This window comes from Prorops nasuta, unplaced genomic scaffold (assembly GCF_024137725.1).
Source record: "Prorops nasuta isolate Cenicafe-Biocafe unplaced genomic scaffold, Cenicafe_Pnas_1.2 PNAS00013, whole genome shotgun sequence".
In the NCBI taxonomy this organism is placed as follows: Eukaryota; Metazoa; Arthropoda; class Insecta; order Hymenoptera; family Bethylidae; genus Prorops; species Prorops nasuta.
The window spans coordinates 5,447,402-5,582,911 of record NW_027116810.1 but is presented as its reverse complement, the minus strand read 5'-3'; the positions used below and the strand labels follow the sequence as shown (position 1 = coordinate 5,582,911).

Sequence of the window (135,510 nt, the reverse complement as noted above, 5' to 3'; positions counted from 1 at the left end):
AATAATGCAAATATGGTGCATATATATAATATTATTTATCAAGTATAAAAGGGAAGAGATCGGATGCAATTTTCAGCCTATAAAGAGGAAAAAGCATCAGATAAGTATCGGGAGCAGCAAGTCAGAAGAAAGATTAATTTAACAAAGCAAAATATTCTTTAATCTTTCTTTTGATTTACTGCTCCCGATACTTATCTGATGCTTTTTCCTCTTTATAGGCTGAAAATTGCATCCGATCTCTTCCCTTTTATACTTGATAAATAATATTATATATATGCACCATATTTGCATTATTTTCCATTCCATTTTTCGACATCCCTACATTTCCAACATAAATAATATGCTTTCTGGATAATACTTTTACTACGTCCAAAACGTCATCTTCATATTTGTCGATGTCGCGTTTCGTCTGCTGTTGTCTTTAAATTTTTGCTATAAGATAGTATAGAGGAGTTGAGTTGAGAATGTTGAGATGGACATGAATCAATTTTGCGATAAGCATTTTTGCTACAAGATAGTATAGGGAAGCAGAAACTATACTGTACATGATTCAGTTTCGAACAGTGTACACTGTTCAAAACTGAATCATGTACAGGTATAGTTTCTGCTTCCCTATACTATCTTGTAGCAAAAATGCTTCTCGCAAAATTGATTCATGTCCATCTCAACTCCTCTGTACACTGTTCAAAACTGAATCATGTACAGGTATAGTTTCTGCTTCCCTATACTATCTTGTAGCAAAAATGCTTCTCGCAAAATTGATTCATGTCCATCTCAACTCCTCTATACTATCTTATAGCAAAAATTTAAAGACAACAGCGTCAACAGCAGACGAAACGCGACATCGACAAATATGAAGATGACGTTTTAGACGTATAGTAAAAGTATTATCCAGAAAGCATATTATTTATGTTGGAAACGTAGGGATGTCGAAAAATGGAATGGAAAATAATGCAAATATGGTGCATATATATAATATTATTTATCAAGTATAAAAAGGAAGAGATCGGATGTAATTTTCAGCCTATAAAGAGGAAAAAGCATCAGATAAGCATCGGGAGCAGTAAATCAAAAGAAAGATTAAAGAATATTTTGCTTTGTTAAATTAATCTTTCTTCTGACTTGCTGCTCCCGATACTTATCTGATGCTTTTTCCTCTTTATAGGCTGAAAATTGCATCCGATCTCTTCCCTTTTATACTTGATAAATAATATTATATATATGCACCATATTTGCATTATTTTCCATTCCATTTTTCGACATCCCTACATTTCCAACATAAATAATATGCTTTCTGGATAATACTTTTACTACGTCCAAAACGTCATCTTCATATTTGTCGATGTCGCGTTTCGTCTGCTGTTGTCATTAAATTTTTGCTATAAGATAGTATAGAGTAGTTGAGATGGACATGAATCAATTTTGCGAGAAGCATTTTTGCTACAAGATAGTATAGGGAAGCAGAAACTATACCTGTACATGATTCAATTTTGAACAGTGTACTATCTTATAGCAAAAATTTAAAGACAACAGCAGACGAAACGCGACATCGACAAATATGAAGATGACGTTTTGGACTTAGTAAAAGCATTATCCAAAAAGCATATTATTTATGTTGGAAACGTAGGGATGTCGAAAAATGGAATGGAAAATAATGCAAATATGGTGCATATATATAATATTATTGATCAAGTATAAAAGGGAAGAGATCGGATGTAATTTTCAGCCTATAAAGAGAAAAAAGCATCAGATAAGTATCGGGAGCAGTAAATCAAAAGAAAGATTAAAGAATATTTTGCTTTGTTAAATTAATCTTTCTTCTGACTTGCTGCTCCCGATACTTATCTGATGCTTTTTTCTCTATATAGGCTGAAAATTACATCCGATCTCTTCCCTTTTATACTTGATCAATAATATTATATATATGCACCATATTTGCATTATTTTCCATTCCATTTTTCGACATCCCTACGTTTCCAAAATAAATAATATGCTTTTTGGATAATGCTTTCACTAAGTCCAAAACGTCATCTTCATATTTGTCGATGTCGCGTTTCGTCTGCTGTTGTCTTTAAATTTTTGCTATAAGATAGTATAGAGGAGTTGAGATGGACATGAATCAATTTTGCGAGAAGCATTTTTGCTACAAGATAGTATAGGGAAGCAGAAACTATACCTGTACATGATTCAGTTTTGAACAGTGTACACTGTTCAAAACTGAATCATGTACAGGTATAGTTTCTGCTTCCCTATACTATCTTGTAGCAAAAATGCTTCTCGCAAAATTGATTCATGTCCATCTCAACTCCTCTATACTATCTTATAGCAAAAATTTAAAGACAACAGCGTCAACAGCAGACGAAACGCGACATCGACAAATATGAAGATGACGTTTTAGACGTATAGTAAAAGTATTATCCAGAAAGCATATTATTTATGTTGGAAATGTAGGGATGTCGAAAAATGGAATGGAAAATAATGCAAATATGGTGCATATATATATATAATATTATTTATCAAGTATAAAAGGGAAGAGATCGGATGCAATTTTCAGCCTATAAAGAGGAAAAAGCATCAGATAAGTATCGGGAGCAGCAAGTCAGAAGAAAGATTAATTTAACAAAGCAAAATATTCTTTAATCTTTCTTTTGATTTACTGCTCCCGATGCTTATCTGATGCTTTTTCCTCTTTATAGGCTGAAAATTACATCCGATCTCTTCCTTTTTATACTTGATAAATAATATTATATATATGCACCATATTTGCATTATTTTCCATTCCATTTTTCGACATCCCTACATTTCCAACATAAATAATATGCTTTCTGGATAATACTTTTACTACGTCCAAAACGTCATCTTCATATTTGTCGATGTCGCGTTTCGTCTGCTGTTGTCATTAAATTTTTGCTATAAGATAGTATAGAGTAGTTGAGATGGACATGAATCAATTTTGCGAGAAGCATTTTTGCTACAAGATAGTATAGGGAAGCAGAAACTATACCTGTACATGATTCAATTTTGAACAGTGTACATACTGTTCAAAATTAGGCGAGTTCGGAAATTGGCTCTACTCACTTGGTCGAAGCTTTCCCTAGAATTCCCTATTAGCTCGGTAATTCTGTGTTCGGACCAACTAGGACCAAGCGAATAGAGGTGATTGAGCTAAGAATCCTAATGCAAATTGCCTAACAGGGCAAATGTGCAGGCTATAATCCATTTCCTTGACTGATACCACTGATATTTTACCAATCTTTAGAGAATCGTAATAGGATGATTAACTTATAAATAAATTAGAAACGTTATTAATATTCAAAATTTTAAATGGTCCCTGTTCTTGTATTTCAAAATCCCACTTTGTCAAAATTCAGTAAAGGGGACAGGCTTTTGGAAGGGGTATGATAAAAAAGAGTAAGCTCACTCACCTCTATTCGCTTGGTCCTAATTGGTCCGAACACAGAATTACTAGACCGAGCTAATAGGGAATTCTAGGGAAAGCTTCGACCGAGGGTGCATTCCCAATCACGCATGAAGCGCATAGAATGTACAGTTTATGTCACATTTATTATAGAATTTAAGTGCTTACTGCGCGCATATGCGTGACTCGGAACGCATCCTGAGTAGAGCCAATTTTGAATCATGTATATACAGGTATAGTTTCTGCTTCCCTATACTATCTTGTAGCAAAAATGCTTCTCGCAAAATTGATTCATGTCCACCTCAACTACTCTATACTATCTTATAGCAAAAATTTAAAGACAACAGCAGACGAAACGCGACATCGACAAATATGAAGATGACGTTTTTGACGTAGTAAAAGTATTATCCAGAAAGCATATTATTTATGTTGGAAACGTAGGGATGTTGAAAAATGGAATGGAAAATAATGCAAATATGGTGCATATATATAATATTATTTATCAAGTATAAAAGGGAAGAAATCGGATGAAATTATCAGCCTATAAAGAGGAAAAAGCATCAGATAAGTATTGGGAGCAGTAAGTCAGAAGAAAGATGAATTTAACAAAGCAAAATATTCTTTAATCTTTCTTTTGATTTACTGCTCCCGATACTTATCTGATGCTTTCCTTCTTTATAGGCTGAAAATTACATCCGATCTCTTCCCTTTTATACTTGATAAATAATATTATATATATGCACCATATTTGCAATATTTTCCATTCCATTTTTCAACAACCCTACGTTTCCAACATAAATAATATGCTTTTTGGATAATGCTTTTACTAAGTCCAAAACGTCATCTTCATATTTGTCGATGTCGCGTTTCGTCTGCTGTTGTCTTTAAATTTTTGCTATAAGATAGTATAGAGGAGTTGAGATGGACATGAATCAATTTTGCGAGAAGCATTTTTGCTACAAGATAGTATAGGGAAGCAGAAACTATACCTGTACATGATTCAGTTTTGAACAGTGTATCACTATCAGTGCTGGGATTCTGTAACTTCCCAGCGATGATTGTCGGTATCGCTAACTACCGATAGTTGTCGCTTGCAGTAACGAAAAGAGCGATTCTGTAACTTCCGTCTATATGGATTCAGTAACTAGTTATCGACAACTTTCGGTAATTGAATCGAGTTACCGAGAGATATCGCTAAGAGCGATTCTGTAACACAAAGTTTTCGATAATTGTCGTTAAAAAGGGCGGTCGCTACCGAATTCTATCGTTAACTTAACGACGACCGTGATAGGCGTCGGTAGAAGTTTACCGAGAAAGTAAATATAATAAATGTCACAAATATTTCTTAAATTAATATTCAGAAATCACAAAAAAGTACTTACAATAAATTTTCTTTATAAATTAAGGCTTACAGTAAAAATCGTAGGAAATAAAATTTAATATTTTTCCAATTTTTATATTTAAAAATAACTATATATATATATATATATATATATATATATATATGCAGAGGTTTTCTCTAAAATATAGAATTAATTGTATTATTTAACTATAGCACACAGGCACTAACTGTACATTGTCTAACTCAAAAAAATCTTAAAACATTAATTTTTAATACTTATTTTAATTAAAATATACTTACGTTTTAATACTTCTTTTAAATAAAATATGATAATTTTGCTATAGTAAGAATTGCTATAGTCAAAATTGATATAGTCAAGTAACACAAAAATTCATATTTCGGTTGGTATTAAATACACCAATATTACCAACTTCCCTAGAACCTTAACGAATTTTATCGTTATCGTACAAATATGAGTTGCACCGACTATTGTCGTAAAACTAAAGTTACAGAATCGCTCATTCGTTAGCGCAAGCGATAACTGTCGGTAGTTAGCGATACCGACAGCTGTCGTTAAGGGGTTTGACCCACTTGAGGCCAAAAACACTCACAATATAATAGTTGATGTGGTATATATTATTTATTACGAGCATTGTGAGTTTTTGGTGGAATACGTGCAAGGAAAAGCAAAGGTTTATTAAAGTTATTCGTCGGATAAATTTTATATTAGTACCGTTGAACCTCTAGCGACATCTATCTCGGTCGTTGTTAAGTTATAACGATATTATTAGTTTTCCTTTCAATAAAAAACTCAGTGAAATATCAATTCTCAGCTAAATGATTCGGTTTAGTACAATTTATATTAACTTCAATTGTTCGTAACTCCGTCGCTTAACTAAGATTGAACTGAGAGTTTTCTTAAAAAGGAAAGGTACGTTTATTCGGTAGGATTCGGTAGGTTACCGACAGTACCGACATTACAAGCGACAATCATCGCTGACTCTGAGTTACAGAATCGCACTTAGCGATTTCTGTCGGTAACTGGACTTAACGATACCGAAAGTTGTCGCTAAGAGTTACAGAATCCCACTACAGAGATGAAACGGGAGATTGCTCATGGCAGGGTCCTAAAATAATCTTTGCCGGTAGGCGGCGCTGATGTTTGTTAGAAGTCGAAAATTCCATAAAACCACTAACGCCATCTGTCGGACGCGAATGGGAAGCACTTTGTTAGGCACACACACCATTACTGTGGTGCGAATGCGTGTGCAACCTCCTTCGGTTACCATCGCTCAGCTTCGGACATCTTCGCTATACATTGAGTTCGAGAGAGAACGGCATAGTTTATCGGATCTCTCTCTCCCTCTCGATCTAACTTTTGTTTAGCCGAAGAGCCGAGTAAAATTCCTTTTCGTCCTGCTTCAATCCTCCTCCATCTTTCAAACCTCAGATTCGAGTTCGATTCCATCCAATAATTTTTTTTTTGTTTTATTGTAGAAGGTTTTTTTATTGCCATCAACATATAAGATTAAAAAATATGTAAAAATGGGGTTTTAATATTCCATAGTTACGCTCAAAATATTCTTATAAAAATTTAATTTTTATTTGTTCTCAATTCAAATAAGTTATTAATGATTACTAGAAATATTCTAAAATTATAAAAAATGAAAAAAAAAAGAATCGAAGAGGTCTCGAACCTGGACTCATCGGTTCCAAAAGCCGAGACCTTACTACATGCGCTATAAGAGACTTAAGAATATAGATGATAAACTTGCATAAACTTTATAGCTTCAAACTCGCGTACTCTCCATGTTACACAGATACAAGTATACCTTCTTTCCATATATTTATACTTTATACTGTGAAATTAAACAAAATGTATGAAAATATTATTAGGTTAATTATATGGCCTTAGACATCTACTATATTATTTAGACATCTTTTAAATTTGTAATAAATCAATTCCGGCTTTATGACTGAATTAGTAATTTTGAAGTGTCAAATAATATTTAAAACGCAAAGTGAAACACAGAACACTTCACTTTTATATTTGAATCGCATGCCATTTTATTACCTACGTATTTTTTCATTTCCCTTTAGAACTTGGGTTTTCTTTCGAAAAGACTGTATTTTTCGTTCCATTACATGCATAGTTTAACGCGCGAGTGATCTTAATCGTTAATATTTATTACTCTACAAATTCACCGCTTCGACTATTTAAATTAATATTTCTGTATAATTACAAGTTTTTTTTTCTAAACATACAGTTATTAATTAAACAGAACAAATTAATGTTTTACGTGTCTCTGTAAATTAATTTAGGAGTCAAAACGGCGAATTTATAGAAAATGTATTAACGATTCTAGGGCCATAAAATTAACCTAATAATATTTTCATACATATGGTTTAATTTCACAGTATACAGTATAAATGTATCGAAAGAAAGTATACTTGTTTCTGTGTAACATGGAGAGTACGCAAATTTGAAGCTATAAAGTTTATGCAAGTTTATCATCTATATTCTTAAGTCTCATATAGCGCATGTAGTAAGGTCTCGGCTTTTGGAACCGATGAGCCCAGGTTCGAGGCCTCTTCGACTCTTTTTTTTTTCATTTTTTATAATTTTAGAATATTTATAGTAATCATTAATAACTTATTTAAATTGATAACAAATAAAAATTAAATTTTTATAAGAATATTTTGAGCGTAACTATGGAATATTAAAACCCTATTTTTACATATTTTTTAATCTTATATGTTCATGGCAATAAAAAAACCCTCTACCATAAAAAATAAAAAATTATTGGATGGAATCGAACTCGAATCTGAGGTTTGAAAGATGGAGGAGGATTGAAGCAGGACGAAAAAGAATTTTACTCGGCTCTTCGGCTAAACAAAAGTTAGATCGAGAGGGAGAGAGAGATCCGATAAACTATGCCGTTCTCTCTCGAACTCAATGTATAGCGAAGTTGTCCGTAGCTGAGCGGTGGTAACCGAAGGAGGTTGCACACGTATTCGCACCACAGTAATGGTGTGTGTGCCTAACAAAGTGCTTCCCATTCGCGTCCGACAGATGGCGTTAGTGGTTTTATGGAATTTTCGACTTCTAACAAACATCAGCGCCGCCTACCGGCAAGGATTATTTTAGGACCCTGTCATGAGCCTCCCGTTTCATCTCTGCTACGCTACAGTTTCTGTTCCCTGCGGGATCCTACGCTACAGTTTCTGTTCACTGCGGGATCCTACGCTACAGTTTCTGTCCTTGCGGGATACTACGCTACAGTTTATGTTCTTTTGCGGGATACTACGCTACAGTTTATGTTCTTTTGCGGGATACTATGCTACAATTTCTGCTCTTTGTAGGATACTACGATATAGTTTCTGTCAACATCGAAGATACATTTTGCTCAATAATTTTGCGTTAGGTGAGGGGAACTGGGAAGTAAGAATCATGCCCGTATTCATAGACGTCACTCGAACTCCACTCGAACTCGAGACAGGCTAAAATACTACAGTATATGTGACGTAAAATGTAGCATTAAAACTTGAGTTAAGCTCGAGTGACGTCTATGAATACGGCCCTCAATGGAGTGCAGGAGCCAGGAATATCTAAGAGTTTGTTCGTAGCTGTCAAATGGCTTAATTAACCTTCTGTTTATATCGAAACAAATCTAACAATTTCAAAAGACAAATATTATAGAAAACAAGAGAAGGACTTCGGTAAATAATGAAGTAGAAAAAATATATCAGATGAGTAATAAATAATAACAAACCGTGAAAGTTATTAACAAATTTTAAGGAAGTATGCTTTTTTTTATTTCTGTTACAGATTACATCTTACTTCTGATGAGTTTAAATTACTGAAAGAAATATTTATAGAGCAATGAATAAAAAAGGACTAATTTATGAAGCACTTCTGTGTGGTCCAGTCATTTCAATAATTGTGATATAATGTTATAATAGTAAATATGAAAGCGATTGCTTTATAAACAAAGAAATTTTATTATAAATTAATAATGATATATGATAATGTTTTGATTTCTATTATTATAAATTAAAGTTATATAGTTCATAGGACCGAATCGGAGTAACTGTGGAGGTGGAATTTCTCACATTCACACAACTATAACAGTCTGTATAATACTCACAATATGAATTATTACTTCGCAATCTTAATTTACAATTTTACGAACATATTCATAATATGTAGTGCAATTCATTTGGAACCTATGTAGTTGCAGCAATTCCGACCATCTCTGAAATGCTTCATATTTCTTAAAATGAGACATCTGTCATTCCGAATCGTTAACTTCATTCATTACAACGGTGCAATGAGGAAACAACCATTTCTGTTTTCCCAAATTGAAGGCATACATCCTTTGTGGCAATTGGCAAATGCTTTTTCACCGCAAACATTACGTCGAAGCCAATATTTGTAGGGATCTATCGTTTCCCATTTATTCCGATACCTTTGGTCCCTCCTTCTTATAGCCACAACTTCTTCAATCATTGCAACATTGGATTCCATTTTAAAGAGCCTACAAATTGTTAAGAACGACATAATTAATGAATTTAAATTTATGAAAATTGATAATATATGGTTGATTTGAGTAACATATCTTTCGCAGGTTACAAAAATGAAATGTCATATTTTTTATTAATATTATACAACAGATAATTTATAATGCAAATGACAGATATAGAAAAGAGTAATATTTAAATTATATTTTGTAAATAATTTATATTTACAATTCCTGAAAATTTATACTTTGAAACTTTTCTGTTTTACATCAGTGCTAAATATCACTGTGCAATTGATAATACGCTACTAAACAATTTTATAATTTACAAATTTCTTTTAGTAGGAACAGATAAATTTTCATGAAGGTTAACTCAGCTATCAAGAATAATACAATGATGTTATTTTTAAACTGAAGCGTGAAATCTCAAGTTTACAAACAGTTCATTAATTTATATATTGTGTAAACATCAGTATAATAGTTGTATACAAAAATACAAATCCCTACTTCTTTTTAATTAAATTTACTGGTATATACAAACTGCAACAATTATTGTTTGATAGTTTTAAATAAAACACGTAGTATAACGCTAAAGTTTTTCTCAACAATGCAAGACTAATTACAGGCACATTTTATTGTATTGCTAAACAAATTATAACGTTTGAAGAGAAAGCTTTGCAATATTGTCTGTCCTGTATTAGAACATCATTTACAATTGATCGAATTAACGTTATTTCCATTTTGACGTAGCGTTTTAAAACGAAATACTTCTTTCATAATAAGACAGCAACATTAAAAGTTGCAGCAATTCGTTGCTACCACTTGATAGTAAGCCAAATTTACTATACTTATTAGGTAAGAATTAGTTTTATATTTATTAGTTTACTCCATTACATACTATAGTAAATCATTTTTATCATTAATAACGTGTAACCTTACTGTCAGCATTTATTCCTCTAAAAATAAAAAAAATGCACACCATACAATTTTTATTAATACTGCTTGACCATTCGAAGTAATAGGCGCATTCACTACACTATTAACGGACATCCGTTTATATATATACTACAGAATAGGAACAGTCGAATTTTCCTTTTGCATAAAAGCGCAAATTATTAAATTTTACATTAACTATTTTCTCGTACATCACTAGATAATTTCATGACGGTTTTAAAAATGTATATACATTTAAAAATCCGGCTAGAAATAGGAATGCTACGCTGGAGCAACATATTACTGCTCTTATTATGTAGTGTCGATAAATGGAACCTCTTAAAAGTATTATTAATGTACTTAATGCTTCAGAATGGTTATAGCATTGTTAAGAAAAATTATATAGGTGTTTTATTTTTAATTTTAACAGCAATAAATGTTGTCTAATAAAGGTTACACGTAATATAAAAAATTATTTGCTAGTGTGTGTTATGGAGTTAATTATTAAATATGAAACGACTATTTAACTAAGAAGTAGAGTAAATTTGACTTGTACTGTCCAGTGGTAATATTAATTTTTTAGAAGTTGTAATTTTTGTCTTTTATTATAAAGAATATCTTCCGTTTTAAAACGCTACGTTAAAATAGAAATTACGTTAATTTGATTAATTGTAAATAACGTTCTAATACAAGGTGGATAATATTGCAAATTTTCAAAAATGTTTAAGAAAAGTTTCACCAAATATTGTACAAATGTTACACTGTCAAATTCTCAAAAGTTTAATAAATTTTTTTCTACTTTAACAAAAAAATTAATCTTTCTAAGTAATATAGCCTTTCACGGGAGTTTTCTAATTAAAAAAGATAAATCCTCACACTTACTCGTCTATTTCTGCAAAGTCTGAAATGTGTACAATGACCGGCAGAAATGGCGTCCCTTGATGCGTTTAGGAACCGCATTTTAGGATCCTTCACTGTATACTCTATTCTGCTAGGCGGAGATAGGGGAATGGAACGAGATAACTATAGTAGTTAGTTTATCTCGCTCTAAATGCGTGAGTGCGAGAGAGAGAGAGAGCTTTATACGGAAGCAGGGCAAGCCAGGCGTCCCGAGGCTTATTTCTATCTGTGCCATTGCCTATGGCTATCTCTCTCGCTCGGTAAGAATCATTCGTCCGTCCTTGTTTAGGTCAGTTCTACGCCAATGGATACTCTCTAAAGAAGATTTTCTCAGGCGACACCATTGAAGACTGCGATTACAGCGGGGATTTTAAAATACTGTGCACCTGTCACTGTCAAACGTCAGTATGAAAGATTATTGTCGCTTACAGCGTTTGGTGCAATTAACATTATAAGTCTGGATTATTATGTGATATTCTGTAATGCACATATATATATACATATGTTAATTTACTATTAATTTTTTAAACCAATAAGTTATTGGCATTATAGAAGAAACTCATTTAAATATAAGAATATACTGGTTTCCACTTATGTAACTTTTCTTGTAAATATAACATAATTTTCATTAATAAAATTCACTCGTTTATTAATCAGACTAAGAAGAGTTATTTCTTTTAAATTTTAACATGTATAGAATAATATCCTAAACGCGCACACTTAACTAATTATTATTAGAGAAATATTTTTATAATCGTTACACATTGATAATAATATATCTCAATATCCTTCAGTTTAAAATATCATTTACATTGAAGAAATCTTGATCAATGGTCATGAAGAGTTCGTGGCTCAATGGCTAGGTCGCTTGCCTCGAAGATTAGTTAAAGCGCTTTTGTCGGTGGTTCGAGTCCCGCGGGAGATATTTTTTTTTTCGTTTTAAAAGCATTATTATCTTTTCTTTTTGTTAATTATTTGGAAGCATTGCTACTGCCTCCAAACATATTTTTGCAAACCTTAAAATATACAATGTTATATTTATGCTTTTTTTGTAATCTAATCCATATGAGCAGGAGCTCGCTTCTTCGGCATTTGTTTTGATCGGAAGTGCATGTAAACAAACCACTGAATAGCTTGTTTCTTTTTGATAAACTGTTTCATTGTAGTCTAGGTGGTTAGAGCTCGCGCATCGCTATTAGTTTTCGCGTATAATGGCACCGAATATCGAAGTTTGGTTTTGGGGGCGAATTGTAGGCCTTTGGGAGGCTGGAAAATCTAATTTAGAAATTGCAGCGCTTACAGGTGTTTCGGTGAAAACCGTTCGCCAGTGGATTACCGCTTTTCAGCGCGGCGGTGGTAACGCATTGCGTGATCACCGTGCAAATAATCATAGACCTGCTGGTTCACAACCGGTAGAGGACCAACTCCTAGTGGACTACATTTCGCGAGACCCCTTCGGGAACGTAGTTGACGGAATTGTTGAGACGGGATTTCCTTTATCCGAACGATCGGGTAGGCGGCGACTTAACGCGGCCGGCATTAATTGCTATCGTCCAGCCCGCAAGATTACTCTTAATCCTCAGCACCGAGAACAAAGAGTCGCGTTTGCATTAGAAAATTTAGCGACCAGTCGTGAAACGTGGGAAACGGTGATCTGGACCGATGAAAAGGTTTTTGTATCATCCGTTGACCGACGTTTTCTTCACGTCTAGAGGCCCAGCGATTCTCGGATGAACCCCGAATACGTCGTTCAGAGTGATCGCTCTGGACGAATCACGTGTGGCGTTTGGGGGTGGGTGTCAGGAGGCTTTATAGGTGAATTGGTTGAGGTTCCTCCTAAGATGTCTTCTGCAGACTACATTACGATCCTTGAAGAGGTGCTTCTTCCAAGTGTTCGTGCTGCGTATTCTGCCGAAGATATGCCAATAATCCGTGTAGTGCAGGATAATTCTGCAGTTCACACTTCACACGCCACTCGTGATTGGTTAGGGGATCATCCGGAAATCCAACTGGTCCAGTGGCCGGCCAAGAGTCCGGATTTAAATATTATAGAAAACGTTTGGGCGAGAATGACCAAAAAATGGGTCGCGCCAAGGGAGAGGACGAAAGCAGCAGTGCTTGAGAATGCAAGAGCTGTGTGGGAAGGCCTACGGCATGAACCATAGTTTCTTGAAAACTTAATTGAATCGATTCCAAATCGACTCAATCAAGTTATTGACCGGCGCGGATATTGGACTGACTACTAGACGAACTGACGTTACGTAGGACATACAATTTTGACAAAAATTAGGAAGCTCTAGCCGTGTCTGACTAACTGCCCTTTTCACGGCAAAATAAACTTTTCAAAATATGTTTGGAAGCAGTAGCAATGCTTCCAAATAATTAACGAAAAAAAAGATAGTAATGCTTTTAAAACGAAAAAAAAAAATATCTCCCGCGGGATTCGAACCACCGACAAAAGCGCTCTAACTAATCTTCGAGGCAAGCGACCTAGCCACTGAGCCACGAACTCTTCATGACCATTGATCAAGATTTCTTCAATGTAAATGATATTTTAAACTGAAGGATATTGAGATATATTATTATCAATGTGTAACGATTATAAAAATATTTCTCTAATAATAATTAGTTAAGTGTGCGCGTTTAGGATATTATTCTATACATGTTAAAATTTAAAAGAAATAACTCTTCTTAGTCTGATTAATAAACGAGTGAATTTTATTAATGAAAATTATGTTATATTTACAAGAAAAGTTACATAAGTGGAAACCAGTATATTCTTATATTTAAATGAGTTTCTTCTATAATGCCAATAACTTATTGGTTTAAAAAATTAAAAGTAAATTAACATATGTATATATATATGTGCATTACAGAATATCACATAATAATCCAGACTTATAATGTTAATTGCACCAAACGCTGTAAGCGACAATAATCTTTCATACTGACGTTTGACAGTGACAGGTGCACAGTATTTTAAAATCCCCGCTGTAATCGCAGTCTTCAATGGTGTCGCCTGAGAAAATCTTCTTTAGAGAGTATCCATTGGCGTAGAACTGACCTAAACAAGGACGGACGAATGATTCTTACCGAGCGAGAGAGATAGCCATAGGCAATGGCACAGATAGAAATAAGCCTCGGGACGCCTGGTTTGCCCTGCTATGCCGTATAAAGCTCTCTCTCTCGCACTCACGCATTTAGAGCGAGATAAACTAACTACTATAGTTATCGCGTTCCATTCCCCTATCTCCGCCTAGCAGAATAGAGTATACAGTGATGGATCCTAAAATGCGGTTTCTAAACGCATCAAGGGACGCCATTTCTGCCGGTCATTGTACACATCCATGAAAGAGGACTTTCCTGAAACGCGAATGCAAGGATGTTATTTCCACTTAATTCACGTAATATTTTATAAACTGTAACGTTATTCCCGTCAGAGTGAGGGGCCACTCACACTACGGGTTTTCTCATTACCTTCGCCTGTCCTTATTTATCGGAATCAGGGCGCCAGTTGGTCAGTTGGGTGGCCAACAACACTACGTTATCATTGGAGTCTTTCAACCCCATTCTCTATGCATCTTATACGGCCCTGCGGCCATGCATTTGGACGGTAGCGGTAGCCAGGGTCGCTCAGTATGCTAGGTCGTGGAGATAGGGGAGGGTTCCTTGCGGAAGTCCGAGCCTCGCAGATCTATCTGCTGAGGGGCACACATTTATCCCTCACCACCCACACACAGGTGGTGGTGAGGAGTGCGCGAACATGCGGTATCACTGCCAAGCATAGAGTTTGCCAGGAGCGGACCACCACGGAGGCAATGTTCGCGGCCCGTCCAGCCATAGCGCAAGCCTATGGGATTACGGAGGGCACCGGGACACATTCCAACGGGCTAACTACGCCCCTGCACGACACACTATGCATTGGCCGGTATCCTGTCGTGACGTACATGTAGGCTGGCCTATAGCACACGCCTCACGTACGCGAACGAACCCATGGCTGTCTCAGTGGCGCGTCACGCGATCACCAACACGCACGGACACATCAGCACAGTCCTACGGTCGCGTCCCGACTCCTGCTATGGCAGTCTGCGCACGACATTCGCGTAGCCTGCTTGAAGCGCGTAACTAGCGGTCAAGCCAGACTCGATGTCCTATCTAGTCTCCGCGTGGGGACTTATAGACACGGTCATTCTTTTTAGGACTCCCCGAGGCCGCTTCTCCTTATCTCAGGTTGTCTAGGTGGTTTGGCATGGCCCTACCTTACTTCTCAGGGTAACCTGGACATCGTTTACTGGAGCGCCGGTCTTTTCATCCGGGCCTCTGATTGTCAACGGGGTCTATCCTTGACGTCAGCTATAATCCACTCGTGAGCCTATCTCACGAGTCGGTAACGTAGGGATTAATAATATCCACTGTTCGGTAGCTTTTATACTTTTTATGGTCGGTACGCAGATCGCAGAAAACTATTTTCGCAGAAGGATATTTTCGCAGAAAAACGATAACTTCAGGTCGGATAAGTCAAACCACAGAAATTGTCGTAACGCCATGTCGGTAACGTCGGTATTTTGCGTACCCAAGATTGAAGAAAGCTGAAATGGAGTATACAAATATTTTGACAGGAGGAGAAGAGGTTAGTGTCAGTGGTTATAATGTTAGGAATAAACTGCAGAAGTAATCACCTGCAATGTAATTATACGCAAATTATGAGGACCAAATATCAGATAAGTATTTCGTATGTCATATATAAAAGTATATAATTATTTTATTTTAAAGGAAATTGATTCTTTGTATTATATATGTTAAAGGTTATTTCCTGAATCCAAATATACAGAAAGTGAGCGAAGACACAATGGTGGTACCTATAAATATTGGCTATGCAATGGAGCTTCGTTATTGTAACATGGTCGTTTACTCCATACGGATGATGCATTATGGCAAGCTGTTATATATGAGTACTTGTGAGTGAACTGGATCAAAGCTATTTTAAAAGTTATGCATTAGCAAGACCAAAGGGATTATATATTTCTTCCAATACTGGTCAGGATCACTTTTATACAAAATTATGGTTATTTATTTTATGTTTACTTTCAGTTAATATTTCTCAATGGACGAGCTATGGTTTGCCAAAAATTGAAAATAAGGAGAGAGAAGAAAAGTTTGGATATGTGTGTCTATGCAGTTTCTGGACTAAGTTAGTTAATTATTTTTATTCATATATTAATACAATAATTTCTTAAAATTTTCCTTTATGGTAATATTTCATTTTTGATTTTAGTTGTGCCAGCAGAAAAGATGTCTGATTCAGCTATATAAGAATTGGTACGAGTAGGTTATTATGAATTAATAAAAGGAATTATTCGTTTAGGTGATATGATTATCACATTCAGGAAACAATATATTTTTAGGTTTTATGAGTCAATCTCTCTTTTAAATTTTTTTAACCCATCTAAGTACTTATTTAATAATTACAGATTTACAAGGAAACCAGTGGTTGTACTGTAGGAGATCCAGTATTTAAAACAGGAAAGCCCTTACACGTTGAATTGTAGCCTGGTATTATTAGCAGCATTTTCAATGACATGCAATGTCTACTCAAAGACATCAACAAGCTTACTAGCCCCATTTATGTTCCAAAGTGTGTTAATGTGCCTTACTTGTCCCATACTACACATCCTGGGAATGCAATCCACTAAATGTTAAAAGTGGCAGCCACATCATTGGTGTTGATTTGTTTGGAATTGTTCAGGAGAGCACACTGGTAAAGCACAGTATGGTACTTCCGGCAGTAAATATTGAAGAGCATTGAACGAGTTCTACGACAATAAGTTCCCTGAATTTGTCCTACTCACAGCAAAAATTAATCAGATTCTTCAGGAAGAATAGGATTTGTCTGCAATCAACTCGTTAAAGGACTACCTCTTGCAACAAAACAAGTAACTTCAACGATTCGAGCTTATATCGTGCAAATTAGGAATGTTTGTTCGTAAATTCTATTTTATTTTTTCTCTCTACCTACTCATCGTACGATCGTTTCTGTTCATTCGACGAAAACCGTACCAATGTTACGAAATATGATCGCATTTTACAATTATTATGTATGGTATTTCTATCTAACGATCTGTTTCTCATAGGAGCCTTTGAAAGACGGTGATGCAAAGGTTTGAGCAGACTTCTACCAACTTCACGAAAACACTCAACAGGCAGCCAAAAATCAGGAAGATTAATTCACTCGCGTCATTGAATAATTAAGCTGGTTGTTCCGTAACGATGACCCTCGGCGATTTAAGAATGTGCAGCTTCATTTTAAAGTCTCTAGGAAAAGGAAGAAGAGTGAGAGAAAACTCGGTATCACATATTTCTTATCTAATTGTATGTTTTAATTTTCTTATGTGCGTACATAAAGAATATATCTAGAGGAGCTTGTAATAGACTATTTATGCTTTTATCAACTCTTCTTCAAAACTATTTTTATGAAAGTGAATTTGAAACTAATGAGAAAAATCCATCTTTCATCTTCCATTGATTGATAATACAAGTCTTTATGGTAAAAATAATGATAATTCAACATCATGAATAAATTTGATGAAGAGAATACTTGTAGAAAGAAGTAGGGTAAACACATCATTTGTTTTACATGTATCTATTCCCCCTCAAACCCCGACTGGCTTTTTATTACTGTAATCCAATTGCCAACAATGTATTGTGAAATAAATGAAAATCGTTTTTTTATATCTGTATATTGTTTTTTCTATTTTATACCCATTTCTCGAGTAACCTTTGCGGTGCCAAAAAGAAAAATGTCCAGTAAAGATATTACTCAAACTGTTCAAATAAGGCCGAGGAAACGAAAATTTGTTTCCGGTACAAAAATCGACATCAAGAAGCAAGAAAACGTATTCTACGATGGTTTCGTCTACCACGAGAATAAAAAATACGTCAATGCCAAAGGAGAGTTAAAACGGTAAGTTCTTATTTATTATAAATTTCATATACTTGCTTTAAAAATATAGGACCAAATCGCGATAATATATTCTTAACTTTTTTGATAATCTTGGTTCTGATATTGGTGGCAACGTGTACAATCTGTAATCCAGATATGATAGTTTAATGGTTTTATATTCATTAAATTTCGTGTGAAAATAATTTAAGTGTCCTGTTAATTTTTGTTGGTAATTTAGAAACTTATATTCATATTTTTAAGATATTTAATTTGCAAAGACCGCCTTTGTTCCGGCAAGGGAATCATTGATGTGAATGGCATATTTACAATGACCTCCGAACATAATATACATGGTGCAGACCTACATTATCAGTTATCAGCCAAAATGAGGAAATTGGCTTTTGAATTATCGCAAAACTCGATGGCAACTGCGCGGGAAATATACGATGAATGCGTTCGAAGGTAATAAACACAAATTAATTAAATCTTCAGCGAAAAATAAGTTTATTAGGTGATATACAAATACTACAGTTTAATACAAACAATTTTAATTTTAAATTTATAAGCAAATAATAACTTATAATTAAATAGTATTGTAACACTTTTTGAAATGTATGTATTCTTTCATATCAGATACCCTGAAGAGTCCCAGCATCTCCCATTTGACCAAATTAAGAAGTCTCTACAAAATTGGATCGCCAATACCAAACCGGAGGTACCGGATGGATTAGACGACATGGAGACAATGTTGAGAAGCCAGGAACAGTGGCAAAAAATCATGTGTTTTTTCGTCAATGAAAACGGCGAGCGTGTCGACTTCAAATTAGAGGTTTTCAGCTACTGCCACGAAACGAAGAAAGAAAAATGCGTTGTATTCGGTTTTAAAAACGTTGCTGAATATTTAACACAAGGCGCGACCGATTACTTTGCCGATGCAACTTATAAGACCAAACCAAAGGTAAAAGGAGCATACCAACTATTTACTATGATGACAGAAAAATACGGGAAGGTTAGTTTTATTATTGATAATATTCCATTAAAACTAATATAAATTAAATATTGCGTAAAATGAACAATAAAATTGTATTCTACTATTTCAATTCATTACATTTACTATTATTTTCCTAGGTATTTCCCTTTGCGTGGGCGTTGATGTCCAACAGGACGAAGGACCTTTATCTTCAAACTGTAAGGATTATAAAGGAAAAGCTGGCTCCAAATATGAATCCGTCAACCTTCGTAACAGATTTTGAATGCGGTTTATATTCCAGCATCAAAGAAGTCTTCCCTAATTGTCGTATACAGGGATGTTATTTCCATTTTGTATAAGTAAGTCTATATTATATATTCAAATATATATAGAAATCGAATTGTTCGATATAACACTAAAGTTATGAACCCGAACTTTAAACATTTATATTTAATTAAGACATTATATAAATAAAGTAGTTAATTGTAGATGTAGTGCAAATAATAGACTATTACTTAATCATAGTTTAGGCATAAAGTAAATTACATTTAAATTAATTTTTTTCAGAGTATTCGAAAAAAAGCCAGGCAAATGAAAATGCAGAGCGGCATATCGCATTTAAATAGTGCCGATCGCACCAAGTGCGATAAATTTATCCGGATGCTAATAAATTTGGCATTGTTACCTCCGGACTTAATCCAGCCTGCCTACACTCAACTAATTGAGGACATCGAAAATGATGAGGAAGTTTTTAACTTTGTAGCACCACTAACACTCTATTTTTATAGAGAATGGCTTTTAAAAAGGGGTACTAATCTATTTTCGGTTTATAAAGCTGCAAACAGAACAAATAACGCGCAGGAGCGTTACCATTTGTTTTCCAAGGAATTTTTAGGAATTAATCCAACTTTCTATAAATTCATTTGTGAGTGATTAATTTATTTTATAACTATCAATATGAACACATTTTACTTCTCCAAATTAATAATCAACAAAAATCTTATGTAAATCATTAAATAAATTAATTTATTTATAGGCGGAATACTAGACATAACTAGGTCTTATCACACCCAGTATAGGCAGCTGGAAAGAGGTTTTTGCAAAAAGCAGAACATAGTATCTAACCTGGACAAATGGTTACCTACTGCATGGCACCATTTAGACAGAGCAGTTGTGTGTGCTAATGAGGGGCTTATAAAAAGAAAGCTTATTGAATTCTTGGAGCAATCGATCAATATTACACCCCTCCTTTTCAGCAATACCTTGTCAAGAGAAACAGGTAAATATTTCTTACAAATAACCCTTTTCTCTTCTCTTTATAATAATTTTAAACACTACAGTACACGTATCTGTTTCAGGAGATAATACTGATCATGGGAGAGACGCCGAAAGCGAAGGCGCACCTGCTCCAATTCATCGAAGAATCGAATCCCAAGTTTCGTAGGACGAATTTTCGACATTAAATTAGAATTGCTGTTTCGCACTTACATTATTATATATTAGAATAAGTTCAAATTCAATTTAAAAGTGTATATCCGTGCAATAATTTGCAGGAGTGTGTATTGAAGATATTTATATATATATAAATGCATATATTTATATAAGAAAAACTCTAGTCTAATATGATAGAGGGTACTTTAGTTTCCCTCGAATGATTTCGTTTTCCTGCTGCTATGAGATTGAATTTCATAAGCTTCTAAAAATATAATTTTAATTTTATTATAACGTTTACTCTCTTTTCATTGTGATGTATTTATTTAAATAATTACATTTAAAAAAAGCTCACTGTATTATTCATTATAGATTCCCACAGACTGCACTTACCCATTCGTCAAATAATCGAAAGGGTATTTTTTACACAAGAAATTATACAGAAAAATGTTTGCTTGCAATAATTCTATTTATTGAAATGATTAAAAATTAATTACATTATTACAATGGTAATACATGTGTATAAGTAATTTATGAATATTATTTGAATGATTTATGGTCAAGTACCTTGTATTTTTAATTGTTATGTAATATAAACGCACACAATTTTATTCATAAAATGAATAATTCCGTTTAGCTAGGCAGAAGTAAATAAAATGTACAACCACGCGCTTTAAAATATATGTTGCAGAATTGGGCTTGTTGCAAGCTTATCTTTATTCAGTATACGAAGTAATAGTAACTTGTACATACACAAGGATATAAGGTGTGGGTAGATTCCCACTGTTACTTTTAGACGCAGATTTGGTACCGATGCTACCGCCCTTTTTCCTTCTTCTCCGGTGTAGTTTTTACCCTTGTTAGTATCATAGGCTATCCTGAGCTGATGATAAGGAGCCCTGTATCCTAGCCATTTTGGCGTCTAGGGCTTTCTTTATGCTAGCTCGTCGCTGAGTTTTGGCTTCGTCGCGCTTTATATCTGAGCCATTACCTTGCCAATGTCCTGAAGCTCGTGACAACGTTCCCAGAACACTATAGAATACTCCATAACTTCTTCAGGCTTTTTACCCTCGATCTCTTTGGTAATGTTATCGTTATCATCCCTACCATAGTTTTCGTTTGCCTTTATAAACTGATTAAAATTACGTTTGGTCCAGTTGGTAAAGCCCTGAGTAAGAAGTTTCTCCTTCTCATCCACCTCTTCATCGCTGAGAGGCTGAGCATCATCGATCTTTCGTTGTTCCTCTTTCTGCACCCTTCCCACGTCCGAGCCTAGCTCGGGATTTTTCGGCGCCTTGTACCCTACTGTCTGATGAAAACAATACATTTGTTTGTCGAGCAGCTCGAAGAGCCTAGGAGGGAAGAACTGAAAGCCCTGTCCTCCCTGAAGAATCTCATAAACTTTTGCTCTCACTAAATAGGACAATTTCAGGAGTGCTTGTTGGATGTCTTCGTGACGTTGGTAGAAGTCTGCTCAAATCTTTGCATCACCGTCTTTCAAAGGCTCCTATGAGAAATATAGATCGTTAGATAGATATACCATATATAATAATCGTAAAATGTGATCATATTTCGCAACATTCCTAAGGTTTTCGTCGAATGGACAGAAACGATCGTACATTTTTATAAAAGGATTTTAAGGATAAGGAGGACTGCCCTTATGCACAATTGAATGAAGCATTTAAGGCATAGCAATTAAAACATACAATTAGATAAGAAATATGTGATACCGAGTTTTCTCTCACTCTTCTTCCTTTTCCTAGAGACTTTAAAATGAAGCTGCACATTCTTAAATCGCCGAGGGTCATCGTTACGGAACAACCAGCTTAATTATTCAATGACGCGAGTGAATTAATCTTCCTGATTTTTGGCTGCCTGTTGAGTGTTTTCGTGAAGTTGGTAGAAGTCTGCTCAAACCTTTGCATCACCGTCTTTCAAAGGCTCCTATGAGAAACAGATCGTTAGATAGAAATACCATACATAATAATTGTAAAATGCGATCATATTTCGTAACATTGGTACGGTTTTCGTCGAATGAACAGAAACGATCGTACGATGAGTAGGTAGAGAGAAAAAATAAAATAGAATTTACGAACAAACATTCCTAATTTGCACGATATAAGCTCGAATCGTTGAAGTTACTTGTTTTGTTGCAAGAGGTAGTCCTTTAACGAGTTGATTGCAGACAAATCCTATTCTTCCTGAAGAATCTGATTAATTTTTGCTGTGAGTAGGACAAATTCAGGGAACTTATTGTCGTAGAACTCGTTCAATGCTCTTCAATATTTACTGCCGGAAGTACCATACTGTGCTTTACCAGTGTGCTCTCCTGAACAATTCCAAACAAATCAACACCAATGATGTGGCTGCCACTTTTAACATTTAGTGGATTGCATTCCCAGGATGTGTAGTATGGGACAAGTAAGGCACATTAACACACTTTGGAACATAAATGGGGCTAGTAAGCTTGTTGATGTCTTTGAGTAGACATTGCATGTCATTGAAAATGCTGCTAATAATACCAGGCTACAATTCAACGTGTAAGGGCTTTCCTGTTTTAAATACTGGATCTCCTACAGTACAACCACTGGTTTCCTTGTAAATCTGTAATTATTAAATAAGTACTTAGATGGGTTAAAAAAATTTAAAAGAGAGATTGACTCATAAAACCTAAAAATATATTGTTTCCTGAATGTGATAATCATATCACCTAAACGAATAATTCCTTTTATTAATTCATAATAACCTACTCGTACCAACTCTTATATAGCTGAATCAGACATCTTTTCTGCTGGCACAACTAAAATCAAAAATGAAATATTACCATAAAGGTAAATTTTAAGAAATTATTGTATTAATATATGAATAAAAATAATTAACTAACTTAGTCCAGAAACTGCATAGACACACATATCCAAACTTTTCTTCTCTCTCCTTATTTTCAATTTTTGGCAAACCATAGCTCGTCCATTGAGAAATATTAACTGAAAGTAAACATAAAATAAATAACCATAATTTTGTATAAAAGTGATCCTGACCAGTATTGGAAGAAATATATAATCCCTTTGGTCCTGCTAATGCATAACTTTTAAAATAGCTTTGATCCAGTTCACTCACAAGTACTCATATATAAAAGCTTGCCATAATGCATCATCCGTATGGAGTAAACGACCATGTTACAATAACGAAGCTCCATTGCATAGCCAATATTTATAGGTACCACCATTGTGTCTTCGCTCACTTTCTGTATATTTGGATTCAGGAAATAACCTTTAACATATATAATACAAAGAATCAATTTCTTTTAAAATAAAATAATTATATACTTTTATATATGACATACGAAATACTTATCTGATATTTGGTCCTCATAATTTGCGTATAATTACATTGCAGGTGATTACTTCTGCAGTTTATTCCTAACATTATAACCACTGACACTAACCTCTTCTCCTCCTGTCAAAATATTTGTATACTCCATTTCAGCTTTCTTCAATCTTGGGTACGCAAAATACCGACGTTACCGACATGGCGTTACGACAATTTCTGTGGTTTGACTTATCCGACCTGAAGTTATCGTTTTTCTGCGAAAATATCCTTCTGCGAAAATAGTTTTCTGCGATCTGCGTACCGACCCTTTTTATTCGGTATCTCGTATACGTAACGGGGAACTTCGTTACATACCCTCCTCCTTAACGGAAGTTTCGACACGAAACCGAAAGCGCCCGAACACGAGTTCGTTTTTCGCTGCCACGCCCAAGCGTGCAGTGATGCACTTCGGTCTGGGTTTACTGTTGCGGTAGCTCAGGCTTGTATGGTTTGATGTCTGCCGTAAACATTTTGCCAGTTACGTTTCCTGCCAAATCAGACAGTTCTACAACTATCTCCGATAACTTCTTCGCAATCATAAACGGTCCACCGAATGGTTTGTTCAGTGCAGCCGATATGTGTTTTGCGGCATTCGAGAGCTGTCGATTGTGAACTAAGGCCGGGATTCATAAACAGAACTTGAGTTCAAGCTCACCTTGAAACCTATAAGATGTGTTACGTAGACTATAGATTTTACTCGTCTTAAGCTTGAACTTGAGCTTAAGTTTTGTTTATGAATCCCGGGGTAAGACTAACTCGCCAACCTCATAGTGCTTTTCACGACGACGTAGATTATACGGTCTTGCCTGTCGTTCGTGCGCTTCTTTGAGAGCACACTTGAAAACTGTTCTGAGGGTTTCCAAGCGTTTCATGAGTGCTAACCACTTTTCTGGCGGTTGCTGCATGATTTCGGTATCGCCTTCTAATTCACGTCGCGTCGACCTTGCCGATTCTGGTTCTCTATCCAGATTAGCGAATGCAGGTATAGCTTACAGTGAAACATGGTGGGCAGTATTAAATGCAAATCTAAATGCATTAAATGCTGATTTCACTCTCGATGATCAGAATCAAGAAAGGCCCTCATCATTATCTTCAGGCTGATATTCACCCTTTCGGTGGGGTTTGCCTGGGGATGATATGGGGGTGTCGTTGTTTGCCTCATACCCGTTAATTGTAATAAAGCAGTTATGTCTTTATTTACAAATTCGGTACCATTGTCGGTAACTAAAACTTTTGGTGTACCCCATCTATGAATCACCAAGTTTTGGATAGCTTCTGCAATCTTTTTGCCGTTAGCGCGTCGAAGTAGAGCTACTTCAATCCATTTTGTATAGAGGTCTTGGATTACCAACACATACGAGAACCCTTGTTTACTTGGCGTCAGTGAGTCCATAATATCTACCGATATTACAGTCCACGGCTGTTCAACAATTCGACGTACCATAAAGCCGACGGGAGCTTGTTGTTCTACCTTGCAACGCTGAAATTCGTCGCAGTGACTGACGTAAGCCGTTACATCTTTGAACATACCTGGCCAGAAGTAATTTATCGAAAGTCGTCGATATGTACGATCGATACCTTGATGGCCGGCTTGCGGTAACTTATGGCATTCTTCGAGCACTTTCTGCCTGTACTCCCTGGGTATCACCAGTTTCCAAGCATCAAGATCTTCGAGCTCAGCATCTGCCAAATCTGAACGTCGTTGATGATATATCAAATCTCCATCGAATTTCCAATCAAGAAATTTTCCTGGCGTTCTTTCGATATCCTTTACGCGCTTTAAATACCACGCATCCTTGGTATCGGCGTAAGACGGTAGCAAAGCATTTAAACTTTCCGGTGCTCTTGACAAAGTATCAGGAACATGATTTAAAGCTCCTTTACGATGTACGATCGTAAAATCGTATTCCATAAAGGCGAGAGCCCAACGAGCAAGTCTTCCAGATGGATCTTTTAAGTTATGCAACCATCGGAGACTGCTGTGGTCGGTAATTACAGTGAAGTGGTAACCCTCAAGGTAACATCGAAGCTTCCTTATCGACCACACCACTGCCAAGCATTCCTGCTCGGTTACGGTATACTTTCTTTCGGGATCCGTAAGGGCTCTACTCACGTAGGCGATTACTCTTTCTTGACCTTCGATAACTTGTGTCAAAACAGCACCTAAGCCAACATTGCTACCATCGGTCTGTAATGCAAACAGGATCGAAAAATCTGGGCATGCAAGCGTTGTCGCGCTTGTTAAACATCCTTTCAGCGCATCGAATGCTGACTGCTGATTGGCTGTCCATTCCCATGACTGATTTTTCTTTGTCAATTTCGTTAGCGGTTCAGCAACTGTCGCAAATTCTGGAATGAATCTTCTATACCAAGATGCCATTCCCAAGAATCTATGAATTTGCTTTAAATTCTTCAGTATCGGAAACGTGATTACGGCTTCTGTTTTCGCCGGATCCACGCGAAGACCTTGACTGTCCACGATAAATCCGAGATATTTTACTTCCGTTCTACAGCAGAAACTTTTCTCCCTATTTATTGTTAGCTCAGTTTGCCTTAACTTTTCGATAACTTTATCCAACCATAATAAATGTTCGTCAAATATTTTGGTGACAATGATAATGTCATCCAAATAAACGAATACATGTGGATAAAATTCGGGACCCAATAATTTATCCAGAGCACGCTGGAATATTGCGGGAGCATTAGTTAATCCATAAGGTATTCGTTAAAATTGAAATAAGCCTCTGCCTGGAACAATGAAAGCCGTGATACCACGTGACTTTTCTGCTAGCGGTACCTGCCAATACACTTGCCTCAAGTCGAGCGTTGTTAAATAATTGGCCTGTCGTAACTCATCTAGGATCGCAGCCTTGTTCGGTAATGGATACGCATTCTTTTTAGTTACAGCGATAACGCGCCGGAGATCCACACAAAAACGGAGCTTGCCATTGGCTTTCTTCGCCTTGTGACTACCGGGCTCGCCCAATCACTTTGCGACGGTTCGATAATGCCATTGGTTAGCATATCGTCAACCTCTTGCCACATAGCTTGGCGGATTTTATCCGTGCACCTATGAGCTCGCTGTCTGATTGGCTCGTGATCTTGCACGTCAATTATGACTGCCGGTAACTTTGAAATTCCAGGTTTTCCAGAAATGGGGGGCAGTTTAATTTCTAGAAACTCTTTTAATTTCTTTGCGTCATCATTATCGGGAACCATTAAGCCGTTATTCACCACTACACAGTTTAGTGATTCGGCATTCGAGAACCAATGTATATTTTGAGGTTTTTCCTTGTAAGCCCATTCTCCCGTGGAGAAGTCCACGACAACATTAGCATCTTGTAGGAAATCAAGTCCCAAAATAAAATCACTCGACAAAGAAGGCATCCATAGTGTGTCAACTATAGTTGTCTTCCCCTCAAGAAATATCGGGATCTTGGCGGACTCAATTACTTTACATGTGTAATTGTTGCCAGCGGTAACTCTTAAGGGTTCTATTTTATTGGCTTGTATACCAATTGAATTAAACAATTTAATGGCTACTTTGCCTGCAAACATGCGTGAGGCTCCCGAGTCCACCAGCGCACGCAGCTTTTTCCCTTGTACGGTGATCGTGGTGTAGAAGTATAGTTTCCTAGATCTATCGTTAAACGTCGTAATTACTATATTAGTAATATCACCGACCGGTAACTTATCGACCGATTGATCATCGTTTGAATTTTCGGTATCAACCACTCGAGCGCTTGTATCCTCTGAGTGTTTGTTTACATTCTCTGTCTCCAACATAACATGTTGGTCTGAGAAGTCGCGGGAGCGATAATTATGGTTAATATTCACACATTGCTATAAGGTAACCGGCTGTATTATGAGACTATGTCCGTTTTTATGAGACACCATGATACAATGTAGTTTGTAAAAATAAATAACACACCTGATGCAAAAAAAAAATAATAATAATGAATATTATTATTTAAATTTATAATATCATATGAATAAATCTTGTTATCAAGTTTTTATAATAAAATAAAAATATATGAGTATCCTAATTTTATTGGGCGGTCACAGTGAGCAGCCATTGCTGTTATAAGAAACTTAACGTACTCGATTTGTTTTTCGAGTATTATGATATATAAATGTAATATAAAAATACTTCGATTGTTTATTTAAAAGCTTTTATGATGTAGATTATTTTAGAATTTTCGGTTTATTGATTTTGTTGCGATATTTTTATTAATTATTGTGTTTCACAATACGTACGTCGGTTTTTTGAAAGTCCGTATTTATGGAACGGTGGACCGCGTGTTCCATATTCAACGGACATGCTTTGTTATCATTCTACTCCCTATTATGAGACAGCAATTTCGGAGCTCCTCTAGTACGTTTGCTTGTTAAAATTGTGATTTTGTTAGAGTTTAACACTTTTGTTGATATTTTACAATAAAGTCATTATTGTATTTGACCTATTTAGCCATATGAAGAGGTGCTATAAGGTAAGTTTACCACAGACTGTGTACAAAATGTAACATAACCTATAAAATTTAACAGACTCATAACCACGTTTTTATTAAATGAACAAAATTTAGGAGTTTAATTTATAAAATAAGTATTTATTTCAAATAAGCAATTAGATATTTGTAATGGCTGCTACGAAGAAGAATCAGCAAACTAAAAAAGGAAAAACTAAGAAAAGAAAAATAAAGAAAGTTGGTCTGAAGAAAAGTGAGCACAGATCTAAAGTTACAAGAAAGACTAATGTATTAGTTAGGCACAGCAAAAAATCACCAAAGAAAAATGTGAGAAAGAATTATTCTTCTGAAAGTGTCGACAAAGCTTTAGAAGCTGTGGGTATCGGTATGTCCATCAGGAAAGCTGCTGCTGCATTTGGCATTCCAATAGCTACACTTGCTCGGAAAAAAAATCACCCTGATGAATTTAAGACAAAACCAGGACCCGATACTGTTTTCTCAAAAGATATTGAGCAACAGATTGTTGATTGGATTCTATATAAGTCTGAGCGAGGCCAACCAGTTACTAAAACTGAACTCTTGGATGCTGTGCAAAAATATATACAAATGAAAAAATTGAAGACACCGTTCATTAACAATCGTCCTGGACGGCATTGGTATGAAGGGTTTAGAAAACGTCATTCCAACATAAGTATAAGAAAACCACAGCAATTGAGTCTTACAAGAGCAAGTGTAACTCGAGAAGACTTAAAAGAATGGTTTGACGAGCAGGAAAAGTATTTACAAAAGAAAAATTTATTGCACATTTGTCCCAGCAGGATATTTAATTGCGATGAATCAAGTATCTTGTTATGTCCTGATGGAGAAAGAGTACTGACTTCAAAAGGTGCTCGTGCAGCTTATAAAGTCACAGATGGAGGTAAAGAATGTCTCACTGTTCTCTTTATGTACAGTGCAGATGGTACTCGTGCACCGCCAATGTTGATGTTTGCCTACAAAGAAGGAGTACCAAAGAACATTGCTGAGAAGACACCAAAAAACTGGGGCATTGGCATATCGGATATGGGCTGGATGAACGCTGAAACTTTTTATGAATATTTTGCTAATGTATTCTATCCTTGGTTAGTTCAAGAAAAAGTCCAGTTTCCAGTGATAGTATACTTGGATAATCATTCATCCCACATAACCATACCTTTGGTTCGTTTTTGTCGAGACAAACAAATTGAATTGATAGGATTGTATCCGAATTGTACGCATGTGATGCAACCATTAGACATCTCGTTTTTTCATCCTTTTAAGGAATGTTGGAAAAAAACAGTTCCAAAGTGGAAAGTTCAAAAAAATGTTTCTAAACTAAAAAAAGAAGATTTTCCTCTAGTATTGCAAATGGCTCTGAACCATATGCCCAAAGGAGAAAGAAGCTGTTATTAGTGGTTTCAGAGGATCTGGATTAGCACCGTTCAATCCTAAAGCTGTCGACTACGACATTTTTCAAAAGAGAAAGAAAAGTAAAAGTTCGGAGTCAGTTCAAGAAAAACCAATTTCAGAGAATACTACACACTTGCAACAATTTGAAAAAAATATTGCAGCTGAATTGCTTCAAGAATTCAAAGAAGCTTTATTGACTGGTCAATGGATTGGAGATATAGATAAGAAGGCACTATACGAGTACTGGCTTCAGATCAGAGGCACGCCTACTCCAGTAGAAAATCCAGTTCAGATGAATGATATGTCTACGGGTATTTAATTACTCAAGTTTATTTGTTTTTAATTTGCTTTCTAAATTTTTACATATCAACTTTGTATTTTACGTACAATTATTTTTATTTAATGAACTTGCTAACGTCTTATGGCATTTTGATTTTTAATTTTTTATATATACTTTTATATTCTATAATTTTATATTTACAACTTAGATATTTTATACTTATAATTTAGATGTAAAGAAGCCTAGAATCAAGAATGTCGAAACATTACTTAATCATAGAGTGAATGTAGTATTAAAAGAGTCTGAGAATGAAAATCTTTCTAAAAATGATAATTTATCAAATAGAAACAAAGATAAAGAAGTATTTACACAAGAAGTTTCTGCTAATCCTAACGAGTCACTGATAGAAGTTGTACTTGTAAACAACACATCTGAACTAGAAGAAAGTATTGGTTTACAGCCCTCTGATATGAGTACTGAACTAGAATTTACTGATGAAAATTTCATGTTCGACAATATTTCAAATGTGTTCGTACCTGCTGAACCAATAGAGAACTATACAGAAATAAGTTTACATGAAAAAAATTAAACAGGTTTGTAAAAAGACTTATTGTTGTCGTGTATCTTTGATCATTCTCTTATTTAAAGTTTAATTATTCTTTTAGAAAGTAATTCAGAACCTAGCCTTATACCAATTCTTCAAGTTGTGGAAGTACAAAATGATTTGGAACCTGGTCTTAATCCAATCGTTGAAGCTCCAATCGCTGAAGCTCTAATCGCTGAAGCTCCAATCGCTGAAGCTCCTATCGCTGAAGCTGTTGAAATTCAAAATGATCCGGAACCTAATCTTCAACCAATCATGGAAGTTGTGGAAGTTTGCAATCCAAGTAGATCAGACGGTACATACTAGATTGTCCGAAAACTTTTGTAGAAGTGAGTCGACTACCTATATGACTAGTGAATATGGCCGAAATCTAGTAATATATTGCTATAATGTCGTAAGGCATTTATTGTAGTATTCATTTAGATATCAAGATGAGAAAAAGATAATTGAATAATCTTCAAGATAACGTCAATTTAAAGAAGCAGAAGAAAAAACTGCAAAATAAATGTAATTAAGAAAAACTATGGATCTTAGATAAGTAAAAACGTTTGAATAATTTAAAGTATTTATATATTGAATTTACTAGTGTTACTTTGTGGAAATATATTTTGTACAAATATGATTTAGGTGTTTGTGGCTTTCGCAAAGGATTAAAGAAATGCAGCATAAATGTTTATCAGAATAATAATGAGAGACGAGACAAAAATGACTGATAAGTGTAATTAAAATATTCATGCGTACTTTATTGACATATATGTCATCTGGTATAACTTTTACTGCTACGATGTTCATATTAATTATGATTTTATGATGAGAAACGCATGGGTCAAAGAAGGCAATACTTCTTACAAGGTAAATGTAAACAATTTGCAAATGTATTATACTTTCAATTTCAAATATAAAACTGTGTCTTAACTGTTTAGTTGATTAATTATTTAGATATTACTTTTATCGCTGGAATGATATCTTGCTCATATCTACGATGAGCAGAAATAAGAAGATATGAAGGACTTTCGACTAATCCCATCCATGTAAATTGCTTCCTTTGGCACAGAGTTTATGGTTAGTAATCGCAAGGTATATGTAATTTTTATTACAGTGTTTATTAATTCAAAGTTACTTTTAATTTGCTTAGCTTAATGAGTTTATATATTAAATATGGTCTGCTTTGGTTTTTCAGATATTACTGAGCGACTGAAGTGGAACTTTTATCAAATAACCTATTCAAGGATTATAATAAATATATAGAGTATGGATATATATATAATTATTAATAATCATACGCTGCAAGATTTGTACAGATGACAAGTGTCTTTATAACAGTGATTTTGCAATACTTAATTAGAACAAGTTCAAGCAAAGTTAAATTATACAAGTTAATATTGAAATTTTATCATTTTCACTATTATTAAATATATTTAATAGATATACAATATGCAGGGCGTACCACTTAAATGCCCCAGAGCATAGATACAAAAAGCGTGTATTGCGTTAATTATAAGAGATATTCAATTTTTTCATATGACCCTTTTGGAAGCAAATAACAAAAGGTTTCGAAAAAGTCCTGTGCAAACATTGAATATCTCTTATAGTTGAAGAGGTACGCGTCTTTTTGTATCTATGTTCTGGAGCATTTTAAGTGGTACGCCCTGCATATTGTATATCTATTAAATATATTTAATAATAGTGAAAATGATAAAATTTCAATATTAACTTGTATAATTTAACTTTGCTTGAACTTGTTCTAATTAAGTATTACAAAATCACTGTTATAAAGACACTTGTCATCTGTACAAATCTTGCAGCGTATGATTATTAATAATTATATATATATCCATACTCTATATATTTATTATAATCCTTGAATAGGTTATTTGATAAAAGTTCCACTTCAGTCGCTCAGTAATATCTGAAAAACCAAAGCAGACCATATTTAATATATAAACTCATTAAGCTAAGCAAATTAAAAGTAACTTTGAATTAATAAACACTGTAATAAAAATTACATATACCTTGCGATTACTAACCATAAACTCTGTGCCAAAGGAAGCAATTTACATGGATGGGATTAGTCGAAAGTCCTTCATATCTTCTTATTTCTGCTCATCGTAGATATGAGCAAGATATCATTCCAGCGATAAAAGTAATATCTAAATAATTAATCAACTAAACAGTTAAGACACAGTTTTATATTTGAAATTGAAAGTATAATACATTTGCAAATTGTTTACATTTACCTTGTAAGAAGTATTGCCTTCTTTGACCCATGCGTTTCTCATCATAAAATCATAATTAATATGAACATCGTAGCAGTAAAAGTTATACCAGATGACATATATGTCAATAAAGTACGCATGAATATTTTAATTACACTTATCAGTCATTTTTGTCTCGTCTCTCATTATTATTCTGATAAACATTTATGCTGCATTTCTTTAATCCTTTGCGAAAGCCACAAACACCTAAATCATATTTGTACAAAATATATTTCCACAAAGTAACACTAGTAAATTCAATATATAAATACTTTAAATTATTCAAACGTTTTTACTTATCTAAGATCCATAGTTTTTCTTAATTACATTTATTTTGCAGTTTTTTCTTCTGCTTCTTTAAATTGACGTTATCTTGAAGATTATTCAATTATCTTTTTCTCATCTTGATATCTAAATGAATACTACAATAAATGCCTTACGACATTATAGCAATATATTACTAGATTTCGGCCATATTCACTAGTCATATAGGTAGTCGACTCACTTCTACAAAAGTTTTCGGACAATCTAGTATGTACCGATCAGACAGTATTACTAATGATAAGGAAAATAATAACCCAGCAGCTAATGAAGGTAACGCTTATAAATAATAAAATATAATCTAGACAAATCATGATAAATAAATATTCATATTATTAAAATATACTATTTGTTTATAGGAGTTGACATACACCAAGATGCATGTTTTGCAAATGCATTCACCTTGCCAGTGGATTATTTACCTACAAAGAAAAAGGCCAAGTTGAAAGCTTCAGGTAAACGAAAATTACCTGCAGCAGGCACAGCCGATGAATGGTGGAATTATAATATGGAAAAAGAAAGGCAAAAGAAAGAGAAAGAAGAAAAACTGATTCAAAAGAAGAAACTTCAACAACAAAAAAAGGAATTAGCCGAAGAAAAGAAGGTTTTAGCACAAAAAATGAAAGAAATTGCAGAGAAAATTAAAAAAGAAACAAAATAGTAGATACTTACTGTATAAAAATTTATTTTACTGTTCAGATTTTCATTTGTAGACTCAATTTATTTATTTATTGTTCATAAAATTCCAATAAAGCATGCAAAAAAAAAAATTGTTTTTATTTACTTTAATTTACCCGTCTCATAATATGGACATGATGCATGAGACACCCCGGACATAACTATAAACTGGTGTTTCATAATATGGATATGATAGTTATTTAGATTTTTATTATTAATAATTTTTTTTATACCTTATTTGTACCAAAACCTTTTTATTTTCACTTCAGAAATAATCAAACATTAAAGTAATACAAAAATTTGCAATATTCAAAGTAATATTTATTTAAAATTCTCGAATATACTAAGATTACCATCTATATGTGTCTCATAATACGGTCGGTTACCTTACTGAATATTCTTTAACATAATTATCCGGGATTATATTATCTTGGTTTTCACCCAAGATGTTCGGTATCATGTTTTTCCGCTCTTGGAGTATCGTAACATTCTCGGGAAATTTTACGAACTCCTCTTGGCGTTTCTTGAACAGCATTTAGGGCACTCCGCTGTAGAAACCCCTTTGCTGCCACATCGGTAATAGAACATTGTTCCCTGCTCTTTACACGCACTACAACCGTGTCCAGCTTTCCCGCAACTAAAGCAGGTAGCGCTCGGGCCCGGTTGTTTACGTTTTGAGCCCTGCCAGCTGTTATTGTTGCCAGCTGCCTTATCTAACAAAGGTTTCGACTTGGAACTGGTTCCTTGTCGGTTCCTTGTTGATTTGAAGGCTTTCAAATGCTCTTCGTTATCATTCGAATCCTCCGTTGTTGATTCATCGGTATCAGAGCTGGATGTTTTATCCACTTCTAGGGCACGCACACCGTGTCGCCTAGACTCTCGGGATCTTCCATGACTGCCGGTATACGCCAACTCAGGAACTAAACTTTCCTCAGGCGCGGCAGGTGGATGGTATTTTAATGACGGCCTATAAGCGGCTTCGAAATTGAGCGCCAAACGCTCGAATTCTCGATACGTTATGTATCTGTGTATAGCAATGCCTCTTCTATATACCGGTAGCATATTCTTGTGCGCGATAGCGATTCGGCTCCAATCCGATCTTTCTCTGCCTATTTTTCGAATATACGACTGTATAGTCTGCAAATAGGCTCGCACAGGTTCGTTAGCACCCTGAGTTCTTGTTAGAAGCTCAGTCTCCAGTTCTTCCTCCCATGTTTGTGATTTGAAATAAGACCATAAGGCGGACTTAATGTCAGACCAGTAGTGGGATTCTGTAACTCTTAGCGACAACTTTCGGTATCGTTAAGTCCAGTTACCTACAGAAATCGCTAAGTGCGATTCTGTAACTCAGAGTCAGCGATGATTGTCGCTTGTAATGTCGGTACTGTCGGTAACCTACCGAATCCTACCGAATAAACGTACCTTTCCCCTTTTTAAGAAAACTCTCAGTTCAATCTTAGTTAAGCGACGGAGTTACGAACAATTCAAGTTAATATAAATTGTACTAAACCGAATCATTTAGCTGAGAATTGATATTTCACTGAGTTTTTTATTGAAAGGAAAACTAATAATATCGTTCTAACTTAACAACGACCGAGATAGATGTCGCTAGAGGTTCAGCGGTACTAATATAAAACTTATCCGACGAATAACTTTAATAAACCTTTGCTTTCCCTTGCACGCATTCCACCAAAAACTCACAATGCTCGTAATAAATAATATATACCACATCAACTATTATATTCTGAGTGTTTTTGGCCTCAAGTGGGTCAAACCCCTTAACGACAGCTGTCGGTATCGCTATCTACCGACAGTTATCGCTTGCACTAACGAATGAGCGATTCTGTAACTTTAGCTTTACGACAATAGTCGGTGCAACTCATATTTATACGATAACGATAAAATTCGTTAAGGTTCTAGGGAAGTTGGTAATATTGATATATTTAGGCCCGGTCTTACAGGTCTCAATTAAGTTAATTTCGACATTAAGTAGGGATACCAACCTGAAAAATAATACCTAACTATACTAATATTTTTTTTTTGAAGTTTTAAGCCTGGAAATGTGTAATGTGAAGTTTTGTGTACGTATATGTATAATTGAGCGGGTAGAGGAAGATGTTTTGAAATACGAATCATACGGTTTTCTGGTAAAAGTTATACTTATCTAATATTTTGTATGTAATAATGGATTTTGAGATGGCATTTTGTTGTATAAATGATCAGGAAGATGTTGATGAACAGTTAATTATTAGAAGAAGATAAAAAAAAATACGTCTACGAATGAATTGGTATGCTATTTACGATGATATTGACTTTCAAAGTAGATTTAGACTTCGCAAGGAGCATTTTGAATTGCTATTGAATACAATTGGCTGTTCATTAATTTGTAGAAGACAATGGTATGTTATTGTGATAATTAATAATTGGTTAAAGTGAAACAATAATTTAATTTATTATACTCATATTTTTTTAAAGGAATGATGCAATTTCACCAACTACACAATTACTAATAGCATTAAGATTTTATGCAACAGGATCGTTTTTGATAATTATCGGTGATTTTTCTGGGGTTAGCAAAAATTCTGCTACCAAAATAGTACATAGAGTCTCAAATGCTATAGCTAAACTAAGTAAAGAGTTTATCAAATTCCCAATGCAGCAAGATGATATCATACAAACTCAAGCAAGAAATTTCAAACAGGCTGGTTTTATAAGGGTACTAGGAGCAATTGATTGCATTCACATCAGAATACAATCCTATGGTAAATATAACATTAGGAGTTGTAGCAAGAAAATAATGTATTAGCTCTATATATGTATATTCTTATTATAATTTTTTGAAATGAAATAATTTCAATAAAATAATGTAAGAATTTTATATTATACAGGAGGGGAAAATGCAGAATTATTTCGTAATAGAAAAGGATTCTTTTCACTTAATGTGCAAGCAATTGTAAATTCAAAATTACAATTTATGGATATTGTAGCACGATGGCCAGGATCTTCTCATGATGCTACGATTTTTAATAATTCTGTCATTAAAGCCCGATTCGAGTCTGGCGAATTTGGCAATGGTCTGCTTTTGGGAGATTCTGGCTATCCAAATATGCCATATTTAATGACCCCATTAACAAATCCAAATACACCTGCCGAAATTTTATATAACGAGGCACAAATTCGAACAAGAACCATGGTGGAAAGAGCATTTGGTATTTGGACAAGAATGTTTCCTGCTTTGAGTAAAGGAACTCGCTTCAAAACTGCTAATAAGACTATGGACATTATTATGGCCTGTGCTGTTTTGTATAATATTATAAGAATGGATATTGAAGATAATGTAGATATTGCTGCATACAATAATTTATTGGTAAATTATAACGAAGATTTCCATCAGGATGAAAGGAAATTTTTAATAGAAAATTATTTCGAAGCGTAAGTCTAACTTTTCATATTATATTAATATGCATGTTAATAATAAAATATAACTTAAATTTATCTTGCAGTTGCCTCTAACAAGCAAATTTATTTAAACTTCAACAAGAATGAGAAATAGTATATATGTGGGAAATAACAAATTAAACAAGTATATATATTTTGTATAGCTGTAAATGTGTGAAAGAAGAATATTTTATTTTTTCTATAATAAAAACTTTATTTGGAAAGAGAGGTAAAGTGTTATTGGTCTACATAGTGTGTTTTGTAAGATAAAATTTATATTTGTAATGGATAACCACTTTTTATTGAATAAATATATATTTAATACTTTCTGCTCTTTTAATTTTAAATCATTAAATGTCAACTATGGTTCATTGAAAAACTACTTTAACATACCAAATAAAATAATTCTTGGTACCTATGATTTATGAATATTCTTTTTCAAACAAACCTGATATTTCGATCATTTGTACAAAAATTAAATGAAAATTTGTATCAACGCAATTGTCTAAAATATTATTATAATAAATTTTATTTAGAATAAAATTTAAAGTGAGCTAGGTTAAGAATCCTTGTACTGTATTTTAATATTAACATAAACTTAAAATTTTATAACCTTTGTACTTCAGTAAATAAAACATAACATTTAGAGAATTGAAAAAACTTAAGGACTTAGAAACTGATAAATGTCTCTCTCATATAGTAACACAAATTATAACAAGGAGTTTCATTTAATTTAAATATCACAAGTTTCCTATAAAACTAACTTGTTATTCTGATATATCAGAAATATCAATATTTTCAACAACGTTGTTGTTATTTTCTTTATTACCTCTTATTGTAGATTCTAGCAATTTTATTTTTAAGGTATTTTCTGTCAACTTTTGTCTTAAAATTGCTTTTTCTAAACGGCTTTTTTCTTTTAATTCTTGAGTCATCAAATTAGTCAGCTCAATTTTACTTTTAATTAAAATATTGTCTAAGTTCTCATGTGTTGATTTTTTTTCAGGCATTGCTGCTTTTTGTTTTTTAATATTTGTGGAAAGAGGATCACTTAGGGGAGCTTTCAATGTCCTTGGGTTCCACTTCTTCCATGTATTAATTTGGTTAGTATCTTTTAAATACTGAGAAATAACCAAAAAAATTACATATATGAAGTGCAATATAATAATAATATTAATAAAATTTATAATAACCCTACCTGAAAGACATGTTCATCTTGTTGCAGATTTAGATCATCTTCTATTTCTTCATCTGATTCAATAACATTAGAAACAAACGTTGCAGTTTCACCCATGTATATGCTGCGATCACTATCATTGGAATTATATAATCCATCTACAGTAGGTTGAATAATTTGATAAACTTTATCATATAAAATATTCGGTTTGGTTTTATTTGATCCACCTCCTACAAAAATATATTTATAATTTTCGTTGTGAACAAAAATCATTTAGAACTTTCCAAGATTACCTGTTTTATATATTTCTGTTTTTAATTTAGAATAATACTTCCTTGTTTGTTGTTTTAAGTTATTCCAGCAATTTTTTAGTTTTTCGGGTTCCACATTTGATTTGCTTATGCAATTAAATTTATTAGCAATTTCAGCCCATGCTTGGGTTTTTGCATCCCACCCAACGGCATCCGTTAGTTTATTCTCCACTACTTTCGAAAATTCGGAGACAAGTTCAACCAACCTAATTTTTTCCTCTTCGGAAAAATTGTGATTTCGTGGTTTTTTATCCATGATACTTCTTCTTTATTTTATTGTGTTAATTGCATTTCTATATTGTGAAATATATTTGATCCTTCCCTGTTCAAATTTCGTTCACACTAACACCTGAACTGAAGCTGGGCACAAAACTTCCATTTCCAGGCTTAAAACTTCAAAAAAAAAATATTAGTATAGTTAGGTATTATTTTTCAGGTTGGTATCCCTACTTAATGTCGAAATTAACTTAATTGAGACCTGTAAGACCGGGCCTTAATACCAACCGAAATAGGAATTTTTGTGTTACTTGACTATATCAATTTTGACTATAGCAATTCTTACTATAGGAAAATTATCATATTTTATTTAAAAGAAGTATTAAAACGTAAGTATATTTTAATTAAAATAAGTATTAAAAATTAATGTTTTAACATTTTTTTGAGTTAGACAATGTACAGTTAGTGCCTGTGTGCTATAGTTAAATAATACAATTAATTCTATATTTTAGAGAAAACCTCTGCATATTTATATAACAGGGTCTTTTCCTAACAGCGGAGCATAGGAGATTCGTGTTAGTTGACTATAGCACCCGGAATGATCGAATCTGAGAGCGCTGATTGGTCAATATTGCGTAGTACCAACATATAATAGACTGTTACCAATAGTTGGATACAAAAAATGAGATTCATCCGCCATATTGGTTTGGAGAATGTTTACATGCTAATCCCTAGCAGAAAGAGGTGTAAAATGGAGAAATGTCAAATGGTAAGGTTACTAAAGTAAAAATTGAAAATAATGAATGGAAAGTACGAATATTTTTCGTTTTCATTCAAAGTATTCAATTTTTACTTTAGTAACGACAACATTTGACATTTTTCCATTTTACACCTCTTTCTGCTACGATCAGCATGTAAACATTCTCCACACCAATATGGCGGATGAATCTCATTTTTTGTATCCAACTATTGGTAACGGCTTATTATCTGTTGGTACTACGTAATATTGACCAATCAGCGCTCTCAGATTCGATCATTCCGAGTGCTATAGTCAACTAACACGAATCTCCTATGCTCCGCTGTTAGGAAAAGACCCTGTATATATATATATAGTTATTTTTAAATATAAAAATTTGAAAAATATTAAATTTTATTTCCTACGATTTTTACTGTAAGCCTTAATTTATAAAGAAAATTTATTGTAAGTACTGTTTTGTGATTTCTAAATATTAATTTAAGAGATATTTGTGACATCTATTATATTTACTTTCTCGGTAAACTTCTACCGACGCCTATCACGGTCGTCGTTAAGTTAACGATCGACCGCCCTTTTTAACTACAATTATCGAAAACTTTGTGTTACAGAATCGCTCTTAGCGATATCTCTCGGTAACTCGATTCAATTACCGAAAGTTGTCGATAACTAGTTACTGAATCCATATAGACGGAAGTTACAGAATCGCTCTTTTCGTTACTGCAAGCGACAACTATCGGTAGTTAGCGATACCGACAATCATCGCTGGGAAGTTACAGAATCCCAGCGGGACGGCGACACTTTACCACCCGTGAGCAGGAATTTAATTATTTGAGGTTGGCAGCACTAAGGCTTGAAACCTTTTATTCAAGATACGCTCATAAATTTGCTGTGCGCTCTAAGCATATGCTGCGTGTATGTGTGTGTAAACTGTACTACAGTATATTTCTCCACTGCCGGATTGCAATTTAGAACAAGCTAGTGAGTGTGACAAATAAATAAAAAATGTCATGTAGCAGAAGGATAGATTATAATAAAAAAGAATTTGTTGATTAATTACACAAAACAACAACAAGATAATAAATTATATGGAATTTTTATACACAGAAATATAATACCAGATAAGTTATTGTGTATTTTTATTTTTCTGCATGAATAAATTAGTATGGAAGTATAAGAGAGAAAAATTCTTTGTTAAAATGTAGATTTTACTTTGCAGGTTATTCTAAATGAATGTTGGACTTTCCTCAATTATGTGTAAGCAAGAGTAAACTGCAGCGATACCTTTAACAGTTAATGGATAAGCGTAACTGAGGTTAACGATAAGAAACTGGATTATAAATTCAAGTGTCAGAGCTTTTGATGATTATGCTGAGTATTTTACGTAGAAAAATAATTGTTATTTGTGTATGAGTTTCAGTCCATTTAAGTAATACTGTGGACTTAAAATTAGTAAGAAATGTGTAATCTGGTTAATGTAATATAATATATAAATTAGTGTAAAATTTCTATTGGCACACGTCTCAAGTTTCATATAATTCTATATATTTTGACTGTCAATTCTAAATTTTTATTTGGATACATATATAATTACAGATTATGACTTGCATCTAACTGACTTGACCGTTGAGTAAAATAATTATTAACCTTAAGTCTTACAAAATACATTTCACTCTCTACATTCTTACGAATTTTTATGATTTTAATTAGAGGCTCGTCCCTCAATTCATTACTCTATTGCAATATAATTTAATATACTATATGGTTATTATATTTTTCAGATTTTGTAAACTGACAGCTGTTTGAAAAATATAAAGTTCTATCTTTACAAGACTATATTGAATATACTATAGAAATAGAATTTCAAATAAATTGTATATGATGCAGAAGCTACAAAAAGATGAAATAATAAAGAAACGGTGTAACATACGTTTTAATCAATTTATTTATCCTCTCTATTTATGACAATAAATTCAATTTCTCCATCATTTAGCAGGCATTGGTTTTTTATTAATATCAATTTTTCTATTACCTTCTCTGATGAGTATCTATCTATATCTATAAAGGGAATATTAGTATTTTCTTTAATTTGAACTTCCTGCTCTCGTCTGCCCATGTTTACCAAACTTTTTGATATATTCAGTTTTTCTTGTTTTTTTAATTCTTTAATGCTTCCAAATGTATCAAGTAAATTTAGTATCTGTGAGTCTCTTTCTTTGTTATTAGCAACTTTGTCTATTTTGGAATAAAATTCTTGGATATCATTATTGAAATCTATTGTTTTAGATTTTTTCTCTCGTGGCCTATATATATTAGTTTTCATTTGCATGATTTCAATATTAGTTTCCTTTACTAACATTTGTATAAAACCTAAATTAGTATTTTTAAATTAAAACAGTAGTATTGAAAATTATATATTTTATAGGTAAAATATTTACGCAAAACAATAGAAAAAAGAAGACTTATTTCTGTAAGAGAAGAAGAAAGAAGTTAAAAGAAAGTCGGAAATATTTGTAACTTTAAGAACTCACATTGTAAGACATCGTCAGTGATCTACAACTATATAACTAATCTTTTGAGGTGTTTTCTCTATATAAGGGAAATGAAAGAAACGATCGTTGTCATTAAATTTCGTTATTTTTAAAAATGTGGGTAATATCATTTTTATTATTCCAAGGCAATTCGGTTTTTTTTAGAAATACGGATGTTACCAATTAATTCTTATATAATTTTAGAAACTGCAATGTTAGAAACTGTCAACAGCTATATATGCCAGATTTTTTCCATCACTTTTTTACAAAACATAATTTAAAGACAGAAAAGAGATAAGCTTTTTTAAATCTTTCTACATTTTGATAGTTTATAAAATACTGTATATACTCACTGATAAAGGAATTTATGTTTGGTTTTTTTCCTAAATTTGCATGTAATTTTCTATTATATGATTCTGAGTAATTATTAGTTCTATTAATCAATTTGAAAACTGAAAATTTGTGGGGTTCAACCTCGTTAATCCAAAAGTTTTCATAATATTTTAAATACTTTTCAAAAAACATTCCAAATTGGGACTGTATATCTTTTTTCAATTGTTGAAATACACCTCTTACATAAGCAGGTGGCAATAAAGCTAGCAATGTTAATTTTCTTATAATTAAAAATCTTTCTGGGTATAACAATTTATTCTTGGTTTTACTTATTATTTTAAGTTTTTGGGCCTTCTTAATTAATGCCTTAAAATAAATAATAATGAAGAGTTTAATATGAGATGAACAAATATAGTAGATATTAGACTTCATTATATATAATCTCAGAAACGTATCGTGAAACGTAAACTGCTTTTCTAATATTGTTGGATTAGTAATTTCATCACACTCCCATACAGTGCATATTGTTTTAAAGTCTTATTATTAAGTCATTTTTTAGTCATCTGCGTTTCGCAATGATATTAAATATGAGCTTTAAAATAATGTGTCCTCTATGGGAAGTGCTGGCGCAGGCTACAAAAAAAATATATCGTTTAAACTGATTCACTATTTAGATACACACATATATATAGAAAATATGTTAGTAATATAACTCACAAACTTACTTGTGAAAAATGGAAAAAGCAATGTGTAATTTCTACACTAGGATAAGCTATTTGTATGGCATTTGACATAGCTTGTTCATAGTCAAGCATTATTAATTTTGGTTTGAGAGTAGTAAAATCATGTTTTAAGTATTCAAATGTCTCTAAATAATCCAGTGTGCGTCTGTTCTTCATGAGAATCCAAAAACACGGAATAGCCTAAATGAGAAAGTAAAGTAATTAAAAATCTACAGCCTTTTTACAAAAAATAATACAATTAATAATAAATGTTTTACTTTATTTGGATATTCATTTATTGAAATTAAAATAGTCAGTAATTGTATGTTTTTGTCTTTCAAATTAGGTATTGCTTTGAATGTTCCATCGATAAACATACTTTCTGCAGATTGCAGTATACTTTGTATAAAATTGAAATCATAAAATACTATATTTAATATGTTTGTAGCATCGTTTCTTAGTACTTTTGTATTTAATTTAATTTTATCTGAATTTGTTTGTTCTTTGGTTATATATTTTGCTAAGTTATTAAGATTATTTTCCTTTAAAATAATATTTGATTTATCACTAATCTTTTTAATATAACGCTGAAGCGTTCGCCTGCAGGTGGTAAACGAGGTTTCAGCTTCAATTTCTTGATTACTAACCCAGAAATTATTTAAATATTTATTACAAAAACGAGAAAAATGATCATTTTATGATATATAATTATATGTGTATACTTACTTCATAACAACGAAATTATAAATTTGTTTAGGCTTCGTTCCATTAATTTTTGCTGATTCTTTCATTTTTTTATAAAATACAGACTTCTTATTGTTTATAATATTGGGCTCATGGTTATGAAGTATGTCAGATGGATGAAATTCATTATTATAAAAACGTCCATTAGCTTTGCAATTGAGCTCTTTATATTTTATACAGTACAAATATCTGAAAAGAAAAATATTTTCAAAAGAATCTACAAAAATATAAAATAATCTAACCCTTCTATATATATAATCAGTACAATTTATCATTTGTGCTTTTTTTAATGAAGTATCTGAAGTCATTAAAAATCCATAAGTTTCTTTCCTTCTTATTTGCACTCATACTTTATATGAAGTGTTTAAATGCTTTTCACAAATATCTAAGAACTGTTAATTTCTAATTAGATCTAAAACTAATATGTAACGTCTAAGCGTAAAATTTGTTTTGACAAACAATCATGTATAAATAAATATTTGCATGTATGTGTATGTGCGTGAAGACCTGCCAAACAAGATTTTTGCGTGAACGTTGCCACCCGTTGCGTGTTGAAATGTGAAAACATTTATTACTTTCATATAAAATAAACACAAATATAATAAAAAGAAACTAAGAAGTTTTAAATATTACATATGGCTTTATTAACCACATGAAGAAATGATAAAATTTACAAACTTTCATAAAATCAGTATATTATTTTAATTTTTAGTACACATTTATCAAAACCTTTCTTTTCATATTCTTATTTTATATAAATAAAAAAGCTTATAAATGTAAAGTTATTTAGCACTTAATTAACGATGCATTTAATATATCCAAAATTATCCATAATATAATAAGCTCAATATTAAAGATAATAAGAAATTGGTATTTTTTAAAATATGAAAGATATTGTGCAAAAATGATTAATATTCAACTTTAAAAAATGTATAAATTTATAGCTTAAAAGTAAGTTCATGCTATACATATTTAAGCTCCATTATTTATTATAGATAGATACTCATCAGAGAAGGTAATAGAAAAATTGATATTAATAAAAAACCAATACCTGCTAAATGATGGAGAAATTGAATTTATTGTCATAAATAGAGAGGATAAATAAATTGATTAAAACGTATGTTACACCGTTCCTTTATTATTTCATCTTTTTGTAGCTTCTGCATCATATACAATTTATTTGAAATTCTATTTCTATAGTATATTCAATATAGTCTTGTAAAGATAGAACTTTATATTTTTCAAACAGCTGTCAGTTTACAAAATCTGAAAAATATAATAACCATATAGTATATTAAATTATATTGCAATAGAGTAATGAATTGAGGGACGAGCCTCTAATTAAAATCATAAAAATTCGTAAGAATGTAGAGAGTGAAATGTATTTTGTAAGACTTAAGGTTAATAATTATTTTACTCAACGGTCAAGTCAGTTAGATGCAAGTCATAATCTGTAATTATATATGTATCCAAATAAAAATTTAGAATTGACAGTCAAAATATATAGAATTATATGAAACTTGAGACGTGTGCCAATAGAAATTTTACACTAATTTATATATTATATTACATTAACCAGATTACACATTTCTTACTAATTTTAAGTCCACAGTATTACTTAAATGGACTGAAACTCATACACAAATAACAATTATTTTTCTACGTAAAATACTCAGCATAATCATCAAAAGCTCTGACACTTGAATTTATAATCCAGTTTCTTATCGTTAACCTCAGTTACGCTTATCCATTAACTGTTAAAGGTATCGCTGCAGTTTACTCTTGCTTACACATAATTGAGGAAAGTCCAACATTCATTTAGAATAACCTGCAAAGTAAAATCTACATTTTAACAAAGAATTTTTCTCTCTTATACTTCCATACTAATTTATTCATGCAGAAAAATAAAAATACACAATAACTTATCTGGTATTATATTTCTGTGTATAAAAATTCCATATAATTTATTATCTTGTTGTTGTTTTGTGTAATTAATCAACAAATTCTTTTTTATTATAATCTATCCTTCTGCTACATGACATTTTTTATTTATTTGTCACACTCACTAGCTTGTTCTAAATTGCAATCCGGCAGTGGAGAAATATACTGTAGTACAGTTTACACACACATACACGCAGCATATGCTTAGAGCGCACAGCAAATTTATGAGCGTATCTTGAATAAAAGGTTTCAAGCCTTAGTGCTGCCAACCTCAAATAATTAAATTCCTGCTCACGGGTGGTAAAGTGTCGCCGTCCCATCCCAGCACAGGAATGGACACGCCGGATTATAGGGAATCTAGTTATTTTTTGTTGTACAGTTGGGTGCAGAAATCATGCGTTTGGTGAGGGGAAGTAGGAATCTGAGGGGCGAAGGGATTTCTAGGGAGTTTGTCCGTAGCTGTCAAATGGCGCGATTAACCCTCAATTTTGAATCGTAAACAAGAATAATATTTTCGGAAAACGATTGCGGAAAAGAAGGAAGGATTTTAATACATAACAGAGAAGACAAAATATATCAGATGAGTATAAATTAATAACAAAAAATGAAAATTATTGTGAATTTATAAGAAAATATATACTTTGTGGTTATTTTATTTCTGTTACAGGCTAAATCCTATTCTTCATGAGTTTAAATCGCAGGAAAGAAATACTTAAGCAACAATGAATGAAAAAGGACTAATTTATGAAGCATTTCTGTGTGGACCAGTCATTTCAATAATTATGATGTAATGTTCTAATAGTGAATGTGTAAGCGTTTGGTGTATATACACAAAGAAATTTTATTATAAATTAATAATTATATATAATAATGTGTTGATTCTTATTACTATAAATTAAAGCTAGTTCAATTAAAATATTCTTTTTCTTTCCTCCTTATCTGAATTCTATACATACATAGTAATTACATATTCTCGTAGAATCTATTCTTTAAACTAATTAAATTGTAACTATTTGGAATGTGCAAGTCATAACTATTTGCTTCAATGATATTTATTATTCATTGTAAGAGAAATTGCATAGAGCCTCTGCAAATTTCTTATTAATATGTCACATCCTTCTACATATTATCTTTTATGACATTTATATGCCTCCTTTGCACTATTTTCTTCTAGTCTATAACATATAAAAATAATTTTACAATCATTAATTATTACACGCAGATCTGATGATTCTGCTGATCTCTAATTAATTTTATAAATATTGAAATCATTGATAAACCATTGTCTAGTTAAATTTGAAAAATAGGCATTTGAATGATGTTATTTAAATTTGGTATCTCTTTTGTGAGATATGTTCTCATAGTACTTGGGAAGATAAAGTTCTTTAGAAGGTATGTGTATACTAATGAGTTCATTTTGCTTTCAGCTTCGAATAGTTTTTCAACTACGTGTTTGGATATACATTTTGAATATAGAATATACTTATGTTGTTACTCCTATTATAATGTTGACAGAATTGGTAGTAAGATATATCAATCATCTGAAAATAATAGAATATATATATGGCGACTAGATAAATTAAGGATTTAAGACAGATAATTCTCAACAACAAATAGGAGTAACAAAATAAGTATTGTATATTAGGAATGGATATCCAAATATGTAGTTGGAAAATTATTTGAAGCTGAAAACAAGATTAACTCAGCAGTATACATGAATGTATTGGAGGACAATATCCTGTCAAATGTAAAGAAAAGATATCATGTAGACGAAGTACCAAACATTATATTTAAGTACAATAAATTAAGTGAAGTGTCTAGATTCTTCAAATTTAATAGAGCAATAGCTTACCTATCATCCTCACATTGATAGAATCAATTAGACAGCAGAATAAGCATACTTCAGCGTATTTGAAAATATCTAGAGAAATATTGGTATATGTTGAAAACTAGAAGAAGAAGGAACAAACAAGGCAAATAAATGTCACACAAGATGTGAAAGAATGTGACAGATCAATAAGAAATTTGAAGAGTCTCTATGCAATTTGTCTCGCATTGAATAATACAAATAATTGAAGCAAATAGTTATGACTTGCACATTTCAAATAGTTGCAATTTAATTAGTTTAAAGGATAGATTCTATGAGAATATCTAATTACTATGTATGTATAGAATTTGGATAAGGAAGAAAGAGAACGAGTATTTTAATCGAACTAGCTTTAATTTATAGTAATAGGAATCAACACATTATTATATATAATTATTAATTTATAATAGAATTTCTTTGTGTATATACACCAAACGCTTTCACAATCACTATTATAACATAATTAAACCATAATTATTGAAATGACTGGTCCACACAGAAATGCTTCATAAATTAGTCCTTTTTTATTCATTGGTCTATATATATTTCTTTGCTGTAATTTAAACTCATCAGAAACAGCATTTAACCTGTAACATATATAAAAAAACCACAAAGTATATTTTCTTAATAATTTATAATTACTTTAACATTTCCTATTAACTAATACTCATCTGATATTTTTTCTTTATATATTTATTAAAATCCTTTCTTTCTTTCCTTTTATTCGTTTTTTAAAAATATTTATCTTTCTGTATTTCTTTAAAATACAGGTTAATTTAGGTTTTGACAGCTCTTTTGACGTCAAAGGGATAGCCGATCTAAAATTTAACGGTGTCCACTAGAATTCCCTAGATAACCCCTTGACCCTCTTATCCCCACTGCCCCTCGCCTGTCGCAAGATTATTGAGCAATAGTGTATATTATTTTAGATCTAGATAATTTTCGTTCCATTTTAGTTGTCTGTTGCATCATTGCGACTTGGTAAAGTTAAATACAAAGTTTCAAAAATTTGCATTGCTACTAAATTCAAACATTAATTTAACGTTAATTATTATTATGCTTTACCTAATTGGTTTAGGCTTGGGTGATGCTAAAGATATTACCGTTAAGGGTTTGGAAATTGTGAAAAAATGTGGTCGTGTTTATTTAGAATCGTATACATCCATTTTAACAATAGGAAAAGAAAATCTGGTATGTATGCAATTTTTAAAAATTTGAAGCAATTTCAGTTTCGTGTATATATTTTTTTATTTTCAAAATATTAAGAATACCATTATAACAAGATTGATAGATTAGTTTTGTTGGCCCTTTTTTACTATAAGAAGGCAAATTATAAAAGAAAAAACTCTCTGAAAGGTTATGTTGTTCTGGAAAAACGTTATGCAATTTGTCAGCAATTTCAGTACTATCATAAATATTATTGCGATATGTAAGCTGTAAAATATACAGAATACATTAACAACTAGAATAATTACAGGACTGCTGTTTCATGCATGTCTATCAGTAATGTAAGCAAAACAATATGCAGGGTCAAGTACATAAGATGTATCAGAGCTTCAATATTAACAAATATTTCATCTCAGTTACTATTAATAATATTAATTTAATTTATAAGATCTTTTGGAAACTTCTTTTTGTATCCATTTCGAAAGGTCTTACAAATTTTTTATACTATAACTGTGTTCTTGAATTCACTTTCAGTACTGAGAATATCCTTCTATCTTCTTTCAATGTTTCATTATTGACAAAGATATAATGATGTCCACAGTACTGGCAGTAAATTTTAGAACATAGCATATATATACAGAGATACTTTAATTTTTATATTCTAAAAGCTCATATATACAATCGCAGAAATGTATTAAAGTTTATGTATATACTCAATATTTTTAAATAGATATGTGTATAAAGTTCTACATTTACATGATTCATGTTTAATAACTTTTGTTTTGTCAAACAACTTTGACACATTTTTGTGATCATGTATACAGGTCTTAACCCTAAGACCTCTTAAATGCCTCATATTATATACATATAAAAAGGTGTTCACAATTTCTCTCTAGTTGGCTGAGCATTCTAAATACACATTTGCTGTGAGCTTATGAATATTGTGACTTACAGTCATAATGATTAATAGTACACAGTGGGAAATTGAATCCTTTACAATTTGTCTAACTTCACTTTGTACTTTAACATGAAACATGACATACTACACTAAAGCTGAACAATATACGATTCAATTTCCCACTGTGTACATATTATTCCATCTCAAATTTTCTTTTTTTTCTGATTTTCTATTCCCTTTGCCTAAATTATTATTTTTATCTTTAAAATGTATCTCTGACAATATAAAGGTTGTACAATTTTTTCTAGAGGTGACAAAACAACCTTTTTTTTTCATAAGATTAACAGAAAAATTTTGGTTAAAATAGGTTTCTGTATATCAAACAGTTCTCCACACTATATATTCTGTGTATACTTCTGCAAGTTGGTAGATATTTCAATTACACGGTTGTGTGTGTGTGTGTGTAGAATGTCTTATTATTCATTTTATTATTTTATTTGTTCTCAGTAAAATGAAACACAATATACTCAATGTATTGATTTAACATGATTTTCAATGATTAAATTATTATATTAGAAAAAACATAAACAAACTTGGAATACAAAAATTGATAATCTGTTTTTATTTTGTTGTTTTTTTGATTATTTCTAATATAGTAATTTTAGCATCAAAAATTATGTAAAATAAAAAAATTGACTGTATTGTGCTTCTTTTTGCTGAAAATTAATAAAATCAATAAAGAAATATTCTAAACAGAGCCAATAACATATTCTAATGACCGAAATGGTATACTACTTCCAAATTTTCAAATTAACTATCAGATGTTCAAATTATACTAAACAAAGGAATTTTAAGCATACCTCGATTCTTTATTTATTTATACCTAATCAAAGGGTCGAATAAATGGCTTTTTAGCACATTATTTATTATCGTGCCAATCTTTAAGATGAAAATTTTGAAAAAATTCACATAAAATTATTAGATGTAGTAGAATAAACGTGATTTTTTTTTAATTATTGTACTTCAATTTATAGGCAAAAGAAATATCAAAAGCTAACTCTATATTACTTACAGCATGGAAAAGATACATATTTGAATTTTTTTTCTAATCTGCTTTATTTATACTGTACATGAATTCACACCAATTTTTTTGGATTTCGTTGTAACAAACTTTTTAAAATGGCAATTTTTTGCAATTTTGAAGGTATTTTGCTCTAAATCTAGACAATGATGGGACTGAAGTTAGCTGACATTTTGCCAACTGACACAATTTCACCTGCAACATAGATGCAAGCGCGAACACGAGTCTTATGATTTCCACTGCATGTAAATTTCATAAAATAATACATGAGAATACTTTACAGTTATTCTAATGTTAAGTTACATACATATAATAATTGTATTATACAAAACTCCCTCGTTGTGTTTCCACCTTTCGGTACCGGCGATGGAAACAGATCGAGAGCAGCACGCGTTTTTTTTTACTCTGCTCGCTCAAAGCTCAAGTAGTGACCGAGACTAGTCCGCGGACAATTAACGATGTAAGAAAAAAATAACACGCTATATGAAAAATGTAAATTTTTTTAATTGAAATTTCTTAAAATTATAATTATTACTATCATTTTATTTATAATTTTACAAATCCAATAATACCAAACAATGACGCTGAAGTTAGCAGCGACTTTCCAGCAGCGAGTTTCGGCGTCACATAACCCAAAACTAGCGTGTCACCCGGTACACGACGCATTTAGAAAACCTAAATAAAATGCTAATATCAGATTAAAAGCAAGATACACGTTGTATTTTTTTTTAAATAACATCAATTATGACTTAAAATAAAAAATAACAATTAATAAATAGAAATAAAAGTCAAAGGAAAGATAAAAGTTTAAACTCTTTATCATCATATTTCACCGATAGGGAAATTTTTTTAATTTTTTTGAATCATACAGTCTGGTAGCCTATTAAATTCTGCATAGACCAGTATGAATTTCATTAGGGATCTCGACTCCCTTTTTAGATTTTTTTAACATTGAAAGCAGAGATACGAATGAATTTTCAAGTTTTTCGACATTTGGTCAAGTTTTTCAGTTAGCAGGAAATTTTTTTAATTTTTTTGAGTCATATACTCTTGTAGCCTATTAAATTCTGCATAGACCAGTATGAATTTCATTAGGGATCTCGACACCCTTTTTAGATTTTTTTAACATTGAAAACAGAAATACGAATGAATTTTCAAGTTTTTCGCCATTTGGTCAAGTTTTTCAGTTAGCAGGAAATTTTTTTAATTTTTTGAGTCATACAGTCTTGTAGCCTATTAAATTCTGCATAGACCAGTATGAATTTCATTAGGGATCTCGACACCCTTTTTAGATTTTTTTAACATTGAAAGCAGAGATACGAATGAATTTTCAAGTTTTTCGACATTTGGTCAAGTTTTTCAGTTTGCAGGAAATTTTTTTCATTTTTTTCAGTCATTCTGTCTTTTTACTTAGGAAATTCTGTAGAGAATGGTGTTAGTGTTGTGAGGGATCGCGCCCTCCTTAGTGCCTTTTTTCAACAATCAACCTAAGACTCTGAATCATAAAATCACGTTTTCAAACTGTCAGCTGAGCTATTCAACGGGCGAGACATTTTTTTAATTTTTAAAAACATACAGGCTTTTACTTTATTAAATTAAGAGTAGGCAAGTCTAAATTTTATTAAGGATTGACACTTTTTCATAATTTTTTTATTACAGGGAAAGCTGCCGAAACTCAATTATATTTCAAGCAATATTTCGTTTATTTATTCTGCAAGCTATATAATCACATGTATTTTTACTACCTATTCCAAAGAAAAAACATTAACGTAATAGCAATCCCTCATGAAATTCATACTGGTCTATGCAGAATTTAATAGACTACAAGACTGTATGATTCAAAAAAATTAAAAAAAATTCCTGCTAACTGAAATACTTGACCGAATGTCGAAAAACTTGAAAATTCATTCGTATCTCAGCTTTCAATGTTAAAAAAATCTAAAAAGGGTGTCGAGATCCCTAATGAAATTCATACTGGTCTATGCAGAATTTAATAGGCTACAAGACTGTATGACACAAAAAAATTTCCTGCTAACTGAAAAATATGACCAAATGTCGAAAAACCTGAAAATTCATTCGTATCTCTGCTTTTAATGTTCAAAAAATCTAAAAAGGGAGTCGAGATCCGTAATGAAATTCATACTGGTCTATGCAGAATTTAATAGGCTACAAGACTGTATGATTTAAAAAAATTAAAAAAATTTCCCTATCGGTGAAATATGATGATAAAGAGTTTAAACTTTTATCTTTCCTTTGACTTTTATTTCTATTTATTAATTGTTATTTTTTATTTTAAGTCATAATTGATGTTATTTAAAAAAAAATACAACGTGTATCTTGCTTTTAATTTGATATTAGCATTTTATTTAGGTTTTCTAAATGCGTCGCGTACCGGGTGACACGCTAGTTTTGGGTTATGTGACGCCGAAACTCGCTGCTAACTTCAGCGTCATTACCAAACATGAAATAAATGGAGTAGCTTTTAGTTTGAATATCATAGGAAATATTCAAACTAAAAGTTACCCGATTTATGCCGTATTTGGTATCATTAGACTTGTAAAATTATAAATAAAATGATAGTAATAATTATAATTTTAACAAATATCATTTAAAAAAGTTTACATTTTTCATACGGCCTGTTGTTTTTTTCTTACACCGTCTATTGTCCGCAGATTAGTCTCGGCCGCGACTTTCCAGCCGCGAGTTTCGCCATCAGCTAACCTAAAATTAGCGTGACACCCGGTATACGACCCACAAAAAAAATTGTAACCAAATGTTTTAATTTCAAATTAAAAGTAACGAATATGTTGCATTCCTTTTAAAACAACATAAATAAAGAATTAAAATAAAAAATTGTATTTAATACATATAAAAAATTGTTAAAAGAATAATAAAAACTCCAATTCATTTTTATTGCATTTGACCTACGGGGAAATTTAAAAAATTTTTTTGGTATTCTACAGTTATTTAGCTTATTAAATTCTACGCAAGCTACACAGAAAAATCAGTTTGCTATGATGACCAAACACATTTGTTGAAAAATAGATTGTTATTATAACAAAAATTTTGATGTAGGCATTAAACTGACATAAATTGATTTGGTTATTGGGACAAAATTATTTAGATACAAATTATTGTTTCTGATTAGTGGAACAAAACATATGAGGCTGAAGTTAGCCCACACTTTCAGCCCACAGTTACGGGCATTAGCTGAGAACCACTGCGAACACTTTATATCTCTGAAAATTCGATTTTTTCGTATTTTCAGTAAATCAAGGGCTCACTTTACATATAAATCAATAAACTGCATTGATTTATATTAAAAATAATAACCTTATTAATGGTTTTAATAAGTTCGCAATAGTGGTTACCACCAACCAATAGCTTCTGTATTTTTCATAGTAGGAAATTTTTATAATTTATTTTAATTGTACAGTCTTGAAGCCCATTAAATTCTGAATTGAACAGTATGCATTTCGTGAGGGTTCGCGACTCCCTTAATGACCTTTTTAACAAAGAAATAGGACTTCAACTCCCATAACCAACGTTTTCTAACATTGTACTGCATTTTAGAAATAGCAGGAAATTTTTTTAATTTTTTGCAATAGCACAGTCATCTAGCCCATTAAATTCTGAATAAGACAGTATGCATTTCGTGAGGGTTCGCGACTCCCTTAATGCCCTTTTTAAATCAGGAAGTAAACAGAATTCGGAATAGATAGATAAAAACTGACGTTTTCTATCTTTGGGCTGGGTTTTTGAAATAGCAGGAAATTTTTTTAATTTTTTGCAATAGCACAGTCATCTAGCCCATTAAATTCTGAATAAGACAGTATGCATTTCGTGAGGGTTCGCGACTCCCTTAATGCCCTTTTTAAATCAAGAAGTAAACAGAATTCGGAATAGATAGATAAAAAACTGACGTTTTCTATTTTTGGGCTGGATTTTTGAAATAGCAGGAAATTTTTTTAATTTTTTGCAATAGCACAGTCATCTAGCCCATTAAATTCTGAATAAGACAGTATGCATTTCGTGAGGGTTCGCGACTCCCTTAATGCCCTTTTTAAATCAAGAAGTAAACAGAATTCAGAATAGATGGATGCACACTAACGTTTTCTGTCTTTGGGCTGGATTTTTTAAATAGTAGGCATTTTTTAAAATTTTTTTCACAAACACAATCTTAAAGCACATTAAATTCTGAATATAAGGATATGCATTTCGAAAGGGTTCGCGACTCCCTTAATGCCCTTTTTTAAACAAGAACTAAACAGAATTCAGAATAGATGGATAAAAAAACTAACGTTTTCTGTCTTTGGGCTGGATTTTTTAAATAGCAGGCATTTTTTTTAAATTTTTTCACATACACAGTCTCAAAGCCCATTAAACTCTGAATATAACGATATGCATTTCGAAAGGGTTCGCGACTCCCTTAATGCTGTTTTTTAACAAAAAATTAGGCTTTCCACGTGATGAACACATGTTATCAAACTTTGGGCTAATTATATTGAATCTTTTTTCATTTTTTGTTATCTGTACAGTTTTATAGCCCATTAATTTATGAATGTAATGGCATGACTTTCATGAGAGTTCGCGACTCTCTTAATGTGGATTTTTAATTAAATAAGTTGAATAACATAAAGAAAATATGCTTGTAAAAATAAGTTTTTTTTTTCTTTTTGTACTTTATTTACTTTTTTTTAGTTTTTGTCATTTTTTTAGCTTAATTTATTAAGAAGTAGAATGGATAATGCTGTGTTTAAGGGATGAACAGTATTCTAGCGTACTTTTGAAATCTTTAGGCGGTGTTTTCATTACTTTTAATTTTTTGAGACTTTTACGACTAATGGAGCCTTCAAGGTTTATTAAGGTACGATTTCACTTGTCGCTCGTCGCTAGCGACAAATGGTCACGTGGGACAAAGTATACGAAACTTTCTGCTTATTCTGTCGCTAGCGACACTGAAATAAAGTTGGATTTATCCAACTTTTCAGCGACATCGCTAGTATCACCCGTATCGCCTGTATCGCTGCTCGTATGTTTTCAACGGAACGGAACAGGCGGATCGTGTGAATTTTAAAATTGAAAAATGGATGGAAATTCAAATTGAAAATACATTTGTCACATTTATAGCAAGCCGATACATATGAAGCTAAAAAATAATATAATGAATAATTATTGTAATTAATATATAAGAAACGTTGAATATAATTAACCCAAAAAACAGGCTTTGCTTGTAAAATAATACGGCATATATACAGAGTGAAGGTGTTATACCGCCCTAGAATATAGATGCAAAAAGACGAGTATCTCTTTAATTATAAAAGATATTCAATTTGTGCATAGGACCTTCTCGAATTCTCTTGTTATTTGCTTTCGCAAAGGTTATATATAAAAATTGAATATCTCTTATATAGTTAAAAAGATATGCATCTTTTTCTACTAATGTTTTGGGGCGGTTTAAGTTCCTTACCCTGTATAGATTTCTTACTAAAAACAGAATCTTAAATTGTAACATTTTTATTACAAAATAAATTCAATTAAGTTTTATTATGAGTAACATGTAGCAACAATTAATTTTACTAATAAAATAATCAAACTAGGGATAATCATAACTTTACTAATGTAAATTATTATTTTCTGATATATGAACTATATAATTTTCATCCTCTCATGCTATATAGGAAAATGAAGGAATTATTTTCATAACAAGGATTTAAGAAAACATTCATTTCAAATATATATGAAACCTTTATTAATTCCTCATTCAATATATGTGCATACCTCATAACTTTTGATTATTATTATAATATTCACAATTTTTTTATACATATGCAAATTAAATTCAAATGTCATATACCATAACACGACACCACAGTCACTACACCTAAGAAACCATTATGCGATTGCTGCTAGCGATTATCCGTTTCCTTCGTTCCTACATTCAGAACCCGCCTCAGAATATGTCGCTGCTAGCGACGAGCGACAAGCGACAAGTGAAAACATAGGAGAGATAAACTGCATATTCTGTCGCTAGTGTCCATCTTGGATTGCATATACTATATCATCTTATATTTATCGCTAGCGACGAGCGACAAGTGAAATCGTACCTTTAGTTCTTCTCTCTGTCTCGTTCGTTTTTCACGCTTTAACGGGTGATCATCTTGTTCATATATATAATACACTAGTCCCTTACGAAAATGATCCATATCTTCGTCATTAAAATTTATACAGCTGCCTGAGCATATTATATATATCCACCAGCAGACATGGACACCACAGTTTAAACTCATATGCCCATTGGGTCGGTATTGTAGTGGAACATCAACTGGTGTATGATATACCCACTCATTCCAGTCAATCTGAATTTTGTCAAGATTGAATATTTGTTCTATGAAGATACGCATATTGTTAATTAACATAGGTGGTGGGTTTGAGTGTAGGGAATCGATATAAACCAGTATATGATTTTTTATATCTACAACGAGTAACGTCCAATGCTTTTTTGCTTCACAAAATACAGGTGCTATCCATATTGGAATTTTTGGAAGGTTTTTGTTAGTAATCCACTTCTGATATCCTTGAGAAATTTTGCCACTAATTACTTTGCAAACAAGGAATATATCAAATATTGTTATTCGGTCTTCTTTCAATCCTAGTGTGTCTTGACACAGTATTGAGAAGGAATTAATAATGGAATCGTCAATACACGCCGCATATGACAGTGAATTGAAGCTCGATTCATCAACTAAAATGTTGGCTATGTTCCTTTTCAATTTAGGAAATCCTGGTGGATATGTAGAAGATGGCGATATCAATTGCATACCCAAATTGGTATTATTAGTTTCTCCTTCGTAATTTTCTTCTTTCCTTTGTGAGATTTCTATATTATAAGGATATCCATCAGTCTCTACCTTATCACTCTTTATTTCTTCTACCGTTTTTTTTACAGAATCTATGTCCTTTTTGGTTTTAAAATAACTGTTTTCGTTAGATCTTCGTTTTTTTTTCTACTCCACGTTTCTTCAGCCAATTCGATGTTTTCTGGAACATTTTTTATTTTGTATTTTTTTGTACGGTAAAGCTTATAACTCCTTTCTTTTAAACGCGCATTTAATATGTCGCCTACCTGTTGCACAAATCTGGGTAATAAAATTTTGGTTTTATTTAAAAACATGTCTTTTTTTATAATTTTGAAATAATTCTCAATAGGAGCATTTGAATCCCTCTTAATTTTTAATAATTGGATTATAATTCCAGACCATAATGGAAAGTATGGGAATAAATGCCGCATACAATATTTGATTAATTTTTCGTTGAAATAAGAGTTGGTTTTTCCGGTATAACATTTCAGTTTTGATACATTTTCAGATAAGTTTAGAAAAAAGGAAAGGAAGGGAGACTGTTGGACAGAAGTAGCGTCCTGTTCGGTTAATGTTTCAACTTGTGTAATGTTTATATCGTCTGGATCGTCGGGATCTGTCATATCAAATGTATCGTCAAGGTAATCCGGATCGTTAGGATTTATGAAATCGACAGGACTATTAGGAGGTAACTCTGAATTAACGAAGAAATTCAAACTGACATTTAAGTCAGATGTTTCATGTGTTTGACCAAAAATGTTATAAAAATGGGAAAAACATTCCTTGGCTTCTTCCATGTCGATGCAATGTATGAATTTTGTAAATGCTGTAATTACAATTCTTTTATGCAATGCTTCATCTATAAATGATCGCGTTTTTTTTATAACGTTATTTATAAAATGGGATGAGCATACATGGATTTTTGTTAAACGATGCAAAGTCAATATATCCTCATTAATTAAGAATTTTTAACAATACCACAAATATTCGTGCAAATTCATTTTGTTATAGCCTAATGTAGCCGATTGAATAAGTGCAAGGCTGAAGTCCGTGTCTATTTTCGTTACAAGTGGAGTCCTTGTTGAGAGTTTTCGTAAGTGTCTTTCTACAAAACTTACAAATGATGATATAGTCTGTATATCATGGTTTGACGATATAAATTCTGCGATGGGAAGTGGGCTAACATTTTCTATTTCTTGCACCACTAAAGCGTAATAGTATACACGCTTTTCGCAGCTACTAGGCTGCGCAATAATAGAGCCTGTAGCATCAAAATGTAGAAATGCCTTATCTTTTGGCAAGGATAAAAAGTATTCCAGTTGTTTTTGCGTAAATAAAATTGTATAAACTGGGATTATGGCATGATGCTGAATATACCCGCTGAAAAATGTACCAGGGAAACATTTTTGAAAGTACGAAATGAGTTTTTTCATAAATTGATCTGGATCTGAATCCAAGTCCTTCCTCTTACGATTCTCTGAAGATATCTTTTGCAGAACATTTAGAGAACAGGCTTTCGTTAGGTCTCCTTCCATAAACTCAGTCTCGTCTGCTGATAAAATCATTTCATATCTTTTTCGGCTTGGCGGTATATGCTCCAACTCTTTCCCTAATTGTATTCTTTCCTCTCCTTTTATCTGTCTTCGACACACATCGCTGTTATTGTCCTTAATCTCACCTGACTGTTTCACCGTTACGCGAACGTCTGTATATGGTGGTGTTATTGGAGTCGAAGCTTTAAAAACATATGATGTACAATTAGAAAACATGCATTTCGCTCTTGCATAAAAATATACTTTTTTCCTTGCACCTAAAGTTTTGCAGACATGGTCCTTAAAATTAATTACGCAGGGAAATTGTGTTTTAAATATTTTATAAAACTCGTTTGCCCAACCATTCTTTAAGGATCTTGAATTAGTCCAATATGTTTCCCAAAATCCAGACGGTATAATTAAGAATGGACTTTCATCCTCTAAAGAAGGTAGAAAATCAGAAATCTTATTATTTCCAATACAGACCATACGCAAATTATTTTCAGAGTCATGTTGTTCTTTTTTACATGAAGATAATTTAGTAGTCGTACTCAATGCACTATAGGACTCATTTTCTTCTATCTCGCAGCAGGAAAATGTATCTTCTGTTAAAAAAGATAGGTCGTCTAACATATTATTCTGATCGTTTATATTAGATGGAAGTACCTCTCGAGTCATGGAATCTGTTTCATTGTTAAAATGATTGATAACAATGTTTTGAATGAGACCAACATTTCTGCTAAATGCATGGTAGCACCTATTAACATGAGCTTTTATTGTTTTTGTGCTATATCCTTGCATAATTTCTGAGCATATTTCCTCAAATAAGTTACTCTTTTTCTTCCGACTACTGTTAAACAGTAACTTCATTATTTCTAACGCACTTACATCTCTATCTTTAAATATGCTAATGATTGCATTAGCAATAACCTCTCCCGAAAACTTCATAATAGAAGATTTCAGATACTGTAACTAAAAAATCAAATCGCGAGCAAAAAATCCACGAACGGTCAATAATAATAATATATATATATAGTGCAGAAGAAATTATTTAATAAATTGAAATCGCGAGCAAATATAAACCACTAAACGGACAGTAATACTGCATAGACACAGTAAATTCAAAAAAGTAGTTACCGAGGCTATCATCTTTATTTATATAATATTGCTGTAATAAAAAGACTAGCGAGAAAAGGTACGGTCTATTAGCCATCTATGATAGTATTTATAATTAAATTTAAAAAACATTTTGGAACAATAATCTTCCCGGTAGCAAGAAACAAATGAACGCTTACAAGTGGTAGAAGGTTTTTTCGATCGGACAAAACTTCTACCACTCGTAAGCGTTCACTTATTTCTTTCAGCCGGGAAATTATTGTCCCCGAAAACCAAGTTTTTTAAATTTCGTGCAAATGCTATATTATTGACGGCGTATAGTCTATATCCTTTCCCGTTAATTTTGAGGTTACAGCAATTTTATATTATTGAAGATGATGCTTCGATAATTATTTTTTGAAATTAATTGGGTCTCCCTATGCAATATTGGTATTCGTTAGTGGTTTATTTTTGCTCGCGATTTCATTTTTTGGTTAAAGTATCTGAGACCTATTATTATGAATTTTTCAGGAGAGAATATTACTAGTGCAATCATTAGTGTATTTAAAGATTAAGACTTAAGTGGATTAGTAATAATGACGTCACTGTTTAACAGTAGTCACCAAAGAGGGTAACTATTGGAGCAAGTATGTCCAGTAATTATGAAAGGCTGTGGTATAAATGCAATAATAAACCATGTTAATAAATGCAGCCATACATTTAGCAGAATTGTTGGTTTCATACAAAAAATTGTTACCAATCATTTTCAAAATGAAACACATTCCATGACCCGAGAGGTATTTCTTTCTAACATACACGATCAGAATAATATATTAGATGATCTATCTTTTTTAATACAAGATTTATTCTCTTGCAGCAAGATAGAAGATGATTTCTGTAGTGCATTGAGTACGAATAGTAGATTATCTTCATGTAAAACAGAAAAACATGATTCTAAAAATAATTTGCATATGGTCATCATTGAAAATAATATATTTTCTGATTTTTTACCTCCTTATAGGATGAATTTCAATTATTAATTATACCGACTTGATTTTGGAAAGATTTTGGACTAATTCAAGATCCTCAAAGAGTGGTTGGACAAATGAGTTTCATAAAATATTTAAAACACAATCGCTCTTTGTAATAAATTTTAAGGACCAAATATGCAAAACGTAAGTTGGACAAAAAGTATACTTTTATGCAAGAGCGAAATGCATGTTCTGTAATAGTATATCATACGTTTTAATGTTTCGACTCCAAAAACACCACCATATGCAGACGTTCACTTCACCGTGAAGCAATTAGAAAAAATAAAGCACAAAAAAAGTTATGTGTATCGAAGACTGATAAAAGGAGACGAGAGAGTACAATTAGGAAAAGAGTTGAGCATTTAACGCCAAGTCGAAAGAGATACGAATTGATTCTATCAATAGATGAGACTGATTTTATAGAAGGTGAAATTAGGAAAGCCTTTTTCCCTGGAAGTTTTTCAGAAGATAACTTCAAAGAATTGTAACAGCTAAGGCAGGGATTCAGATACAGATCAATTTATGAAAAATATCATTTTATACTTTCAAAAATGTTTACCTATTACAATTTTCAGCAGATATATTCTCAGCATCATGCCATATATTCCCAGTTTATAAAATTTTATTTACGGAACAACAAAAAGAATCCTTTTCATCCTTGCCGAAAGATAAGGGATCCCTATATTTCGATGCAACAGTCTCCATTATTGCGCAGCATGATAACTATGAAAAGCATGTACATTATTATATTTTGGTAGAACAAGATATAGAAAACGTTAGCCAATTTCCTATGTCTGAGATTGTATTTTTAAACCATAATGTTCTAACGATATCATCATTTTTAAGTCTCCGTCGTAAGACCCTTTAAAGAATTCTCAGCAAAGAATCCAGTTGTAATTAAAATTGATACAGACTTTAGCCTTGCATTAATATAATCGGCTACATTAGGCTATAATAAAAATAATTTGCATGAATATTTATCTGACGGATATAAGTTCGTTAATAATGAGGATACATTCATTTTGCTTCGATTTACAAAATACATGTATGCTCATCTCATATTATAAATAATTTCATAAAAAAGACGTGATCAATTACAGATAAAATATCGCACAAAATTATTGCAGTGATAGCAATTACACCATCATTCATTGCATAGACATGGAAGAAGCCAAGGAATGTTTTTCCTATTTTTTTAATATTTTTGGACAAATGCATGAACAATCGTACTTAAATGTCAGTACTAACTTCTTTATTAATTCGAAGTTACCTTTAAATAGCCTTGTCAATTTCAATAATCCTAGTGATTCATTAGACATAATAGATCCCCACGATCCTGACGATGCAAATATTACGCAAATATAAAATTTAAACGAGTAGAAATCTAATATTGCAAAACATTCTTTCATCCCAGCCGTTTTTTAAAATATTATATATATATATAAACATACTAATAATTTCTCACAATGTAAATGTACTACTGGAAATATCAATCTCTATTTTAACGATAAATAAATAAAATATTGTGTACGGTATTTATTTCCATGTTTGCTAAATTGGGTCCGGAGTTATGAACAACTTACAAAAAATTAAGACAGATTCAAATGATCGTATTGAGTTTTATTTTCAAATTATAAAGAATGATATGCTTTCAGGCAAAACAAAAATTTTATAATCTAGATTTGCACAAAAAGAAGGCGAATAATAAGTGTGCGTATGGAACAAAAAAGATACTAGTTTCACCGTCAAAAGAAACATATAAGCTAATGGGAATTGCGATCTCAATAATATTAATATTCCTCTATTTATAATTTAATAAAATAGAAGATTGTGCGATAGAAAAAAATTCCTTGCTACTTGAAAAATGGATTCAAATGATGGAAAACGGGGATATTGTGCTAATTTTCGCTTTTCTGGATAAAAAATCAAAATAAGCAACTTGCCAAACCTTATGAAATTAGTCTAACTTTCTTCACAATTAATTGGGCTAAAACGGACTGTATCAGAGAGAAATTTAAAATATCTGCTTTTCGACAAACTTACACCAGGTTTGAAAAAAAAAATTTCATGATGCAACATTGTCGCGTTCTCTAAAAACAAAAAGATATTTAAACAGATCCGAACCCTCATGAAACTCATACCCTTGTATTCCAAATTTAATGGACGTCAAGACAGTATAGTTAAAAAAAATGAAGAAATTTCCTGCAGTTTAAACAATTAAACTGAAAATTAGAAAACGTGAGTTCATGAAGTTAAAGTCTTCTTTCTTGGTTAAAAAAGCACATTAAGAGAGCTGTGAACCCTTCCAAAATGCATACTGTCTTATTCAGAATTTAATGGGCTTGATGACTGTGCTATTGCAAAAAATTTACAAAATTTCCTGCTATTTCAAAAACCCAGCCCAAAGATAGAAAACGTCAGTTTATCTATCTATTCCGAATTCTGTTTACTTCTTGATTTAAAAAGGGCATTAAGGGAGTCGCGAACCCTCACGAAATGCATACTGTCTTATTCAGAATTTAATGGGCTAGATGACTGTGCTATTGCAAAAAATTAAAAAAATTTCCTGCTATTTCAAAAATCCAGCCCAAAGATAGAAAACGTCAGTTTATCTATCTATTCCGAATTCTGTTTACTTCTTGATTTAAAAAGGGCATTAAGGGAGTCGCGAACCCTCACGAAATGCATACTGTTTTATTCAGAATTTAATGGGCTAGAAGACTGTGTGGGTGAAAAAAATTAAAAAAATTTCCTGCTATTTCTAAAATCCAGTACAATGTTAGAAAACGTTGGTTATGGAAGTTGAAGTCCTATTTCTTTGTTAAAAAGGTCATTAAGGGAGTCGCGAACCCTCACGAAATGCATACTGTTCAATTCAGAATTTAATGGGCTTCAAGACTGTACAATTAAAACAAATTATAAATACTTCCTACTATGAAAAATACAGAAGCTATTGGTTGGTGGTAACCACTATTGCGAACTTATTAAAACCATTAATAAGGTTATTATTTTTAATATAAATCAATGCAGTTTATTGATTTATATGTAAAGTGAGCCCTTGATTTACTGAAAATACGAAAAAATCGAATTTTCAGAGAAATAAAGTGTTCGCAGTGGTTCTCAACTAGCGCCCGTAACTGTGGGCTGAAAGTGTGGGCTAACTTCAGCCTCATACAAAACATAAGATTATCGCAACCAATTAAATTTAACAAAAACATTTTTATTGTTGTAACTAAATCAGATTTGTTTAAAATTCAAACATCTTTCATAATTGTGTTAAAATTATAATTGCAGTATACTATGTAAAATGGTGAGATGTAAAAAGATCAATGTAATTGAAAAGAATCTTATACTTTTTAAAGCTTTTTATTCTTTAAGTAATACAAAATCTTGCCCTTTATAGTTTACAATTTTGGAACATGGTATTTTATTAATTAAATTATTGTATGAAATACTTGACCACTTTTTTTGATAAATTATTTCATAACATTGTACATGTGAGTTAAAACCTGTAGTATAAAAATGTCTAATGATAAAAAATAATTCGTGGTTACTGTCCCTGATAATCAACTCTATAGATCCGAATAGAGGTAAAGTTTTATACACTCCAATATTTATTAAAAAGAAAGGTTTATATAAAAAATTATTTACGTTTACCCATTTATATATGTGAAAAATTGTTGGTGGAAAACATTGATCAAAGTAAGCAAAATAAATATTATTTGAAACTTTTTTCAAGGGAATTTCTTGTCCAAATTTTATACTATTTGAAATACCAGTATTAGACAAAAGTCGATTATTTACTATTAACTGATGTTTTACTGCTAAAGTCTTAGGTAAATTACGACGTGAGCAAGTAACGTGTGCAGCAATTTTTGATTGCTTATGTTTGGCTTCAAATCGCATACACCACGTATTTATTGCTGGGCCTGTTACTTGCATTATACGTGCGTAATGTAATAAGAAATGGTGCTTAGGTTTTAAAGTTGTTGAAAATAATTTTATATATAACTTATTGTGTTCTATAACTAAATTTTCAAAATAAGGTAGAGACTGTGTAGTAAACGAATGTTCTAGCAGAAAAGTAACAATTTTATGTAAACAAATGAATAAATCCCAATGCTCATCATCTTCAGGTATTTTATCACCTATAATAATGCCAAAATGAAGCACAAATGTAATCGTTTCCGACGCCGAAAGGCCTAAATAATTTTTTTTAATTTTACTGTTTGTAAAGCAGATGGTCTGTTATTTTCTGCCGTTGGACCAAAGTCAAAGGTTTTAATATGATGATTCAGTTCATCTATTGTAAAATAATTATTACTTATATAGAATAAAATTAAATTACTTAAATCATATCGGCAGACTCCTTCAGGGCAGTCATGCATAAAATCCAAAGTAGGATTTTTAATAATATGAAAAGAAGGCAAACTGTTCCACAAACAATTTTCGCTAATTCCAGAGTTTGGGACTGAATTTTGTTTTACATCATTTTCATAATTGTCAATAGTACGCATTAAATTTTCAACTCCGCAAGTTTGAACATATATCTGTTCTTTAGTAGCTTTGCAAAAACGACAAGGATAATTAGCCTTAAATGATTTGACAAAACCACAAATTTCATGTATGCCTAAGTTATCTCCTGTAATAGTTGTTAACACTATAAAAACGCGTTTATTTGGTGCTATAAGAAATCCATTTTTTTCCAAACTTTCTAACTCCGTTAAAAGCGGTTTAAAAATTGATGTGTTTCCAAATTTAACTCTATCATCATGTAAGAATAATAGTGTTAAGAATATATTATCTAGTTTTGAACGTATTTCTGGTGGAAAACAAAGTAAAGAAAAATAAACAGCTCCTATTTTATGAATACCAGCATGACCACCCAGGGCATTATTTGTTTCAAATTCATCATAATAAATGATTAATGGTAACAGCAATCGTCCTGGATATTTAATCTTTATATTCAGCCAAAAATTTGTTTGAATAATATTATTAATCGATTCTTTTTCTTCTTCAAGCTGACTCATATAGGACATAATGTCGTCAAAAAGAAAAGGAATTTGAAACAAATGGTATAATGTTTTCTCAATAGATATAAACTGACCTGCAGCATTACAAGGAGTTATTCTTAATATATTATTTAGTCTTTTATTTTTCATTATCTGACCAATAATATAAGTATTAGGTTCAATATATGTACCGTTTTTCTGAAGGTACTGCAATCTTTTATACTCTGTGTCGAATTTAGAGAATTCCTTTTCATAAGAATTTAGTAAAATATCTATAGTTTCTATAATTTTAGAACTTGGTTCTGGTAAAGCTGCAGTTTCGTTTATTCTATTTTTTATAACAATGGAAACTTCAATCATGAAACCCTTGAATATTGTCATCACTTTTTGGACATGATCTCGTGTCATTGAAGAGTTCTCATACAATAGTGAAAATAATGAACATAAAGTTTTTTCAATGTGTTCTGAATCATTTAATAAATACTTAGGGTGATTGCTACCAGCTCACATTAAATTGTCGGCACATTAAAAAGTGTTACCACCTTATGAAAAGCAAATAATTTTATTTTCTAAAAGTTTGTAGCCTATAAGTGTATAATACAGTCTATTCTTTTAACAGAATTTAGGAATTATCGAATTGAACTAGAAATGGCAAAAATTTGAATAGCGAAAAAATAAGTTTCGATTGAAAAGTTATTTTACTTTACTTATATTCTTATAATAAAACTAAGATCTGCATTCTCCGTTCTAGGATCTTATGTGCATATATTTAAAAATATCCATATTCTATATATCTCAGTTTCAGCTGTAAATATTTTATTACATTTTGTATTTTCGGCTTTACTTATAGGTATGTACTTTAACACAACTGTGTAGTATGTTATATCAATCTTGTATAATTTTTTTATTTGGAATAATTTATTATGTAAATTAAATAATTATTAATGTGAAAATTTTAGGAGAATGATTACGTTTCAAGACGATGTATTGCAGTTTTTATTAGATGATACTGATGAAGATGAATTTGAAGATACTAATATGTTGCAAAGAAGACCAAGAATCATACGAAATAGAATTAATTGGTTGAGTGTTTATGATGACTTTGATTTCAAGAAACGATTTCGATTATCAAAATAAAATGTACATATGCTGTTACAAAAAATTGGACAAAAATTTCTTCATGACACCGACAGGTTAAAAAATTTATAATTTAAAATTAAATAATTACAATAGTTGCTTAAATAGTTTCTTTGCTTCTATCTAGTTCCTACTAATTGTTTTATTAATACAAATGTTCAGGAACAGTGCAATTTCACCTGTCATTCAAATCCTAGTGATGCTTCGATTTGCTGCAACTGGATCATTCTTGATAGCTGTAGCAGATTTTTGTGGCATTGCATAAGCAGTGCCCGATTATTTATTAATAGTTACTTTATTAATTGTGGAACTTCATAGAGAATATATAAGATTCCCTTCTGAGCCTACTGATGTATTAAAATGTAAAATAAGAAATTTTAATTTGTCCGGCTTTCCCCGAGTCATCGGGGCCATTGATTGTATACACATAAGGATTCGATCATATGGCAAGCAAAATATAAGTGGTCAATTATAAATTAATTGTATATGTACAGTTAAGTATGTAGATTGAAGAAATATACATTTGTTTTATTACTCCAGGTGGTGACGATAGTGAACTTTATAGGAATAGAAAGGGATTTTTTTCAATAAATGTCCAAGCCATAGTCAACTCCAGTTTGAAAATTCTTGATTTGGTCGCTCGTTGGCCGGTGTCAACGCATGATGCAACTATTTTTGACAACTCGCGTATAAAAGCTCACTTTGAAAGTGGAGAATTTGGCAATGGAATATTATTAGGGGACTCGGGCTATCCATCCTTATCATATTTGTTAACTCCCCTTCTCAATTCACAGTCACCATCTGAAGCATTATACAATGAAGCACAAATAAGGACACGGTCAATGGTAGAGAGAGTTTTCGGAATATTAGGGAAATTGTTTCCTGTCCTGATAATTGGCTCACGATTTCAATCACCTCAAACAACTTTACCGTTGATAACAGCTTGTGCAGTTTTATACAATATAGTCAGATCAAATCAGGAGGAGGAGGATATGAATTCTGAAATCTTCGAAGCTTACAACAAGATTGACAATGATCTTCACGAAAACCTAGCTGAAAACGAAAGAGAATATTTCATTTACAATTATTTTCAAAAGTTAGCACATCCATTTTAATATAAATTTTGTATTCTTTCTATATGTAGCATATATCTTTTATACAATTTGTAGACTATTATAAACAAATTTTAACATCTAGCGCACATATTTATTTGGTATTATATTAATTATAAAAATTCCTTCAATTCAATAACTTATTTAATTTAAAATGTTGTTGTGAGATTAAATGAAATTGCCGAAATGGGTAAAGAATTTAATAAAACATATTACCTCAAACTATCTCTTTATTTATTTTATAATAGTTTTACCATAATTAACATATTATTAAATACATGCAGTTACCAGTCTTTTCATCATTATTAAATAAATTAACATTATTAATAACTGAATCGTTTTAACTAATCACATATATTGAACTTGGTTTTAACAAATCATTGAATTACAAGATAAAGGTTAACATTATAATTATAGTTGGTTTACTTATACTGTAAGCAACAAAATTAGTTTGAACTAACTATTCTTGTATAATAGTTCTTTAACAAATAAAAAATAAAATGATATATTTTTAATGATCGAAGCCAATTTTTTAACTTAATATCACAGTAAAATTTGATTTAAACATTTTCTTCATCTGTATTATAAAGAAAATTATTAGTAGCTAATTATTCGATTTGTGTACCTCCTTCAAGATTTTCTGTAGAACATCCAGACTAAAATACACAGTAAATGCTAAAATTAATAATAAATATTAATTATTATAATTACAATAAATAACATTTACTGATAAGTCTGAGGCTCTTTGCTTCTTCAATTCCAACTCTAATAATTTAACTTTTGCTTCTTCCTTTTTTAGCTGTAAAAGCAAAATATTTTTCTCTAACGTTGCTTTTTCAGATAAGTGATCCTTCATGATATTTATAAGTTCTAATTTACTATCCAATAAGATATTTTGTTTCATATTCTTTTCTGTTTTCTTTTTTAAACTTGTACTTGAGTTTGAGGATGATGAACTTTTCCCTATGACTTCCTTTAATGGTGTACTAATTGGTTTTTTAATTTGCTTGGATCCCACTTCTCCCAACGATTTATTTCATTATTATCAACTAGGTACTGAAAAAGAAATAAAATATATTGCAATAAATTTTTGTTTATATATATTAGATTTTTTCATTACATAGAGAATAACAATTAATATATATTCTACCTCAAAAACTGGATCATCTGGATCACTTTCATTTTCTTTGTCTATGCTATTAGATGCACTCTCAGCATCAATATTATTAGTTGAAGTGGCAACGGAATTATGATAATTATTTAACCCATCCACTGACCACTGTATAATTTTATATACTTTCTCATAGAGAACATTGGATTTTACGTTATTTCGCCCACCACTTGCAAAAATATTTTTTACTACTGGTAACCAACAAAATAATTCTTAAATGTTTAAAATTACCTGTTTTGTATGTTGCTCGTTTCAGATTTGCAAAATATTTTCTTGTGTTAGCCTTAATATTCACCCAAAAAGATCTCAAAGTTTCGCTGCTTATATCTCTTCCATAGGTAGAATTAAATTTTTTGCTCAATTCTTTCCAAGCTTCGTCTTTTTCTTTGATGCCAACTGAATCAGTTCTTTTATTTGCAATAATTCCTGATAGTTCTTTAATAATTTGAATCAAATATAATTTTTCGTCAAAAGTGAAATTTTGCTGTCTTTTTTCACTGATAGTATACTCCATTCTTACAATAAATATATAACTTTATTGAATTCACAAGATATATCACTGTACTAATCCTGAAACAGGAGACTAAATCAAAATATGGATATGAAACTTGATTTTATTGTAAATTTCAATCGGAACTTATTTTTTCGCTATTCAAATTTGTGCCAATTCTAGTTCAATTCCATAATTCCTAAATTCTGTTAAAGGAATAGACTATATTATAAACTTGCAGGCTACAAACTTTTAGAAAATAAAATTATTTGCTTTTCATAAGGTGGTAACACTTTTTAATGTGCCGATAGTTTAATGTGAACTGGTAGCAATGACCCTTAGTTCTTAACGCTTCAAATGTTTCATTGACACAAGAAAATGTTATATTTTCAGATACTTCGCTGATAACATTTACATTATAATCATTTTCATTAATATTACTTTTGTTCGTAACACTAAAACTTTTCGTAAGAATACTTTCAGAAATATCAGTTTTTTCTACATTTTCTAAAGAATGACACGAAAATAAGTGATGTTTAAAATAATATAAACTATTAAACTCTCGAGGACAGTTATCCTGTTTACAAATATACTTATCACAATAACGCAAAGTATGCTGCAACTTTAAGTGCATTATTAACTTATTTATATTATTATAATTTTTAGAGCAACGAAAACAATTGAACATGTTTAATTATATAAATTAGTTTCTCGCGTACAAATGAAGATTGTAATTTTACAATTTCAATGAAATGAAAATTTGTAGAAAGTAATTAGTCATAACGATTAACAATCTTTTTAAATTATTTTTGAAATTTATATAAGATATATAAAACAACAACTAAATTACTTTACTTAATATTGTTTAGCATTGTAATAATACTTTCTACTTTCGTATTAACTTTGTCGTATTCTGTATTCATCTTATAAATACATTTTTGTATAATTAGCCAAATCTGCTCACAGAACAAAAAATATTTGATATTAAAAACGAAGATAGCTTTGTAGCATATATCCACCGCCTGCAAACAGGAACTAAGTAGATATCGTGTATTATCAATCTGAACATAAAATGCTTCAATGTTTTGAATATCTCTTCCAACCATTATAATAAGTGGTTGAAGCTGAAGATCTAATTTTAACATTCGATCCCTGATTCTTTTAGTTTCAGTGTCTATTTCTGCAGGCACCTAAATAAGTATAAGAAAATTGTTAATGTGATTGGAAATATCTTTGAAAATGTCATGTATAAGATATACTATTTAATATGCAATCATTTCTTCAATGGTATATCTTGTATATATTTGTATAGAATGTTAAATTATAGAGAAAGATTACTTTAACATGAAGCAAAAAGGAACTAAGCGATTCGCTAATGTTCGGTTTTATATTCTTCTTTCCTTGTCGAATTCTGGCATTAGGTGGACACAAAGCTGGTATTAATTTTAATATTGTTATTATTCTTTCCTCTGTAACAGTTTAGAAAAAACAACATTTTAAAAATAATTTTTAAAACAATATTTTACCTGGTTAAAAATAGTTTGAAGGAAATACCACTACCTTCTGTAGAGTCAGTATGTTCAAATATTATTAATTGCTCTTTAAAAGATTCTTCTTTAATTTCAGATTTCATGACGATTAAAATCTTTCTTGAAAACTGAGCCCATTCTTTATACAATAGTAATGGATCTCCATATATCTCTTTAAAATCTTCATTTATCTAATTTTAAATGCATTTATATTAACAAATAATATAATAATTACAATTTAGAATGCAAATAAGATATATTATAGTTTCAAGAGACTTACTAATTCGTAACCTTTAGGGTTCTGTAAAATTTTCCATTCATCAAATATTACTTGACCACTATGTGGTGATTTAAATTCACATATATATATATATTCTTCCTTGTCTACACTGGCCCCATACTTCTATCACTTTTTCCCATGGAAGCATATTATGCTGTAGCCAGGTCTTGCAAGTATTGTAATTTTCAACTGTTAAAAATTTAGGACTTTTAAATAATACTTATGTATATATATTTATAGCTATTAAACGAAATTAATGCAATTAGTCGTTAATACCATCATATTCCTCTGTCAAATTTATATTTATATTAGTTTTCTTATTTTTATCAATACCAGCTTCATGCCATTGTCTTTTATAGTTTCTGTAGCAATCTACTAATTTTGCTTTAGCTATTTTTTGCTGCGTACCCTCTTGTTTAGGTGGTACATAATAAATGAACAAAGTTTCATTGAAAAGTTGGGAAATCTTTTCAGAAATTGTTTGGAAATGTCTATTTTTCAAATCTAGCCTAATTATTTATAAATAATTTTAATTGTGAAAAGAATCTTATTATTTATACAATGCATAATTTCTACTTACAATACTGGTTCACCTATTAAGTACGTAGACAAATTCAGTATGATAGTATGCACTAAATCTTTCCGCAATACATTATCTAAAGTCTTTTTTTTCTTATAAGCTGATAATACTATTCTACCCATTAAAAATGCTTTTAAAAATCGGTCCAAATCCTACAAATTGTTTATTAAAGTATTAATGAGCTGATCAGTGTATAGGTAAATAAAATTGATACAAATATGTGTTGAGTATACTAAAATTTAGTATAGTTTAAGTTCTTTTTTATTCGTGAGTTGGCAACTCTGTAAGCTGTACGACAGTATAGACAATGGTGTTGTCTCGTCCCCTGTTTGAGGTAACAGTAAATGAAAGATGTATGAAGACATAAGTCTTCAAAGTTAATTTATAAATATATTCCTACTAAAATAAAACTGGACTCTGTTTTTCATTAAAAAGAACAACAATATGTTACCTTAACAAATTCACTACGTACCAAAGTTACAATTTTCTCATCTAATGCTTCAGAATGAATAGTAGACACAGTAATATTCCCTTCTTTAATAGTACAAGGTATATTATCTATTTTGTCTCCCGTAAGATGTGTTTCAATTAATAATTGAATATTTTCTTCTTCGACTACATCATATGTGACATCTTCTCTTGAGTCCAGATTTTGTATGGTACATTTTTTTCTAAATCATTTGAGCGACTTATAATTTTTTGTGCTATTATCTGTAATTTTTTATATTGTGCATATAATCATTATAGAACAGGTTAATTGAATAAGGTAATAAGAAAAATTTATTTGAAATAACAAATTTACCTTTTCTTTTTGTGTGTCTCCAAAACATTTTAATATTCTAATAAATTTCATTCGCGGTCCACATTTAGGAATTAAATCTTTTAATATTTCAGACTCTGGAGTTAATTCCGTAAAGATTTCAAAATCAATTTCGTGTTCTTTACCGAGAAAAGATAAAGTAAATATAAGTAATCTGTATGAGACCAGTATTATTATATTTTTTTTACTGTACTATTATTGCCTGGAAAGCTATTAACTTTGTAGAATTTCTCTAATTAAATAATAAATTAAGTAAAACTTACCTTCAAAATCTGGAATCAAGCTATCAAGCTCCCATAGTGATAAAATTTGTTTTATCTCTTCAGTCATTATAATTTTTGCCTTATTGCAATTTTAACCGCTTATACATATATTGTTCCAAAGAAGCAGATAAAATTTTTTTTCAGCAACACTTCTGTTAATACACGCATAAACACAATAAATATGCATGAATTTTCTCCAAATGAATTAAACCACTTATATTTGACCATGGAGACACACAGAATACACCAGAAACACTAAACTGCATGTTCGGTTACTGTACGACACTCTGCGTTGCGGGATGGCTACGGTCGAGCGTCGATTGTTTTGCTGTATTCGTTAGAAAGAGACTGAGATAGTTTCTCTCTCTAATCATAACAATTGTAACGTTAATCCCGTCAGCATGAGGGGCCACTCACTCTACGGGTTTTCCCATTACCTTCGCCCGTCCTTTTCTATCGGTATCAGGGCGCCAGTTAGTCAGTTGGGTGGCCAACAACCCTGAGTCCTTCGACTCCATTCTCTATGCATCTTATACGGCCCTGCGGCCATGCATTTGGACGGTAGCGGTAGCCAGGGTCGCTCAGTATGCTAGGTCGTGGAGAGAGGGGAGGGTTCCTTGCGGAAGTCCGAGCCTCGCAGACCTATCTGCTGAGGAGCACACATTTATCCCTCACCACCCACACACAGGTGGTGGTGAGGAGTGCGGGAACATGCGGTATCATTGCCCAGCATAGAGTTTGCCAGGAGCGGACCACCACGGAGGCAATGTTCCCGGTCCTTCCAGTCATAGCGCTAGCCTATGGAATTATGGAGGGCACCGGGACACATTCCAACAGGTTACCGGTATCCTGTCGTGACGTACATGCAGGCTGGCCTATAGCACACGCTTCACGTATGCGAACCGACCCATGGCTGTCTGAGTGCCGCGTCCCGCGCTCACCAGCACGCACGGACACATCAGCACAGTCCCATGGTCACGTTCCGACTGCCTGCTATGGCAGTCTGCGCAAGACATTCGCGCAGCTTGCTTAACGCGCGTAACCAGCGTTCAAGCCAGACTCGATGTTCTATCTCCCCTCCTCGTGGGGACTTATATAGACACGGTCATTCTTTCAGGCCTCTCCGAGGCCGCTTCTCCTTATCTCAGGTTGCCTGGGTTGTTTGGCATGGCCCTGCCTTATTTCTCAGGACAACCTGGACATCGTTTCCTGGAGCGCCGGTCTTTTCATCCGGGCCTCTGCCTGTCAACGGGGTCTATCCTTGACGTTAGCTATAATCCACTCGTGAGTCTATCTCACGAGTCGGTAACGTAGGGATTAATAATATCCACTGTTCGGTAGCTTTTATACTTTTTATTCGGTATCTCGTATACGTAACGGGGAACTTCGTTACACGATAGAAATGACAAGTAAATTATTTTTAACGCTAATAAGTCTTATATTTAATCCTACTCTATCTTCTTCCCAATTATAAAACTTATATCTTCATCATTAATAATTAAATTATTGTTGATGGAATCAGGATTTATTGCTTCCGCGCCCACAATATTAGCAGAGTTAAACAAATTATCAGTGAAACTTGAAATGGATTTTAGAATTTTGTAATAAAATATCTTATATAAGCTTAACGTTTTTGTGAAATATAAGATAAAACTTATTTAAATACCTATAAATTGTTCTTTTACTAAAACCTTTCAGGTTATATTCACAAATCTTAAAAAATATATTGTCAAGAGTTTTCCGCGAAGATTTTTCCAGAAAAGGAAATAATGATGTCAGGAGATTCATTATTTTGAAAAATAAATTGAATACACTCTTCCAGCATTTGCAGTGTAAATTTCATTTTGCACAGGAATGTATAACACACTTCTTAAAAATTAGACTTAAAAAGTTCACAACTTTAAAAAACCAATAGACTTTCGAAACGTAATAGTTTAACCCGTTTCGGTCGAAAATGCTAGTTTTCTTTTGGCGCTCAATGCATCTCTCCGTCAATAGCCGCGCGGGGTGTCCAAAGCACCCCAAGAATAGAATTCTATCAGTGACTTAGCAAGAAATTTGTGCAGTCACTTGCAAGTATTAGCGTTTAATTAATATAAATAACTTAAAGACATGCAACTGCTAGGTATACCAAGGGAATGTCACATAGATAATATTTATTGAAAAATAAATCTGAATTCGTAAATATTTTAAGTCAAAAAACGAAAAACAAATGGGGTGTCCGTGGCACCCCACGCGCCTATCCACGTAAAAACTAAAAGAACGCGCCTACACGGAGAGAATATTATAGTGCAATTTAGTGAAAAACACAATCAGTTTTACTGTATTTTAAAGTATGGTTGACATAAGTCTGCATTACAGTACATTTTAAAGTGTACACAATAAAAACTCGAAACCACGAATATCTATTGTTTATATCACTGATTTTTGCAAGAAAGCATGCGAAATTTTACTATGGTCCCAACAGCAAAAGCTGCAGTAAGAATTAATACTTGAATTTTTACTGTGTTAGTACTGCAAATCTTAAAAACGAAAAATATGCCCCCCACCATTAACACATTTTTCACTGACATGAAAGGCCCTATTATATCACAGTAGCATATATATTTTTTTTTATTTGATTTATATATGTATATATTTAGTCATAACTTACATTCTGACCGAACTATACAATTTTTCCTTATGAAAAAACCACATACCTTGACGGGATTCGAACCTAGGATCCTGTGATTACTAGTCCAGCATTTAACCCACTCGGCTATTTGCTCCTTAACAAAGTATAGACTTAGGATTGGACTTTTATTCGGCTCCACGTAAAAGCGGACAGATTACCGATTTTGTTCAAAATAAAATATGTTAAAATATAAGAAAATACAAGAGTTTTCGCACAAGTTAACGGGATCCCTCAAGCCCTCTGTAGCCAACATTACGGAACGAAAAACGAGGGAGAATAGTCCAGCGTTATTTTTCGACCGATTTTAATGATTTTGGGCTTGTTGGAATCGGTAGGACTCGCACCTTGCCATAAAAAAGCTTTATTTTCCAAAAAATTAAAAAATAAACAAATTGTTTAAAAATTCGGATTAATAACATTTAATCTCAAAACAAATCGAAAAATCGGGCTTCTTTATGACGAGGTGCACACCTAACGATTTCAACAAGCCCAAAAACATTGTAATCGGTTGAGAAATAGAGCCGTACTATTGTCCCGCGTTTTTGAGGTGGACGAAAACCAAAAATTTTTTGGAAGGAAGCTAGGCTTCCTCCCCTCTCGCGGCTCACGCTACCGTGTTCCCCCACTCCAGCATCGAAACTTACTGCAAAGCTTTCCTCATATTTACGCTATTCCCCTATCTGTAGCTATACATATATTAATAACGCTAAAATAATGTTGAGAACATTTCATCTTGCCGATATAATGAAATTGCTAAAAACGCAATTATCATTTTGAAATAAAATTGTAGAAAAGGAGATTTCGTAATGCTTGAAATATAGGGCATACGGCGAAACGCGGGACAATGGTACAGTCGTATTTTTCAACAGAATTTGATGAGACTAGTAATAATTAAAGCCATTCTTCATATAGATTGTCCTAAAGAGCTCGCATTTTCGATAAAGCTTATAGTTTTCCAGTTATGAGCGATTGAAGATGGACGTGCGCAACAGCTGATCTACGCGAGAGAAGAAATAAGTATTTGTGCGCCGTGCAACTTCAATCGTTCATAGCTGAAAAACTATAAGCTTTATCGAAAATGCGAGCTCTTTAGGACAATCTACATGAAGAATGACTTTAATTATTACTAGTCTCATCAAATTCTGTTGAAAAATACGACTGTACCATTGTCCCGCGTTTCGCCGTATGCCCTATATTTCAAGCATTACGAAATCTCCTTTTCTTCAATTTTATTTCAAAATGATAATTGCATTTTTAGCAATTTCATTATATCGGCAAGATGAAATGTTCTCAACATTATTTTAGCAGTATTTATATATGTATAGCTACAGATAGGGGAATAGCGTAAATATGAGAGGAAAGCTTCGTAGTAAGTTTCGATGCTGGAGTGGGGGAACACGTTAGCGTGAGCCGCGAGAGGGGAGGAAGCCTAGCTTCCTTCCTAAAAATTTTTGCTTTTCGTCCACCTCAGAAACGCGGGACAATGGTACGGCTCTATTTCTCAACCGATTTCAATGTTTGTGGGCTTGTTGGAATCGTTAGGTCTGGCACCTCGTTATAAAGAAGGATTTTTCAATTTGTTTTGCGTTTAAATGTTATTAATGCGAATTTTTAAACAATTTTATTTTTTTACATTTTTTGGAAAATAAGGCTTTGTTATGACAAGGTGCGAGTCCTAACGGTTCCAACAAGCCCAAAATCATTAAAATCGGTCGAAAAATAACGCTGGACAATTCTCTCTCGTTTTTCGTTCCGTAATATTGGCTACAGAGGCCTTGAGGGATCCCGTTAAAGCGAAAACTCCTTTTTTATTTCGGGGATGCAGGCGGTCAAATTTTACTGTTTTTGGTCAAACACATAATATTTGAAAATTCATATTTCCTAAACAAATTAAGATAGAAGGCTCTCGCTTGAACTAAAATACTTAGAAATATTAATATTTTATTAGAAAAATAAAAAAAAAAGAATTTGTTATAAATTTTTAACACCGTTAATAAATGTAGTAAACATTTAAATTAACAAATGAGTTGTCCTAGTCTGAAAATTATAAAAAAAAAAACAGAAATGTTCCTTTAGATGTCCACTACAAATACAAAAATTATAATGTACATACTGTCTTAGTGTTTATAATAAAAAAGAAAACGATTTTATCACGATGCGATCTGCCGAAGCTTCTGACCGTGCGCGTCCTGACAAAATCATTTTTTTTCACTATAAATACCAAGAGAGTATATACAATCCCACAAAAAACAGACTTCGCCTGTAAAAAAGGCGGCAAGTGCATAAACCATCTAGCATAAATAATATAGTAAAATTATCCAATTAAAAAAAGTGATGAAATCCAAATATTAGGCAAGTATATTTTTTCACCTTAGCAAAAGTTAAATTTTCGAAAAAAAAGGAACAAAAAAGTTACTTGCCGGGCCCGTAGGCCGTAATGTCCATGCACAGTGAGAAATAGAGTCGTATGTGGTTCGGCTAACTTCACTCTGTATTTTAACATGAAATTTACTATACTACGCTATAGCTGAATCTCACACACGATTCAATTTCCCACTGTTCATGGACTCTACGGGCCCGGCAAATAACTTTTTTGTTCCTTTTTTTTCGAAAATTTAACTTTTGCTAAGGTGAAAAAATATACTTGCCTAATATTTGGATTTCATCACTTTTTTTAATTGGATAATTTTACTATATTATTTATGCTAGATGGTTTATGTACTTGCCGCCTTTTTTGCAAGCGAAGTCTGTTTTTTGTGGGATTTCATAACGTTTTGTAAGAGTAAAATATTTTAAAAATTAAATTATTCTTTTAATTTCTATAGAATTTAAAGAAAATTTCCACCCTTCTCATTTTTTGAAACGCAGCGCTTATCTAATAAAAATATGTATATTAATATTGAAAAAATATCACAATCAACACATTGAATTTATTGATATTTGTAATGCATTTTGCATAAATGAACTTCATAATTAATGCTCAGGCTAGTTTTTTTAATGTTTTCAGTTTCACCATAATAAAAGTTTGATTAAATTTTTCATAATCAATAAACATACTTTCAACATATAAAAATAATTAAGTAAAATATATGTTTTAATTAATTTACATTTTTTTTTATCAACATTTGACATTTTACCAACATCTAACTTTGCCAAACTTCAGTAACTCCATCAGCTGCTTGAGGTGATACAGGGGCAAGACTGGACAAGCAATTCGTAAAGCTTCAAATAAGCTACAATGAAGCATATAATCAAAGTTGGCATTGTCGTTTTGCATACGCCGTTTCTTAAATTTTTAGCGCCAATCATTGTTACGTTATGCTGCTAACTCTTGACAAAGGTGACATAGGAGATACATTGGCGAGTCGTCCTTATAACATTTCCTGTGCCAAAGTCCTCAAATTTTCGTTTCGTAAATTTCTACACACTTGAAACTGGTTGGATTTCTGGTGCTGCAAAATGGAGTCGAAACAACTAATTTTTAGACTGAGTTTCAATTGAGAATAAACATGCATTTTTTCATCCATACCAATGACCAGTATACTGCCTTTGGCCTAGAGTACTAGCATAGGTAACAGAGGAAAACAATCAGCAGCTATTAACTCAATTTTACAGAATTTCATCCAATGAATCTCATCCTTAAATTATGGTTGAGCAATGGACGGCGATTTTCTTAATATTGGCTTATTCTTACTTTGCCAATCTTTCAATGCTTTCATCTTTGCCTGTTTCAAGTCTCAGAATACAGAAGTGAAAAGCACAATCTTTGATCCAGCTCCAATAGTCAGTATGTGAGCGAACCTTCTTCCTTGGTTTTCTAATTCAATTATACCAAATGTATTTAAGTCAAAGCACAAGTATTACTATTTGCTATAATACACTTGTACAGTGACTGTAAAATACTAAATGATAACACTATGAGTAAGCCTGAAATCACATTCATCATTTAACAATCTTAATCTTCAAAGAAAATAAATATTTGAAGGAACATGAAACATCTCAGTTACTTACCAGTATTTGATTTTGCTCCATCTCCATTTTCTTTATTGCTTGTTGACCTAACTTCTGTAATATTTGGTTGTCTTTGCATCTTTTGTAAACATCTACTATCGTATAATTTGTTCAAATCCAAATACTGGTCAACTTGTATTTTACATAAATGAAGATTCTTTGGAATGTTACACATCTTTCTAATAAGCATTGCCATAATTTAATCTGAAATATTTGTTCGTATATATATGATATAACCTATCGTATAGTTACAATCATTATCAGTTTAAAGAAAACAAAAAGCAAAACATGCATTTGATTAATGATTTCAATACCTGAAAGTTTAGCATATGATTACTTCAAAGAAAATAAATATTTGAAGCAACATAAAGCATCTCAGTTACTTACCAGTATTTGATTTTGCCCCATCTCCATTTTCTTTATTGCTTGTTGACCTAACTTCTGTAATATTTGGTTGTCTTCGCATCTTTTGTAAACATCTACTATCGTATAATTTGTTCAAATCCAAATCAAATCTAAATACTGGTCAACTTGTATTTTACGTAAATGAAGATTCTTTGGAATGTTTCATATCTTTCAAATAAGCATTGCCATAATTTAATCTGAAATATTTGTTCGTATATATATGATATAACCTATCGGATAGTTACAATCAATATCAGTTTAAAGAAAACAAAAAGCAAAACATGCATTTGATTAATGATTTCAATACCTGAAAGTTTAGCATATGATTATTAAATACCTTACCAATTTCTTTCAATTAATATCCTCCTGATAATGACCGATGCACATTAATGTTGAAAGTATGCTTCTCATTGGCACAGAGTTGTAAATATTAATCTTATTTAATCCAGTCAGCTCTATCTTCATCAATGAATATGAAAATGTTCTGTCTTAATTTAATCTGAAAAAGAAATACCACAAAGTATACTACATCCTGTATTGTAAAATATATTGTTATACTTATCTAATTCGCGAATCCTTCAGTCACTGTTAATTGAATTATTTGTGATTGTAGAAATTAACAGATGCAATATCGCAACACGATGAATTACCTCATTGCATTAAATAAAAATAATCTCACATTACAATTTACACAGTTCAATATAGTCGCCGAATTGACAGTTCACAACCATATAGTTTGATCGTTGAGTATATTATGTTGGAAGCGTTGTGAAAATGACGTCATTTTTCTTAGCGACCAACTTCAGCCCGAGACATACATACATTCTGGCTGGAGAAGAAGATTATGAAGGAAAATTTTATTTTCGATATATATATAGCTAACAGAGTATGAGATCTCTGGATTGCGTGAACCGATTTTGATCCTCTTAGGCGCAAATGAAAGCTTTTTCAAAACCATTTTAAAAAAAGCTTTACTTAAATAATGGCAATGGATTATTCGCGGAGAAAAATAGGTTTGAAAATTGGGACGCCTCAACTAGCTGTATAAGAGAGTAGTGCCTCGACGGCGGTATAGGCATGACTTTTTCTACTTTTATGTACTTGCCGTCGAGACACTACCGTGTCTCTTGATATCATTTTTTATCTTTAAATAGCATCCTAAGGAAAATTCCTGATTTTTTTATAATTGTCAGAGTATGACAACACATTTGTTAATTTAAATGTTTATTACAATTGTTAATGGTGTTACAAATTTATAGCAACTTATTTTCCTTATATTTTTCTAATAAAATATGAATCTTCCTAATTATTTTGGTTTCAGCCAGAATCTTCAATCTTAATTTGTTTAAAAGACATGATTTTTAAATATTGTGCTTTTGCCAAAAACATCAAAAATGCAAACTTTAACAGCTCGCATCTCCGGAAAAACAAAATTTTCTTCGCTCTAACTTGCGCCAAAACTCTTATATTTTCTAATATTTCAACATATTTTATTTTGAAAAATTAAAAATCGGTGCTGCACTTCGAAATCAGTTCGTTTTTGCATGAAATGGCCCAAATGTAACACGCTTATCCGTGTTAAAAATTTTAGGTGTGTAAAAAATATTTTTTAGGCTCGATACCAAATGTATTGAACGACATCATTAAAAGTTTCACCTTATAAAGAAACAAACTTTAATATTTTCAAAAATGACACACTTATGTGTTAAAAAGTGTGTAATTTCTTTAAATGGTGTAGACCTATAATGTGTGTGTCTTCCAATACATTTCATCTCGGAACTAAAATATTTTTACAAATAAGATTTTCAACACGGATAAGCGTGTTACTTTCGTTATATTTAGTGTGCAAAAAGTAACACTAACACATCTAATACAAAATACACATTAATGTGTATAGAATAACGGATTATATTCTGTCACATCAAACACTTAGAGTTCACAGTATAATGATTGTAACGTAGAATTTTGAAATTATGTTAAAGGGCAATTTTGATCATGTCCTATTGGGGTCAAGATATACATATGAAGACTAGTACATTTATTGTTTAATTTTACGAATTTTTACTGTAATACACAGTAAAAATTACTTTTAACTTTTTACTGTGTTAAAAAGGACTATTTTTCCTGTAAACTTAATTAAACATTGAAATGTAAACATTACTTATTGATTGGGTTTACTGCAAAGTTTATGACTTTGATTTTTTCGAAGAAATTATATTAGAAATTACTGTGCGACATTGTAAGTGCTACTGAAATTAAAGCATTTTACATCGAAATGCAGTGTTATGTCAACAGTACTATGGTTCCATAGTAAAATGTACTGTAATATTTTCTCCGTGTATTGGCGGGTTAAACGAATACTTTCGATGTGTGCCTTTCTTCCAGCCAAACAAACTTTGTCGGAAATATTATTTTTTATAGGCTCAGTTTGGAGATTTTTTTATGCAAGTTTTAATATAATGGATATCTGGTAATATCAGTAAATTTAATTTTTCTAGGAGGAGTTTTATGGACGTTCTATAATAATAGCTGATCGAGAATTAGTAGAAGATGATTCTAATGATATCCTCGAAGATGCCGAATCACAAGATATTGCATTTCTTGTAGTTGGAGATCCTTTCGGCGCTACTACACATACAGAGCTTATTTTAAGGGCCCGTGAGAAGGGTATAAAAGTAATGCACTTAAATTAATTGACTTTCAATTTCCAGTACAAATTATATTTTAAATTAAATATATTTCTGATATAGGTAAAAATAATTCACAATGCATCTATTCTGAATGCAATTGGATGTTGTGGCCTGCAATTATACCGGTTCGGGGAGACAATTTCTATTCCTTATTGGACTGAAAATTGGCAACCAGATAGCTTTCATGAAAAGATACTTGCGAATAGAAATTCGAATTTACACACTCTTTGCTTACTAGATATTAAAGTGAAAGAACCAACATTAAATAGCATTTTGCAGAAAAAGAAAGAGTATATGCCACCAAAATTTATGACAGTGGCAGAAGCTTGCAAGCAATTATGTACAATCATAGAAGAAAAGAAGATTGAAAATAAAAGTAAAGAGAAAGGTAAATGTTATTGCTTTAAAGGGATCCACGACCGAATAATAATTTTAATCAAGAAAATTTTCTAAACTATTGAAGATTTGATTTTTTTTACTAAAGAGCAAATTTACTCTATTCAGTATGCTTAGCAAAAATCCGTGTACCGACGTTATAGGGTAAAAACTCATTTATTGACGGATTGTAAAGTTATTGCAGGTTTTTGGAAATGCCAGAACCTTATCTTCTAAATCATGTTAGGAAAATTAACAAAAAACGAATAAAAATTTTTTATTTAAATAAATTTATTAACATTATTGAGAAACAACAAATAAATCGCAAAATCCCCCAACGTACTTTACTAGATAATGTTCTTACGTTTCCAAAAAGTCCATAAAAATGCAAATCCGTCAAGAAATGACGATGCTGCATTTGAAATAAATAATGGAAGAATTTCGTTTTGGCAACTTCCCGAACACAAATTTCTTCCATTATTTATTTCAAATGCAGCATCATCATTTCTTGACGGATTTGCATTTTTATGGACTTTTTGGAAACGTATAAGAACATTATCTAGTAAAGTACATTGAGGGATTTTGCGATTTATTTGTTGTTTCTCAATAATATTAATACTAGATTTATGGACTGAGCCAATTTGACTAATTCAAAGGTATTTCAAAATCATAATTTATATGTAAAAAATGTTTTCAATAAATTTTTAGATAATAAATCTTTCATTTAATTTAAAGTAGAACTCATTTCTATATATAAACTTCAATTTTCGTGTATTATTCAAATTATCTCACTTTGGTAAAAATAGGTCTAATCAACGTCCGTAAATCTAGTGTTAATATATTTATTTAAACAAAACATTTTTTTGTCATTTTTTGTTAATTTTCCTAACATTATTTAGTAGACAAGCTTCTGCCATTTCCAAAAACCTTAAATAACTTTACAATCCGTCAACAAATGACAACGCTGTATGCGAAATAGTTTTTGCCCTGTAATGTCGGTATACAGATTTCCGTTAAAAGCGCTACAGATACAGTTTCTTGAAATTCATATAAAAGAAATTGTAAATGTTAATATTTTCTTCCATTTAAATAATTTTAAAAAAGTATGGCTAAATGTCTTCGGACAAACGCCAATGAGTAATTTAATATCAAAAAGAAACAAATACTCTTAAAAATTTGGAAGATATGTTTGATTGACTAATTTAGTCTATACATGAAAAAAATTATATTTTCTTTTTATTTTTAAAAAATCAAGGATTTAGTACCAACATTCGCAATAAACTAAATATTTTTGTTTTTGAGAAAGTTATTTATTCCCTCTATTTTATATTTTCTGAATTGAAATTCTGTTTCGATCCTGGATTCCCTTAACTATTTACCCTTTTATTAATAATGATAATGTATGGTAAATGCTTCACTGCTATAGTCCAATACCAATCCTACGCTCCGTCGTTAGAGAAAACCCCTGTATATGTGTGACTTTGTCTAACGCATAACGATTTCTCGATCGATAAAACGGTTGAGTTTTATATTCGAATAGCTACATTAGTTTTTCAAAAGAATCTTTGACATTGTTAGATGTATTTGCTTTTTTGTCGTCTCAATTTACTCATAGAACTCTTCTTGACAGCGCTACAGCGCTCTTCTTTTTAAATATTATTAATATCATTAAACATATTATTGTTTATAATTTTCATGAAAGAAAAGAAACTTATTATAACAAGAATCTAAGTCTGTGTAGCGCTCTTAACCCTTTAACGCCCAAATGTACACATTTTGTACAATGACCGGCAGAAATGGCGTCCCTTGATGCGTTTAGGAACCGCATTTTAGGATCCTTCACTGTATACTCTATTCTGCTAGGCGGAGATAGGGGAATGGAACGCGATAACTATAGTAGTTAGTTTATCTCGCTCTAAATGCGTGAGTGCGAGAGAGAGAGCTTTATACGGCATAGCAGGGCAAGCCAGGCGTCCCGAGGCTTATTTCTATCTGTGCCATTGCCTATGGCTATCTCTCTCGCTCGGTAAGAATCATTCGTCCGTCCTTGTTTAGGTCAGTTCTACGCCAATGGATACGCTCTAAAGAAGATTTTCTCAGGCGACACCATTGAAGACTGCGATTACAGCGGGGATTTTAAAATACTGTGCACCTGTCACTGTCAAACGTCAGTATGAAAGATTATTGTCGCTTACAGCGTTTGGTGCAATTAACATTATAAGTCTGGATTATTATGTGATATTCTGTAATGCACATATATATGTACATATGTTAATTTACTTTTAATTTTTTAAACCAATAAGTTATTTGCATTATAGAAGAAACTCATTTAAATATAAGAATATACTGGTTTCCACTTATGTAACTTTTCTTGTAAATATAACATAATTTTAATTAATAAAATTCACTCGTTTATTAATCAGACTAAGAAGAGTTATTTCTTTTAAATTTTAACATGTATAGAATAATATCCTAAACGCGCACACTTAACTAATTATTATTAGAGAAATATGTTTATAATCGTTACACATTGATAATAATATATCTCAATATCCTTCAGTTTAAAATATCATTTACATTGAAGAAATCTTGATCAATGGTCATGAAGAGTTCGTGGCTCAGTGGCTAGGTCGCTTGCTTCGAAGATTAGTTAGAGCGCTTTTGTCGGTGGTTCGAATCTCGCGGGAGATATTTTTTTTTTTTTCGTTTTAAAAGCATTACTATCTTTTCTTTTTGTTAATTATTTGGAAGCATTGCTACTGCTTCCAAACATATTTTTGCAAACCTTAAAATATACAATGTTATATTTATGCTTTTTTTGTAATCTAATCCATATGAGCAGGAGCTCGCTTCTTCGGCATTTGTTTTTGTGCATTACAGAATATCACATAATAATCCAGACTTATAATGTTAATTGCACCAAACGCTGTAAGCGACAATAATCTTTCATACTGATGTTTGACAGTGACAGGTGCACAGTATTTTAAAATCCCCGCTGTAATCGCAGTCTTCAATGGTGTCGCCTGAGAAAATCTTCTTTAGAGAGTATCCATTGGCGTAGAACTGACCTAAACAAGGGCGGACGAATGATTCTTACCGAGCGAGAGAGATAGCCATAGGCAATGGCACAGATAGAAATAAGCCTCGGGACGCCTGGCTTGCCCTGCTATGCCGTATAAAGCTCTCTCTCTCGCACTCACGCATTTAGAGCGAGATAAACTAACTACTATAGTTATCGCGTTCCATTCCCCTATCTCCGCCTAGCAGAATAGAGTATACAGTGAAGGATCCTAAAATGCGGTTCCTAAACGCATCAAGGGACGCCATTTCTGCCGGTCATTGTACACGGTATATTACAAAGCTTATACAATTACTTAACCTATTCGTGTTAGTGTGTGTTGTCTGCCCCTGCAGGTGTGTACTTACATCAGGGCTCGGAACGGCTTGCAACTTTCGGCTGATTTCCAAGCTCTATCCCCTCCACCAAGTCACGTGGGCTCGCAGTCGCTGGTCTTAGCTGCGCGCGCAAGCCTAAGCCAGGTGCGGCGCACGTAATTATTATGGTTCAGATAAAACACGTGGCACCAAATTAATGTTTATCAGCAATAGTATTATTGTTTATGCTGAAAAAATTCCATATGAATAAAAATGTTACATTAGTATAAATTATGTACCATTTTTAGGCTTAACGTCATTTTAAATATACTATTAGAAAATAATATAAGTCGAAAGTGTTGCACTAATGTAATTATTTGATTTTAATAAACATTAAATTTATTCAATCTATAAAAGAATAGTGCTATGGCTGTGTATTGAATTTGTAAATATTAAAAGTACGCAAATTGCAGTATTATTATCCATATTGTAGTTCTGCTGCTAAAAATAAATATGCGTACAAATACAATAGTATTTACCATTTTTTTTACATGAAAGATATACCTGTACTTATATACCTATCTACTTTAATGATGTAAACAGTTTCAATAATCAAATGACAGATTCTTAATAGATTTCCACATCACCCGGGAGGTACTTTTAATGATGCATCTTTTTTAAGTAGTATCCCCAGTAGGTTTAATCCACTGTAATTAACAACACGAGAAATTAAAAATTAATTTGGTTTATATGTTGTAATTGGAGGAATTATCAAAGAAGTATCTATCTCGTTGTGTTAGTCAAATATGTTCTCTTAAGAGTAGCCAAAGTGGAATCATTCATGGAAAATCGTAAACCATTTTTAATTAGTTTCAGTTTCGAAAGTGTACATATTCACGCAAATAGGTAGATTTAAACAGAAAAAATTTTCCGCCTAAAATTTCTGAAAGGACATAGAATTGCTTCTTAAAGTTGCAAGTATTTGGAGCAGATTCTTGAAGTAAATATTTACAGACGGCAATGTGAGGAATAGTATTAAATACTAAATCATGCCTAAACATACATTAAAATTTGCACCGAAGGAATTAATACGTCTGATCAATTGAGAAATAGACTGTTTTGACGTTTGCAATTAATAAATTGACATTATGAAGGTGATTCGTTAAGCTATTGTTATTAAAGCTAATTCACAAGGAGAATGTATATTTTTTGTTCTATAAGAAATTTTGAAACTTTCGCTAGTTTTTAATGATAAATAAGACGCGATTTTATGAGAATGTTTACAACTGTATGCACACTACTTTAAGCAAATTGACACCTACATGTAATTTTAATTTGATATATCTAGTGAACTGCTATAAGGAATGTTACTTTCATATTATAGTGTTTTGAAAAGCTCTTGAGATAAGCTAAAAGAATATGCAATAAAAAATAGTAGGTTATTTAAAAAATTCAAGGTGACCTTCATATGTTTTTCAAACACAATTTGAAAATCAAACTAATGATAACATTATATGTCCCCTTTTAAACCATAAAACTTTTGTATGAAACATTTTTTGAAAAATTATTGGATTTCGAAATAATCAACTGGTAACTTTTGTAACGGTCACCCTGTGTTGTTATTATACTCAGGAGGTTGATTAGAAAATTTAAATATTTTAGTATCATTTTCAGTCTCCCAACGAACTTTTTCAGTATAACAACAATATTATTGACATTGCCAAATATCAGCAGTTGTTCGATAGATGATTATTGCCGTTTAAAGTGTCACAATAAACGGTCATTAGAACGGATTAGTCGATTAGGTCTCCGGTTGTGCGATTTTGTAATTTAGAGGTCGAAATAAATCTTCTCTTCTTTTGTTCATCAAAAATTGATTTCTTTTGAAAGCAAGTGATATCGATTTCTTCCTTGAGTTTGCTGTTTTTATGTTGTGAATTCTCTAATTTATTGACAGTTAGAGTGATAAAATGAGTGGAAATCAAAAATATAATCAGCGTTTCAACAGTTGCTGGGAAGACAAATTCTTCGTTTATATATCCAACAAAACGGTATGTCTGATTTGCCATTATGAGCCATCCATAGTTTCTAAATTTACTATAGAAAAACATTATTTTTCAAAGCACATGTCGAAATATAATCATTCAATTTATAAAGATGATGAAAGACGAAATTTAATAGAAGAATTGAAATTAGTTCTTAAACAATATTCTGATGAACCTCCAAATTTGGATATTGTTGCCCAAATATCCTCATTTGCTCGTAAAGCTTCTTGCGATATTTCTTTGCTTATGGCTCAACGTGTTAAGCCTTTTGTTGATGGCGAATTTATTAAATCGTGTCTTTTTAAAGCAGTAAATGCATTTGGAGGATCTTTGATGGTTGATGATATTCTTCAAATTCCATTTAGCGATAAAACGGTTGCTTCCAGAATGTAAGTAATAGCTGGTTCTATTGAAGAAAAATTGAAATCTCTGCTACAGTCGTGTGTATATTTTTCATTGTGCCTCGACGAAAGTACTGACAACCGTCATGTCAGTCAATTAAGTATGTTTGTGCGCATTGTACAATATGACTTTTCTTATACTGAAGAGCTATTAGATTTCTTCCCGTTACATGGCACAACGACAGGCGCAGATATTTTTAGCGCGGTAGAAAACACTTTTGAAAAATTTAATATTAATTTTTCCAAGTCTTCATGCATCGTTACGGATGGTGCACCGTCTATGGTAGGAACTAGAATAGGATTTGCTGGGCAGCTATTTCAAAGAAATATAAAAGTTCCTTTAATCCATTACATTATTCATCAAGAAGCATTATGTGGCAAAGCAATAAAGATTACTGCTGCAATGAAAATGATCACAAAAATTATAAATTTCATTAAAGGAGGAAATAGATCATTAACTCATCGTCAATTTAATTTATTTTTAGCTGCGCATGATTCACTCTATAAGGATATACCTTTATATTCTGATGTTCGTTGTCTTAGTGCAGGGCAATGTTTAGAATGGTTTTTCGCTTTAAAGAATGAAATAATGATGTTCTTGCATAGTATAGCAATGGCATCAGCAATGTATAATGAGTTCAAATCATTCTTAGAAGTTATAGATTCCCTTTGTGAGCTAGCATTAATAACAGATTTAACAAATCATCTTAACACCTTGAATTATAAATTGCAAACATCAAAACAATCTATTTCTCAATTAGTCAGTCATATCGATTCCTTCATAGCAAAATTAAATATGCTTATGCATGATTTAATATACATAATAGCTTTTATCACTTTCCCGCTTGTAAATATTTACTGGAAGAATCTGCTCCAAATACTTGCGACTTTAAGAAACACTTCTATATCCTTCAATCGATTATTGAAGAATTCACTACTCGTTTTAAAGATTTGCAAGCTCTTAGGAAGGATTTAATTTTATATGAAAATGTCTTCTTTGTACCTATTGAAGAGCAAAATGTAACCTTACGGGAAGAACTTTGCGACTTACAAAATGATATTTCTTTGCATTATTTAAAAAATAAATTTCAGAACTCATTAGAAATTTTTAAAACCTTGCCAAAAGACAAATATCCTTTTCTAAGAAGTTTTGGGCTCAGGATATTTTCTATGTTTGGATCCACCTATTTGTGTGAATGTTTGTTTTATAAAATCAAACAAATCAAGAATGATTTACGGTCTTCCATGAATGATTCTATTTTGACTGCTCTTATGAGAACATATTTAACTAACATCGAAATAGATACTTCTTCGTTAGTTCCTCCAGTCACAACATATAAACCAAATTAAGTTTTAACTTCTCTTGTTGTTAATTACAGTGGATTAAACCTACTGGGGATACCACTTAGAAAAAAAATGCATCATTAATAGTACCTCCTGGGTGATGTAGAAATCTATTAAGAATCTGTCATTTGATCCTTGAAACAGTCTACAACATTAAAGCATATATATAAGTATATAATTACAGGTATAACTTTCGTGCGAAAGGAATGGAAAATAGTATTGTATTCGTACGCATGTTTACTTTTAGCAGCAAAACTACAATAGGGAAAATAATACTGCAATTTGCGTACTTTTAATAGTTATAAATTCAACACGCAGGGCCATAGCACTATTCTTTTATAGATCAAATAAATTTAATGTTTATTAAAATCAACTAATTACATTAGTGTAACACACTTTCGACTTATTATTTGGTAATACTATATTTAGAATAACTTTGAGACAATAAATGGTAAATTTTTTATACTATTGCTGATAAACAGTCATTTGGTCCCATGTATTTTATTTGTTCCAAAATTGCGTGTGCCGCTCCTGGCTATACTTTATGCGCCCAGCTACGACCAGCGACTGCGAGCCCACGTGACTTGGTGGAGGGTATAGAGCTTGGAAATCAGCCGAAAGTTGCAAGCCGTTCCGAGCCCTGATTTACATACTACGGTCCGGGTCTTATAGTATTTTCGCCCGCGGGTGGCGCGTCGGTCAGTAGCTTCACGGCGGGGCTACGTTAAGTGGTGCGGCGGTCTACGGCCACACAGAGGGGCCCTCGGTAGACGGCAAGATGGCGGCTTGTGCCATAACCTAAAAATAATTTCCGGCGGTCCGGAGAACTCCTGGACACGGCGTTAGTACGGCGGAGCGGTGATCGGACGGTGCGGATAACTGCACCAGGACTGTTCGGAGAACTCCTGAGCGGGGGTAGGAGTACGCGGAGAACTCTTGCGTGGTCAGGGATAGGACTGTATCGGGAGAGCTCCTGGATACGGGACGGACTTCTCAGCAGTGCTGTTAGATCATGGCGGAATTCTCTCCCCACCACGCTTACCGTAGTGTCACTAACACACAGTCAGCCGGTAGTAACGGTTAGCCATCCCCACTCATCCCGCTACTCGCTAGTCACGCACACCATTACAGCGATGCGTGCGTGTCTTGGCTGCCTTCGCTGGATCTCGGTCGGGTTCGGCACATTTGTAGAGCGAGAGAGAGCGGTATAGTTTTCTCGGCCCTCTCACTCGCTCCCGATCTTGACTCTCTCGAGGCATCTTCGGCTTTAAAAGAAGAGCGACTACTGCTAACCAATACATTTTTACGTGTCATCCGTGTGAAGTGATGCTCCTTTCCCAAAAACTCGAAGCAAATCAAACTCCTTTTCCTCATTTAGTTTTTAATTTTTATAAAATGCTTATATGTAGCCATTAATTAATTAGATTTGATAATAAATACAAAAAATGCAATCTTATAATAACATATAATGAGTTTAGGTATAATAAACTCAATATTTTTGTATTAATCTGCTAACAAATGAATTTTTTTATTTTTTATTGAGTCTAATAAATTAATGGTTATTAAAAAAAAAGTCCTTCTAATGAAAAAATTGTAAACTTCGCCAAGACTCGAACACGAGCCCACCGCGTGACAAACGGCAACCTTACCATTTGCGCTACAGCGCTCACTTAGTGTACCAAAAGCAGAACAGCTTTATAAAGACTTACTACAATTCTTTCATTAACTCGTCATAAATGACCAAGAATTAGCAGCAATAATAAATACATTTATTAACACAGCATTATTGCACTAAATGTACTATGTTTTTAATTCGAAGCTATAGGGCGTATTAAAACTTGACTGGATCTTAAAGTCACTAATTTCTTTATTCAACAATGAACAACAATATTCCACATTCCCTTTTTTCATCGACCGAGTATCAATTATGCGTCTCTCATGTTCTCCTTATTTCGACCGACTACCTGTTTTTCAAATCTTACATGGCTACTTTCCTTATGCCTATACCTTTGCGTACACGTCACACACCTACCTATCATACACACCTCCATACAAATCACACATTCATACTGATTTGGCCAAATTATTCCTACAGCTTCGGCGATCCTGATAAAATGATCGACCCGAGCATGCGGGAGCCATGTACGCTTAAAATAAAATTATTTACAAAGTTAATCTATAGCAGTTAATTGATCCCGTGAGTACTACTATCTGCCTTCTCATCTGATCCAATGCATTCACTATTAATATGAGTACTATCACCTGTTTCACAATTATTCACACCTTCACTACTTTCGTCTTGATCACTATCACATGTGATCCATGGTCTCATTCTATCTGGGCTGAATACTCCGGTAAATGGCCTTGGGTTCAATTGGAATCCGTCGATATCACTAACGACGTAACGATCATGATCGAGTATATTTTTCACGACGTAAGGCCCCTTGAATTTTGGCAACAATTTATGATTTATACCCGGTGTTGTCACCACATTCTTGACCATCACGTAGTTACCAACTCTATAAGTGTGTGATTTTTTCCTCAACTTGTCAAAACTAGCCTTATTATATTGTAATTTTCTATAGCTTTCGATCGCATTATGTCGTAACAATTTCCTATCATTTTTAGCATCATTTAACGACTGTAGATGATCGCGTAGCTTGTCATCTCCGAATCCATATTGATCCTGTCGAAACAATAACAGGCTAGGCGTAGTGTCAATCGCTCTATGACATGTATTCTTTAGTACGAATTGCACTTTAATTAATACGTCATCCCACTATGCTTCTACTGATAATTTCGACAATGCAGATCTTAGAAATCTATTTACCCTTTCCGCTTGACCATTACTTCGCGGTGTACCCGTCGCTACTTTAAGGGGTTAGGCCACTCTAGGATTTTGAAAAAATCCATAGTAGCTTAAAAACCATCAGAAAGACAGCCCATGACCAAAACATAAATGAAGAAGGTCAATTATATGGAGCAGGCATCGCCGAGTAAAGGTAAATATAGATTTTGTAATTATATATAAGACTTCATACTTTAAATATGTTTCTGGAAACAACATTTTTTAAAATGGGCGGAAACAGAACTCGAACAAATCTTTACCAATCGACTTAAAAATTGGACTGTATATTCGAAACTGTATTATCTAGAGGACTACGTAGGATTTTTTCGATATGATGCATAGTTTTTAAGTTACAAGCAATTATTAATCATTTTTTTTTCAAACATGCATAACTTTTTCAAAAATCAATATTTTAAAAAAATCCTACGTAGTTCTCTAGCTTGTCTTATATATAATCGAAAAATATTTTAGTTTTTGTTCTAAGTTAATAATTGTATGCACTGCGTCTCCGTCTGTGTACCTCTACAACCAAAACACGTCAACGAAGAAGTACTGTTATGTCGTTATTTTTCTTTTTTTGGCTTTGAAAAAATTATGTCTTATAGTTCTTTGATGTAATAATAAAGAACCGTTTTTAAAATTTCGATTTGTTTCATTTTTTCGTTAAAAATAAAATCCTTAAATATATAGATATTTTCTCGCTCTAATGTGGCCTAATCCCTTCATGGATATTTTTTGCGATAATATTTTAAATTAACATTTTGATGAAGTTATTCATTCGATCCCACCAAATTACTGAACTATTTTTTTATATTTTGTTAAATTCTTTTTTTAGTGGTAAATTTAAAAGGTTTGATAGTAAATCAATTGTTTTGTTCCGTGTTTTACATTTACTTAATCAATATTATTTTAGCTTTTACAGATAAGACTTTAGTTGTGGGACTGGCGCGTGTAGGCTCAGATGACCAACAGATCCATGTTTGTTCACTCAAGGAAATGATTAAAACATATCTTGGAGGGCCTCTGCATTCGTTAGTGATTCCTGCTCCAACGCTACATCCGCTGGAGGAAGAGTACTTACTATATTATGCAATCGATAAGGATAATGTTAATTAAAAGTCGTTCAATATTGAATTATAAGAAATTTTTTTACTAAATATACAAAAAATTTCTTACTGTTATTGAACAAATTAAACTGATATATACCTTCATGATAATATATATGATCTAATATTAATTGTGTGCCCTTTTACGAAAGACTACTCTTAAATTCCCTATTTTAAGGATAGTCCCTATATCGACATTACAAAGAAAATCTATTTTTTAAGTTGAGACTGTATCTTTAGGCAGGTTTTAATGATATTGGATGGTTTTAGAAAGGCCAAAAATATGTACAGGGAAACAAAAGTGTAATTTTTAAGAAATGTCAAAAAAAAATTATTTAAACATTTGCATTGATATTTTATAAACCACTTATACATAGACATATTTTCTAGCGTACTGTCCTAGATAATATCCTTACGTTTCTAAAAAGCACAATAACACGAGCATCCATCGAGAAATAACAGCGATACATTGTAAAATAAGAAATCAAAAACTTTCCCAATTTAGCGAAGGGCGGGTAGAACAGTTGGCTTTGCTTTATCAGCCCTTTGTCAGTAATGTGAAAATTTTTGACTTCGTAATTTAAAATATAGCGTTGTTATTTCTTGATGGATCTTCGTGTTATTGGGCTCCTTAGAAACGTAAGGAGATTATCTAAGACAGTCCGTTAGAAAATATTTCCATTTATACGTGGTTTTCAAAATACCAATGCAATTATTTGAATTTTTTTTTTATTTTTTCACTTTTTCTAAAAATGTAAATGTCCTTTCCTATATAAGTTTCTGGCGTTTTCAAAACCATCCAATAGCATTAAAAGATGTCGAAAAGTACTACCATAATTTGCCAAATAGATTTTCCCTGTTTAATGTCGATATACGGATTCTTGTTAAAACTATTTTCGCAGTCACTTTTCCTGCTAATAGTTCATTTTTTAGTTATTAAAATTGTTAATATTGAAAGTGTATAACATTAGTCGACGCATTTGATATCATGCTCGACACATACATACACAGACAACATAAACTACGCATTATCGTCGCTATCATGGAAAAAGAACAAGTACTTTCTAAATAAGCACACCTTAAATTTAGAAAAAAATCCTTCAGCGTTAATTCAGTTAGTCATCCCTGCTCGTCTGATGCTTCCTTAAAGTTCGGAATTTAATTTTAATGATTTTTAACAGCAAGCACAGAAATTTTACTCTGACCACAGACACACTAAATTTCCTTTTTTCCTACACACTTTATACACTTTTCTACTTTCTTGCTATTGATAAAATATTAAAAATATATTGTTATACTTATATACATATTGTCGCAAACTGGCAGAAATTTGTAATAAAACGAATACTATCATTTTAAGATTTTAAATATGCGCAGTAGGAGAATGTTCATTACCGATAAAACTATTTAATTAATATTTTCAGTATGTAATAATAATATGAAAATAAGAAGTTTGTAGTATCCGTAATGAGGAGAGTATACTATGTTTGTTTTTAAAAATGTTAATATTAATTCCTTTGTTTTAAAAAAGAATCAGATAAGCAAGCAACACCAATTAAATTTAACTGAAGTATCATTTAGTGGTTTTAGAATTATATTATTCAATAGTTACCTATTATATTTTCACGATTGCGATAGCACTGGGTGATCGAAATTATCTGTCGAATGTGAAATCAAAGGCGTTATTTTACGTTGCGCCATTTTCGAATTGAAAATCGTAGTAGTTTAAAATTTCTCAGTTGCGGGAAAAATACTGAAAGAGTGACACTTTTGATATGCGTTCAAAAGCTACGCCTTGTAAGATTGTGCCCAAATTTTATATTATTATGTATAATTGCTTTTATGAGAAAGCATCCAATAAGTTTTCTCTCTAAGGACGTTCTCCGGTTGCAGTTGTGCTCAACTCGAGAGTTACTTTACGAAGTTTGGTAACATTGGTTAGCATATACGCGGAATGATTATATGATTGACAACCACTTGTGCGCAGAAGTTCTAAATTTGTTTATCCGCGCAGCTTTACGCAAGCTGTGAACACAACACTCAAATAAAGCAGAGCTCGTATAAATGAATACGTCTTATATTATTTATTGAGCAATTTATAATTCGTATTGTTTATATTTAAATAACATTGTTCATAAACTCATAATATTTATTGATGTTTTCTATCTATCTATATATATATATATGTCACAACAATAGCGACGATGCGAAGTTGCAGTGTTACCAACCTCTCAATGCCTGCGACTAAATGAAAATTAATCCTGACATCAGAGTCTTTGAACGACATTTCTCAAAAACAAAAGCCGCTTGCTATATCAGACTTTTTTGTTACGCTTTACTAATGATATGAGGAATCTTATACTAAATTTTTAAATAAACTCTAAGAAAACTCGGTTTATTATTCATTAAAATTTCTGCGTTAAGATAGCTCAGCATGTGCATTCTATGTTAAAACTCAGTACTTTGAAGCAAAATATCTAAAAATTTAGTACCGCAAGGAGTATTAAAAATCTCGTCAGTAAATAAAAGACGTTTTATTCAACATTTACTTAAAATTTTAAACAATTTCTAAGAAAATAATTTTGCCGGAGAACGTCTTTAACGGGATCCCTTAAGCCCTCTGTAGCCAACATTACGGAACAAAAAACGAGGGAGAATTGTCCAGCGCTATTTTTCGACCGATTTCAATGTTTTTGGGCTTGTTGGAATCGTTAGGTCTGGCACCTTGTCATAAAGAAGCCCGATGTTTCAATGTGTTTTGCGTTTAAATATTATTAATGCGAATTTTTAAACAATTTTATTTTTTTTAAGTTTTTTGGAAAATACGGCTTTATTTATGACAAGGTGCGAATCCTAACGATTCCAAAAAGCCCAAAAACATTGAAATCGGTCGAAAAATAATGCTAGACAATTCTCCCTCGTTTTTCGTTCCGTAATGTTGGCTACAGAGGGCTTGAGGGATCCCGTTAATATAATAATCTATAGATTTCTTTAAAAATATTATACATATATATGATTTTAAATATTAGATACGTCACTATAGCAGGTACTTTCTTCATAGTTAATTTCAGGATCATCTTCATTATCTATCATTATCTTCAGGCTTACCAAATTTTCTTCATTAGTGGTACGATCTAAAAAAGAAAAATGAAAAATGAATTTTCTCTGATATATTAAAATATTGTTTTCACTTTAAATATTTGTCTATTTCTTACCTGTCATAGTTTCTTTTTCCTTTGCATTACCATTCATATTTTTACGATTTAAATCGTAGATTTTTTGGCTTACGTACGTACCTCTCTGATTTAATTCTGTAACAAGAAGTACTTAATTCGTAATGCTGAGGTTTGTTATTAAATGGTATTTAAATATCTCTAAAGGAAGAAAAATATTAGTTTAAATCAATAATAGTTATAGAGTATGTCTGTTTATGAGAGGTCAGATACACATAACAACTGGCTGAATATAAATAAGCCTTTTGCAAGAGATACTTTTTTGTTTTTTTGTAAATAGCAAAATGTATGTGGCATTAAATTGAATATTTATTATACTTCGGATCTGTAAAGTTTACGGTGAATTTTTTCAGATCCCCACAACAGTATAATAAGCATATATACCTTTTAAAGCCAGTAATTTTTGTGGTTCTAATTTAGGACGCGCGGTAACATTTGGCTTATTTTTTATTCGATTAGAAATCTTGTCAGTAACTGTACTTTTCTTTAGAGTTTCTATGCCGAATATAGCAATTTCACAATTTTTAACAAATTGGCTTTTACTGTTGCTAGTGCACTCTATACTATCAAAAAGTTGACAAGGAATCCAAGTATCTTTACCTAAGTAGATTTGCAATCAAAAGAATTGAAATGTGAAAAACGTCAATATGATGTAGAAAAAAGATAGAATGTAAGTTACAATACCATATTATCAATTGCTCTCCGGTAGTCAAAATTATACATGTCATTTACATTTGGGTCGGTTGAATTTCGGTTAGATAACTGTCGTAATACACGTATTGCTTCTGTATAAATAATATATGTTTTAAGTATTAGTGTAATGCATTATAATGTACCAATTAACTTAAAAACGGTAAGTTAAATCAATTTAGTTTTAAAAATTGCAATTTTAAAAAATTTTATATCCAGCTAAAGAGTCAAATTAAGTTAATTGTACAATATGTAATTATAAAAATAATGGCAAGGATTATTACCTCTTATTTCGTCAAATCCAAGAATTATTTGATTGTGAAAGGTACATATTAATTTGTGTTAATTCCAGTATTTCCTTTTCTTTTTCTTTAAAGAGATTCTTCAATTCTTCCCGTTCTAACTTTAGAGTTTTTATTTGACTTAATGATGATTCAGTTAAAACCTTCATACCAATATATTCAATATATAAGAAATTTGTAATTTAGCAAAACAAAAAATTTTAGAATATACAATCACATACGTTTAATAAAAAAGAATAACGAAAAATGAACAAATTAGGAATTCTTTCAAGTTCTTAAATATAAAACTAACAGTGGATATATAAAACTATTGTATAATTATTTTTCATTTTAAATAACTGTATATATTGTTATGCATACAGAATCAGAATACATAACCCTTACTACCATAAACATTACATTATTAATACTATTAATAACATCATCATTTAAAACATAGTAAATCAAAACCCATTATAAATATTTTAAAATATCGTTAGCCCTATTGTAAAGGAGAAATATTCCTAAAGCGATAAATTCCTAAAGCATAACACGAACCGCTTGACGCAATTCATTCACATTGTCGCCAAGGCTAAGTCCCGACACGTGGCCAATACACTTCGACGACAGTCGAACGTTCTAGAACAATGACGCATTTGAACATCGGGACCCACAAATGTTACCATATAAGGTAATGTTTGACGCTGCACTTTGAGGGTAAGAGCCCCAAATGTGCAGCCCCAAAAATCAGTTCGAGTCTACAGCTAAGAGGAACCAGTCGAATCTTTTAGTCCTCCTACCTCTTAGACTTTTCTAGGCAATCCTCTGCCTTTTAAGTACACTACTAATTAGCTCATAGCTCTTGGATAACGAATTGTATAGAAAGAGACATTGTCATATTTCATAATAAATCTTTATTATACAAAATTTCTTGAGTTTGTCGTGAATCTGCGAACGAAGATGCGGCGACACTTTGCCAACCGGGAGTAGCAATTTCGCTCTATGTGGTTGGCAGCCCTTAGTGCATGAAGCATTTTATTGAAGATGCGATCTGACAGTAAATTTTATATATCACTAATAAATAAGCTGAATATAGGTGTGTGTACATACAAGCTGTGTGTGTGCTGTGAGTGGCTGTGAGATACCACTGGATAATCTGGATACCACAAATAAGAATTGGAGCAGCAAAGCATAGTGTGAAATTTAAGTAAGATATTAAATGAGATTTAAATATAAAAATAGAGAATTAGCACACACATTAATTGGGAAAGTTGAACTTTTTAATTATATTATTAATGATATCAAGTAGTTGTATGAAATTAAACTACATAAAAATATAATAATCAAATAAGTAAATATTTTATGTTTTGATTGCTCTTGCATAAAGAAGTTAATGTGAGCAAAAATTCTTTGTTTTAAAATAAAGGTTTTATGTTGTAGGTTATTGCAGATGAACATATTATATTTTTTCTTGGTGGTTTGGTGTGGTGTACTATAAGGTAAACTGTAGTGAGTTCCTTTCTTCAGTTGATGCACAGATGAACATGGTTAACATTTTAAGAAGAAATTATGTAACGTTAAACCTACCATGCAATATAAAGATTAATATACTGAACATGCATTAAGTAAGTAGGAATGCCATTACCATATAAAAGTGAGTTATAATTCATTAATGTTGTTAAAATTTTCCATTAAACTAATATCTGCAAATCCTGAGTTTCATAAAAAATTTTGTTTCTTTCTTTTTCTCTTCTAAAAGCTACGATTTCATTTTTTATTTGTGAATACCAATATTACTTTCTTCTAATAGCATCTTTACGAAGCCTATATAAGATTTTAGAAAGAATATCAGTAGTAATTTTAATTATGTATTGCAGGGAAAAAAGTAATTATGAGTTATAAAATTATTTGTGAATAATGAAATGAAGCAATGTTCTATTTCCATAAGTATGTTTGCGTTGAACTAATCACAGTCAAACATCACTAATTTTGGTTTAAAAATCCATTAAAACTTCACCAACATTGTCAGATAAGGCATTATATTGATATGTATAGTCATTGGATTAATAGCAAGTACAAATATAGGAGCTAAATTCTTTGTTGATATTTTTGTTTTCTTTTTCAGACTATTTTAAATAAAAGCTCCATTTTTCTCAATTATGTATAAGCACTCAGAATAAATGATCTAATGTTCAATTGTAGTATTGATGGATATGATTGACGAAAAGTATCTGCATTTTGATTTCTTAATGTTCCAGCCTCCAGATGGGTAAGTTGAAATTTAAATTGAAATAACTAGTAGTACTGCAAACCTATACAGTCTAATTAAAAACTAACTGTATGCAGGCTAAAAATCATTTTTAACTACATTATATATAAATGAATACTTTAAAATCTTTTTTCGTACATTTATACTTTAATCAGTATAAAAATGCATGTATCAAAAAAGAACAGCGATAAATAAATAGCTAGGTATAGTTTGCTATGATGAGTACAACAAGAATTAAATACTTTCAGAAATATAAAAGATTCTTATGTCAAATTTTATTTATTATCGTTCATAGTTAATTTGAATACGATTTCCTCCAAATTTTGAAGGTATTTATTCTTAATGTTAATTAATTTACTTAACACCTCGGTCGGTTCATTTTGTGTAATTAAAATTTCCCGGATATTTGCAATGTCCACTAGTTTAATTTCTATTTCCTGATGGCCCATATTTATTACAGCGTTAAACATGTTTTTCTTCTCTTGTTCAATCAACTCCTTTATGCTGCTGAATTCATTCATGAAACTTATAATTTTCATCGCTATTTCCTCATTATTTCTGATTTTTTCCATATTATTGTTAAATTCTGCTATTTCTTTTTCTCTCTGGACTTGTAAAATTTATTTTTTAATTGAGAAAATTCTTCTCTTTTCTCATGTAATATCATTATTATATTACCTTAACAAATACATATAAATATATATATATATTTATATTTATTTTAAATTTTATGTTACAGGAAACAAATTTACTAAAACATTTAGGAATAATTATTGCAGTGGCCAAAGGATATAAATTCAATGGAAATGAATTCTCCGCCAAGAAACAAGTTGAAGGAAAGTAAATCTAATGAATAATGGGTACATTATTTTAATAGCTTTAACCCATAATAATTATTACGAGAAAGAAATCTTCAAAACGTTTTTAAAATTGGAGAAGAAACTAAATATATTTCAGCAGAAATTGGTAAAGAAAAAATTTACTTACCGATGAAAGAATTTATATTTGGTCTTTTTCCTAGACGTTTACTTAATCCGCTGTTATTAGATTCAGAAAAGTTGTTCGTTCTATTTCTTAGTTTATAAACCGAAAAATTTTCTGGCTTTATTTATTTAATCCAGAACTTCTCATAATACGAGAAATACTCGTGAAATAAATTTCCGAATTCAGATTCGACCAATTTTCTTATTAATTGAAACGTTTCAATTATATAAGCGTGTGGCAATAATGCCAAGAGGGTCATTTTTTTAATTATTAAAAATCTCTCGGGATATACACTTTTATTCTTCAATTGACTTATCAATGAGAGATTTTGAGCTTTTTTGATTAATGCCTTAAATCACAAAAAATAAATCAAATTTCTTTCTCCAAATCTTAAATATTTGAACTTTTATGAAAACATAAAACGTTTTTTTAAACTTATGAAAATTCCTGAATACCTCAGAAACTATATGTTTAATGAGAAGAATAAACTCGTCTTTACGTTATTTCTATTACATTTGAACATCTTGAACACGTATATAATTGATTTTGTATCTTGCAACGTGGATGCAAACGAAATATAAAAAGGTTACCTAGTCTTTTTTAAATATAAAAACTATTCGTTTTGCTTATTATGGTAATAATTATAGGCCTTCCAAACCTCTACATTAATTCTTTATGTCATTCTGTTGTTCACCTGTTAATCGTATTTTTCAATAAACTAAATATAAGTTCATTACTTTCTTCTATTTTAATGGAAACTTTATTATTGGAGATATTCAGGAGTTTTCTTATGTTTTCAACACCTAGTATATAAATATATATTCTGCTTGTCTATCAGTAAATAACGATTCTCGAAGAAAGTCTTTTCGTAACTTTTAAATTTATACTTTACAGAAATTTCAGCAAACTGCAGTAAATAATGATGATTAAAAAGCCATTGTTTTAGCTGCTTTTATTGATAAGGTTAGATGTTAATAAGAGATAATCTGAAACGTCTGTCAGACATTAAACTTACTTGGGAATAGTGGAAGTATATAGCAATGGTTAATTCGTATATTAGGAAACGCTATTTTTATAGCATTCGCTGTAGCCTTTTCATAATCGATCATGACAATTTTTGGTTTAAACTCAATGAAATTAGATTTTAGACATTCAAAAATTTTCAAATAACCCACTGTTCTCCTATTCCTCATTAGGATCCACAAACATGGAATAGCCTAAGTGAAATAATATGCCAATGAACTTTATCTTCATATATGATTGTGAAAAATATTAAGAGAAGAAATGAAGCCTTACTTTATTTTCAAGATCATTACTTGCAATCGACATTATTAAGAGCTGTATGTTTTTGTCTTTCAATTTTGGAACTGTTTTGTATGTTCCATGTAGAAATATTGTATATGCAAATGGCAAAAAACCCTTTCAAAGAAATCTTTATCGTAAAAGCAAATATTTAATATGTTATCCTCTGAGTTCTCTAATACTACTGTATCTAAACCAATATGTCCACCATTTTTACTATTAGTTTTTAAAAAGCCTGCTAAATTTGCTAGATTATTTTCTATTAATTTAATATTTGGCCTGTTTTCATTTTTTTTAATGTAGCGTTATAATGTTCGCCTACATGCGGCGAACGGTATTTCAGATTCAATAGATGAATTGCTAATTTGAGAAATATGATACAATTTTATATATATATATGTATTTGTTAAGGTAATATAATAATGATATTACATGAGAAAAGAGAAGAATTTTCTCGATTAAAAAATAAATTTTACAAGTCCAGAGAGAAAAAGAAATAGCAGAATTTAACAATAATATGGAAAAAATCAGAAATAATGAGGAAATAGCGATGAAAATTATGTTTCATGAATGAATTCAGCAGCATAAAGGAGTTGATTGAACAAGAGAAGAAAAACATGTTTAACGCTGTAATAAATATGGGCCATCAGGAAATAGAAATTAAACTAGTGGACATTGCAAATATCCGGGAAATTTTAATTACACAAAATGAACCGACCGAGGTGTTAAGTAAATTAATTAACATTAAGAATAAATACCTTCAAAATTTGGAGGAAATCGTATTCAAATTAACTATGAACGATAATAAATAAAATTTGACATAAGAATCTTTTATATTTCTGAAAGTATTTAATTCTTGTTGTACTCATCATAGCAAACTATACCTAGCTATTTATTTATCGCTGTTCTTTTTTGATACATGCATTTTTATACTGATTAAAGTATAAATGTACGAAAAAAGATTTTAAAGTATTCATTTATATATAATGTAGTTAAAAATGATTTTTAGCCTGCATACAGTTAGTTTTTAATTAGACTGTATAGGTTTGCAGTACTACTAGTTATTTCAATTTAAATTTCAACTTACCCATCTGGAGGCTGGAACATTAAGAAATCAAAATGCAGATACTTTTCGTCAATCATATCCATCAATACTACAATTGAACATTAGATCATTTATTCTGAGTGCTTATACATAATTGAGAAAAATGGAGCTTTTATTTAAAATAGTCTGAAAAAGAAAACAAAAATATCAACAAAGAATTTAGCTCCTATATTTGTACTTGCTATTAATCCAATGACTATACATATCAATATAATGCCTTATCTGACAATGTTGGTGAAGTTTTAATGGATTTTTAAACCAAAATTAGTGATGTTTGACTGTGATTAGTTCAACGCAAACATACTTATGGAAATAGAACATTGCTTCATTTCATTATTCACAAATAATTTTATAACTCATAATTACTTTTTTCCCTGCAATACATAATTAAAATTACTACTGATATTCTTTCTAAAATCTTATATAGGCTTCGTAAAGATGCTATTAGAAGAAAGTAATATTGGTATTCACAAATAAAAAATGAAATCGTAGCTTTTAGAAGAGAAAAAGAAAGAAACAAAATTTTTTATGAAACTCAGGATTTGCAGATATTAGTTTAATGGAAAATTTTAACAACATTAATGAATTATAACTCACTTTTATATGGTAATGGCATTCCTACTTACTTAATGCATGTTCAGTATATTAATCTTTATATTGCATGGTAGGTTTAACGTTACATAATTTCTTCTTAAAATGTTAACCTTGTTCATCTGTGCATCAAATGACGAAGGGATCTCACTACAGTTTACCTTATAGTACACCACACCAAACCACCAAGAAAAAATATAATATGTTCATCTGCAATAACCTACAACATAAAACCTTTATTTTAAAACAAAGAATTTTTGCTCACACTAACTTCTTTATGCAAGAGCAATCAAAACATAAAATATTTACTTATTTGATTATTATATTTTTATGTAGTTTAATTTCATACGACTACTTGATATCATTAATAATATAATTAAAAAGTCCAACTTTCTAAATTAATGTGTGTGCTAATTCTCTATTTTTATATTTAAATCTCATTTAACGTTGCCAAGTGTAGTGTAATTACACTACGTAGTGTCCATATCCTATAGCGTAGTGTCCTTTCGGACACTACGCTATAAGATGTGTAGCCTTTGGGATACTACGCTATAAGATATGTAGCATTTGAGATACTACGCTATAGGATGTGCAGTATTTCGGATACTACGCTATAAGATGTGTAGTACGACACTATAATTTCTGTTAGTATATTAGTTTTCTATAGTGTAGTAATAGTCTTACGAACAATACTTCGTAATACTTCTATCTTCCTCGTGTATTTTGACAGTTTATCTAGAATTGTTTGTTATTATTGAACTTTGTAAAGAATATTGAAGTGAAAATTGTTCTGATAATGCATTTATATGCATATATAATTACCTAGTAAATTGAAAATTAAATAAATTTTTAAATATCGTGTTGGTCATTATTAAATAAATAATTTTATTCTTTTATTTTATCCCGAGGATGAATGATCCCTTATAATAATGTTGTAAAAAGTTTATCCTTTTTATAATTTTTAAGAATTTTAAAAAGTATGAAAATTTATTACTCTTGTATAATAAATAGTTGTTTTTCTTGTTTATATGAATTTTATTGAAATTAAATGTCTTTATTTATGTGAAAATGATCGTTGTGGAGATTATAAATTTATGTAAATGTCAACTGAGTTCTTTTTCCTGTAAATTATTATTAAGGGGTGATACTCCTGTAAAACGTTGTTTTTTAAAGAATTTTTATTACAAGAAGAGTAAAATATTTATTGATTCGCCGTAAAGTGCATGTTAATTAATATTAAAGTTAAACGTTGCTGATTCACCCAATGCTGATGCCAATGAATAATCCATCGTTATGGATATTTACAACTCCGCATAAAGAAATTCTATAAGTAATTTGTAAAAACAAACCTAAGTTCAGCATAGAATTAGTGGGCTCCGGAACGATTTATTTACATAATAATTGTTTGTTAACAGCTACTGATTTTATGTTGGAAACAGTACAAACATATAAAATAAGCAAGTGAAGGAATTATATTCCAAGCCATAAATTTTCTCTTAATACAATTGATCCCAAAAACAGCATAAATGCAGCGGACACCAACAAGATACCTCGATTCCACACTATACTAAGTAAACTCAACGAACAGATAATACCCTCAGCGCCCAGCTCAAGGACCTCGAGAAGGACCTAGATAAAAAGGTCAAGGGAGAGGTCACTACCTGTTTCCTATCAATTTATTTTATACTATTCAACATTGTAAAATAACTCTACGAGGACAGAATAAATTTAGTTGTACCAATGTGATTGAATTTGCTTATCGCAGTGTAAACCCATAACAATATAGTGAAATTTAACAAAAAAAAAGCCTAAAAATTAAAATTTGAGGTTGTTTTGAACAGAAATGTCGTTTTTTTTATAAACAAAAGGAGAAAAAATTTATTTATAATGGTTTTTTTAATGAAGTTTGAGATATACTTTGCTTATTGCTGAGGCCAATAAGTTAAAAAATGTATTTGCAAAATTTCCAGTAAATTAGACAAATAATTTTTTATTTGCATTTCACGACGCGAAAAATTAAACGTTTTGAGAAAAACGCGTTTAAAGTTTTTGGACTTAAAAGTTCTGTTTACTAACACTTTTATGAATTTCATCCTTATCAAAGTTTAATCTGTTTGCCGTACATGTACATATATGTATTGAATAATATTCAAATAGCAAATTATGTATAAAGCTTATTAGGCCAAACAAGGCATAAGACAAAACTGCGAACTCGTTTTCTTATTTCATCTCATATATGCGTTTTGAGAGTATAGCTTCGATAGATTTGTAAAGATTCTTAAATTATTTTTTTTCACTTGAAACTTTGGGAATATATTCTTCACATGTTAAAGAATCTTTTTACAATAAAAAATTGTTAACAAACAATTTGTAAATTACTCTTCCACCTTAATAATTGTCATACTTCTTTAAATAAAGTATCTATATATACAGGAATAACGAAAAGTGTGGAATGTTACATGCTGCCTCACTCTCCAGTATCACCATATATGAGCTAGACGAAATAAAAAATAAAGCAATGATATTTGAATATCAGGTAGACATTGAACTTAACTTATTGATATAACTATATTAAAACATAGATTTTAAATAGAATATACATTGGAGTAAACATTCCTATCCTGGGTGCAAAGAGAGCATCCCTATACCTTCTCTACCTGAATTATCGCTTATAGAGCAATAAACCAAGAACTATCTATGCAATTTACCCTTTTCAGACATCTTTTTTTACATACGAGGAAATCCATCTGCGGTGCAAATAAGCCACCCGGGAGTTTCTCTTTTTTTATGACTATCTACGAAAACCCATCCTGCGATGCAAACATCCTGCTATCGCCAACTTTGTTTTTGGGAAAAATCTTCCTGTGACGTAAAAGAAGTACTTCCCGTCCAGAAAAAATATCCTTAGCCTTCCCTACTCGGTGTACCAAAAATTTCCTCAGCAAAGGAACAACATTCGCTAAACTGAAGATCTGATTGGTCCACAGGGTGGACGATGGACCCCTTCATTTTCTTCTCAAGGAGGGATAATTCATTAAAAGCCCTCGTTAGCCATTAGGCAATGTCTTTTTGTCTGTTTCGTCTTTGATCTTGTTTTTTAAGTTTTTGCTCTAAGCATATCAGCGAAAATCGATAATTATTTTAAATTAATTTCTTCATTTACTGATTTCTTTGGTGAAGTTTAGTGTAATTGTGTGAAAACATTTCTAAAAATAGTAAAAGTGATAAATAAAGCAAAATATAAGCTTTAAATTAAACTACATCATTCAACTACCATCTTCATTCCAATTACGTTTAGTGACACAGACGGTATCTCGAATATACAAATCATCAATAATAAAAATCTCTTTGTAATCCAAAGAAATACGGTTTATGGTTTAATCCCCAGATTAAAACGAGCTGTAGCGGTAAAGCAAAGTATCGTAAAACCGTCCTTTGTTCGAATTAAATAAGTGTTCGATTAGTGGATTATCAATAACATCTGTGAAATACATTTGAAGCATATATCAGTAAAATAGGGGTAAGTTTGTTACATAAAATCTCTCTTCGTCGCTTCTACTAACATTCTTTAATTTTTAAATTTGTAACAATTTCGTTGATATTTCTTTAAAGTATTTTGATAATGGAAGCTGAGCAAGAATTTTCAGTAAATGCCCTGTCTGAAAGCAGGGGTCAAACGTATTGAAAGATTTGGGAAACGGATCCTGCTTTGAAAGATTGGCTTCAGCCTCACGCTTCCAACAAGAAAGCATTATGCTCTATGTGCGAATCTTCCATTTCGGCGCACTATCATACATTACGAAAACACACTCGAAGTAAGAAACATTTGGCTTTGATGAGGCGTACAAGTAGCACAAATAGTTTGGACACCGTGGAAACTGCTTTAGAAATTCAAAAAAAAGTAACAAGAATTGAATTAATTTTGACAGGATTCTTTGCAGAACATAACATAGCGTATCGTATAGTAGATCATCTAATACCTCTATTAAAACATTGTTTTCAGGATGTAGATGTTTGCAAAATGTTACGTTTGGGAAGAACAAAATTAACCGCGATGACAGGTGTAATAGCATCTTCGTATAATAATAAATTATGTATTACTTTACAAAAACGCAAATTCAGTATAATGACAGACGAAAGTACAGACGTCTCCAATGTTAAAGTAATTTGCATTATTGTTAGATTTTTCGATGCAGAAATACAACGTATTCGTTGCGCCTTATGGGATTTAATTGAAATTTATAGAGATGAAGATAGCAATGAAACAGCAGAAAATTTATATAACAATATTATTAATTCATTCACTGTTTGCAACATTCCTTTAGAAAATATAACCGGATTTGGTTGAGATGGATGCAATAGTATGATGGGTTCACATAATTCAGTAGCGTCTAGATTTAGAAATGATTGTCCTAATATTACTATTTTGAAGTGCATATGTCATACTGCACATTGATGTGCGAATTATGCTTGTAAAACATTACCACGTGAATGTGAAGATTTAGGGCGCAATATTTATAATTTTTTTAAACTTAGTAGTAAGCGGCAACACCAATTTAAGGAATTTCACATTTTGTTGGATGCTGAAGTGCATAAAATGTTATATAGTGCTCAAACGCGATGGCTTTCATTAAAAGCAGTTGTAGATCGAATTTTAGAGCAATGGGAGCCTCTTCAAATGTATTTCACACAGTTGTGGGAAGAACAGCATTTACCAGCAGCAGAGATAATTTACTCATCCATAACTCATCCATTCGTGAAATGTTATTATTTGTTCTTAAAATGGGTATTACCAAAATTTACAAAATTTAATTGATTATTTCAGTCTGAAAAAGTTATTATTCCATTACTTTACAATCAAGCAGCAGCATTATTTAAAGATATTCTAATTTGTTATATGGACAATAGCTATGTTCTCAGCACGAATGTGAAGGACATAGATCCTGATAACGAGCTTCATTTTCTACCAATAAATGAAATTTATTTAGGTTTAAAGGTAAATACCGAATTGCAGAAACCCGAGATAATACAACAAGCGGAACATGTACAGAATTTTCGTCTGAATACGTTTAATTTTTTAAAAGAAGCAAGCAAAGAGTTATAAAAACGTTTTGATTTTAATGATTTACGTTTGAGAGATTTGGAATGTTTTATTCCTCACAAATCTATTGATCCCCAATTTCATGTAACGGTACCAACATTAACTTCTATTTTTGAAATGTTTCCTCGTAATTTAGATTCTTCCTGTTTCACCAGGCAATCAGTAGATGATGAATGGCGTCTACTACCTTTCGCACAGCTACCACTCGACATTACAAATGAAAAGTTAATAGATGTTTTTTGGGTTAAATTATTAAATTATGATGATATTATGGACCTACAAAAGTACACGAATTTATCTCAATTTGTTTTAAACTTGCTTTGCTTACCTCATTCAAACGCTGAGTGCGAACGACTTTTTAGTAAAGTTAATTTAACGAAAACGAAAAACAGGAACAAAATGAAGACAACTACATTAAAAAATAATTTGACTGCGTGGGAATGTGTTAAGAATAGTGGTACTTGTAAATTATTTGAACCATCCGCAGATATGATAGATCATTGCAATCAAAGCATGTACATTTTAATACATCAAATACAGATAATGAAAATGAAGGTGTTTCCGATGAAGATTCAGAATACTTTATGCTGATATAACGCCCGTTTCTCAAAATTGCGTAATTTACTGATATTTCAATTATTATCTTAAATTTAAAAAGAATATATAAATTTGTAACTTAATCTATAGTTTTTATTTGAATCTTCGATATTTGAAAATTCTTTAAATTTGTAAAAAAGTTATATGCTTTTAAATAAATAATGTTTATTCTTACAATGTTTTTCTTCATCTCATTTTCATTGCATAAAAATAATATTTTATTTATAAATATATAAAAACAAATAGCTAGATTTCATACAAAAATTATTAATATTATGAAGCACTGTTGAAAATTTAATCAAGATCGGTTGAATAATTTTTAAATGAGAGCTTATGTTACTTCCTAAACTTTGAAAAACTATACATCATATTATTATTTTATTGAGTTTCTGTTATATGCATCATCATATTAATGACGAAAATAGCAGCTAATACAGCCAACGAAGCTAGCCAAGACGCCAAAGACCGATCCTGTTAAAATGGAATTTCAGCTTATCAAAGTCTTAACAAAGATAAATTTTTCTCGATTGAAACTTCCATAAAAGACATTACTCTTCATCCTAAGTAATTAATAATATGATTTTATGTGTACTCAGTTAATTGGCATACGATTTTCGGCACAAATCATCAGTTTTGCAGGTACGGTAATCGAAATCTTTTAATTTGCAAGTGACTTTTCATGATTGGTCAACGTCCTTCCAAATTGACCAATCATATTTAGTCATTCATTCTCGAACGCATCTTAGGTATACTTCCAGTTGAAACTACAGTTTGTAGTCTAGACACTTGCTATACCACGTAGAGTAGTATATTTTGTTCTGGTCACTTACTATGCAGCGTAGTGTAATTCAAAATGGCGGACTTGGCAACGCTGATCTTACTTAAATTTCACACTATGCTTTGCTGCTCCAATTCTAATTTGTGGTATCCAGACTATCCAGTGGTATCTCACAGCCACTCGCAGCACACACTCAGCTTGTATGTACACACTACACACACACACACCTATATGCAGCTTATTTATTAGTGATATATAAAATTTACTGTCAGATCGCATCTTCAATAAAATGCTTCATGCACTAAGGGCTGCCCACCTCATAGACCGAAATTACTACTCCCGGTTGGCAAAGTGTCGCCTGGTGTCGCCGCATCCGAACGAACCACAACAATATTTATATTAAAAATTTTAAATTATTCTTTTATTCATTTTTCTATATTCTTATAGACTTTTTGGAAATCTTTTTATCTTTACAGCAATTCTGTATACGGCCGTATTCATAGTCGGTTCTTAAGGAGCTCCTTAGATTAAGGACTCCTTATCTAGGGAATTTTAACTGTAGCAAAATGGAGTTAGTCCTTAGCTGTCAAATGGCGCGGTTAACCTTAATTTTTAACGGGATCCCTCACGCCTACTTTAACGACAGTTAAAGTCAATAAACAATTAGTTTAATAAAATTCAAATGCGAAGCAAATTGAACAATCGGGCGTTTGTTGGATAATGTGCCAGTCCTAACGAGTCAAACGAACTTAAAAAGGTAGGGGGGAAAGTGCCATAATATTTTCTTATACTAAATTTAAGGAACTTTAAAGGAATTGACTATATAGTGAAATGATAAGCCGCGCATGCGTATATTGAAAGGGTATAATCCCTTACACAATTATACTGAGTATACATACACACATAAAAGCTATCACTTATTTTGAAAACTATTTTGATAAAAGCAGATAAGGTTAATAGTTTATAAAACTCTGATACAGGAATGAAGAAATATTAAATAATTAATAGGATTATAAAAATGGCAGTAATGAGAATTGAATTATAATATTTGTATATACTATATACGTAATAGGTTTTAAAGAGATAAATTTTAGATAAGTATTTTCTATTCAGATTATTTATGTTATCAAAAATAAAGGTATTGTTTACTTTATGGATTTATTTTATACTTGTTACAGGAGTAGTATTCATATTAATCGAATTGCATGATCAGCCAGTCTATGGATTTTACGATTGCGTACAAAATGTGATTATATGGTGTCCTTGAGCTTCCTCAACAAAATTACTAATAAATGCAGTATATTAAAACAAACTATTAAAGTATTATTGTTCATTAGAAAAATGTGAACTGTATATAAAATATTTAAGTAAACCTTAAGAATAATAAATCTTTCAGGCTATGATTACAGTTTTGAGAATTAATTTAATGCGTATGCTCTTATATAACTAAACCTCATTAAAACATAAAATCATTTTTGAATTATAGTTCAATGAATAATATATCAAAATATAAGAAATCTTAACAGCAGTAACTGAGGGTATCTGTAACTATTATAAGAATGATCTAGGGAAAAGTAGAAACTATTCGAGATCTTCTATATAATTAATATAGTAGGAGAAATATTTTTATAAAAACAAGGTATATTAAATAGTTTTTATATTGTAATATTAATATATATATATAAAAGATTTAAAAATGCTATTACATGATGGGAGCAATACTGATACAGTAGACTGATCTATCACACTATCATTTTTAAAATTTGCTGCACAAATCCTAATTATTCTATTTCCAACATATTAGAGACATATTTTAAAATACTGTAAGATATTAAACTGTAAAGTGACGATGTTTAAAGCATAAAATTTAATAGTGAATATTTTCAGAAGATGAAATAATCTAGGAAGAAGAGGCAAAGATTGAATTCGAATGAAATAAACGCATAGATCACGATAACGATAAAGCATTTGTAATCGCAATATATACCATATATATGATGGGATGTTCAATATATGGTATGATTTAATTTATGAAAGATTTGATTGAAAATCGAGATCCTAAGAAGGAGGGCAAATTTCTGTGTATAAACGGAGTGAATACCTGCTTGAAAAGAGGCAAATATTTGCTACAAAGTATAGTACATTTTTTATTATTTCTCTACTCACTTTTTAAGGATTGGAAATATTTATATTGCAATTGTATCCACTAATCCTCTATTCATAATTACAATCTTGATATATTTTTATTTACTAATATGTATCGCTTAGTTTTATTCAATATATGTAAATGTTAGCATTCAGCAGAGGCAACTCTTGAGTTTTCTTTCTAAACGCCTACTACTATTGAGTAAAATTATAAGATTTAAGAGAAATAGCCAATAATACACATCGCTCTCTCAACAGTTATCTTTGCTGAATACTGTTATGTTTCTACTAATTACAGGAGGATAATATTAATAGTTCGTACTACTTCATTAATTACTTCTTTATTTCAATGTAACCATGTCTTCAACGCCAGTACTAGTTAACATCTGGCTCGGTCGCCATGCTACGGCTACGGCCGCCACACTATGCGCCATCAGAGCCATCTCTGATGCATACATTACAAATACCACTAATGATTCCTATATAAAACAAGTATTATATATAAAAACATATAAAAATGTGTATATATTAACCAATATTATAATAATGATATCTCCAAATATTTAAATGATATTTTAAAAATATTGAGAAAAGTTGGCTTCTCATCGTATATATTGGGTGACCAGTTAACTATATTCAAATCTATATTTCTAAATAATGACTGCCTTCAAAGGCTTTAACGCGGAGTTAGCGTTGTGCTAAAGATGTGTCATGATTGGTCAAATTGATGGAATTAACCAATCATAATGCAACCCTATTTTAGCGCTAAGGATTTCGAATGCCACCAATATGAATAATTTGAAGATAAAATTTCCTGTAGAAGTTTTACATCTAGCTCTTAATACAAAAATTATTAAAGATTAATAATTGATTAATCAGAGACTGCCTATTGGTATTGCAATCCAGTGACTTTCTGCTATTGATCACACTTCGCCAAGCTGTATACCAATCATAACGTTTGAATTAATCATTTTTAATCCAGAATAGTTTATTCATTAAAAGCTACATTTAAAGTTTGTATAAGAAACATTATTTAGGTATTTTTCATTTTACCAAAATTTTTAATTTTTACCATAGTAAAACAGGGTATCTTATTAATTTGTCGCATAGACAATATACGAAACAACGGAAATTTTACAAATTTATGAAACATTGGCGAGAAATATAACTTTCAGTTTTATGCTTAGAAATTCTATACAAAAATGATAATGTATATTCTTTCGTATAAATGTATTAATAAACTAGTTTACATCGAATCGGTTCCCAAAAAATTGATGATGAGGTGTTTTAGTTAACGGGGTATCCTGTTTCTAATGTAGGAAAGAGATCTTCGTAAGTCATTTGTTCATGCAGGATAATAACAATGATAACAGTAAGATTAACGTACAAGTGCATTATGGTCCTTTTGCTCAACTGCAACACAACGCAATTTATACTAATTGTTTATATTGGTGTTATAAATCAATAAAAATGGAAAAAACGTTAAAAACAGGTTCAACCTTATATCCCGATGGTTATATATATATTATAGAAATAGTCGATTTATATCAAAAGTTGGAGAAGTTATGTAAGTTCTATATATATTTAAATATCTCTAATAAAATTTACATAAGCAATAAAACCGTTTATGAGTTAAATTGATTAATTCCAGCAATCTCTAGTGTTAATAATATAATCGAAGAAAATTTCTTTACGTAGAATTTAATTATTAAAATGAAACATGAGTAAAAAATAAAGTTTTAATAATTTCATTGTTCGTATTGCGGGCGATATATATTGCTAGTATAAAAATGAAACCATATGGTTTGATTATTGTATATTAAATAGCCTTCGCAATCTAATTAAAGCTATCAATAAAATTTATTTTTCAAAACTTGTACTTGTGAAGGTGATACGAGTCTATATGTGTAACCTCATGTGCATTTATTGATAGATGGTTTAAGCAATATAAAGGTTAATATAGAAAGTTCAACTAATTTCATTTCCTTTTTTTCTTATTTACAAATAGTTATTTAAAATGTTCTGTAATGGGATGTAAAGGACGAGCAAAAATGATAAATAAATCATTTAAATGCACAAAGGTACATTCACATCAGAGGGATGAAACATTCGAATGCAAAGCAAAATTTAGGAAAGAGCTTCTTGAAATGGCAAATAAAGAACCTGTTTCTTCTAAAGAAGTATATGACATGGTATCAAAAAAGTAAGATATTCAATTTTTAAAAAAATTTTTTGAATATATGTATTTAAAGTTAAAATAATAGAAAACTCTAAAGACACATTTGTTATAAGCTAATCATGCTCACTGGAATATTAACCCTTAAATGCATGATTTTTCCTTTTTTTAATACCATAAATTGACACAGGTAGATAATTAAGCATAGATAAAGGGAAAAATAAAGAAAAAAATATTTATTTTCCAAAAAGTATAATTTTTAGCACCTAATAAAAGCAAAAAATACTGTTTGAGTTACCGTTTAGAAATTATGTAAGGACAAATACACTGATGTATAAATACATCATCATGCATTTAAGGGTTAAGTAGTATCATTGTAGATTTACATGTTGTGTGGAAAAATATATGCATTTTGTTAAAAGTATTTATTACATAAGACTGTAACAAAACGTAATCAGCTACATTTATAAATACTAGTTGTTTATTAAATCATTTATTTTTATTTCAACTCGACGTTAACAAAAAAATTTAATAAAACGTGTTTGGCTTACATAATAGTAAAATCTTTGAGCGCTTTTAAATGATCAAATTTCCTATTTTTTAATAGAAAGATACAATGGTTTAGGATGCCTGGCTTTATACAATAAATGGAAAAAGAATTTACATATTAATGCCTGGTATAAATCAGTAAATGAAAACGTAATGTAAAACAAAAATGATAGCCTAGGAAAATGTTATTGTGCATTAAGGCGGTTATTTATGAGACACATCTATATATTGTCATAGTATGAATATTATTCAGAAAAGACCTCCTATATTTATGAATTTCTAATTTATCTCTTAATGAAAAAACTATTAAGGATTAAAATACCCTAATTCGAAGCTTACAATTAGTAGAACTATCCATTTGTTCTTCTCCTTCTATTTGTCATACTTTGCCAGCTGGCTACTTCTAACGCCAATGAAAAGGCTTAAATTAATTAATTTGTAATCCTTAATAACTTTTTGATTGAAGCTAAATGAAATGCTTATTGAATAATAATTTTGTTCTTATAAACATTTATACTATCTAAATTTATAGATTCGGCCATTACAGGCCGCCTGATATTAATTAGTAAGAAAATATATATTTCATAACAAGATGATTATAATTAATTTAAATCGAAATAAATTGTTAAATGTTCCTTTCATTTTTATATTTACTATTTCATTTTTTGCGTCAGATGCAAGGCAATTTCTTTATGGTATGTTGTGAGAATGGAATCATGTAATGTGGAACTGATTTACCTTCTGAATTTGTAGCAACATAATTATATTTTCTAGTGACAAGCTTTTGGATTTTTTGTGCATATATTGTGTATACGTTCTCGTTTCTTTACATATCGTAAACAGATTAATTGCAAATAGCATATGTTTATGATTCACTTAGAAATTAATAAATGTACTTAAAAATATATATTTTTTCTTTGTAATACAGACATTTTGCAGCTTCGAGTTTATTGCCCTTTCATAAAGTAAAGGATACTCTCAAAAAAAGAAAAACCAATTATGCAATAAAAACAATAAAAACTTTAAAGGATTTGACAATTTATGGAAATGATGAAAATTTCATTCAGTTCTTAAAGTTTAAGTTTAATAACAAAGAACACAATTTAAAATTGTTAATCTTTGAAGAAGCAATCGACATTTCCGTAGCCATGTTTGATGAGAGCTTATTAAGAAAAGTTTTAAACAGTCCAGCATGGAGTATTGATGGAACTTTTGAATGTGTTCCCCGAATAATAAAAGTTTATCAGTTGCTGACAATTATGGTGAAAGTACATGACAAGGTACAATTTCTTCATATCTTAAATATACAGTGTGCAGTATCGACAGATACTAAACTTTTAAAGGGAGTATATCGGATTATGGAAAAATAATTTGAATTTATTTAGTTATCAAATAATTTAACGATGAATCACGCCTAAGCGTTAAAGTGTATGTTTCTCGTTACTTTTACCTGTTTAATAGTTTTTAACAATACGCTAAACAAAAATATGGGTTTTATACTTAATAAATTCACCACAAATTTGAAACGTAAAATTTATTTAAATTCAGAAGCTGTAGAAAATATATATTGGGCATTCTTTGTCAAGTGGCAATCATATGTTTTTCAAAGTTGTAAGAAACTTAGAAAGTTATAAGAGGTTTTAAGATTTAATTTTTTCAGATTGTTCTTTCGTAAAGATATAAATATAAAACTGTTTATTTATTTGTTTCTTAAAATGTTATTTACCTTTCTTTTAACAGTTTCTCCCAGTTATTTGGATATTAATGTCTAATAAAAGATCAACAAATTATCAAAATATATTAAAACTGCTGAAATATAAGTTTCAAGATTTGTTTGCACCTTCCCTAATAATAACTGATTTCGAAATCGGATTACAAAATTCTGTACAACTTGTTTTCCCTAGTTGTGATGTTCAAGGTTGCTACTTTCATTATGTTTCAGTGAGTAAATTATATGTATATGAAAATGTAATATTATAGGGTGTCTCTGTGATGAAACATTCTATATACGTTGATATAAAAGTGTAAATTTTATATGAATTATAATAAATTTAAAATTCTCTCAACGATATTATAACTTGAAAAAGGATGCTGCAAATTCCTTTATTTATATTTTATAACATGCATCCAATTTGAGACAAGAGTAAAATCTGTATTAAATTTTTTTATTTCAGGCTATTCGTAAACAAGCACAAAAGTTTAAGCTTTTCGAATTATTAAAATTAAAGACGCCTGAAACTTACGGAAAAAGCAATATTTTATTAAGGAAGATGTACAATTTGGCGCTCCTCCCACCTAACTGTATATTTTTGGGATTTCAATTAATTATTGAAAGTTTAGATATTAAAGATCCTGAAGTTAACGAAATTTTCAAAAAACTTTTCAAATATTATGAAAGGTATTGGCTTACCACAATTAATCCCAGAACATTAAGTACTTTTGAAAGAGCAGATAGAACAAATAACTCACAAGAAAGGTACCATCGGACCTTAAAAGAAATGCTTGGTGCTAAACCATCATTCAGTAATTTCATTTGTAAGTAAACTTTATTTGAAGAATTTGGCTAACTTTTTTGTACTAAATTCTGTCGATTGTATATTACAAAATTAATCCATTACAGCCGCATTAAAAGATTTGATTACGACGAATTATAGAACTCTCAATCAATTCAAATGTGGTATTGATGTGAAATATACCAAGAAACGAAGGGCAGAAAAACGTTTTGATGCATGGGTACAGGAGGAATCTGAAAAAATGAAAAATATAGATCTTTTACCACAAAATACGAAAATACAGATAATTTCAAATTTTTTGAATAATACATACTGTATAGAAAAATTGAGAATTAAATTTAAGAAATATTTAAGGGATAAAGGTATAAATATATAACAGTGATTCCAATAAATCATATGTTCTAATATATATTGCATCTGATAATAATGAATTATAAATATTTTATGACATACATAATTTTGCGTTTTGATTTAGATTTGCTTAGTTTGGACAAAGTTCCTGCCTGTAACATAATTGGAAAAGGAAGCAAAACAGGAACCATCATTTTAAAAATGTCAATAAATAGATAATAGTTTATTTAATATATTTGAAGGTTACTTTCAGATTATAAAAAATCCATCACTGTTGTAATTATTTTAGTAAAATATTTGCTTTCACAAAGATTTAATAAAAATATTACCATTTTATTTCTGTTAGGGTTAATTATTTTCAAAGAACCAGTTCTTCTTACAGTTTCAAAATACGATAGATTTTATAATTATCTTGCAACAGCAATTATAATGTTACTTTAATTAAGTTTCGGAGAAATTAATATTTTAATGAATTATCTATTTTATAATTGTATTATTAATTTCTTTTTACGTTCGAAACCAAAATGTATGCAAGTTATGTGCATACGCAGAAAAAATTATTAAAATCTCATTCAAAAACCGTTAATTATAATCTCACAAAACTTATATGACAGTAACCGATATTTTTCATAAGTAATGCAACACTTAACAAAAATGCTTAGGCTGAGTTCTACAAAAGTTTAATGTAGTAAAGTGGTATAATATTTGTAACATGAACTACCGCTTTAAGTAACTATTGCTTATTAATGATATAGTTCATATTGCGGATACTATATCGCTTTAAGTAAGTAAACTATTGTAAGACTTGGCCTTAATAGTTTAATGCCTCCCGTTAGAATATTAATCATTAACATACTTGCAATTATTCTTTAGTTAACACAGCTTAGAAATGTGACAAAATATATTTTATACGAGTATCTTGAGTACTGCATAATTCTGTTAAAATGTTATATCTTTATATATTAGACGACAGATTTTGTATTTTATTTCTATATTGTATATTTTTTATCTGCAGTAGTAATGTGTATTCAAGAGAAAACAATATTTATCAATCCTGGCAGCTCATTTTGCAACTTCCAAAATGCTCATTTTAATTTTTATGCATTCTTCTCAATTGCTGAACTTCTTTTCCCTGAAGTATAAAATGTAAGGAAATTATGTTTTGATTTATTAAATCATAAAGCAGATATTTTTATTATACTTTAACAAGTAATATATCATTAACTTACATTTACTTTTTGAGAAGTTTGATTACTCTCGTTGGTCGTTGATTTTCAAAACTGCAGTATCAGGGAATAATGGAAATATAGCAATACCAATTGCCGCTTAAAAGCAATCTATTCAGTATAAAAATACCTTTATGAAACATTACTATATGAATCATAAAAAATTATGCAAAGCAATTGCAGTAGATATATGATATGACTTTTATGAATTCCATGCTAGTCGTTTTCATCATATTATTAGAAACCTGTAGAAATTGAAAATAATTAATAAAGTTATACTGTCATTAATGAATATATTGATTATTATAAAATGCATTTAAAAACATTCATGTAATGGTTTTAATTACAATACTAGAGGTATACTAAAATATTTTAAAATAGTACCATATTAAAAGCTATCATTGAAACATGCTGTAAAAACCAACGTCATTAAAAATATGTTCATGTTAAATTATACTTGTAATTAATATAACTCTTAACAAATTAGTGTTACATTTATATCTGATTAACATTTGGCTAGCCAGATATATGTGTTATTTAAAAATTACTCGATTAGTCCTTCCAGTTTTTTACAAAAGAGCTGAAAAAACTTCATAAATACATTTTACTTTATGAGCTGATTTAAAATCCATTAAACACTAAAAGTAACTGCAGATTAATAATATAATGCAGCTGTACCCCAGTAACTATATAGAATAAAATAAATTTAGAAATTACATAATATTTTTATTTTTGGTAACATAATTACTTTAAATTTAAAATTCTTATCTAAAATTTATCCTTCGAAAGCATATATATATAGACAGTAGATACAAATGTTATAATTCATATCTCTTGTACGCTTTTAATGATTATAACTATTATCTATTTTAATTTTCTGACTTTTGGTCTTAATTTTATAACTTCTAATTTCTTTTTCCTTACTACATATGTTAAAACTAGTCAAGATATTTTACACGTACATGATAATTGTTACGTGTGTGGGTAACTAAGAAAATCTACAAGTGCGCATGCACAACCATCAACTTACTATTGCTTGAATATACTCAACTTAACTAAAGTTCTGTCCCTAGAAAATTACTATAAAATTTTATGGCACTTTCCCCCCTACCCTTAAAAACACTCAAATTAGTTGAAAAATAACGCTGTACCATTGTGCCGCGTTCTTGAAGAGAGGTTACTTTTGGTTATTTCCACTTCAAGAACGCGGGACAGTGGTACAGCGTTATTCTTCATCCGATTTGAGTTTTTTTAAGCTCGATTGACTCGTTAGAATTGGCACCTTGTCATAAAGAAGCCCGTTTTTGCAATTTGCTTCGCATTTGACTTTTATTAAACGAATTGTTCATTGACTTGTACTGTCGGTAAAGCACGCGTGAGGGATCCCGTTAATTGTAAACAAGAATAATATTTTCGGAAAACGATTGCGGAAAAGAAGAAAGGATTTAAGTAAATAACAGAGAAGAAAAAACATCAGATGAGTATTAATTAATAACAAAACATGAAAATTATTGTAAATTTTTAAGGAAATATACTTTTTGATTATTTTATTTTTGTTACAGATGAAATCCTGTTTCTGATGAGTTTCAATGAAGGAAAAAAGTACTTATAGATCAATAAATGAAAAAGCATTAAATTATAAAGCATTTCTGTGTAGCCCAGTCATTTCAATAATTTAGACATAATGTTATAACAGTGAATGTGTAAGCGATTGGTGTATATACAATCAAGTTTTATTGTAAATTGGTAATGATGTACGATAATGTTTTGATTGCTACTTTTATAAATTAGAACTAGTTCAATTAACCTATCATTTATATTTCTTTCCTTAATCCAAATTCTATATACACATAGTACATAATTACATATTCTCATATTAGTCAGATATTCTTTAATTTACTAATAAAATTACCATAATTTTATATTTGTAGAGCATAACTGTTTGTTGCAATGATTTTTATTATTCGATCAATGTAAGACAAATTGCAAAGGGTTTCTGCAAATGGCTAATTGATCCACCACATCTTTCCACACATCTTGTATGACATCTATTTTCCTTGTTAATCCCTTTTTCAAGTTTTCAACATATACCAATATTTTTGTGCTATTTTTAAATACACTTGGATATGGCTATTCTATTAACTAACTGATTTTATAAATATTAAGATGATTGGTAAACCATTGTTCTGTTAAATTTGAAAAATGGACACTTGAATATTGTGCTTATAATGTTTGGCACCTCTTCCATAGGATATCTTCTCTTTACATTTGAGAGGATGTTGTTCTCCAATACATTTAAATGTACTGCTGAATGCTTCTTGTTTTTAGCTTCAAATAATTATCCAACTTCACATTTGGATATCCATCCTCAATATATGATACATATTTTGTTACTTCTATTTGTATGTGAAATTCATTTGTTCTAAAATCTTAATTTATCTTTTTACTAGATATATATTATATAATTTTCAAAGAATTGATATGTCTTTCTATCAATCCTAACAACATCATAATAGATGTAATGAAATAAGTATTCTATATTCAAAATGGATATCTATGCGTGTAGTGGGAAAACTATTTGAAGCAAAAACAAGATGAACTCAGCAGTATACAAATACCTTTTAAAGAACTTTATTTTCACAAGTATTATGAGAACATATCTCGCAGAAAAGATGACAAATTTTAATAGTATCATTCAAATGTCCATTTTACAAATTAAAGAAGATAATGGTTTAACAATCATTTCAACTATTACAAAAATAATTGCAGATCAGCAGTATTATCAGATCTGTGTGTATGTATAAATGATTAGAAAATTAATGTTATATGTTATAGACTAGAAGAAAATAGTGCAACAGAGCCAAATAAATGTCACACAAGATGTGGAAGGATGTGGTGGATCAATAAAACATTAGCAGAAACCCAATGCAACTTGTCTTACATTGATCGAATAATAAAAATCATTGCAAGAAACAGTTATGCCCTACAAATATAAAATTGTAGTAATTTTGTTAGTAATTTAAAGAATATATGACTAATATGAGAATATGCAATTACGTACTATGTGTATATAGAATTTGGAATAAGGGAAGAAATATAAATATTAGGTTACTTGAACTAGTTTTAATTTATAAAAGTAGCAATCAAAACATTAACGTACATCATTACTAATTTACAATAAAACTTGGTTGTATATACACCAATCGCTTACACATTCACTGTTATAACATTATGTCTAAATTATTGAAATGACTGGACTACACAGAAATGCTTTATAATTTAATGCTTTTTCATTTATTGGTCTATAAGTACTTTTTTCCTTAATTGAAACTCATCAGGAACAGAATTTCACCTGTAACAAAAATAAAATAATCAAAAAGTATATTTCCTTAAAAATTTACAATAATTTTTATGTTTTGATATTAATTAATACTCATTTGATATATTTTTCTTTCTCCGTTATTTACTAAAATCCTTTCTTCTTTTCCGCAATCGTTTTCCGAAAATATTATTCTTGTTTACGATTCGAAAATAAAGGTTAACCGCACCATTTGACAGCTGTCAGTGGCTGTCAGCTATGACACACACTGTATAACAGTAATATACTATAGCAAATTATGCCTATATACCAATGCAGCCAACCAAACGGCATAAAAAATTGTAAGTAAAGGAATCACATCCTCAAGAGTTGAGTTCGGAATTAAACTCTTTTCACTCCGACGGAGCTTTCCCTAGAATTCCCTATTCACTCCGTCTAGTAATTCTGTGTCCGGGAGCAAGTTAGAGAGTGAATAGGGAATATGGAAGAGCTGTGATAGCTAATTGCTATTCTATCCCCACTTCTAAAAGTAAAATAGGGGTAAGGATAAATAAGAAATATTGGCACTAATTGGGAGCTCCGTCTGACTAGTTTAACGGGATCCCTCAAGCCCTCTGTAGCCAACATTACGGAACGAAAAACGAGAGAGAATTGTCCAGCGCTATTTTTCGACCGATTTCAATGTTTTTTGGCTTGTTGGAATTGTTAGGACTCGCACCGTGTCATAAATAAAGCCGTATTTTCCAAAAAACGTAAAAAAAATAAAATTGTTTAAAAATTTGCATTAATAATATTTAAACGCAAAACAAATTGAAAAATCGGGCTTCTTTATGACGAGGTGCCAAACCTAACGATTCCAACGAGCCCAAAAACATTGAAATCGGTTGAGAAATAGAGCCGTACCATTGTCCCGCGTTTCTGAGGTGGACGAAAAGCAAAAATTTTTAGGAAGGAAGCTAGGCAGGCTAGGCTTCCTCCCCTCTCGCGGATCACGCTAACGTGTTCCCCCACTCTAGCATCGAACCTTACTGCGAAGCTTTCCTCTCATATTTACGCTATTCTCCTATCTGTAGCTATACATATATAAATACTGCTAAAATAATGTTGAGAACATTTCATCTTGCCGATATAATGAAATTGCTAAAAATGCAATTATCATTTTGAAATAAAATTGTAGAAAAGGAGATTTCGTAATGCTTGAAATATAGGGCATACGGCGAAACGCGGGACAATGGTAAAGTCGTATTTTTCAACATAATTTGATGAAACTAGTAATAATTAAAGCCATTCATCATGTAGATTGTCCTAAAGAGCTCGCATTTTCGGTAAAGCTTATAGTTTTTCAGCTATGAACGATTGAAGTTGCACGGCGCACAAATACATATTTCCTCTCCCGCTTAGATCAGCTGTTGCGCACGTCCATCCTCAATCGCTCATAACTGGAAAACTATAAGCTTTATCGAAAATGCGAGCTCTTTAGGACAATCTACATGAAGAATGGCTTTAGTTATGACTAGTCTCATCAAATTCTATTGAGAAATACGCCTGTACCATTGTCCCGCGTTTCGCCGTATGCCTTATATTTCAAGCATTACGAAATCTCCTTTTCTACAATTTTATTTCAAAATGATAATTGCATTTTTAGCAATTTCATTATATCGGCGAAATGTAATGTTCTCAACATTATTTTAGCGGTATTTATATGTGTATAGCTACAGATAGGGGAATAGCGTAAATATGAGGAAAGCTTTGCAGTAAGTTTCGATGCTGGAGTGGGGGAACACGGTAGCGTGAGCCGCGAGAGGGGAGGAAGCCTAGCTTTCTTCCTAAAAATTTTTGGTTTTCGTCCACCTCAAAAACGCGGGACAATGGTACGGCTCTATTTCTCAACCGATTTCAATGTTTTTGGGCTTGTTGGAATCGTTTGGTCTGGCGCCTCGTCATAAAGAAGCCCGATTTTTCGATTTGTTTTGCGTTTAAATATTATTAATGCGAATTTTTAAACCATTTTTTTTTTTACGTTTTTTGGAAAATACGGCTTTATTTATGACACGGTGCGAGTCCTAACGATTCCAACAAGCCCAAAAACATTGAAATCGGTTGAAAAATAGCGCTGGACACTTCTCCTTCGTTTTTTGTTCCGTAATGTTGGCTACAGAGGGCTTGAGGGATCCCGTTAAGCGGGAAAGAAGCAAAATTGACAAATGTTGGTTTCATTATTTTGGAATTAAATTTCAAACGTTTGTTTATATAAATCTAAGGGCCTGATAAAGTAAGTGAAATAAAATTTAAAATAATACAATATCGTGTATAGTTAAAAAATTAATCTTTTATTTCTTTTTAACACTTGTTATGAATAATGAATTTAGTTCGTGTAGACTCTACCAATTTTAATTTAATTTATTTTGATAAAATAAAAATGGATGTCCTACTGCAAGAAAAAAGTAGTGAGTAGTTTATAAAATTATATTAAAAATATATGGAGGGATAAAGTTGCTACTGGAATTTTTCATTTTTGCTGTACTACTAAATTATTGCAATTAATTGAAAGAAGACAGTTATCAAAATAAATTAAATTAAAATTGGTAGAGTCTACACGAACTATATTCATTATTCATAACAACTGTTAAAAAGAAATAAAAGATTTATTTTTTAACTATACACGATATTGTATTATTTTAAATTTTATTTCACTTACTTTATCATGCCCTTAGATTTATATAAACAAACGTTTGAAATTTAATTCCAAAATAATGAATCCAACATTTGTCAATTTTGCTTCTTTCCCGCTTAAACTAGTCAGACGGAGCTCCCAATTAGTGCCAATATTTCTTATTTATCCTTACCCCTATTTTCCTTTTAGAAGTGGGGATAGAATAGCAATTAGCTATCACAGCTCTTCCATATTCCCTATTCACTCTCTAACTTGCTCCCGGACACAGAATTACTAGAAGGAGTGAATAGGGAATTCTAGGGAAAGCTCCGTCGGAGTGAAAAGTGTTTAATTCCGAACTCAACTAAGGAAGCCTCAGACCTTCCTTAAAATAAGGAAGCAAAAAATTATATCTATATCTAATTAAAGTATACTAAAGTAGTATTGAGCCGACTGTAGCATAAAACAATCAACCAATCACAATGAAAGAGTCATCGATATTACCATTGTGATTGGTTCATTCCTTGCCTAGTGAATAAGGCGTCCTTAATCTAAGGAGCTCCTTAAGGACCGACTATGAATACGGCCGATAGTAAATTTTAAAATATACTTTAATATTTTGTTTGCTTTTCTTAACTACCATATCCTGTGTAATTTTTTGTATCTTAGTGATTCCTCTCAAGGTACTATTAACTGAGTTTTCTAATCGTTTTTTCTCATTTTCCTTTGCAGTAACCTTTCTTTGCAATTGTTTACTTTCTTCTCCACCTATTTTTCAAAAAAGAAATATGCTTAAATTAGTGTAACAAAATGATAACATTTATTAATAAATACTTTCAATAATTCAACGGAAAATATGCATGATTACTTTTTTTTCACTTTTCCAGTTTACTACACATACCATCGAATTATTTTATTGATTTTTATAATAAAATATTTAAAGAAAAATGTGTAGTTAAAACTTTTTTCATGTTAAACTGTCTTTGTTAAAAAAAATAGAATATTACATATATATATTTTTATGTTCTAGCGGTGTACGTTGAAAGTTTATTAAAATATGTTATAATAATCTATTTTTAATTAAAGAATTTATTAGAGATTAATGACATTATTTTTATGTGGATTATTTCAAGAAAGAATGTGCACTACTTACGTAAAGTGAAAGGCAAAAAATTATTTTTAATGTGTTGAATTGCTTGTTGAATTTTAAAATAATAATTAATTGGGAAATCTTTATTGTAAAGTCTTACCGTAATATATATCATATATGATATTCAAAATGCAGCACAAGCTAACCAATACGTAAAACAGTGTAAATAATACCTTTAATCAAGTTTTCAAGGTATTTTTTAAATATCAAACTTTTATCCATAACACTCTTCTTTGATTAAAATGGAGAATTTGTACAGAATATTATTTTAAAGTTCATATAAATTATTAGTACTTAAGTTGAAGCATATTCTATATATGCATGAAAAATAATATAGAAATATTTACCATAATGGTAGCAGTCTTATTTCTATTATCACTCTTCCAAGAAGTTTCTTCTAACATTTTGTTTTCTCCATTTAAATGGTCTTCATCTGTAGATTCTAAAAATGTTTCATCCACTTCTGTATCTTCATTTATTTGTGCTACTGTTCGCTTCATTTTCCTTATTTCCTTTCTGTTTTAAATTTTATAAGCAATAGTTTAAAAACATTTATAAAAAATTATGAATTGGAATGATATGTATATACCTCTTTAATATTTAATTGTTCTCTCAACACACTCAGCTTCTTTTCTAATAATTCCCTTGCAGACTTATTCTATGAAAATAAAAAAAAATTATATTAGCATTAAATGATTTCTTTAGATAGGCTTTTTTAAATGATATAATAGCAAAGACGAATTAAACAATGACATGATTTATTAATTTCAGTAAATGCTAGCTGTAGTTATATAATATAACAAATATACTATAATTTTAAAAAAATAGGAACTCTTAGAGGAAGGACACTCAGCCATTACATTACTAATTGTTCCTTTCTTTCCTATTTCGCTGTCCGTGGTTGACTCAGCAGACTGTATAAATTTAATAGAAGGAACTTTTGGACGGTTTTGGTTATAATTCTTTTTAATTCCTCTTCAGAATCTATAAATAGGTAAAAAGTTATTTAAGAGATACACGACTTACCTAATTAATGTTTATATAATAACAAAAATATACATCTTACAATATTAAAAATAAAGGAAATGATTACATTCGTAAAATCCAGTTGAACAATTCCTTACCAGCAACTTGTAGAATAAGACCATTGTGGTATTCATCATCGTTCCACTTGATTTTATACATTTGATTAGATTTATAGTTTTCTGCATTAAATCTTTTAATTTTTAACATTGCAACAATTTCGCAAACATTGTCATCTATATATTTTACATAGGCGTGTATATTTCTAATTTATTACGATTTACTATAATTGTATAAGAACATAAATAGATACGAAATCTCCGGAATATTTATTTTATTTCTTATACCGTCCTTTAGGGCCGGTTTTTCCACCTATTGGTAAAATTTATAAACTGTAGTAAATTCTATTCAATTTCAAGTTTTACCAAACGGATAAATTTATCCAAACGTTTGCCAATAGGTGGAACAACCGGCCCTTACCGTATCTATATAACAAGTGTTAACAGGTGTGATTTTTGGACTATGGCCGGTGTCTTGCATTATCGTTACTTATATCATATGTGTACTACATACACTGCAGGAAATTGAATCCTTTACAATTTAGCTAACTTCACTCCTTACCGTGATAGTCTATACTAAACTATAGCATACAAGATAAATGTTGGTATAACTGGGTCGGACTATAGGCAGATTGGGGCGGCGACACTTTACCACCCATTAGAGGATCTTTCGTCTACAAGGTTGGCAGCACTGAGAGCACAAAGAGTTTTATTCAAGATAGGATCCCTATAGCCATTTTCTGCAACTACTAACTAGTGATGGCGATATTTTCAAAAAGTATCGATACGTGTGAAATATCGAAATCATATCGATATCCGATACATCGATGCGTATCGATTCAGTAGAATATTGAATTATATTATATTCAATACATATATTTCTACTAGCAACTAAAGCCCGTATTCCCATATTTCTAGACGAACTACGCATACAGGATTTTCTCTAACGGCGCTATATAAAAATTTTCATGTTATTGGACTATGACAATTTTAAGTTTTAACTGCCGCAAATTTATCATATTACCTTTAAGTTAAAAATTCAATACAACTAAAGAAGATCAGATGAAACAAAATAATATTTGTAAGGAGCCATGGAAGAAAATTAATGTTTATGATTTTTTCAGATGGATAATGTATAGTAAGTGTCTGTATGTCAAATAACATAATTCTGAGAGTTTCCGATTTGTAATTGGAATATTCGGATTAATCTAGCCGCAGTGATTCAACCAAAACCGAAGGCCTAGCGAAAAAATCACTAGATTTTCATCATAAACATGCCGCGATTATCACATAAGGATCTTGGATTGAGATTGAAAAGTTGATGGAGGGTTAGGCTTATACGTGGCTCTATAAAATAGCTAAAATGGTTTATTGTGTTTTTAAATTCGAACCAAAGAGAGAAATAGTAGAAATTTCCTGAAGGTAAAATGAGAAACAATTTTTAAAAAAGTAAGAAATATGTAAAATAATATAATTAACTAAGTATAATTATAACTAAATGAAATTAATAAAAATATAATTTATTTCTCATGGTTAAATATTATAGCAATAATATTTTAATTTATCAAATAATTTGAACTTATATTTTACTTCCTTATTTAAATCTTATCATTTTTATGATTATTAATTTTATTTAGTTTTTATTATACTTATTTAATTATATTGCAGCGCATATTTCTATTAAAAATATATAATCATATTACCTTGAATGAATTTCCATTATTTCTCATCATCCATTAAATTAATTTAAAAGCATGATAAACCAATCTAGTTAGTCTTTAGCTACGAGCAAGCCTAAACCTTCCATCAACTTCTCAATCTCCATTCGAAATCGAATTGTGGTTAACGAGAAAAGTTTAGGATAAGAATATAGGGATTTTTTGTTAGACGTTTCATGTCAGTTGCATCACTGCAGCTAGGACAATTCGAATCCAAAATCCGATTATTTCAAAAACGCTCTGTGCTGGGATTCTGTAACTTCCCAGCGATGATTGTCGGAATCGCTAACTACCGATAGTTGTCGCTTGCAGTAACGAAAAGAGCGATTCTGTAACTTCCGTCTATATGGATTCAGTAACTAGTTATCGACAACTTTCGGTAATTGAATCGAGTTACCGAGAGATATCGCTAAGAGCGATTCTGTAACACAAAGTTTTCGATAATTGGTGTTAAAAATGGCGGTCGCTACCGAATTCTATCGTTAACTTAACGACGACCGTGATAGGCGTCGGTAGATGTTTACCGAGAAAGTAAATATAATAAATGTCACAAATATTTCTTAAATTAATATTTAGAAATCACAAAAAAGTACTTACAATAAATTTTCTTTATAAATTAAGGCTTACAGTAAAAATCGTAGGAAATAAAATTTAATATTTTTCCAATTTTTATATTTAAAAATAAATATATATATATATATATGCAGAGGTTTTCTCTAAAATATAGAATTAATTGTATTATTTAACTATAGCACACAGGCACTAACTGTATTGTCTAACTCAAAAAAATGTTAAAACATTAATTTTTAATACTTATTTTAATTAAAATATACTTACCTTTTAATACTTCTTTTAAATAAAATATGATAATTTTGCTATAGTAAGAATTGCTATAGTCAAAAATGATATAGTCAAGTAACACAAAAATTCCTATTTCGGTTGGTATTAATACACCAATATTACCAGCTTCCCTAGAACCTTAACGAATTTTATCGTTATCGTACAAATATGAGTTGCACCGACTATTGTCGTAAAGCTAAAGTTACAGAATCGCTCATTCGTTAGCGCAAGCGATAACTGTCGGTAGTTAGCGATACCGACAGCTGTCGTTAAGGGGTTTGACCCACTTAAGGCCAAAAACACTCACAATATAATAGTTGATGTGGTATATATTATTTATTACGAGCATTGTGAGTTTTTGGTGGAATGCGTGCAAGGAAAAGCAAAAGTTTATTAAAGTTATTCGTCGGATAAATTTTATATTAGTACCGCTGAACCTCTAGCGACATCTATCTCGGTCGTTGTTAAGTTACAACGATATTATTAGTTTTCCTTTCAATAAAAAACTCAGTGAAATATCAATTCTCAGCTAAATGATTCGGTTTAGTACAATTTATATTAACTTCAATTGTTCGTAACTCCGTCGCTTAACTAAGATTGAACTGAGAGTTTTCTTAAAAAGGAAAGGTACGTTTATTCGGTAGGATTCGGTAGGTTACCGACAGTACCAACATTACAAGCGACAATCATCGCTGACTCTGAGTTACAGAATCGCACTTAGCGATTTCTGTCGGTAACTGGACTTAACGATACCGAAAGTAGTCGCTAAGAGTTACAGAATCCCACTACTGATGTACATATGTATCGATAGTTTTGATATTGGAGCATTTGTATCGATACTGTCCTATATCGAAGAGTAAAGTATCGATACAAAAATCGATGGTATCGTCATGAAAATATCGATACCGACAAATATCGATACAATATCGCCATCACTACTACTAACACATACAAGGTATGTACATACATATGTTTTTGACAGGATAAGGTTAACTGAGAAATAATTCCAGTGAGAAAATAGGAGCAAGATATAGTATAGAATTGGAATACTTGGAAAAATATATAAGAAATATTAATAAATGAATTTAATTGGTTTTTGTATATAATTAACCTGTAGGCGGCCGGAAGCGCCGATCGGCACACTTCAAGGTTAAGACTTTATGTCAGGTCCATTGGGAACTTTTTCTATAGAAAAATAATTCAAAGTATGACTTATGCACACTCACCAAAATGCCGGCCGCCTACAGGTTAATGAAGTATACTTTATTAGTCACATTGCATTGAAGAATGGAGATACAACTAGATAAGTTATCATTTATTGTTATATATCTATCAAATGGATAAATTAACGTAAGGGCAAAATTCTTTGTTCAAATGCGGCTTTAATTTTACAGATTAACAAATTATAACCTGATGATTGACTTCGATGAATAATCTATAGGAAATAATAAGCCAATTGAGTTTTTCCATTGATGTATGGATGGACTTAAAATTTAGCGAAGACTGCATGCTCAAATCTACGTACCATTGTATCCAGCTGATTAAACTCATATTTACATAATTTAACAATGGCATTAATATGAGTCGCACTTTGCTAGAGCATCATATTGGATATGAGTATGTAACGTCTCTCTTCCCCTGGGAACAAATACTATAACAATAAGCTGAATTCAGAACAAGGTAGTGGGGGAGCTAAATCATGCGCCTTAGCTAAACGCGCACTCCCACTCCGGGGGTCGGAGAGTCCAGCTCTAGGTTAAGAAAACGTAGCAATTAAGTTTGGATAGATTCATTCTAATTACTTCCTTAAATCAAGCTACACTGTTTTTCCTAAGTCGATTTGCTTCAACTTTGTTTGAACCACTTGTATTTTAGTTAGTATCTACTTTCACTGTATTCATTATTCTTACTCTAATTATACTATTTTTGCTCATTTCTTAAGTGAAATTAGTGTTTATATTCTTTTGCATTTTCCACCCTCATCATCACCCAAGAAGCCATTTCTCCACGAAAACAGGTATAAGCCTCAGCATTTGTTTCATACGAACGATCGAATCGCGACCGGTCCCGGGTAGACTAGTCCAAACGTATAGTGCCCGAAACGGATAATTTACGAACGAGCCGATTCTACATATCGAAATCCGTCCCCGCGAATCAAGACGTTACAAAATTGGTGTCAGAAGTGGGATACGCGATTCGACAATTAACCAAATACTAAACGAAAAGATGTCCAACGGTAAAGGTTGACTCCAGCCTATTTTGACCAGCTACAGGCGGAATTAGTAGCCAGCGACCATAGAATTAAAGAATTAGAAATAGAACTCGAGAAAAAGAGAAGTGCGCAGGAGGAAGTTGCTAGGTTGCTAACGGAAAACACCAATGCGGAAAAGCGGATTCGTGAATTAGAGAACGTATATGAAGCATTAAGAAATAGACTTGCGACAACACAAAGAAATCCGGGAAATTCGGAGCAGGGTCAGGATTCAATGCCACCACAAACCCTAAGGGGACTCTCAAACACTCAGTCTCCAGAACTAAATGTAGAAACATGCCGTTATTGCAAAAACTTGGGTCACAACATACCAAAATGTAGGAAACTCGCATACCGGCGGAGAAATATGCGAAACCTTAACTCGAATTCCACTTCGTTCGTTTTGAATCAAACTCATAACAATCTACCATCACTTAATCAACCACGATCCAATAGGAATCCTAACGACACTCCTCAAACCTCCACGTACACTCCCCAGAAGGATAATAAACAATACCCTGTTAAATTCAAACAGATTATTCGACAAGATCCCAACGCATATCAAGACAGAAGTCCCCAAATTTCTGGTTTTTGTTCAAGCGAATACCTTTGCGGTGAGCAGCATGAACAGGCTAGTGGAAACGAAGTACTACCTAATCATTTTTTAATGCAGGACCAAATCGGGTTTTCACTAGATCGAAATTAAAGATCGCTATTACTAATCTGACTTACAACGCTCACAAAAACGTTAATTGCATATCTATAAGACACCTCAATCCACTGAATCCACTGAATCCACTGATCCACTGAATTCACTGAAATCCACTGAATCTTCTAAATCCACTGAATCCACTGATTTTATCCATAAAACGTCTCAATTCGCTGATTTTATCTACAAGACACCTCAATCCACTGAATCCACTGAATCCACTGAATCCACTGAGTCCACTGAGTCCACTGAATCTACTAAATCCACTGAATTCACTGATTTCATCTATAAAACGTCTCAATTCGCTGATTTTATCTACAAAACACCTCAATCCACTGAATCGACTGAATTCACTGAATCCACTGAATCTACTAAATCCACTAGACCCACTGATTTTATCTATAAAACGTCTCAATTCGCTAATTCCATACGCCAAAAATCACAATCCACTGATTCTATCTGTAAGTTGTCTCATTTCATTGATTTTATCTACAAAACGCCTCAATTCACTGAATCCACTGAATTATGATATATTTACTAAACCTCCAGTAGTAAGGGACTGGATGTAGAATTAGAATTAGACTCAGAAGGGTTAAATTTCCTGTTGCCTAAAAACCTTAAAAACATAAAGCGGTTTTGGGACTTGTGAAATATTATAGGCTATTCATACCTAAAT

At 31.4% G+C, this 135,510-nt stretch overlaps 8 protein-coding genes and 3 long non-coding RNA genes across 18 annotated transcripts; 7 read left to right on the top strand and 4 right to left on the bottom strand.

Moving 5' to 3' along the window:
• Positions 1 to 20,635: 20,635 nt before the first annotated feature.
• On the bottom strand, positions 20,636 to 21,781 carry LOC136778140 (chromatin-remodeling complex ATPase chain Iswi-like). Its single transcript, XM_066734750.1, has 2 exons — positions 21,446 to 21,781; positions 20,636 to 20,719 (listed from the first exon to the last, which is right to left on the bottom strand). The coding sequence occupies exons 1-2, from the start codon at positions 21,779 to 21,781 to the stop codon at positions 20,636 to 20,638; spliced, it is 420 nt and encodes a 139-aa protein (XP_066590847.1).
• Positions 21,782 to 28,181: 6,400 nt separating this feature from the next.
• LOC136778014 (tigger transposable element-derived protein 6-like) lies at positions 28,182 to 31,112 on the top strand. 2 transcript variants are annotated; one of them, XM_066734620.1, is made up of 4 exons: positions 28,182 to 28,313; positions 28,407 to 30,028; positions 30,228 to 30,590; positions 30,663 to 31,112. In XM_066734620.1, exon 2 carries the CDS (start codon positions 28,461 to 28,463, stop codon positions 29,718 to 29,720), a length of 1,260 nt encoding a protein of 419 aa, XP_066590717.1. In that variant the 5' UTR covers positions 28,182 to 28,313; positions 28,407 to 28,460; the 3' UTR covers positions 29,721 to 30,028; positions 30,228 to 30,590; positions 30,663 to 31,112. The 2 variants fall into 2 exon arrangements, with proteins under 2 accessions (XP_066590717.1, XP_066590719.1); XM_066734622.1 differs by having other exon boundaries at positions 28,185 to 30,028; positions 30,343 to 30,590.
• Positions 31,113 to 32,718: 1,606 nt separating this feature from the next.
• On the top strand, positions 32,719 to 33,925 carry LOC136778027 (uncharacterized). The gene is made up of 2 exons (XM_066734635.1): positions 32,719 to 33,450; positions 33,537 to 33,925. Exons 1-2 carry the CDS (start codon positions 33,390 to 33,392, stop codon positions 33,836 to 33,838), a joined length of 363 nt encoding a protein of 120 aa, XP_066590732.1. The 5' UTR covers positions 32,719 to 33,389; the 3' UTR covers positions 33,839 to 33,925.
• Positions 33,926 to 35,824: 1,899 nt separating this feature from the next.
• On the top strand, positions 35,825 to 37,460 carry LOC136778036 (putative nuclease HARBI1). The gene is made up of 4 exons (XM_066734647.1): positions 35,825 to 36,254; positions 36,331 to 36,617; positions 36,744 to 37,287; positions 37,359 to 37,460. The coding sequence occupies exons 1-4, from the start codon at positions 36,136 to 36,138 to the stop codon at positions 37,366 to 37,368; spliced, it is 960 nt and encodes a 319-aa protein (XP_066590744.1). The 5' UTR covers positions 35,825 to 36,135; the 3' UTR covers positions 37,369 to 37,460.
• Positions 37,461 to 37,979: 519 nt separating this feature from the next.
• Positions 37,980 to 39,273, bottom strand: LOC136778034 (myb/SANT-like DNA-binding domain-containing protein 3). Its single transcript, XM_066734645.1, has 4 exons — positions 39,260 to 39,273; positions 38,764 to 39,174; positions 38,492 to 38,700; positions 37,980 to 38,414 (listed from the first exon to the last, which is right to left on the bottom strand). The coding sequence occupies exons 2-4, from the start codon at positions 39,035 to 39,037 to the stop codon at positions 38,061 to 38,063; spliced, it is 837 nt and encodes a 278-aa protein (XP_066590742.1). The 5' UTR covers positions 39,038 to 39,174; positions 39,260 to 39,273; the 3' UTR covers positions 37,980 to 38,060.
• Positions 39,274 to 41,795: 2,522 nt separating this feature from the next.
• LOC136778009 (uncharacterized) lies at positions 41,796 to 46,313 on the bottom strand. 5 transcript variants are annotated; one of them, XM_066734611.1, is made up of 6 exons: positions 45,504 to 46,313; positions 45,133 to 45,347; positions 44,064 to 44,270; positions 43,616 to 43,979; positions 43,341 to 43,538; positions 41,796 to 42,981 (listed from the first exon to the last, which is right to left on the bottom strand). In XM_066734611.1, the coding sequence occupies exons 2-6, from the start codon at positions 45,165 to 45,167 to the stop codon at positions 42,538 to 42,540; spliced, it is 1,248 nt and encodes a 415-aa protein (XP_066590708.1). In that variant the 5' UTR covers positions 45,168 to 45,347; positions 45,504 to 46,313; the 3' UTR covers positions 41,796 to 42,537. The 5 variants fall into 5 exon arrangements, 4 of the variants coding, with proteins under 4 accessions (XP_066590708.1, XP_066590707.1, XP_066590709.1 ...); XM_066734610.1 differs by having other exon boundaries at positions 45,133 to 46,313; XM_066734612.1 differs by lacking the exons at positions 45,133 to 45,347; positions 45,504 to 46,313 and having other exon boundaries at positions 41,796 to 43,248; positions 44,064 to 44,393.
• Positions 46,314 to 48,881: 2,568 nt separating this feature from the next.
• On the top strand, positions 48,882 to 95,352 carry Dph5 (diphthine methyl ester synthase). Its single transcript, XM_066734528.1, has 4 exons — positions 48,882 to 49,080; positions 83,536 to 83,712; positions 83,788 to 84,115; positions 95,029 to 95,352. The coding sequence occupies exons 1-4, from the start codon at positions 48,946 to 48,948 to the stop codon at positions 95,229 to 95,231; spliced, it is 843 nt and encodes a 280-aa protein (XP_066590625.1). The 5' UTR covers positions 48,882 to 48,945; the 3' UTR covers positions 95,232 to 95,352.
• Positions 67,306 to 68,923, top strand: LOC136778037 (uncharacterized). The gene is made up of 3 exons (XR_010823357.1): positions 67,306 to 67,415; positions 67,525 to 67,758; positions 67,865 to 68,923. It is a non-coding gene; the product is annotated as an uncharacterized lncRNA (long non-coding RNA).
• A 139-nt stretch (positions 95,353 to 95,491) lies between the features above and the next one.
• LOC136777956 (uncharacterized) lies at positions 95,492 to 100,677 on the bottom strand. Of its 2 annotated transcripts, XR_010823336.1 has the most exons (5): positions 100,536 to 100,677; positions 99,429 to 100,476; positions 99,139 to 99,239; positions 98,437 to 98,532; positions 95,492 to 98,355 (listed from the first exon to the last, which is right to left on the bottom strand). It is a non-coding gene; the product is annotated as an uncharacterized lncRNA (long non-coding RNA). The 2 variants fall into 2 exon arrangements; XR_010823337.1 differs by lacking the exon at positions 99,139 to 99,239.
• LOC136777957 (uncharacterized) lies at positions 100,470 to 105,995 on the top strand. 2 transcript variants are annotated; one of them, XR_010823339.1, is made up of 4 exons: positions 100,470 to 100,632; positions 100,866 to 101,050; positions 101,303 to 101,694; positions 102,434 to 105,995. It is a non-coding gene; the product is annotated as an uncharacterized lncRNA (long non-coding RNA). The 2 variants fall into 2 exon arrangements; XR_010823338.1 differs by lacking the exon at positions 100,470 to 100,632 and adding an exon at positions 100,648 to 100,776.
• Positions 105,996 to 116,324: 10,329 nt separating this feature from the next.
• On the top strand, positions 116,325 to 119,911 carry LOC136778138 (uncharacterized). Its single transcript, XM_066734749.1, has 5 exons — positions 116,325 to 116,500; positions 117,951 to 118,302; positions 118,763 to 118,963; positions 119,197 to 119,557; positions 119,643 to 119,911. Exons 1-5 carry the CDS (start codon positions 116,325 to 116,327, stop codon positions 119,909 to 119,911), a joined length of 1,359 nt encoding a protein of 452 aa, XP_066590846.1.
• The last annotated feature ends 15,599 nt before the right edge of the window (positions 119,912 to 135,510 follow it).

What these genes read in the sequence shown, in the direction of transcription:
- LOC136778140 (XM_066734750.1), bottom strand. Translation starts at nt 21,781, where the DNA reads ATGTATTGTTTTCATCAGACAGTAGGGTACAAGGCGCCGAAAAATCCC. An exon ending in AGCTTCAGGACATTGGCAAG is followed by an intron (nt 20,720 to 21,445) that starts GTAATGGCTCAG and finishes TTATATTTTTAG; the next exon opens with AAGCTTATGAAATTCAATCT.
- LOC136778014 (XM_066734620.1), top strand. Translation starts at nt 28,461, where the DNA reads ATGGCTGCTACGAAGAAGAATCAGCAAACTAAAAAAGGAAAAACTAAG.
- LOC136778027 (XM_066734635.1), top strand. Translation starts at nt 33,390, where the DNA reads ATGTACCGATCAGACAGTATTACTAATGATAAGGAAAATAATAACCCA. An exon ending in TAACCCAGCAGCTAATGAAG is followed by an intron (nt 33,451 to 33,536) that starts GTAACGCTTATA and finishes ATTTGTTTATAG; the next exon opens with GAGTTGACATACACCAAGAT.
- LOC136778036 (XM_066734647.1), top strand. Translation starts at nt 36,136, where the DNA reads ATGAATTGGTATGCTATTTACGATGATATTGACTTTCAAAGTAGATTT. An exon ending in TTAATTTGTAGAAGACAATG is followed by an intron (nt 36,255 to 36,330) that starts GTATGTTATTGT and finishes ATTTTTTTAAAG; the next exon opens with GAATGATGCAATTTCACCAA. An exon ending in CATCAGAATACAATCCTATG is followed by an intron (nt 36,618 to 36,743) that starts GTAAATATAACA and finishes TATATTATACAG; the next exon opens with GAGGGGAAAATGCAGAATTA.
- LOC136778034 (XM_066734645.1), bottom strand. Translation starts at nt 39,037, where the DNA reads ATGGATAAAAAACCACGAAATCACAATTTTTCCGAAGAGGAAAAAATT. An exon ending in AACAGAAATATATAAAACAG is followed by an intron (nt 38,701 to 38,763) that starts GTAATCTTGGAA and finishes ATATTTTTGTAG; the next exon opens with GAGGTGGATCAAATAAAACC. An exon ending in AAGATGAACATGTCTTTCAG is followed by an intron (nt 38,415 to 38,491) that starts GTAGGGTTATTA and finishes GTTATTTCTCAG; the next exon opens with TATTTAAAAGATACTAACCA.
- LOC136778009 (XM_066734609.1), bottom strand. Translation starts at nt 44,389, where the DNA reads ATGACTTCAGATACTTCATTAAAAAAAGCACAAATGATAAATTGTACT. An exon ending in TAAATGAATATCCAAATAAA is followed by an intron (nt 43,539 to 43,615) that starts GTAAAACATTTA and finishes TTTCTCATTTAG; the next exon opens with GCTATTCCGTGTTTTTGGAT. An exon ending in GCTTTTTCCATTTTTCACAA is followed by an intron (nt 42,982 to 43,340) that starts GTAAGTTTGTGA and finishes ATTTATTTTAAG; the next exon opens with GCATTAATTAAGAAGGCCCA.
- Dph5 (XM_066734528.1), top strand. Translation starts at nt 48,946, where the DNA reads ATGCTTTACCTAATTGGTTTAGGCTTGGGTGATGCTAAAGATATTACC. An exon ending in CAATAGGAAAAGAAAATCTG is followed by an intron (nt 49,081 to 83,535) that starts GTATGTATGCAA and finishes TAATTTTTCTAG; the next exon opens with GAGGAGTTTTATGGACGTTC. An exon ending in AAATAAAAGTAAAGAGAAAG is followed by an intron (nt 84,116 to 95,028) that starts GTAAATGTTATT and finishes ATATTATTTTAG; the next exon opens with CTTTTACAGATAAGACTTTA.
- LOC136778138 (XM_066734749.1), top strand. Translation starts at nt 116,325, where the DNA reads ATGGGATGTAAAGGACGAGCAAAAATGATAAATAAATCATTTAAATGC. An exon ending in TGGTGAAAGTACATGACAAG is followed by an intron (nt 118,303 to 118,762) that starts GTACAATTTCTT and finishes TTCTTTTAACAG; the next exon opens with TTTCTCCCAGTTATTTGGAT. An exon ending in GCTACTTTCATTATGTTTCA is followed by an intron (nt 118,964 to 119,196) that starts GTGAGTAAATTA and finishes TTTTTATTTCAG; the next exon opens with GCTATTCGTAAACAAGCACA.